Source organism: Periophthalmus magnuspinnatus, chromosome 3, assembly GCF_009829125.3.
Source record: "Periophthalmus magnuspinnatus isolate fPerMag1 chromosome 3, fPerMag1.2.pri, whole genome shotgun sequence".
In the NCBI taxonomy this organism is placed as follows: Eukaryota; Metazoa; Chordata; class Actinopteri; order Gobiiformes; family Gobiidae; genus Periophthalmus; species Periophthalmus magnuspinnatus.
Genome location: NC_047128.1, coordinates 31,307,932 through 31,426,852, shown reverse-complemented (window position 1 = coordinate 31,426,852; position 118,921 = coordinate 31,307,932). Strand labels below are relative to the sequence as shown.

Genomic DNA, 118,921 nt, shown 5'->3' with positions numbered 1-118,921 from the left:
TTTGCCTTTAGATATTCACTCTGATGCTTCTTTAACAGTAAAGATGCCAACTTGACAACTGATGAGTGTAAGATGGACCGACATATGTTCATATCTTGTCTGCCTGTAGGACTACACACTGTCCTGTTATTATGATTATAATGACACTCTTAAACCCTCACTGTGAGCTGTAGGCTGTTCTGTGGGGTGTACTCAGAGAAACACACGACTATACATCCACAAGAGACAAGGGGGACGACAGAACATCCACAAGAGGAGCCACGTCAGGCCTGATGTAAACAGCAGTCTTTACAGAGAGGCTCAAAACTGAACTGGACCAACAGCTTTCTTCTGTAATCTGACATAAAGAATCAGAATCAGAATCAGAAGACTTTTATTGCCATAGTCTGTGAACACAGTTCACAAACTAGGAACTTGCTTCGGTGAAAAAGTGAAACATAAACACACTGAATAAATACAAATACAAATAAGGACATGCACAAGTTAAAAAGATATGCAATGATAAAGCAATGAAGAAAAAAAAAAGAAAAAAACAAAACACTACAGCTTGACTCCTCTGTCTCGAGTCCATTGAAGATGACTTGTGTGGATAAATCGTGAACTGGGTATAACAGCTTTGGTTTTGTTTTTATTATTTTATTTTATTTTTTGCCTCATATGTACACAAATGTAAGTGTGCATTGTTTTGATTATCAATGTTTATCTTGACAAGGTTTCCATTATAAAAAAAAATCATCTCAAGCATCTTCCTGGTAAAACAAAAGTTAGATTCTTAGATGCAAAACTGTTGCAGGGGGAATTTCAATTATCTTAATACAGACTTGGCAGTACTCATCTTTACAAAATGATTATACGTAAAATAATGATGATGTAATATCTGAACTATCTTATGTGCCATTACATCACTAAGAATAAACTCCAGCAGAGGTCACTGTTGCCTGTGCATTCCCTGTTTCCTTTCTTACTGAAACAGAGTATTGCCTTTAATAAGTAAAATAATCTGTATCTTCCAACTCCAGGTCTAAAAATTGCATTGGAGAAACAACAAAAACATGCATAGAAACATAAGTTAATAACCGTACAGACAAAAGCACATAATGGGCAGTGTACATACTAAAATAAAACTACTACTGGCATTATTAAAGAATGTAAATGCGTGTTGTTTAGCTCTCTGCTGCATGTCTGTCCATCTGATTGCATGCATTAAGAAAGCCTGGCCATTGTTTATAATCTCTGCTAATTCCAGTAATGTGCTCCGGCCTGCGCGCGCTGACACTTTAACAGCTATTATTTGTGTCAGGCTCTCTGCTAATGTTTTATCCCTAAATCACTTAGTTGCACAGTGACTGACGGGCCTCCTCACAATATGATATCTGCTGATTTAATTAAGAGAAAGCTAGTCTGACATTTATGAGTTTCCAGGTTAGTCACTAATGACGCCTGATGAAAAAAGTGAAAGTAAATGATGGTGCCTGGCAATACATAAATAATTTGCGGGCCCTTTACTCATGATTACACATCACTCTCCCGGTGTGATTGTCAGGATATTTCAATAAATCAGAAAATAAAATCTGATGCAACCCCCTCTCTCACCCATTCATTTCTATAGTTTATTCCATTATGGTGTTTTGTTTGAATGGAGCAGTGTCTGTGTGATCTATGGACTCACTCCGACGTCTTTAGTGAAGTCTAATTGTGTTTTTATATGATGTCACTGGTTGTTCTTGTCATTAACTTGGCGTCAAGACATATTCCGTATTAGAGTACTTCATGTGCTGCATACTAGTACAGTGTATCAGATGTGGGAGCACCGGTTGGCCCTGACAGGTATGTGACTGTACTGATGTCTTTTTGGCTCAGAGGAGGAGAAGGAGGAGCAGGAGGAGGAGGAGGGGGCTGGTGAGGAGGGGACCCCGACGTGCTGCTGTCAGAGGAGCTGCTCCTTCTGCTCTATAAAAAACTCAGATGAGCCTGGACAGTCAGACAGAGCTGCACTGCACCAGACAAAAACAAATCAAATCTATCTAAATCCATTTGGGGTGTGGTGGCCTCAGCTACTAAACACACATCATCTGGGCTTTGATGAAAGATATACAACTAACTACTAACATATTGGATCCAAGCTATTTAATATTGGGCTGGAAAAGAGATAGTAGCAGTAGTAGTAGTAGCAGTAGTAGTAGTAGCAGTAGTAGTAGTAGTAGCAGTAGTAGTAACCGTAGCATGGTGGGACTAGATTGAACTGAAATCAGCTCTTTCATATTAACTGGGCTCTTAATCGCCAACACATCAGCATCAATTTAAGCTTTTGATCAGCAGAAAAAAGGATGAATTTCATAAAAACGTGATTGCAATTGTTCTACATTTTTTTGCACCACCGTAGCGCAATCGAGACACTTGATTTAAGCGGCGATGATCTACGATTGCAACTGAAGCAACTTTAAGCCAGACTTAAAATGCTTGCTTAGAAGTCTGTTTTAAATCCATTGCTTTGTCTGAAAAAGGGAAAAATCAGATGAAATACTGCGACCATTTTATAGAAACGCTTATTAGGGCTTATCATAAATTACCATAAAACATAAAGGTCATCATCGACGGTGCTTTACGCAGAGACCACCGAATGTCACATATAAAAACGAAAAAACAACCAGCGCTATTGTCTCACTTCTCAAACTGTTTCAAACAAGCGATAACAGAGGTGTGTTATAGATGCTGAAGGTAAAGTCTGAACAATTTGTCCGACAGCTGAAAATATGACAAAAGTGCTGAAGCCCAAAGAGGCGGTTGTCACGGCGATGGCAGCAGTTTGTGTGGCTCTAGGAGACATCAGCTGTGATCCAGACTGACACAGCTCACCAGAGGCCTTCACGTCCAATGAGAACACCTGTCTCACTCTGGGGACTAGCGTGGAGCTGGGGACGCAACAAATAAACCAACACAATACAGCACAAGAGTCAGAGGGGAGGGTCAGGGAAGGGTTTTGGTCAGATGAAATAAAAAAGCTGTTTTTCCCCCATGTATTTGAGTGAAATGTGACTCGCCTCAGTACAAATATACTGTATAATCAAAATATGTCCACTGTATGTTGTCCGCGTCTGATTATAAAGCCGTTTTGTTGTCCTATAATCAGGAGGTGCACTCTAGCATGTTAGCGATTGTATTTACTGTCATGGCCAAACTCTGTGCTGGTCTTAAAAGTTGTGAAAAGCAATTATAAAATCATCAAGGTGAATATTTAGGATGCTCTGACTGCATAAGATAAGTGAGGAATAACTTTGGACTGTGTAAACTGTTTAAAATCAACTAGTTTCACACTTTTAAACATCATGTATTATCTTAGAATGTATTTTACAAATGTATTACACAATATTCAACACTATTCTGAAATATAATATGTAATCACAGTACTGTACAACAACATCAACATGTTAAAAACAAAATGGACTCTTACCTGTTTACAAACTCCAAAAACAAGCAAAGACAAAGATCTCATACGCACAGCTAATTTGAGGAATATTGTAATAAAATATGCAAAGAAAGAAACACTGACAACCACCCTTGATAAAATTAGAGACAAAAAATGGTCTCTGATGATTTAGCACTTAATTACCGCTTGATTAGCATAATTATGCATGTTAATAGTATCTCAAATGAATTGCAGTTGTCAGGAGGGAGGAAGCATCTGTAGTTGTGGCAGCTTGATCCATATTTCCTCCTATCCAACCGCGATGTCTGACTCTTCCCCTTAAGTGTTTACCATTAATCACAACACACTCCCTTTCCTTTGGAGTGAATTTTTGGCATTTTGGGATAATTGGGCTATTATAGCACACTTGTCACATCTGTAATAGCAGGCTAACGAACCCCCTTGTGTGCCTGCACTCACAGATGATGCAGAGCTCAGGGAATGAGTGAAACACAGTCACATAAAACTCACACTTTTACATTTTACTTCCAAACGGAAACTTTTTCATCATCAAATTTAGCAATAAAAAGAAATGATGCACAGTAACTAAGTGTTATCATGCAGTAGCCTATAGCAGCTTTATTGTTCTTCTGCTTTGAGTGTTTGAAAATCTGTTCTCAACAACTCAATTTTACAGTAGCGCACAATACCTTCACCAAAACAATATACACAAATATTTTTTGATTCAAACATACATTTCTGAGTTCACTAGTTCAGCTGTATCCAAACCAATTAGTAAAGGAAACAGCCTGACTCTGACAACACTATACCCAGATATGAGTGACAGTTAAAATAATAAGTCAAATCATCGAGTCACATTATGATTTCAACATAAGATGAATTCTTCCAAATGGACATAGTATGTTAAAGAGAAATGTAGCCAAAATGTGATGGTGCGGTCAGGAAGTGTCTGGACAGAGAATTCTGTACTGGACTTTACCAAAGACACACTCTAAAATCCCCAATGAACCATTTGCATTATTGATAAGGCCTCCCTGTGTCACCTCAACCATAGACTATTTAAAGGAAATAATTTAATGCAAACTGCATATTGACGCTCTAATGATCAATCGGCCCTTGTTTTGTGTGGTAATCATATGCTGCTGCAGTGTGATGAGACTGAGCCATTTACTCAGAGGAACCAGTGAACGATGCCACTGTTACTAGTGAGTAATAAAAACACTGTTCTGAAATCAGAATAAGGAGCATGTGTTTAAGTGTTTATGCTCAGTTGTTCATACTTATGGTGTGTTTGCTGTACAGCACAGGCCACAGTATCTCTGATAAGGCCTTTCTTTGGTACAGTTAGTTTGAGCTCATTTTTGCAAACATGTTTACTCAACATTTTTCCTGCATTTTTCAGCAGTCAATACAAAGCGACAGCTCATTCTGTAAACTCATTTATCACTTAAAGGAAATGTGAGATATCTTCAGGATGGTCTTTGAACATACATTTAAGGAGCTTATTGTCAAACTGCCTCAACTGTTCTCAAGGGACATCTCTTTTCTCAAAAAAACTATAATCAATGTTGCGATCAATTACATTTGTTGTTCTCACTGTGATGCAAATGGGGTCCTGCCAGGCTTGTTATTGTGGCCCTGACAAATTGGGGACATTGTTTGCAGTTGGGAGAATGCCTGTCTCTCAGTGAATAGCAGACACATGTAGATGCTAAAGATTTGTCTGTCTGATTGATTAGTGTCATGCTTAAATGCTCATCAATCCTCCAATCATTACAGGGCATTCCAAAAAAGTCTGGTCCCCGTCATAGCTCAGGTACGGCAGACAGTGAACTTAAGAACCGCTTAAGCGACTACTTCTTTTCAGTGAAACTGTTGTCAGAAAGATCGATTATTATTCCCCATACAGACTGTGCAGAGACGCTGGGGACATGCCTATCGTTGTACCATCATTTATATCTATGACCTACAAGCTATAAGGATGTCACCACTTCCCATCCAATCACAGAGAAATGACCAATATAAATCATCAGTGTCTGAATGCACCGAGCTAAAGCTATGCAATGCATTATTCCCATTTATTCACACATGTTCAATACATCCTCCACAGCTTTTCTACACATTCACACAGCTTTGTAAGGACAGAGGTTCAACAGAGTTTTCAACATATTTAGTGTACGGCCTAAAACTGACCAGGTTTCTCCTAGTTCAGCGGTACATTCTCACATAGGATTTTACTAATATGTTTTCTTTTTTTTATGAGGCCAACTAGTAGCAGTCGCCATGTTTTTTTTTTTTTTTTTTACAGATTCACCAAACACAATGACCTGTTAAATCTGTTAATGATAAAATAACTGTAGTTGTTGTAAAAAGTGTGTGTGGTTAAAAGTGGACTTCACTTACTGTAGCCTCCTCATGTGGCTGGCCCTAGACGCCCCTTTGCCCATCACCAGGGAAGCTATCTATGGCTGTAGCTGCCTCTCTAAATTAAGAAGCCCATAAAACAGCTCAGCTTTCCAGATCTCAATCATTGGGTGAGGACCCATCACCACCCTTGGGCGCTCTGTAGCCTAACCCAGCCCCCATTAAAATGAATTAGCACCTCTCTCACTACTGACCACAGATCCAAGTCAGATTGATCATCTAGATAAAATGTCCCTCTTCACTTTTGGCCTTTGTACATATATCTGGCTGAAAACGTGCCATTTATCACACCTAACCCTCACATAAGATTAAGTGTGCTGAATGCTCCTCAGCAGCACATGTAATCATGTAAATGACACTCGAGCGTTTGTAGAGTTAAGACAAAATGGTGTAATGTGAAGTTGAGCACCAATATTATATTATTCAAGTCTTTTTAATGAATACACCCTCATCTTTTCTAATGAGAGTAAAATATGTATAATCCAAACTCTAACAACTTCATTGTGCTTGTATATACTCTGAAATATATGAAAAATAAAGTGGACTTTGAAGGCTGGGTCAGACTGAAAGCTGCAGTGAAAATAGCGTCAAAGGTTCTGACTGGAATGTTTGAAATGACTCAAGTGTCAGCCAGACAGTCACAGACACCTCTCTTGTGTCTATGTGATCCTCAGAGAGACTTTCCCTGTGGAGCACCTGCTGTTATACAAATACTAAAAGCTTATATAAAAAATTATTATATTATTATTGCTATGTGCTTTTGGAATGACTATTTATTTTAATTCTTTATATATTTGTTTATACTTTAGAGGTAGAGATCTAATTAAACATGAACTTTCCCACTATAATATTTTATTTTATTTAATATTTTCATATTTACTTCGTATTTATTCCATATATCTAAGCTTTTTCACCTGTAGTGTCTCCTGAAAATGAAGCTTGTACTTCCCATGCTGCATTGAGACAGACACTCTATAGTCTTTTATTCTGCATTTTCTCTGGACAAAGGGTGAAAAGGTTCTCCATATAAATGAGAAATTAGCGAAGTGTGTCGTCAGAAGTAATTAACTGCCTCAGAGGCCAGTGTCCATTAGGCCTGACAGGATGACACAGGGGAGGCAAAAGCACATCCATGTCAACGGTGGAGGCTGTCCGCCCTGATCAGATAAACATTTTCTGCTTTTGTTTTGACTCCTGATTGCAAAATGATTAGCCAGCTCGCCTGTCTGTCCCTTTAACTGATCTTAGAGTGGCAGATAAGGTGATAGACTGGGCTGTGGCTTTGTGCTGTTTTACACATACACACGCTCCAGATATTTAAACAAATAAAGCAGAATTATTCAATTTAAAATAAGAATTTAAAATTGTAATGTTATCATGTTTACAGCCAAAACAGCCATGCAAAATAGTTTGAGGTTGATCATTTACACTGATCTTAAGTCTAACACCCCTTTATGCACCAGCTGATAAGCTTCAGATAACTCCAGGAACAGTACAAAGATCTATAAAACAGTATCACAATGAGCACTGATGGGTGTAGCCAATATGTTTACTGGATTAAAATGAACGGTGTTTGCCCTTTGTCTCCTAATTACACTACACATGAATCTAAATACATGATGTATTATGGCAAATGTACAATTAATAGACTTTACATTTGGGCATTTTACAGTCGTATAAGGACTTTCTCACACGAGCCAGTGGATGCTCTAAATGCAGCCTTGAGCTGGATATATGTAGAAAAATGACATTTTGGACACATCATAGTCTCTGGTCACAGTGTATATTTTGTGCAGGTGGGATACAGTAGAAGGTGGAATTGCTCATCATTAATATTTATTCCAATAATAATTAGAATGTCAATATAATAAAGGTGTGATTACTTGTTTATGGACAGAGCCGGATGCCCTTGTGTATGTTACAGTAGCACAGTGATGTCCTCCCTCATCACCTATATGGCTGTAGGGGCTCATATTGTGATAAGGGTGTGATAAGCTCATGATAAGGACACTATCTCAGATGTGTAGTGGTAAGTGACAGCATGTGCACAAACGGCACGCCTTAGTCCCTATCCAAACAGTTTACAGTGTACTCCATTACCACTGTTGGGGAAACATGCACAATATTTTTAATATAGAAAATTAAATGTATATGCATGCATGTTGTATCTGTGCTGGAGGAATACACCTTATGTTCAGAAACACTAAGACCAAGTTTATGTATTTGATCCCAATCACTTTTACAGTTTATTTTACAGTGTGGCTTTTATCGCAAAGCTGATAAGTCCCATTAATATAAAACAAATCTGGCTGTTAAATGATAAAACAGGGGTACTGTGGCCTGTTACTGCAGAACTATAAAATCTATCTTCATTTCCTCCTAATTAAAGCCATAAAGAGAAGAGGGATTTAACTTTGGACCTTAACTGTATACTGACTGAGTGTGACATTACTCACAGGACGAGGCTGAGGCGCCTTAACAATCACACTGCTAAAGAAACCTCCACACTCTCAAACCAAATAAGAAATATTACTTACTAGATTGTTGTTACGATAAAAAAGAAAAATGTATTGGAGTTAAGGGATAATGTTAATTGACTTACCTAAATCCCCTCTGTGTACACAATTTGTCTGACGTTTCTCTATAAAGGTAATTAAATTATAATGTGCAATAAAGATTGTGCAATTCTACAGATGTGTTTAGGCTTTATGGGAAAACATACAGTGCTGTCATGTGCTGCGACACATGCTGCAGGACCTTGACCTTTGACTATGGGTGGTCCACATGCACTTAAAGCTTTAGCCAAAGTCATACACACAAACTTAAGCGTAACTCAACTGAACACAACAATAATAACAGCACTAACTGAAGAGGTTACACATTTTACAAATGTTTGCCATTTTCTAAAGGATGTATGGAAGTGCCAATACTTGTGTTGAAGCGTGATGAAGTCATAGCTCAGTTCAGGACCTTCCATTATGCTCTAACAACAGAGGCAGGATGCTGACCTGATTATAAATCACCTTGGAAACGTGCAGTGATGCAAAATCCATAAAGTGAACATCATGCTTAGAACCATTTTTAAGCATTCAGGAGGACCGCTACAATCGCCTGTTAGCATGCGCTTTGCATTTATTTACCAATTAAAAATGCATTTGGTATGGATTTGAAAGTTCTATGCAAAGCTGCGCTGCTCCTGTAAACAGATTATGGTCCTGGGGGACAGGCTGCTATTGAATGACTAAATAGGCCTTCTATGATTTATGATAATGCATAAGAGAAACAGGGGTCCTACCCTTAGTACCTTAACACCAACAGGGAGTTGAAATATTAGCATTCTACAGACATTGTGTTATTTTTCCATGGTTTAATACCACATTTTGTTTAATTTGTGGATGAAATTACTTAAATGATTATGCATTTTCCTTTTCAAGGAGGTTCACAGCAGCCATTGTACACATGATTAATGCAAGCAGAGTCCAGAGCTTTACTCTGGCTTTTGCACACAAAGGCACACATACACAAATTAACCAAAAGAGTGCAAATTCTCTTCTTTTAAGTAATATGAAAGTCTCTGTGGACTCTGATCCTCCAGCTTTAGTGTTGATGCCATGGGCAGGGGCTCTGGTCCATGTTAAACAGTGGCTCTGTGAATTAAGAGCAGTGTTGGTTAAAGCCTCTTTCATTCACTTTGACGGCTTGAACACTCCTCGGAGCAGGGGGAGATTTGGGGCATCATGATATGTGACAGTTGAGATTACACAGTTAATCCAGTCTGCTCACCAGAGATTCATCTAGTCTTCTTCCTCTGAACTGCTCTGCACTCACAGTTAGAGCAATTAAACTCTTATTTTACATTTGATTCAGCCTGTGTCTTCAGCAAAGCAATCAGACTAAATATCTTTTATTCCAAGGCTCAGCTATGTTTTATTTTAAGACCTAGCCATTATCCTTTTAGCTGTGGCTTTTTGTGAGTACTAGAACTACTCCTGTAGTTTTGCATTACAACTAGAACTACACCTCATTACAAGGATTCCTGGCTGTGCGGAAGTTTTATCAGACTTTAGACTGAATATCAAAGAACCGGTTCTATTTATTTCTACTTTTCAATTTTACACATACAAATAAATATTTTTTTAATAATTTCTGACAATTTATGAAAAAGAAATTGAGAAATGACAATAACATAAAGGCCCAGATATTTTAAACGAGGCCCACCCAGAGCACTAGTGTCCAAATGATCCAAAGACATGTTTTTCATTGGGTCATGGAGGATATGGTGGAATAGTGTCCTCGTCCTGGCCTGTCTTGCACTGGATGTCTCCTCCTTCAGAACCTTTGAAATGTAATGAGAGGTTATCTATCATGTGAGAGAGCTATTGTTTAGTGATAAGGAAAGCATTGGGCTGGTGACTGCATGACTCATGTTTTCAGTACAAACTGTGGATGAATCTTGGCAGTGTGAATTATTGCTTTTGTCATGTGTGCCTTGTAAATTAAAACATTGTCATTTCAAGAGTCAAACTACAGCCTTAGGTTTTTTCACATAATGCTCCACATCAGGACGTTCTATCACAAATGGAGAAAAAAGGTTCTCACTTTTACAAAATATGAGGCTTTTAGGCTTTTACAGTTTACATTAGAGTCACCTCTAGAGTCAGAAATGCCCCATGTGCCTCACACTCAGGAGTGAGGCTGGAGGTTAAACATTTCAGTTCAGATTTGCACATAACATTTCACCAACACATATTTCATTTCAACCTTGTTTATTGTTCACCAAAATGTGGAACTCTTAGTATTTTCAATTCAAATGTAGGTCTGTATGTGCCGATGCCATTCACACACAGTCAAATGGGGCCAGAGCCTCCATTAAGAGTGTGAGATGGGATTAGACCTGGACTGTTGGGCCAGGCCTGACCTCTCACCTTGGCTCTGGCTCCCACACTTTACTTTGTTTTAGTCTTGCCCCTGGACACATTCACAGGTTGACAAAATGTTCTACCATAAGTATTTTGCTGCTTCTAGATCAATGTCAAGAGAGAAGATGAAAAGATGAAAGCTAATCAGAGCATTTCATGGTACAGGGAAGAAGACACTTTATATTTGTGTGTTTGTGTCTGACAATAAATGAAATCATTTACATCAGCACAATTTAGATTGCAGTTAAATTGTTTTACACTTGTCCCTAGATTCTACATTGTAAGCTTCCAGTTCATCAGCATTATTGGCCCTCTGTTAGATCTTAATTAAAGCAGCACCCCAGCCCTCTTTTCATAGAAGTGGAGGAACCCCTGTGCAGTGGGATTATAGGATTACACCAGCGGCTCTGTGCCTTTAAAGGCTGTGCTAACCACAGTGCACATCCAGTAGTGCCATGGCATTAGACTGGAGGAATTCTGAGGACCAGTGGAGCCAAGGCCTTTGTGTGGGACTCAGCGGGCGCAACCTGCACCATGAGCTTAAAACATATTCATCAGTGTTTTCAATGAACAGGGATTCTGTTTAGATGGAATGTCGGAAATGCCCCCACAGACGTGTGCTATATGGGAGTGCTTCACTGTGACAGAATTAATAAGACTATTACCTCAACAATTACCGGTCTGTACAGCACTAAAGATTCATTTCTGTGGAAATCCAATGGCACTAATTAAAAGTGCTGCCATCGCTCCAGCCTGAGACTGATGCTCTCAGAAGATACATTCCCTGCAGGATTACAAAGGCAATTTTATGGCTTGGAAAACTAAGAGCAATTATTTTAACAAGCATAAAGCATTTTCTATTGAGTAGCATTCCCGGCTGAGCCTATATTAGCGCGTGCAGTCAGAACAGAGAAATAGAAAGGGCTGAATCCTGTTGGAGCTGTAAACAGGAGGTGTGGATCTCCTGCTGTGGCTCTCTGTGTGGTCACAGACTGTCTGGCCATGGCCTATGGAGCAGCCACTTTATGGGACGCACAAGCAAACACACGTGTACACTATTTATCATGCACACTCCAATAGAGCTGTGTGCCAATAGAAGTAGAGTGTTATTTACATCCATGCCTTCTCTCATTTCCCTAGTAGAATATGAAGTATAAGTAAAAAGTAGAGCCTGTTTTAAAGGTTGGGCACATTCTGAGCAGAACGGGAAGAGTAACACAGCGTCCCTTTTACAGAGGACAAAAAGGAAAGAAAAATGTAACAAGTTGTTATCCAACTCTGTCGTTAGTCCTCTGCCTTCTGGCTCGTGCATTTGAATGGTAGAAAACCAGTAGAATTTATAGTGATCTTGTCAGGTTTTAGCGCTGGGCACAGAGCCCAGTGCTTCTGCCTCGCACCGCTCTGGAGCCATGATACACATGGGGGCCATTATTTGTAAAGTAGCTGCGGTGGCAGCAGCAGAACATTTCACCACTGGTGTGTGTGTCACATGTAACTGAGTGTGTTTAGTTCTATCCTCTATACACACAGGAAGTGAAGGACAGGAAGCCATGAAGTACTGAGTGAAATATATGCACTTAGTGGAAGATTGCTTTTATAAATCACTGCTGAAGCATTTATGATATTAAAGTTTTGAACAATAGGAAAAAAACACTGAAAACCTGAAAATGAAAAAGAGTAAAAAGGGGGAATAACATCTCTAGGATAGGCCCACACTAAAGCCTGGTTGGATGTAGCTCAGGGCCAGAGACGGACCGTCTCCTCACTGGGAGAGCAGAATTAGCCTGTGGTTCTCTGCAGACCTCAGCCAGTCTCCACTGTGTGACTTACAGCTATTCACTGAAGATTTGGACAGTGCATAGCTGTGGACCAAAGACTTGAACAATAGAACCAAAACACAAAAACGTTTTAACTTCTGAACCACCACATAACATTAGAACAACAAATGTGTATTTACCACACAAATATCTGTGTTCCTCTGATGATCTTCACTTTGCCATGCTCACTGATATACTCGGGTGACGGTTGAAATGACTTTCCTCTAGTTGATCAGCTAAGTCTCAATCCATAACATCAACCAGGGGTGCCCTCCAAAGCAGACATATTTGCTAGCTCTGTGCCAACATGCTGTCATTTTCTTTCTTAATGTATAATTTGTGCTTTATTACAGCAAGCCCTAGCACACAGTGGCACACGGGACAGGCACTACTGGACCCAACTCTCTGTTTGGAGTTTAATGGGTCTTTACCATCGAAGCAGAACGAGCACCAGCAAGGCTCAATGTACCAACCTCGACCCAGCTGACCTGAGGAAAGCACATCACAAAAGTAACATAAAAGCATCACAAAAGAGACAAGAGAAACGAGTTTGTGTTTAAGAGCGCATGCTGTGGAGACTGTTCAGCTAAAGTGGAGTCTTTACTTCTGTTTTTATTTCATATGGACAACATCATTAAAAAATCATTGTATAAAAAAGCCTGTTTGTATTTCTGCAGAGACAACAAAAATACTTTTAGATCTTTGAATAGTGTTAAGGCCATTCATATCACGTCAGTTAAGTGGGTCTGCATGGACACTTTGAGGCGACTAGGTAGTATAAAGTAATGTTACAACTTATTTAGGCGTATACAACTTTTCTTTCATCTCAACAGCAAGTTGTGAGTTAATTTGTCATAAAAATCCTGCTTATTACACTTAAAGCACACATGACATCTAGATAAATGAACCGTATACAACATATATATAACAACAGCACAGCCCATCTACTTAAGCTTCAAGTGTGTATACTGCTATCTGTGCAAGAAGGCATAACATAAGGAAGCTAATTAATGTCAAATTTACATAGACCATACATCCTTGTTTGCACCTCTGCCAGGGCTGAATCAGCACCCCCAGGTTAACCCGTAATACCCGGCACAGGTGCGGGGCCACACACTTCAGGATCGCTGCTTGTGTCCATTCATATACTGCCATTTATTCATCACTGTGCGCTTCTCTCCTGGTGAGGCTACACTATTTGATGAGGTTTTTTAACAGCTCTGGTGATGCTCGTGGGTGGGCTTGGGTAAGAGGACTCATTTAAATGATACAGGGTCATTCATTTTAAACAAAGTAGCGTTTGATTTTATATACATAGATGATATTTAACTGGAGATATTGAAAAAAAGTAAAGTGAAGCTGCAGTGTTGCTGTGTGTGTTGCTGTGTGTGTTGCTGTGTAGATGCTTTAACATATGGATGGCTCCTATATGGTCTTGATTATAGATAGTAAGTCAAAGGGTGACTTCCACACAAAGTCCTCTGAAGTAACAGATTTGCTTTTAATCCCATGTCAAACAGTCTATACGTTGAACCAATGCCCTAATCTCGATGAATTCAACGATTTACATTTACATTGAAAGTACAGAGAATCCAGAGGGGGGTCCTGGCCTACCACTGCTGTCACCTTGAACACAAATCTACTTCCTCCGTAATATTCTTTTATAAAAATCCACACTTGTTTTACCCCCAGCAGAGCATGTGGATGTTCTCTTGTAAGAGCTAAAAGAGTTAAAGGTGCATTATGCAACTTTGTGAAGGGGAAGACAAGCAGGTGAAAAGTTAATACCGTAAAAAACAACTAGAGTGTCAAAGATAATGTTCTTTTTACAGTAATAGGCAGTGAAATGCAAAGTACTGAAATCTAAATTGTCCTAGGTCTGGAGAATGCACTGTCTCTGTTGATAAACTGTAAAATTCAGTGATAAAGATTTTCTATGGGGACGATAAACTTGGTTAACTTACAAGTATAATTTTGCTTAACTGTATTTTGAACATACACATGTATATTCTAAATTCCGGCACAGACCCAAAATGAAAAATCGATCCATGACCTTGATAGTGGGCGCATTAGTGGGGGCGCATTGGTTAAACGTGAAATTATATGCGACTAGAAAGGCCGGGCTACATCACCAGAGTCACCCCAGAGTAAACAAACGGGTTCAGCAAGCAGAGGAGGGATTACCATATCTCCACTTAACTTATTTTATCCTGTGAGAATCATCAATATTAAAGGCTGAGGAGAGGGGGAAAGTGCTGAGGTGGGCTTTTAGCAGCAGGGTGAACCACTGTGTTTAACCACAGAGATAAATGAGAGATCTGCCTAGAATCTACAAAGAGTAAATATAATCTTTTTATCTTTTCCTTTTACTATGCATGACCATTACCCCTGAACCCGAAAACATTAGCCATTCACTTTGCTCTTTAACTTTTTATGATTCTGTGTGGACGTTGGCTTACTGTGAGCTGTTGTGGTCGAAGAGACGAGTAAATATTGACCATAGCATTATTATTTTCATATTTACAACACTGTTAATCTTTATTAATTTAATCCTCTTTTTGCCAAACAGTGCAGTTTTAAGATCACTGTGGTGTCACCTGTACTTTTCAGAGAGCTCGCCTGTACAACGCTCTAAATCCTTCACACTGTAACATAAGTCCACTCTCCACATACACACCTGTACACACATCTGTACTGTTCTGGACTCACGCCAGTTTAGGCAGAATTTTGGTGGACTCAGCCCACAGGGGGCCAGCACCACCTGCCCAGCCTCCAGCTGATAATAGTTATCAATAATTTACTGAGTGCCATTAAAGTTTGAAAGGCTGTTATTAGACACAAACAAAGAGGGGCGTTCATGATGGGAGGTCAGAGCGGCTTGTAAAAGAGGAATTTAAAGTCTTTATTCAGTGATATAAACATCACCCTGGTGAAGGTGTGGGGTGGGACTGTGAGGAGCTTCTGTTCTGTGGTCCTGTGCCAGATATAGTCTATTTAAAAGCACTAAACCACAGGAGTTAACATTAAACATACGACAGAAAGTTTAAAAAATTCTCAACAGTCCAACAGCATCAAAGTAACTGATCATTTTACATCCTTATTTAATGGATTTATATCTTTACTTAACATAAATATATAATAATTTTCTCAATCAGGAGTGGGTGCTGTGGTTGTAATCTCATGTTACACCATTACTATGTATCTACAAATGACTCGCTAACTCTGGTGGAAGTCTCTTTTCTCTCCATCCCTGATCACTCACACCATTGAGATTCACTGGTAGGCTTGTTTATGCTCTTTGATGAACGACCGGCTTTGCACTAAACAAAATGCTGATCTTAACATAACCAGTTAGCATAAAATAGTCAAATGAAACTGTATTAGGCTGGATCTCTGTATGATTGTGTGATATGATGTAAATGTGCCACCTCCAAATGCACAAACACATAAACAAACAGCCATGTATCTACACCAACAATGACCCTGATGATTTTAAATATTCATTGGCTCCAGCTTCTGACTATAGGCAACATTTTGAGGACTTTTTACCACTCAAAAGATATCATATTTTGACTCTATTTTAGGAGAGAAGTTGATAATATGTATACAAAATGTTGATTATACACGTTTGCCTAAGGTCCACATCGTTTGCTGTTCTTTTTATCTTTCTTTATCGTTTTTACTGTCTCATCAGTCCGTCTTTAACAGCATCACTCACAGTTTAGTGCTTCTGGTCCAGAGAGAGCTTGAACCATGAATATAGCTTTGAGGCTGACTCCTTGGCCCAACACCATGTCCCATTTGGGCCAACTAGTGTGGAAAAGCCGAGCGGTGACCACATAATGACCACTGTCTGAGAACCTGGCTAATTCTTCATGTTCAAACCAGCGCTTGACTGCCAGCCCCAGACCAGTACTAATGTAAGCTTGGTCAGTGCTCTCCAGGGTTTGTATAACATGGCAAGAAGACAGCTCCCCAATATTATTTAAAAAGACTGGATTGACGTTGTGATGTGTCGCTCTACTTTCATTAACAAATCTCATGAGTGCGTTCTTGAGAAGGAGTAAACAGTCCTCATTAAAATCCCCCAAAAATGTTTCTTTGAATTTCTCTCTGAAAGTAGCAGGTCAAGAGGTTACTTAACACTAATCTTCTGAGGTCCATCTCAAATGCCCAGGACCTGTCAGCACTTCCCATGATACTCTATGGTGACAGTGGAGCCCCCAAAGATAGATGGCTGTAAAAGGCTATGCTATAAACCGCTGCACCAACCATATACTCAAAGAGGCTTTAATGTAACGTGACCACTTTAAAAGCTCTTCCAATGGATCAGGCAATGGATCAGGTACCGTTCACAACACATTGATTTATTGGAACTAATCTGTTTACTACTTTACTCATGTGCTCTTGATCAACATCATACTTTCCAGCTACGTGACTTAGAAAAATGCATTTATTGTGAAAGTTTATTCTTCTAAATCTTCTAGTTCCTCTAAGTCTTGCTGTTAGTGCATCTGTGCTGGTGTCTACTCCCTTTCATCCCATGCATGTACACACATTGTGAACATGAAACATGCAACATTAATCAAAGATGAAACATTATCACAGTCAAACAAAGTTCCACGTGTCTCCAGTGCTCATTAGTTACTCTGTTTATGTATTAACGTACCACAGCTAGCTACTCATACAAGAAGATCCATAAATTACATTTCCTAATTATATTATATCTAATATTATATCTAATATTCCTAATTATATTATATCTACAAGATAATATATTATTTATGTATGTATGTATGTATGTATGTATGTATGTATGTATGTATGTATGTATGTATGTATGTATGTATGTATGTATGTATGTATGTATGTATGTATGTATATATATATATATATATATATATATATATATATATATATATATATATATATATGGCTAAGTTATTTAGAGAGAGGAACTTGAGAAAGTGAAATGCAGTGTTGACTATAGGATGCGGATTATTTAAATAGGTTAGAAGAAAGAAACGGACTAACACAAATGTGTTGTGCTGTCTCGATACACTAATTATTTGTGTGTATAAAAAGAATAAGGTACACAGATGAACGAGTGTAAGAAAAATAGACCACCTCCATGGTGACCCACATAATCCATTATGGAGATGAAGGCAAGATTCATTGCATCTGTTGTGTGGGTACTTGGGAAGTTTGTAACAGAACTGTCTTTTCTCCTTTGCTGTTAGTGCATGTGTGCTGGTGTCTACTCCCTTTCATCTCATGCATGTCTGCACATTGTGAACATGAACCATGCAACATTAATCAAAGCTGAAACATTACCACAGTCAAACCAAATTCCAAGTGTGTCCATTGCTCATTAGTTACTCTTTTTATTTATTGTGTCTCTACTGCACAAACCACAACCAGCCATCCATCCATGAGTCTGTTAAAGAAGATCCAAACATTCAAGTAAATGGAGTATATGTACAGTTGGACATGTGTATGTACAGTTGGACATGTGTATGTACGGTTGGACATGTGTATGTACAGTTGGACATGTGTATGTACGGTTGGACATGTGTATGTACGGTTGGACATGTGTATGTACGGTTGGACATGTGTATGTGCGGTTGGACATATGTATGTGCGGTTGGACATTTGTATGCACAGTTGGACATTTGTATGCACAGTTGGACATTTGTATGTACAGTTGGACATGTGTATGTACAGTTGGACATGTGTATGTACAGTTGGACATGTGTATGTACAGTTGGACATGTGTATGCACAGTTGGACATTTGTATGCACGGTTGGACATGTGTATGCGCGGTTGGACATGTGTATGTACAGTTGGACGTGTATGTACAGTTGGACATATGTATGTGCGGTTGGACATGTGTATGTGTGGTTGGAAATATGTATGTACAATTGGACATGTGTATGTACAGTTGGACATATGTATGTACGGTTGGACATGTGTATGTGTGGTTGGAAATATGTATGTACAACTGGACATGTGTATGTATGGTTGGACATTTGTATTCACAGTTGGACATTTGTATGTACAGTTGGACATATGTATGTGCGGTAGGACATGTGTATGTACAGTTGGACATTTGTATGTACAGTTGGACATGTGTATGTACAGTTGGACATTTGTATGTACAGTTGGACATGTGTATGTACAGTTGGACATGTGTATGTACAGTTGGACATGTGTATGTACAGTTGGACATATGTATATGCGGTTGGACATGTGTATGTACAGTTGGACATGTCTATGCACTATGAGTCACGTTAAACCTCTGCTGTTCTTTAGTGATCAGAGTTAACTTCGAGGGTGTATTTACCAGTGAACAGCTGACATCAGCTGACACTCATGTACTTAAACAAGAAATCTAAAATGGGGCAAGTCACATATACAGACAGGCTCTGGCCTTTTCTATGTCCTCTTGCTGCCAAAAAGCCAAAGATAGGGTCCTGTTTATGCAAGTGAAAGAAATCTAATGCAAATGTGACGCAAAAGAAGAGTATGTAAAGAGGTGGTTGGAAAAAGAGAGGACTGACAAACCAGTTGGTGGTTTGTGGTCAGACAGGAGCTGCCAATTCTGAGACAGGCCCAGTAATTCATCCAAACTTGACTCTTGTTAATATATAGACTTAAAAATGGTAACAACACACACACACACACACACACACACACATGAGGAGGTTAACGTTAACTTGTGTCTACATATGTCTACACATAAACCTACACAGATTTTTGTATGTTGAAACACTGGGCTGCCATGTTGGCCTGTCTGATTTGTAGACATGGCTGCCATCCGTCAGGACTTAAGCACTTTTTCAGCACTACATTGACCTTGAGTGCCTTTTATTGATTACTTTGTGGTGTTGCACTGAGCGGGTCTTTACCACATGGCCCCTGTTGTGTGGTGTGATCAGGAACAGATTCCTGAAATCCCAATACAATAGTGATGGATCACCTGCCTCTATAGACCATCTATTCTCCTCTATAGTAACCAAGGTGACAGTTACACTGAATTTATCCTCATATAAGCAGCAGGTATCGCTGGACTGGAAGACTCTGCCATAAAGGAGTTTATCATAAATACATCTGTGTATGTAGAGCTGCAGGTCACTCTCTCACTGCCCTTAGTTTTGGACTGTATATCTGTACATCACCTTTTCTCCTTGACAGTGCCATAGCTATCTACAGGCTCCATGATTAGGGCAGATAAAAGTTAGATTGCAGATGTGACAAGATGATGTATGACCAGATAAAGGGATGTTCAGATGCGGTTGTCCAATAACATATAAAAGGCATCCTGTCACAGACCTGCCCTCTCTCTCACAAAAAGAAACAAGATACAAGATTGTGACAAGACACAAGATATTTAGATCACCATGTTATCTTTTATAGTTTTGAAAATGCTATATTCAATAAAATGAATGCTAAATTTGTTTCAGTTTCACTTTTGAGACTCTAAGCAAAACGGCTGTTGCGTAGGATTGTGGGCTGAGCATTGCACCAGCTCGTACTGCTAACCAAGAGGAGAGTTTGGATAAAACCTGGGAGAGATCGCAAGATTACGCAAACAGGCACGGATGGCATATAACACTTTAGGCAGGTGATGAGGGGACAACATTGTACCAGAGTATAAAGCTCCAAAACGTTGCATACCCCCTCTTTAATATTGTTCATTCAAATCTGCACCTACAAATAATTCTAATCCTCTCAGTCAAAACATGTGTGTTACTACATGGGAACACACAGCGCTGCATCTGGATCAAAGCTTTCATTTCCATTCTGAGAAAAGATGATTCCAAGTATTGCGTATCAAAGAATTCTGTATCAAACATTGACGTCATACAGGGCAGGTTCAGAGTGCAATGTAGAATAATATAACTGTAGACCTTTGCTCTTGCCATGCTCTATGATAGATCTAATATTATAATGAAGAGGTTCTTACCATTTAATCGACATAATCCCCTAACCTATAAATCTAAAAAAAACAAAAAAAAACCATTTACAATACATGTGATAAATGTAACACTTTGAAAAAGACAGACACTGGTATTGGTTTACATAGTTTCCCTCATATTTGTGGCTTGTCTTTGGCATAACAAGTCTATAAGTGAAAGGCCCAAGACTGGATGGGTTACAGCGCTGCTTCCTGTTTCCACTTGTGGTCAGCATGTCCAGGACGGGCCTCTGGCTGCACTGCTTGACAACACTTCTTCACTCATCGCACCACACATAAACCTGGGAGCTACACGTGCCGCCATAACCATGACAACACGTGGCTGATCGAACCCAAATGGCCACTTTATGTTTTCGTCTTCTTTACGACAGACGACGCCAAACCGTTTTTCAACAAGTAAAATAGCCCGGGAAGCATGATCAAAAGTGCCTGTCCCTTTGTATGTGTGTGCCCTTGCCACTCTGCTTTCTTTCTCCATTTAACTCTCTTCGACATTGACAACAGTGTAATCTGAACTGCTATCCCAGGGGCCTAATCGTTTACTTCCTGCTCCTGCAATACGCTGCTATCGATTACTTATCAGGCTCTAATTGGGGTACAATTTCTCTTCCCCTTCTGATGGTCAAATCTATGATGGAAATGTAAATACAATGATGATACTTGTAAATATTTTTTACATAAACTCAGCTGGTCCAGAAAGAACAGTGCGCTGACATCTCTGTATGATAAAAAACCGACGTCACAGGAAATGACTTGTGTGTTGCCCATGTCATAAAGACAATTCATGCTCAATACACCCAATATTACAGGAATTCACCCACTTGTGTAGTCACACTCTGGCAGAGGAGGGTCTCAAAATATACACTTATTCAACCATTCATTACTTTAACTTACGAACTATCTCAGCATAAAAAATGAAGAGAAGATGAATGCTTTCAGATCCCAATTTGTTGAAGGGGAAAATTATCCACGGTGCACCATCTGTTTATGAGATCTTGTGGATCTCCCAGTTTCTCCCTGTGTATATAAAGACTGACCTAAATGCCTTAGGCTTGGTGAAAACCTGCACACTTCCCTGTCTTCTTTCCTCCGCTCCAATCTTTGGGTCTGGTCTCCCTGGAAAACTGTGGGCGGCATCTTGGAGTGTGGCTGGAATGGGAATAGACAGTTAATGGGCACTTAGAGTATGGTGAAGACTTCCCTCTAGAGACTCAGCGTTTTGGTAGATCTCTATGGGACCATGCTCTTCTGCTCTATTTTTTTTTTTACCTCTCCACACGTCTGAGAGTTGGATTTGCTTTCTGCCTGTTCTGAAGCAAAGCTGGGGCTACCAAAATCCACTTGCATTCTGTCGATATCGCCTTATATTTACTCAACAACATAAGCTACAATATAAACACCTGCTTATTATTGTTCAAGGATCATGATCATTCAACAGCATTAAATATGTAATGAGATGTATGGTGAAATAAGTCAATAACATCTCAAATAACATCACAAAACAAAATCTATGAACAGTTTAAGCAACGGAAATGTCCATGTTTCAATTTAGAGTGATAATGTAACATAATGTATCACAGCATGTGTCTCAAATAACACTTTGATGATCACACTGACATAGCATTGTTCCTTCCATAAAGCAGATATCCATCCATCCATCCATCCATCCATTTACCATCATTTACCCTCTCAAGGAGTATTTAGAGTGATTCATGCATGTTTGAGTAATGGTTATTCTCCTTTATTCAAGACATCATTGCTCTGATCAACACCTGTTGCCATCGCCACCTTTACACACCCACTGCTCTGCACTTACTTCATTCTCCAATTATAATAATGTTTTTTTTTAAATCTGTGATATGCGTATGATTCGGCAAAAAAAGTGCAGCTATCCATCAGAGGTGCAGACAACTGCACGGCTCTTTGTTGTGATGATGTTTACATCAATGTCAGCTCCCACTGGGCATCACAGTTTTCTAAAGCAGAAGTCAGTGGACTTGTTTCTTTTATTAAGTAATTTTAGCTCAATATTGTGATCATAAGGTGTCTGGTTGTGGTCAAAGATGTCTGTGCAGCTTGCACCAGTGCAGTAGGATGTGAGGCCTTTAGACCAGAGTCTGAAGTACAGTGTGGTGATGGGCACTGGCCTGGCCCCAAGCCTCCGTCCAGTCCACAGCAGACATCGGAGGAAGTGGTTGGTCTGGTCACTCCAGGATACAGTGGAATTAGCTGCACATGTTGGAAACCATTTATGGTGTGTTTGACTTTGCCGCGACGTTCCTTCATCCTTTTCAGGCAGCACCTCATATAAGTATAAATGCTTACTGTAGCCTTTTATGATGTTTGTATAATATTTACTTTGGCTTTGAAGGTAGAATAAGGAATTGCTGTCTACACAAAAAGTCAGTGTAAATTTTTATATTCTGAAAACGATTATTTTTAGGAACTGTATAAACTCTGTGTATTGATTTGCCTGGTGCCATATTGAAGATGGTACAAAATGTTCTCATGTCTATTTAAATGGCACAAATGAGTGAAGGATGCACAGGTCAGTGGGAGGGGAAGAATCTGCACTTGGAGGCAGAAGTGTCCAAATGTACACCCTCAGCAGAAGCATCCCACTCTAAAGAGTCTAATTGACTGTCTGGTACACTCCTGTCCACTCCTATCCACCCCCAGTCCCAGCAGAGGAGGAATAGATTGTACTAATTCAAACTCATTCTATACATATGAAAATAAACAAAATGTGTCAAAAGTATTTCATGAAAATGGACGTCAGTATCTACAACCAGACACCCACTTTTCTTGGGAATCAATAGTTTGTGGCTTATAACAAAGTAATGATGGAATGAAAGCTCATCATTGTCTCACAAAGGTAAAGACTGAAAGCCAACCTGGGTTGTTTCCCAGTTCACTTTGAGAGGTGCTCTAATAAAATTGGGCAAAATGATATGCTTCTTATTTGCCAATAATTTTAGTTGCATGCATGCTGTGTATCTAGATAGTAATCCATCCCCCGCTCCCCTCCCCTCACTGCTCCTCAACCAGGATCATCTTTCAGTTTTGCCATGTTTGAAGTTGAAGTGTTTCTTATTACTCTAAAGACATAGCATCTGTTAATACTGTCAAAATGTGTTTGTTGGCCAGAGAGTCCTTTGGGGTCTAGCCTCACTAATATTGATATTTATAGTCATAATGGATTGTACAAATGTAACCTAAAAATACATTTGTTCGTTGGATATCTTGGTTGTACAGGTTCTGTTATCCCAGTCTGTACTTGCACTCTTGTACTTATTGCATTTACAACTGGAAACATGGAAGTCATGCTTTGACCAGAACCTAAATAGGCCCTGGAGAATGTCTTTCTTCTTCACTTTAGTGTGCACGGTGTCCCTTTGAGAGCACATATCTAGACACTCATTAAAACGGCCCGGGATGACCATTCACCAGTGTGTGATACCACTTTTGGATGGGGGGTATGTGGTTTAAATGGGCTCTTTGCCGGCTGATTGTGTGTCATGTGTGGAGCAGATTAGACAGCAGCAGGTAGTGGGGTCTTCAGTGGAGCTCCTCTGCCACAGGAGAGAGCACTAAGAGGAGTCATCCATCACCTTCTGTGAAGTTCTCCTGCGCAAAGGATGAGTGTCTAATGACTGCTCTGCGGGAGCCTACACAGCCTCAGGGGTAAACCTGCATGGGCCCTCCCTGGGTATGCACTAAGATTTGGGTTTCAATGTGTTTTATAAATGCCGGGCATCTGTATTCAAACTAAGGGCAATAAGCTCTGTATTATCAAAAACAGTGTTATACCTGAACTTTGTCACAAAATATATCTGGTAGTGATGAGAAGACGATACAACATGTTGTTTAGTGCAAATATTCAATCCAAAACTGCCTGCAACTTATGAACTACGAACTATATTTTCTTTGTTTATATGATCTAATAACAATACATTTTGGGCTTCTAGCTGTTGCTTTTCCGAGGGTGCACTGAAGGGTTAACCAAACGCTGACTGTGTTGCATTGACTCCCTACACACACAGTGATGCCAGAAGGGGGAGGGACGCAGGAAATTTATGTCCCTTCATGACACATGCTGCTCGAGGTCTCATGTTAATGGAAAATGAGATGTTTAAAAGTCTGCCAAAGAAATACAGCTCTCTTTAAATCCTCTGCTTGTCAACCAGTGCAACGGCATTAGGAGTGTGGTCCAGCTGCATAATGCACATAATGACAGGGATATGTCACTTTTCCAGCTTATTTTTCCCTTTGCCCGAGTCTTCAGCTGTCTCCAACACAGCTTAGTTGACACTGCAAATATAACTATGTCAGAGTGCATTACCATCACTTCATACAATGCCACAGCAAAACTATGGTGAGTGCAAACTCACTACAACTCAGAAAGTCATGTTCATTTTGATCCATGCACAATGTTCATAAAATGTATTATATCATATTTAAATGTTAGTACATTATTAAAGGTCCAGTGTGTGACTTTTCTGGTGGGGGAAAGGTCACCTGCTTGTCTTAATTTTCCAAATTATGGCATTAAACCTTTATTCAATTATAGGCGGAAAAAAACATCTTGAAAAATGTTTCCACAGATCTGATCTGAAACTTGATTGATGAGATTAATGAAATACTGAGGAACATTCCAGGCCGAGCCAAGCAGCTGGTAGACTGTCCATGAGAAAAGTTCTGCGGTGTACCTTTAAAGGTTCTGTACCACATTTTGTCCTGCCCCATTGCAAATATATATTTTATATTTTATATGCAACTGTCCACTACGTTCTGTCTGCATTTACTGTCGCAGCAAATCCTCGCACTGGTCTCAGAGTCTAAAATGAACTTATTCTGCTTGTCAAGACAGTAAAAATCAAGTACAGAACCTTTAAGTAATTTTTTTTATAATTCTTTCTGCATAAAAAAGCTTTTGTAAAAAAATAAAAAATGAGTTTTTACAACCTTACCGATGATCAGTAGCTTCAAAGTACATGGGTTTTTACGTTTAGTGATATAAACTACTGCCAACCATGTAACAGTACTCGTACATGAGTAAAAATGTTACTCTTGTTTCTTTGTGTAGTGAAAAATCAACATGGGTCACAGTATCCAAAAGTAGTTACAATCCTGTTCTTTGCATCTGTAACAGTCGCCTATTGTCTGCAAATTCTGACATTCTCAGCCCACAAGTTTGAGATGCCTCCGTCTTCCTTGTTGCTTCAATTATTTGTCTGTTTACTTTCTAAAGGGCTTTTTCTGCCCTCTAATCCTGGCCCCACTGCCCACTGCACGAGGAATGGGGTAACTGGTGAACCTCGGCCACAGCACCACAAGCAGGCACAAGAGCTCAAATGAACTAGACATTTACCGCTGAACCGTGAAAGATGTGTTATTTCATCATTTGGCCTTGTACATCCTGGTCCAATGCTTTGACCCCGGGGTGCCCTCAAAAACCAACCAATAGTAAAACAACAATGGTGGTGGAAACAGTGCTGTCTAATCCAGAGCTTCTCCTCTTCCTCTGGAGCACAAAACCAGACTCACTACTTCCTGAGATTATGACAGGAACTCACCCAGGAACAGATAAGAATCTACCAAGAACTCCTAACCTATAACCTCTCAATTACATAGTTACTAAGCTTGAATTGTTCTTAATAAACTATTTCTTCACTATGAATTAAGTCTTTGTTCATGCTTTATCTGGCTAATTAAGGTGTAAGTAAGGTAATGGAATGTATTTAAAAGGGTAAAGTCTACAATGTGGTTTGCAGTTGAATGATGTGCTTCAGCTGGCACTTACTAAGAGCTTTGTAATATTAGAGGCTACAGATTATGCTGTTTGCACACACACAGGGCCATCCTATTAAATCTCATTGAACAGAACAGCCCATATCATGTCTTGTATTAGCTCTGGAGATACAGCGGACCTCGTCTATCTGGTCTGGATCGCCTCCAAACTCCTCTGGCAAACCCAAATTTGTGTAACAGGATCTGGACCCTGAGACGCGCGCCTGCCACAACAAATTGGCCTCATGTCGAGAGAGGGGGGAGGCAGCGGGGAGGAGGGGGGCTCACAGCTATACAAGATGGAAGCTAGCACTGGGAGGTAATCCTAGAGCTTCCATGGCCTGGAGGAGCCCTGCCCCCTGATGCTGCAGAGCACTTGGCTCTGGCCCAAATACTGAAGACAAACATCATGTCTTCCACAATTAGACACACTTGTGCTCAGGCAGAAGAGCAGGCAGCACATGGAGCAGCGGGAGCAGCCTTTTCTGGGACCAAACTACTTTAACTGGGCTTTGATTATGATTTATTTCTTACATAACTTAACCATCTGCTAGATTTGTGTCAAGTGTAAAAGTTTTGTTATAAGTAGTGCTGCAACTTCCTGGCGATAACATGCTGTATGAGTAAAAGATATTCAAAACATTCAAAAAAACAATTAAAGGAACATTTTGTACCTCCACACATTGTTATTTTTAGCAAACCTTCATATTAATTGTTTAAAAAGTACACATGGGCAACTGGTGCAAGCAGTCTCATGTCCCATAGTTCAGATGGGTGTGAAAGACAGCGGGACTAGGCCAATAAAACAAACATATGGTCTGTCTGTGTCAAAACAAAGATTGAGTCAAAAATAGAGTCTGAGTTTGTCCAGAGACACAGGAAAGGGAATAGTGTGACCTAAGCAACTAGATTTTTCTACAAAATCAACTTGTTTAGCCTCATCATCCTCATCAAAAACATACTGGTGTGTGTGGTTACATTTACACTTTATATTTCAGCTCATCACCCTCAACACTGTCACGCCTTGTGCCACTTCATGTGCACACACGTTCACAAGTCTCCTTCTCAAAATGTTTAGCCTAGTTTAAACTGCTTCACTCCCTGATGCACCAGCTCATGTGTCCGCTGCAGATGTCAGAGTTGAATTACATGTTTTATATAAATCACATAAAGCTTCTGATGACATGCCAATGTTGAGGTGTCCAAATAGCAAAATGCCTGACTAATGAGTCATTGGAAATAGTTAAAGCAAATCCATTTATGCCTTTTATGAAATCCTATATGCCTGTATCATGTTACTTTATACAGAAAATACAGTAGACGGTGTTAATGCAATTTCACATATGAATTGGACAGATAAAAACACACAGCAGATGGTGTCAATAAGTGAAGTTTGTAACTGCGATTATGACAGGTATAAAAGCTTCTTAACCACCACATCAACATCTGTTGATCTACTGTAGAACTTTTCCCAAGTGAGACCATTGTATAAGCCACTGTTTAATGCCAGGATTCTCGTAACTCACAATCTGTTGTTTTGGTTTGTCATTGGTAAGTCTTATAAATGTGGTTCATGTCCTGAGGGGTGCAGGTGGAGCACTTTTATTGTGGCTCTCTGATCTTCCAGGGCTGGTTACAGGTGTTGCTCTGCTCCTGTTCACCCCCATCATTTGGTTATTCTTCCAGGAAGGTTGGCCTTGTCTTACCAGTAAAGCTTCATTTTGATCACACCCCTTTTTGTAGAAGGGTCATTCCCTCAAACATAAATGAGTTTAAAGATCAGTCTTAAAAAGCCAAGAATTATTTTTTAAAATTAAATAATTCATGTTCAGGCAAACTGCAAAAGCACAAAAGCTAGAGCTTTTTAACTAAAGCAACGCTGAGACTAACAGCATGGCGAAGAGGAGTTTGGTTTTGCACTGTCTGTGTCTGACTCAGTGCCCAGTGTGCAATAATGACAGGAATAAAGCACACACAGAGATGCAGTGATCAGTGGATAAGCTCTAAGAGCCCCTACACCGCCTCTTCACTCTAATTGACGAGTGTAATTTGATGGCACTCGTAACAGAGTTAGAAAGCAATTAGCGTCATGGCCCATCGGCACGGGCTGCGCAAAGAGCCCACCTGTGGGTCACTTTTTAATTTGGTGAAGTGCTTAGTGCTTAGCACAGGCCCCTGTCTTTATATACTCAGTGGATGGTAAATCCTGTTAGCGCTAACTCCACAAACTACTGTATTGACCAATCTCAATCTAATCCAGTGGTTAGGAGCTCACCAGGACACAACAGATTATTAAGGTGGCATGTGCTCTTGAAATGAAATCTAGACTTCTTCATATAAAAGATGAAAATGGAGGGAAACTGGGGAGAAGAGTGATCTGGCCATGATGAGGGGTTAATTAAAGCGACTGATGCGTGCTGTTTGGTAAAGGACTAATTGCCTTTAGCCCTGAGAAACCTGCTCCTCCAGGAGCCCTCCAAATGACACTCCAGATGTTGGAGCTTGTTGGTGGTGCAGTTCAGTGTCTGAGACAGTGTGAGTATTTATACAGTATTATTGCAGTCTTTTAAACAATAACCACATGTGATGGGGTCTCTTTGTTCTGTGGCTGTATGTGGACACCAGTCTCTAGTGAATATGTTTGTTCTAATTAGGTCAGTGTTGTTGATGTTGTCAGACACTGTGCTGTCCCTTTTCCCCAGGGGAGGCTCTTTAACATGCAGTTCTGTGGCAGGGTACTTGACCCAGAATGACATTTGACTTCCCGTTAAACTGGCTTGGATTTCCTTACAGAGACCTGCCCTGGAGTCCACACATTACATACACTATTACCTTCCCCTTGAGCAAAATGCCACATTCTTTTGAGGCCATGATAAAGAAAAACAAACAGCTACTACCAAATCTGTCCTGGTCGGTCTATTAAAGAACAAGATACAAGAGAGCAAGAATTTAGGTACAGTTACAAGAAAATATAAACTTGTCCCATTCATAATTAAATAATAATTAACACAGAACATGTTATTGGTTTAGTGTCAAACAGAGAATTCAGTGTCAAATGTCGGTACAGTACAGAGAACTTTGATTACTTGCTTTATTTTAATTTGCTATTGGCCAGTTACAGGTAATATTTTTTACACTTGTGTGACCAAATTCATTTTCACACAACTTTAGGACTATTAATCAAAACAGACTGACTTATTGGACTTCACATTGTGTCTGGATGTGCTGCCACCACCTGATCTTTTGTGTGTCCAATATCAACTTTCAAAAAGCAGCTTCAGGCAAACTTGGTTGTAGAATCACAAAACAAGCATGACATCCTCATACATCAGCTAAAGTTTCACTGACAAATGAAAGAAAAATAAATCAAACAGCTTATTTGCCATACTTTATTTGAACTGAAGTTATTGTTCAAAAATCTTGCATAAGAAAAGGGAAAAGTATCCCTGGACTCTCCCATGGAGTGGGAGCTGCAGTCACAGATGGTGAACAAATGTTCTTTTGAGGGAGTGTTGCACAAGACTTGGTTCTTGCACAGCACAGCAGTGAGCTAGCTCCAATACAGATGGTTGAAGAAGCAGCCACCAACAAACACAACTTCTTTATCCATTTGTGATGCAACCAAACTGGAAAAGTGTGATTTGTCTGTTGCATGTTTTACTTTGTGTCTTATCTGATTTATGGAGTTCTATTGACTCATGTGGAAGGCAACAGATACATGCACTTAAACTTCAGCCAGACGTGCACTCGTTTATTAAGATGCTGCATTTTTACCATAGACTTCAATAACCTCCCTCTACAACTCACTCTGCAGCATATAAAAATAACCAAGAGATGGTGACAATATGTTTCTTATTTTCAGTTTTCATTCACAAATTGTCCTTTGTATTTGATTAAAATTTGATTAAAATGTCTTAAAAGCTGTAACAATTTAAAACTTCTTAAATTATTTTAAACTTTGGCTATAATTCATTTCTTTTAATACATTTAACTAGAAGTTTTCACAACAACATAATCAGCAACACAACACACAGTCTTACATCAGTACAGTGTGTGAGCAGTGGGCTGGTGTAGGGGCTAAACCTCATGCCCCAGAATCAGGGGGTCAGTGGTTTAAGACACCTGGCACTTTGCGTGCAGTGACTGCACATGTGTCACTATGTCATTAAACTGTATCTAGATTATTTATGTTTAGTTTGGGTCTTTATAAAATGGCTGACTGAAACAAAAAAGCATTCAATAAAACTGATTTTATGACTTATGCACATTAAGAAATGTTTACAGTGAGTATATAGGTATGTCATTTAATTATTTTTGTTTATTTTTCTCAACATAAGATATTCATCCTGTGAAACAGTGAAATTTGTAAATGACATGATGCAAAAATGAAGTTTTGAATCACAAGTAGTGATTTAGAGCGTAATTACACACATTCTGTCAGAAATGCCTTGTCAAGTTGTCTCTGTGCGATGGGCCCATCACTGATGTGAATGTGTGAGAACATGCAGTGAATGACGATTGTCTTAATGAGTGAGTTAAGAATAATAACAAGATTGGAGCCGGGGCACAGGGGAGGGGGCAGGGGCATGACGAGGGTCCACAGAAGCTGTTCCTTGTATGTGTACACTGATGGCCATTGTGTGGTGAGGAGGTGTTTTGGTCGGGACCGGTGGACCCAGTATTGTAATTGCAGAGTGGAATGTCTCTCTGGTTATACCATTTGCTCTGATACTGGGAGTCATTGTCTACAGAGCTCAATAATGCCACAATTAGAGTCACGAACCACAATTTAGATTAGCTTTTATTAAATAATTTCGCTTCTCTATATCTCTATGGGAAGAACATCCAGCACAAAGACTGATGTCTACCCCTTTACATAAGTAAATATGTTATTTGGAATAAATGCAAATATGTATCAGACATGTCACTGAGGTGTAACATCAGCTTTACATTTTGTCACCAACACAATCTGTCGCTAGATGTTATTTCCGTCTAAAGTAAAGTCATAATGCATCATAAGGACAGACATGGTTTTGTTTTTTGGTCGGTGGTTTTCTCTCTCAGCATGTAAACTTTGTCCAATCTGCTCCTAAAGAGTATTATTTCATTATTTCATTTGATCAAATTGCATCCATAATGTATGGAACATGGTCATTTCAAAGCTGTGTTCTCAAAATGCATCTTTTTTCTCTGATAGACATAAAGATCACCCTGTATAAAGGGGATATTACACTTCTGTGGGATATTAGTTGCTAATCTGTCTCCATGTTTCCTTCTATCATTTTGAAAAGTACTATATTCACCAAAAACATGTATCAAAATGTTTAACCCGTTTCCGTTTTTGATGCTTTGAGCTCCTGCTGCTGCACATCACATTATGTTTGTGAAGTTGTAGTGTGTTGTTTTGTAAAATGCTTTTGTATATTTATGGAAAATTGGCATGTGGGAGTTTGGGTGATGTAGGTTTGGGCTGAGTCTTTGACAGGTTCATGTTGCTCACTGTAGAGAGGCTTTGAATAGGGCCTGGGAGAGAGCGCTACTTTATAATTAAAAAAATGCTGTAGATATTACAGTAACTTATTGCAGTATAGAGATAATATACCACTCTATACTGTAAGTAATTACAGTAACTTACAGTAAGTTACTGTAATTATTAAAGTAGTGATACTGTAATATTGACATGGTTTTTTTTGGTTTTTTTTCTATTAACTCTTTTACCGTGGGGCCAAACATTACTAATCAACCATTACATTACAAATAAAACAAGATTACAGTTTTCTCAGCGGAGATGGTTTCACTGGTATATTATCAGTGTATTGGCTCCAAGAGAAAGTGACCCCATGAGGAGCACATATAGATACTTAGAAAATGTAAATCTAATATTACTGAAAACACTTATATACAAAAAAACATTCACTATTTTTATACTAGACCAGAGTATATCATTGAACAAACAGTATTTCAGCGCACATTTTCAATATGAAACACATCAGTGAAGGAGATTACTTTCCTAATTTGTCGTGCGGTCCACAGTTTGTTCTGGACAGTTTTCTGGACCTCAGGTTTAGGCAGATTGAGAAATGGCACATTGATCCCTCTGGAATTGTGCTGACAACAGAAAGTGTAATTAAATCATTTCAAATTTCTCAGGTAAAGCAGCAGTCAGAATTACACAAAGAGTGTACAGTTTATTCACCAATCTGCTAAGAACCAGTTCAAAGGAGTCACACAGACCGAGCCTCACTCCCACAGCAGAACTAAGACTAAATATAAATGAATATCATTTACAAAGTACAAACACTGACACATGTCCTTATGTATGAGAATAAATCAACTGCATTTCTCATTTACAGTTAGTGATAGTTGAGCCTCTCCCAACTGTACGAGCTCCTCCTGTAACTCACTGTACGGCTGTTTCACTGACGACTAGTTTGAAAATGAATGATAATGTAACAGTTTTACATTTGATTTGCTTTATTTGTCAATGAATCATGACTGATTCTCTTCTAATAACAGAAACTGTTAGAATTCAGTCTAAATCCAGATGTTTGAAGGTGCATTTGTACAGTGAGGTCTAGACATTTAGGTCAAGTGAGCATTTTGACAGAGCTGAACCGTACTTTTCACTATGTAACTCTGCTGAGCAAAAAACTGTTCTGTTTCACGTAATATGTTGTAAATAGAAATAAAAATGTAATTTTACCTACTCATTCTCTTCTATGAAGAGTAACAGTGTCTCTCCTTCTCTCTTCCATCACTTTTTTAAGCTCTGCTGTGATTGGTCAAGTTTTTTTGCCCAACCCACGGCTGTAATATTTACAGGATCCTACTGTTCATCTCCTGTGATTCAGTTTTTTTTTTTTGCCATGTCAGTTTTACAGTTGTGTACTATCTTACTCTAATATTTACAGTGACATTACTGTAATATTTACAGTAACCTTATTGCAATTTTTAGTTACCTCACTGTATTTTTTCAGTAGTGTACTATCTTACTGTAATATTTATAGTAGCATTACTGTAAATTTTACAGTACTGTTACTATTTACAATAGCCTTACTGTAATGTTTACAGTACCATGTATCTTACTATAATATTACAGTAGTTTACTGTATCAACTAATTATTTCCCAGAATCCTTTGCCAATCACAGTGCAACTTGTAACTGACAGCGTGATACTGCAGTGACAGTAATCCTTTACAGAGTAGATTACTCAAACATGGACGACATATAAAATCACTTCATGTATGTTTTTCATGAGGGAACAACTCAATAACAGTAGAAAGTGCCAAAAAGTCGCCATCATGACCTGATGAAACATTTACATTTATGTAAGTACAGAATACATTTCAGACTAAAACTTTGCACCTGCAGTGTCTCATGATAAACACTGAGTCAGATCTGCATGAGCTCTACACCTTAAAACATCTACACCTTAAAGCATCTACACCTTAAAGCATCTACACCTTAAAGCATCTACACCTTAAAACATCTACACCTTAAAACATCTACACCTTAAAGCATCTACACCTTAAAACATCTACACCTTAAAGCATCTACACCTTAAAGCATCTACACCTTAAAACATCTACACCTTAAAACATCTACACCTTAAAACATCTACACCTTAAAGCATCTACACCTTAAAGCATCTACACCTTAAAGCATCTACACCTTAAAACATCTACACCTTAAAGCATCTACACCTTAAAGCATCTACACCTTAAAACATCTACACCTTAAAACATCTACACCTTAAAGCATCTACACCTTAAAGCATCTACACCTTAAAACATCTACACCTTAAAACATCTACACCTTAAAACATCTACACCTTAAAGCATCTACACCTTAAAGCATCTACACCTTAAAGCATCTACACCTTAAAGCATCTACACCTTAAAGCATCTACACCTTAAAACATCTACACCTTAAAACATCTACACCTTAAAGCATCTACACCTTAAAGCATCTACACCTTAAAACATCTACACCTTAAAACATCTACACCTTAAAGCATCTACACCTTAAAGCATCTACACCTTAAAGCATCTACACCTTAAAACATCTACACCTTAAAACATCTACACCTTAAAGCATCTACACCTTAAAACATCTACACCTTAAAACATCTACACCTTAAAGCATCTACACCTTAAAGCATCTACACCTTAAAGCATCTACACCTTAAAACATCTACACCTTAAAGCATCTACACCTTAAAACATCTACACCTTAAAACATCTACACCTTAAAACATCTACACCTTAAAACATCTACACCGTAAAACATCTACACAAAAAACATCAAAACACCCATATTGTTTTGTTGTTTTCAGTTTATAAAAGACTCTGCAGCCGCACATTCTCTTACTGAATGTGATTTGTCTAATTGTGATTTGCCCACTAAAATGATCAAACGTGACACTAATATTATCTAATCTTTGCCACATCCGTCTCAAGTGTAACTGATCCATAATGTGACTGTGATGGATGCTCAGGCCCAGACCTGATCAGAGCCAGAGCCTCAGACTGTGAGCCATCAGGGCTTTCTCATCCCTCTCATTTCATTAGGAATCACTCAGCACTTTAGAGCAACATTCAATTACGCTCCTGTGGTAATTAAATGTTCCTCAAATGAGTTCAGTTAAATCATCTCGTTTTGGCTTCACTCGGCTTTTTACTGTCGAGAGCTCAAATGAACATTAAGTGCTCCATCCACTGGGAAAGCCGACACGCCGTCACACTGGAATGACATTTAGCCAACGAAAGAGGAATATTATCACGATAAAGATTTATGTGCACAAAGGAACTGCAGCACAAGTTAATGTAAACCAGTCTTTATACAGAGAAACAGGACAAAAGTTAGTTTTAATGGTGTATCATTTAACTTTTCTGGTAGCGTACGCCACCTGCTTGTTTCCATGGAGTTCATATTGCTTTGCCTGAAAGGTTCCACCATACTGCATTAAACTTTAAACTTATCTTTATATATAGACACCATTAGGACATTACAGGCCAGATATGTGGAGAGGCAAGTCACCTCCTGGTAAGAAAGCTAGTTTCATAAAACATTTTAGCTCTAACGACACTGTTTAGTTTAATGCAGTACTGTGGAACATTGGAGATGAAGTGATAACATCTCAGATAAGCAGATGACAGTCGTCAACACTCGTCTTTAACTCCTTCCTAATATCAGTCGAGTGATTCTTTGTGCTTCAGATTTGCGTGTGCGAGTACTTTAAAGTTCCTGTGTGTTGTGTGTTAAAAGGTCCACCTCCGAACTACAACGCACAAACATAATATATGTAATAATTATGTGTTGGTGAAATAACTGTAAATCACTTAATGACCCTACAAGGCAAGAGTTATTTTTAAAAGGGGATTCATCAATATTCTCCAGGGGTATATGAAGAAAGGTCAGAAAATCTCTCATTAGGCTTGGAGCATGCGCGTCCCGTGCACATGTACAGTAGAGTTTGAACGTGCAGAAATGGCCTTATTGTTTGTGGGGGGCACTACATTGACTGACTGAACTTCAGTGACTCATTGTGTGTAAGACTTGACACATAAATATTCAGTGCTAAGACATAAATAACTTTATTTTTTATGTTTTGTGTTTTGTCTTATGTAATATTGAAAAGCACAAACCTCAAGTTGAATCAAGATTTCATATTAACAGAGTTCATATTAGGAGTTTCTGCAAAACATAAAAAATACAATCACTCTTCAAACATTTACTGAATAACTTTATAAAGTGACATGGAAGTGGAAAAAAACTGTACCGCGGGTATTTGTACTTTTATTCTAATGAATGCAGTCACGCTGCGAGGAATAAACAGCATTGTGTAGGTTCATTGAGGATGTCCTCATAATATATCTAAACTGTGGCTCCACACTCCATATTAACCTTACAAGTGACAGTAAACCAATACATTATGCTCATGTGAATGTAATTATGGCTAATATGCAAGCCATCCTGCCAACACTTATAGCAATATTGACCAGTCCTCCTCAATTCATTTACAAATTAGAGGCCGTAGGATTAATTAGTGTCATTATTAAAAGTCAAATGAGAGCGACTAATACACCAGTGAGCCAACGTGTGTGGCCTCGCTCTGTCCTATTCTCTATTAATACAGATGATCCTGCTGCCAAGCCACAGAATGACCCTAACATAGACGCTCACAATTGATTACCAAATATTTCTCTGTGTCAAAGAGGACATCCCAAACCAAGGTTTGCTCTCCGTGTGACCCTGTTTCATCTCCTGTGCCCTCGGCCCCATCCCCAGGAGCCTCTCCCTCCTTCAGGATTAAACTAATGACAAGGCTGGGCCACATTCTGTTCCAAGGGTGACAATTGCTATGACACATTTGTTCAAGACGTTTGTTCTCCAGTACAGTAGATGTTTTGTCACTATTTTGTTGCATATTTTCTGTAAAACATTACTGTGACATATACTGAGACATAGAGGTAGAATACAGCCCTGTAATAGAAGTAGTGTGATTACATAGTGTTATCACACACTATAGTCTTATCACACACTGTCTGGTCACAAGTGACCCTTACGCACCCTCCCACCATTGTGCACTCATAATCTAACAGATGCAACACAAACAACTGTGTGACCTTTGACCTTTGCCCTCACGACTTCGCTTGACTTCTTGGACCCAAACCAGTTTGTGAAAATGTGCATGTTTAGGGTGATACCTCCAGTGTGTGTGCGTCATCTACTGACAGTGTTCTGAAATCCATATGTGACATAAAGCCATTGTTCTGTGCTGCTCATATTTGTCAGTGCAGACCACCTCACAGCCCCAGCATCATGTGGTGTGATAACTTGTCTTCTGTGCACACTGTCCTCTCCACATGCGCATCTCTCAGCTCTGCTCACCATCAATAACTTCAGAGGCACAAAAGCAGCTAAATTAGGTCCACACATGACTAATGAGCTCTGGCATTGTTTGTGTATTAGTCTCTCTCTGCTGTAGCTGGACCCCAGGGAACGGCACACACTGTGCTTTGCTCATGGACAGGTAAGCCCAAACACAGGACTGAAATACTTAAATACTGAAGCAGGTTGAATCTTGACTGAAGAATCTGGAACTAGAAAGTTTGGGCATGACAGATATCTGGCCAGACGTGGATTTAGTAGTTGGCTGGAAAAAAGACATTTCAAGACACATTTACTTACTCTTTCATTTATGCACCATCTTTATGATAAACAATAGAAACAAGACCTGATCATCTTTCACATCTTCAAAACAACACGCACGATGTTATCAATATTTCACAAAACCTCCAGCAGCTCTGTGCACTAGATCATCAGCAGACTCAGACATACATAAATGCCTCTTTACATCTGGATACGACATTTTTGAATTGATATTCTTCCAGTGCGTCTAAGAGACAGACACAGCCGCACTGACCTATCATTAAATGTCCTAAAAATACACCACTGCAAAGATGAGATCATCCCAACAGCAGACATATGATTATAGGATCTTGTCACTGGAAAGTAACAGTTATTTGTCAGCACCATGTCAACAAGAAGCCCTCTGGACAGTGGTCTGATGTTACTGGTCCTTAACTAAATCTAGACCAGTAATATCACTTTTATTCAAGTAAACATAAGTAAACAAATACATTCAATTGAAAGTGCACTTGTGACTTTAGTAATAGCAGGAACAGTAATAGTAAAAGTCACAATAACATTATAGTGAGGGAAAGAATAGTACTTCATAGTGCAGTAGGGGTAGAGTACTGAGTTGTGTACTCCTGACCAGGACTTTAAGAATACAGTGTTCTTTTTATGAAGTATTATTGTATTACAAATGTTCCCCTTAGTCTCAAATGTTGTAAAATGATGTTGTGTTTAAGTTCATCACATTTCATCTAAGCTTTAAGACATGTTCTTACGTGTGTCAAATAGTTTTATTTTAGGTGTATTTTCTGCACAAAAACAACAACATATTTACCTTTAAAAACAAGCATTTCTGCAGAAATGACTGTTGCCCTGAGTCAATGAAAGTACAGACCTCTGAACTGGGTTAAAGTGCAATGTACTGCAATGGTTTATATGGCCCTGCTCAGATAATAAGACTTTATGGCACTTTGACATCATATCGTTTTGGATGGAACACTGGGTTCACTTGACCTTAGTGTGGGATATTTTCTACACTGAATGATACCTCATTAACTTAAACACTGCTGCAGACTTTTTAAGGATAGTTGTAAAAACGAAGCTCGAGTCTTTGTTTAAATACAGACTAAACACTGAACAGTAGGTTGGAGCAGGGGCTGCTTTTCAGTCTTTGTCCAAAAGGTGTCACTATTGAGTTTCACTGTGCTGCGCGTATTTGACACGACGCTGCTGCACAAGAGGCTGCACATCATGTGTTGATTATGTGTTTAATATTGAATCCATTTGAATTAATATCAATCAAAGAGCAATAATCAAAAGCAGCAGAAGGAGATGAAATATTTGTATTTTATAGGCATTTATATAAGCATGTGTTTGGAGTAAAAGTTGTAGATTACGTGTTTGCATTTGTCTGAATAATAAATAATAAATAAAATTTTTGTAAAAAAAAAAAAAAAAATTAAAAATTAAAAAAGGAAAAAAAAGACGACTGACTTTGAAAAAAAGTGACTGAATATCCTACAATGAAAAAGTTCTCTACTCCCTGATCCTAAATTTCCATTTTTATATTAATTAAGACGTGACTGTATCTGTAAAAATCCAGGTTACTAAAGAAATAGATGAGAAAACCTCTTTTCTGCAGATGATTAGTTTCTGTTTCTTCACGTGCAGAAAGGCACCAGCTCTGAGTCCCACATGCACAAAGTGCAGACATGCTTGTAGAAATGAACATGGAGAATGAAGGAAAGCGCAGTGAAAAGTGTAGCGTGTCTCAGCTGACAGTCAGCTGACAGCCTCTGAGAGTTGAGAAAAGTTTGCCTTCTCTACACTATAATATGGTAATTAGCTCACAGCCTGCGACCCTATTGGCTCTTCGTCCGAGTCAATTTCCCACTTCCATCCTGACGTCAGGGCAGCTACAATGCTCTTAAACTCATCTGCTGTGTGATCCCTCGAAAAAATCGCCCCAGTACAGAGCAGCTCATAGTACGGCTCTCACTGCCTTTACTTTCGGCTTGTTTCGCCCCATCTCCGCGCGCGCCACGCACCCATGAAGAGACGTCAAGTGTTACATGTTTGAAATCCAAAACCTCCGACTTTCACATGCTGAAAAAGGACTCCGCTGCTCGCGCGCGCGGCACCGCTGTGTCTGTGCACTAGACTGCAAAGACAAACTCTTGGTGGTTGCGCAGGGGAACGCAGAACAGCTCGCTTTTCTTTTTAAAAAGATATAAGACTTAAAAAGCCAAACTGGCTCACGTCGTTCCCAACCAGACCAGTTTGACAGCTGCTCTTCAGCCCGCTTGGAGGACTGTCAGCAGCAAGAGGATGGCATCAGAACTGGCAATGAGCAACTCCGACCTGCCCACCAGTCCCTTGGCCATGGAATATGTTAATGACTTCGATCTGATGAAGTTTGAAGTGAAAAAGGAGCCGGTGGAGCCCGATCGCAACATCAGCCAGTGCAGTCGCCTTATCGCCGGGGGATCATTGTCTTCCACCCCGATGAGCACGCCTTGCAGTTCGGTGCCCCCCTCTCCAAGCTTCTCTGCGCCCAGTCCGGGCTCAGGGAGCGAGCAGAAGACGCACATAGAGGACTTCTACTGGATGTCCGGTTATCAACAGCAGCTAAACCCAGAGGCACTGGGCTTCAGCCCCGAGGACGCAGTTGAGGCTCTCATCAACAGCAGTCACCAACTCCAGTCTTTCGATGGCTATGCCAGGGGCCAGCAGTTCCCCGGAGCGGCCGGTGCAGGGGGCGCCATGGCCGGTGAGGAGATGGGCTCTGCCGCGGCCGTGGTCTCTGCAGTGATCGCCGCGGCGGCTGCACAAAACGGTGCACAACATCACCATCATCATCACCACCACCACGCCGGTGCGCACCACCAGCAGCCCGGCGTACAGTCCAGCAGCGCCTCGGCTCCGGGGCACACGCACATGCGCATCGATGAGCGCTTCTCCGATGAGCAGCTTGTCACCATGTCCGTGCGCGAGCTCAACCGGCAACTACGAGGGGTCGCCAAAGAAGAAGTGATTAGACTGAAACAGAAGAGAAGAACCCTCAAAAATAGAGGCTACGCGCAGTCCTGCCGCTTCAAGCGCGTGCAGCAGCGGCACGTCCTGGAGGGAGAGAAGACCCAGCTCCTGCAGCAAGTGGAGCACCTCAAACAAGAGATCTCCAGGCTGGTCCGGGAGAGGGACGCGTATAAGGAGAAGTACGAAAAGCTCATCAGCACCGGCTTCCGAGAAAACGGCTCGAGCAGTGACAACAATCCCTCGTCCCCGGAGTTTTTCATGTGAGTCCCCCTCTCCGCAAAGAATAAGTTAGAGAGGCCGCTAAAAGTTTTCTTAAGACTTATTTTTGATTTGGCTCATATGCCCACTAGACCAAGAACTTATTCGACAACTTTCTGACTTTTGTTTTATACACACGCGGCTGATTTAGGCACATCTTTTTATTTGTGACTTATTTGACACTTTCGTCCTTTATCACATTTTAAGTGAACTGTCCAGACGCGTGGCAGTTCATGCACTTACAATATTTTACTCAACTGTATTTTTGAAAGTTGATCCAACTTTGTCGCGCAGTGTGCCAGTGTGCACAGTACACAGGACACTCTGTCAAGTTCATCAACTCTCATCATTTCCCTTTGAGTTCAGTCTGTGCAGCAGCATCCATCAAGATAAGTTTTAAAATAAACCTTTTCTTTCCTTTTTGTCTGACAATCTGTGGAGGACCTGCCGTCACCCCATCTCATATGTTTGCTTGTTTTTTTGTGTTGCGCCGCAAAAGACTGAAGTGACTGTGACAGTGCGGACTGTGCCATGCATGCTGGACATGTATGGTTCTTTTGTGCTTGAAGATGTCCTTTTGTCGGATGACTCCAGCATGATATTCATTCTTCATTTATGGCGCTTCACTTTTTTGGGGCATTGTCAAAAAAGTGACAGGACTTCCCTCACCCATGCAGTGAACTCGGGGCATTTCTGCTGTGTTGAAGTGCGAGCCTCGGCTCCCGGGGTGCAAAGGGCGCCCTGTGCGCGCCCCGTGCGTGTGTAAAAGACTGCACCGAAAGACACACAAACCCCTGACAGCCTTTGTCATTCATACACATCCGTGTTCATTGGACTTCTGAATATTTTGAATTATAATTTAAGTTATAAACCTGTAAACAGATTGAAGCCTGCGCTCAAATGATCAGAAAAACAGAAAATGTATTTTTATATTAGTTTAGAAGAAAATTGGCGAGGTTCCAGTGAATCCAAAGAGTGTAGTGTTAGTGCAAACACAGCGCTTTGCTGCATGAGCTGCAGAGACACACGTGTGAGCGCGTCTCATCTTGTATCGAAAACAAAATAGTTTTAAGAAAAACTAAATTTCGTATATGCGGCCTGGGTAAAATGCCATGCTTTTGGACATGTGTATTCTGATTCAAATGAGCTGAAATGCACTAAAGGCGCCTGGAATCCCGAGGAAACACTTTAGATGATGTTTGCCATTGTGTTGCGCATGACGCGTGACACTTTCATACTTTTATGTTATTGAATTTAAAGAAAAGCTGTCCTGAGCAAAGTTGATATTTGCAAAGCAATAATTATCTATTTAAATAATGTCTGGACATTGTTTGGCTCTTCGGGGATTGAAACCCTGCATGTACAAAATGAGGAACTACTATCCTCCTTAAAATATTGAAAATATGATAATGAATCGTCATCTTATATAATATATATTCTATATTTTGCTGTGCAAAATGATTTCATTCACTAACCATATGTGATGTTTATATGTGCTCGTTTTTCATTTCATACAATTAAATGATATGCAATAAATGTATGTAATGTCTTCAATAAGTTTCCACCTTTTTTTTTGACGTATTGATCATTGACGTCAAAAAGACACAAAACGACACAAAAAGACACAAAACGACACAAAACGACACTTGCAGGGGCACTCGGACATGTCTGCTCATAAACATTTTTAGTTTTTTCATTTATACTACCTCAAATTTCATCTTTACAAAATAAAATCCCCAGAGAGACGTCCCTAAATTTTAATGTGAAAATGTGAGTTACATCATGTGCAGTGAGGAGCAGGACTCTGCAGGAGACAGAGGTTTGAGCTCAGAGGTTTGATGGATCAAATCACAATGATCACAGATAATGATTCACCACGTTTGAGTTTTATTCTTACAATCCCAATGATTGGACTCATCTCATACTCTGTGTGTGCATATTTCAAATGTTTGAATACATTTGGAGTCCTGGAGTCTTCACACACTCACGTGCACATGAGGACAAGCTCACGTTTTACATCATTTGAAATATTACACTATGGAAAATTTTTATTATTATTTTCAGAAAAGGTGAAGTCCTTTTGCAATTTACACATTAGATATGTGTTTGATATTTAGACTTTTAGCTGCTCTCTCGTGTGTTTATGTCATACTTTTTATCATCTTTATGTCACCAGTGTTTATAATCCTGTGCATAAATGTTTCACATTCTGGTCAGCAGTGAAACAAACACTGCTCAAAAAAAAACTGTTTGGCTGTTGGAAACTTAACAGAACTTCACTCTAAGCTGTACATTTTGGGTCAAGAAATGCATTTGTGGCTTTCTTAATGAAACAGGAAGAAAAGAAGAATTACAAGAGCTTTAGAGGACACTTACAAGTTAGATTTTCCAGTGTGAGGGTTGAGGCTGCTCGTGTAGTGTGTGTGAGCGGAGGACACACAGGATGGCGACAATCTGATAAGAAAAAAGTGAGACATTCGGGCTAACGGTTATATGTTTTAAAGCTATACAACATTGACAGTACAGATGCAGGAGTAGTCTAGCCTTCTTATCTGGGATGCCTGGAGGTGTGTGATCTTGCAGAGTGAGCGCTGATGTGAGCGGCTCAGACAATGGTGGGGCTCTAGCTGAATTAAATGATTTTGTAGATGATTAATAGTGGTGTGGCCCGGTGCTCCTGCGATGTAGAGATGATAAATCGTGAGTGCAGTCCCATGCAGCTGTGCCAGAGCCGGGTCTAAGCATGCACCGTCCAGGCAATTTACAGCCAAGACGCTCCCCTTCTGCCTCAATTTATTTAATTACATCTATTTGAGCCCACCATTAGCACCGCTGTGTTTTTGGCTTTAACGGAATCCATTTTGTCCTGGGGAGAATTCAAAGGTTTCTGTATGAGACGTGTGTTTTTATTACATCTTTAAACTTCTCTGTAGCCTGATTTAGGTAAACAAGTCAAGAGAAATAAAGAAATGCACAATCGATGACAGGAAAAAAAAGCAGTTTGGATTTTTATGAGGTCATGAGTTATTCTTTAGTCCCATTCACGAGGACAGTTATAGCTTTTGTTTGCACACGTGTACACTTCCAAAAGCTGCACACTGTCAAAAACATTAGACGAAGTGTGTACGTGTGTGTCTTAAACTCTCAGGATTTGCCAGTTGTTTTAGACGAGCACAAGTTTAGACACTTTTTTTTTACTTGTGTGTGTGTAAAGATGATGTTTCCTTTTTGGTTTTGCCGTAACTTTACACAACATTGTTTAACATTCAGTTTAGTTTTGACCAGTTTAACCATCTCTGCTGATTACTTTTGTGTTGCAGTGTTAAAGAAAAGACAAAAATCACCCAAAAAGCTGCTCATTTTGGCTCTCACACTCACTCTCCCGATGGATTTTCGACGTCTATCTTCTCCCATGATCCCAACTTTAAATTGTAATGACATTTTTGCATGAAGCTGTATTTGATTTGCCAAGACGCCTTCCCTTTATTTGTGTGGGATCAGCACAGAGCATACATTATATAAGTGATAAAGCTATTGATCGTGTGATGATGAATCGGGATGGAATGCTGACACTGGGCACTTGACAGCAACAAATGCAGCTCGGTGTTCACTCAAGCGTTATACTTAAGAGATCAGGGGAAGGAATAGTTAGTTAGAGAGTGCATCACAGCCTCTTAAATTAAAAGCCCGCATATGTGATGTTAATGTGATTGGCTCGTGAGATAAATTTATGATAGTGCTTTAAGTCTGGGTTGAGCTAACCACATTTTGAACTTTGAACTCGTGTTTTTGTTCATTTCGGTTTAAAAAATAAAGTTAAAACTAAGTGTAAAGTTAAACTGGTAGCTGCACATCTGCTCTGAAACTCACAATTTATCAGGTAAGAAAGGAACGTTTTCCTGTAGACAGCCTACGCATAACTTGCACAACATTTGAAATTTTCACCTGCACGCATAAATATAAATATTGCGAGATCTTGTTCTTCTTTTGTGTGCAAATATTGCCGCTTGTGAAATTCATTCTGCACATTTATGACATTTTCAGCCGCATACAGTAATTACCAGTAAGTGTATCGGGTCAACAGAGGAAAAATGTTCTGAGAGTGTTGGCGTCATGGCACTTCTGGCTGCTATTCTCACACCCACTGCACTCAGAAGTAGATCAGGGGGATATATGCTCACAAAACATAACTATATTTAAATACAAAACAGTGAAATGTTTCAGTTTTGAGTCTTGATGTTAAAATTGGCACCATAATGTGAAAGATTAACCAGAACAGGAAAATCAATTCAACCGCGCGGTGGTGAGGTGGTTTTGTGATAGTTCTACTCCTGAAAAGACAGAAAATATAAATGCAATAAAAGAATGTGAGGATTTTCAAGAATTTCACACGTTTTCTGAATGTTATGAATGGAGTTTTATGAGATTTAAACCGACACAGTCTTTCTTCTTTCCTCTTTTATTTTAGTTACACATAAATAAACCCCTTTTTCTTTATTTTTTAATAATTCAAAAGTAAATTTCAGTTGTTTTTTGGTGTTGCACGTATGAAGTGCACGAGTGAACGCAGTAGCTGATAAGAGAATTGTCCTTGAAAGGCGGCTGCAGGTGTTGTTGATAATGAGCTGGTATGGGCCTGCAGAGGTAATTTTATAGCTCTGTAAATAGAACCAAACCATGAGACTGTGACTTACTAATTCAGACGCATCTCTCACACCCGCCACTGCATTAAAACGCAAACTGCAGGAAAAGACACAGACAAAACTATAGCGCTTCACAAAACTCTCATTTATAACTTAATTTACTTTTTAACTTGGTATTTTTAGGTTTCACGTATGATTTAGTGACATCTAGTGGGGAATCACCAGGTCATAATAAGTGCATGTGTTCTTTGTTGAATCAGGTGGGTCAGTTTGTAGTGAAAACCAGTCTGAGTGTTGTTATTATTAGTGTTTTATGTCTCATCTGCTCCTGCTTCTTTAGGTCATCAAGAAAATTCCTGCACCTGTGATCCGAGTCACCTCGTCTGCACACTGGATTCTGAGGTAAACACCACGTTTTGTTATCGTCATAGTACAGAACGTACGTGTGCGTGTCACATCTGTTCACGCACACTTTGAAATGCTTTGTCATCAGTTTGTTTCGAGTTGTGTATTGGAGAAGATTGGAGGTAAGGTGAAGTAGACCATAACACATTTGAACACATTTAACTTATATCAGATCTAATTGTCCATCAGATCTAAAGTCTTTACAATAAAATGAGTAAAATTTATAGTGTTAAAAATTCAGTTTGTTTGCTTTTTTTTTCTTAATTAAAAAATAAATAAATAAATAAATAAATAAACACTTTTTACTAGCCTCATAAAAAGTATATTTTTTTCTGTAGATAAACTGAAAAAAAATAAAAATAAAAATAGTACAGTAAAACCTAAAATCAAGATCAGCCTTTTCATATTTTCTCCAGTAAAACACATTATGTCCCACTTCACTTTTTCCTCCAGTTGCCTCCAATGTCTTTGTCCACAAACATTTAAAGGCTCTATTAAAGGTCCAAGAAAAGGCAGAAGTCACCTGGCACCACAGCGAATGTCGCTTAAGTGTCCATAATGAAGTCATAAAGTGTGACACAGCTTGTGGGTTTATGTGCTATTTTCTCTTATTTCTTTTCCGCTCAGTGTTTCCAGCTTATTTACAGAAAATCTATATTTGTTTATCTAGGATTTGTCCATGAAATGACACCGAAATGTTACATATTTTACACGACATACGCGTTTTTTCTGAGTTTAGTCCAGTGCATTTTCCTTTAACAGTGTATTAAAAAGCCAGACTGAAGCAAAACAGTGTGTGTGATGCACGTAATAGATTCGTTTCTTACATTTCTTTGGTGTTCCTGTGGATGTAGCGCGGTCACGTGTTGTTTAGCTTGTTAAGATAACGTTGCTTCTCAGGTGTAATTCAATGGACCACCAGAACGAAGTGAATAAACCCCAGAAGCTCCGTTGCTTTAATCACAGTTGTAATGCTATAACGTTGCTAGTTTCCCACATCTGTCAGGCGGTGCTTCTTGTCTGCATGGGCGCGTTTGTATCCAGTGTTATTTACCTGATTGTGTCTAAGTGGCGCATATAGGATCAGTATCTGGCTGTGCTCCAGGTACACTTAACTTGAGGAGGGGCGCAGGACAAGAGGCCTCAGGGATGACAAGGACAAATCTTCTTTAGATGAAGTGTTTTAAGTGCTTTGATTCCCCTCTCGTGTCGTCACCGTGAATTAGATGCCCTCTCCTCACTGCTCAGGGCTCTGGAATATAAACAACCACCAAGAACACACCAACCAAAGTGGAAAACCATGAGGGGGGTCTGTCTCGGTGTCGTAAATTTCCTTTCGCTCTACGGCTGCGTTGATGTTGCGCACTGACAAGCTGGCGTGAGTGGTACCATAGAACCGCGGGTTATATGGCGTCAGTTTTTTTTTTTTTTTTTTTGCAACAGCGAGAGTGCCGTCTTTGTTTTATGCAAATCCATGAATATGAAGGGAGGGGGGGAGGGGCAGGTGAGGCCAATGAGCAGTCTGGCCACGTAGCTCCAGGAAGACAGGCTGAGTGATGGAGAACGAGAGCCAGGTCCCAGCGTCCTTGCCTGGGGAAAGAGTGTCCGGACTAGGCCTGGGCTGTCTCCACACCTCCATGGCTCTGGCTCTGTGACCTAAACTTAATCAAATTGTGTATAAAACATATTCTGGATGAGGATTTAAGAGCTGTAATAGTTATTTGGAATTTTTATATTAACACAAGAATACAAATTGTCCCAAGCAAACTCTTAAAGAAGATATAATGTCCTTTTTTCTGCTATATTTATTACACTTATATTTTGTGCAGTTTAAATTGAAATATTGACCCGATTTGACTTCGTAGTGTGTGTGTGTTTGTGTATGTGTGTGCGTTTACGAGTGTTAATAGAGTGTATTTACACATTTACATCTTTATCGATATCGTTTTGGTCGTAACAGCTGGATAAAAATGGTTTTGATGCAGCATTAATCTGTGCGGTTTAAGCTCTAGTTTAAGTGTGAGTTCGGTGAGTAGTGGGTGTTAAGATGTCAGGTGCACCTCAGGGTCTGTCCCACAACAACGGTGCAGTTCAGAGCTCAGCAGGGAGTTGAAGGACTCCAAATGTGCTGACAAAGATGAAGTGCCAGGTGTGGGAATAAGGCCCTGAGAAATCGAGAGTAAATATAGAGCCAGGAGGATGTTTATAAATGTGTATGATGCACAGTGCAGTGTTTTATTTTTGCTCAGAGGGATGAACAGATGTCAAGAGTCAATTTTGGACTTGTGAAGAGAAAGTGCAAATGTAATTCAAACCGTATATAATTCTGGAAAAACAAATGTGTGAATTTCAACTACAGCGTGACACTTTTATCTGGCGTGTGGTGAAGTCACTTAGGAATTACAGGTTACCATTTTTTTAAGCACTTTGTTTGAAAATGTGAAAGTGTAACTATTAGTAAAAAGGAAAAAAAAAGAAAGAAAACTGTTCCTCCAGGTCTTGACTGACTGCAGATCACTCATTGAGAGGCAGGAAGGGCAGCGGGGGCGAAAAGCATAGGTTCAGTAAATATATGCTGAAGCAGCGTCACTTATGTTATCTCATCACAGCTGTAAGTGCTGTTGTTTAGAGAGTCTTTGGCTTTATTTGATTCCATTTTGACAGACTCGGATGCTCTCTGCCCACTGCGTTCTATTTTTGCGGTGCCATGATGTTGGTGGCAGTCTAAGGGGGCAGATGGAACGGATCCACTGACCTGTCGTGTGGAGGGGAAATGGATGGGACAAGGGAGAGGTGAAGAGGCCACTGAGAAGCAGAGCATGGGTATAAAAACAACCCCACACTCCATATAGGTCAAAAGTCAAAGGATGATTTATTCAGAGGTGCGTGTTAGGCCCCTCCCTCTCACCCTGCTCCGGGCTCCGTGTGTGCTCCATCTGCCTCTCAGAAAGGACTAAGAAACTAGAGACTGCTCTGAGGAGAACACTATATTTAGCCCAGGGGACCGAAGACACCATGGGCTAACTTTAAAGTTAAAAATATATATAGGCATGTATGTACAGCGAACGAGACGGCTCTCGTAACCATCAGCCTCATACCTAAATGAATAAAGCATGCTTACTCTGCCCACTAACTATTCTGTAAGAAAATAACTCACCTCCTAACTTATTTTAATTAACGGGGCATCAGACATGAAAAAAATGCAGTAGTACAGATAATACTGAGAGGTGCGATTGTGAAAACCCAGTGGATTCACTGCTCACACACGACCGCAGACAGTAGAGATGAAAACAGACAAGGTTATAGATAAATATTAAATACTTCCATATTTTTCAAATGCCAAACAGAATTTCATGACTTTTACGGCATTATTATGTGTATATTTTATGGAAAACATCATAACTTTAAAACAAAGTTTTGTATAAAAAAGAGAATGAATTGTTTCATCACAATTCATGTAAAGTACATAGTGAAGCCATTCACAAGACAGTGAAATATTTGATCACATGCCAAGGCCCAGTAAACAGAAACGGATGAGTCAGAAGAATATTCTGCAGAAAATAATATAACAGGGAAATAATGTCAATATTCCAAAGAACAAAACTTTAAAGTGGCTGAATTAGGGGGAAAATAATGTGAGATTCCAGGGTGAATTTGTGAAGTAATATCACGTTTAGTCTTTGGGCAGAGCTCCACTTTGCTAATTATTTTCCTATGGCAGGACTCTCAGCATGGTGCCCTCTTTCGCTAAGAGCAGAGGCTCAGCGGTAAGTGCTTAGTCAGCCGCGCTCTGGTGAGATACTGTTGTCCAATCTCCAGTCAAGTGTCACGAGGCAAGTCTGATGAAGACATGGTCAGGGCCAGGAGGCAGGGGACAGGACCTATAAAAATATACATAATATAAAGGCATAGCACGCAGTGGATGTAAACAGGGATCAATGTAAATGCAGTTCTTTGTTTTAGATGACCATTTCAAACAGCATGTACTTCCTCCAGGTTCGTGCAAAGTGGACAGATTCATTGATGTTAAGTTAGTGGAATGGCCATTATCATCCAGCCAGTCTGCAAAAGTACTACAAATACTATGCAAAAGCACATTTGTATAGTGATCATTACTAAAAACGTCCTTATTAAGGCAGGAATGCAAACCACTCCTATAGACTCCTTAATGTGGTTTTATTCCAACAATTTCACAGCGTAACCGTCCCGTACACACAAAGATAAACACTAATTAGCTGCATTTTAGACAATGTCACCAAACGTCACTATTGACATTCCCCCACACACACGCACAGCACACACCCCTACACAACCTCCGCTCCCTATAGCCCGTATACACTGCACCTGCTCCCTCTGCTCCTTCTCTGGACGTCCCATCTTCTCCTTCCCCCTGTACACTCCTTCTCTGCCTCTGCTCGCCTATTCTCCCCCTCGTTAGCTTGATGAATGGCTTCACTGCAGGGAAAGTGCTGATTTTCATGCCTCTGTCTGATTTCTGCTGGCTGTTATTAATTTCAAACACTCAGAGAAAAGCAAGTGAGTCAATAAATAAGGAAATGAACACACTTCATCCTGCCACACAGCGCCTCTCACTGCGTTTAGTCAGAAACCGTTTAGTTTCGGTGTTAAAACCCAGAAAATAAAAGCAAGATTTAGCCACATGTGTTGAGTTGAAACCACTGGTGCCCTTTTCTTTCATTTGCCTTTCCTTCTGAACATCATATGAAGAGCAGTAGATTACATGTTGTAGAAATCAAACAGAAAAAGCTGCAGTTTAACAGTCTAAAGTGCAGATTACTTCATACTTCATTCTATAATAACAGAAACAGGAAATAGACACATTTACACAGTATATTCTATGACACCCACCTGCACGGAGGTAAGGGGAATATTTAAATTTGATCAAAGAGCGCTTAAAACTTGCATACTACTGCTTATGCCGAGTGTCATGTTGTATATTACTCAATACATAATAACCATACACACATTTAAAACATAGTCGTGTATGTAATGATCAAAGAGAGAAGGTAAAGCAGTGAAGCTCCATCGGCAAAGGCCTGAACAAAGTGTTTCATCTCAGGGAAAAGAAAGTTCAATGTTCTTTTTGTGTTACGCTTTTGACAAATCAGTTTTCCATGTCAGTCGGGACTCGGACAGGAGCCCAAGTCTGCACCAAACACTGCTCAATTGTTTCTGTACTAGTGCTGTCATGATACTAAAAGTTTAAATATGATTTTGATGCTTTGCAAAAGGCTTGGTACATTTGATCATATAGTGATAATCTGATATATCTAACCACCTTTACAGGAAAGGTTACATTTTGCCCGGTGTATGTGTTTTTTCCTGTATCAATACTTGTTCGAATGAATATCTAGTTTCAATTCCTGTTTATACTATCAGACAAAGTACTATAACATAAACACCTTAAGAAGTATGTGCCAACATGAAGCTTTGACGTCATCCTTGTCACTAAATACATTCACATATGGTCCAGAGCAGCATTTCATACATATTCATAGCAAATGAAAAAAAAGATATTTTTCCAAAGTCATTCATTTTCTTTTCTGGAAACTTCTCTGAACTTACTTAAATCTGACCAGCTTGCTAATAATAATATTATGTCAGAGTTGGGAAAATCCGATGAGAAGCAGTGTATTGGTGTGACGCACAACATAAGTAGTACACATAAGTAGTACACATATTAGTAGTAGCTGCAGAGTTAGTGGAGCCTGCCTGTCTGCTCCATGCTCCTCTGAGCGCAGACATAACTATTGTGTTTACAAGGCTGGTCTGCTCTTACTGTTCAATTATTCCATTGTAGGGTTTGCTCTGTGAGGAAGAAGGCAGAGGGGGTGGAAATGGAGCTGTGGGGGTGAATAATTGTCCTTCTCATAGCTTTGGTTAACCAGTTAGAAGAATGCTCTTTGTATTTTGTAATTACAGGGTTACACTAGTGTCACCATAGAAGAGAGCATGTCTCTAACACCAGAGAGTTGGGGACATGTGGTTTAGGGCGATGGTAAACTCATGGTATGGTGAATTATAAGATGTTTTAGTAAGAAAGTAAACAAAAAACAGACAAAATTGTCAATTCCATTTGACAAAGGCATTTAGTGAAGCTCGCCTTATGGTCATTGACAAACTAAAGTCAAACTGACGTCACTTATATAAGAAATGCTCTAATAATTCCTATTTGCAATATTTTTGTTTCACTGAACAATGACTTGAGAACATTACACTTGTGTATATCCCTGATATTACAGTCATTGCCTCTGATGAGGTTTATTCCTCCAGTAAAATGTATTGAGCGACAGCTAGAAATCTGACAGATTAACTTGTGTTTGATAAGGCCACAGCTTGGTCAAAACATCTACAAGTATCATCAGTCTACAGTGGCATTCAAGTATTTCAAAGAAAGAAAAGTGGTAAACCAGGACAGACATGGGGGTAAAAAAAACAAAAAAACAGAGTGCACTCAGATGCCTGAATTTTTATTATTATTATTATCATTATTATTATTATGAAATTATGTTTCACGAAAAAGCCTTCTTCAGGTTTTTTTTGTTCTTTCTTTGGACCACAGTGTGTGGGATAAACATGGCCTGTGGTGTAGCAGAAAAGATACACAAAATACTCTTTATAATGACTAGATCTTAGTTCGCCTTAAAGGTGTACTATGTGACATTTCTGGTGGAGGGTCAGCAGCCCATGTGTGTCCACGGAGACGCTGTAGTTTTCCCAAAAGTTAAGATGATCATTTCATTCCCTAACTCCTAACCCTAAGTCTTTAAGTATTTACTATTATTCTTTATACACTGTTTGTTCACTATGAATGAAGTGTTGCTTTAAACTTTATTAAAGCTCATAAATAGCAGAGTTAATGTACAGTGTTATAAGTATTTTTAAGTTACTGTTTGTTTTGAAATCGTGTATAAATGGGTGTACAAAGGCTATGCCTTGTATAACCATCTATTGCTCTGACATAGTTCCCTGGCCATTAAAGGCAAGTGTTATGGCCACAGTGGATTCTCTGGTTGCGAAGAGTGAAGAGGAGTGTAGGGTGACATTATCGGAAGCGGATGCATATAGAAACTTAAAAAAGACACGTACAGAAAGAAAATACTACAACACACTTTGCTCTGTGTATCCCTGCTTAGGTTTCTCTAATGACCGCTGACAAACTATAAGAAGACATCCTATAGATTAGCACTGTTAAATTGATTCAATTGTGCATCAAGACTTAGCCCAAACAATTCCTGGAGTGTCCTTAAAACATCGGGTCACGTAATAAAACAGACATATGGATCTGAGTAAATGCGTTCCTGGTAGCCCACATTAGTACACGTGATGGAGAGTTTTTCCTTCCTTCTCGGTGAGGAAGAATAGTTGTGGTGATGCTCATGACAGCTGAGGAAGACGAGTAACAAGGACCCTGTCAAAACAGTCAACGGGGAGAAAAAGATGGAGGCTAACTGGCTATTTTGTGGTCATGTCCTACTTGTTTGTTCATGTTAACAAACCCAGCTAATGTATTTACTTTATGTAGAATCACTATAATGACACGTGAAAATGTCTTATTTTTTGCTTCGTACCAAAAAGGGCCTCTCTTGAAATCACCGAATAGAGTCATTTAAACAGATTCATAAAAATATAGACACACTGTATTCAGATTCAGCCAATAATTGAATTACACACCGACTTGGCCTGTAATAACTCTGAACCTTGCGGCGCTCTCCCTCGAGTTCAAAGTAGACATAACGCCAAACACAAGTACACAGCACAGCAGACCGGCACACTTCTTCTCATTTCCTTTACTGTCTCTTGATAGTATCCCTAATAGACCTCTCTCCCAGTGGCACGCTGCTGTTGCAACATTCACCTACTATTACATTTAATGAGATGTCTGCCGCGTGTGTGGGGGCTGCTGCTAAGAAAGATGTTAGCAATCCTCGTGGCCCTGTTTATCTCCACCCGTGTGTCGAAGTAGAGGGAGGTCGGAGCGGTGTAACCATCGCCATTCCCACGGCTACTATCTCACAAGCGAACTGGTCACGGGAGGATGAAAGAATTATAGATTTTTTTTTCATTCCCCTCTCCTCCTCCGGTCGTCCACTCGCGAGGGCACAAAGATTAGACAGAAGAAGAGCGCAGCCTGGCCCTTTCAAAGCCGTACATGTCTGATCCCAGCGCTGTGGTTCAGGGAGCACAAGAGACGTACACACATGCACACACATATACACACACACTCGCACTGGAGCCTTAGACAAGTGTTCTGCTAGTGGAGGTTTTCTGGTTCAATGCCTGGTCATATAGAGCTTGGTGTTAAACAGTGGTAGTACGACCTCTGTATGTCAACATGCTCAGTACTTACACACAGCAAACAGGCAGCAGGCTAGCAAACACACACGCACACACACACGCACACACACATGCACACAGAAGCACGTTAGGTTTTCAAATGATCGTTATACTGTATATATATCTGTTAATATTTTGGATTTTTTGCAGACAAGTGATATATATTTGGCCCTCAGTTGCAAAACAAAACCATGCATTCTTGTCTTTTTGTGCACAATCAAATAGTAAAGCTAAACGTGCTAAACATTTACAATAATTACACCAGGCAAACGATGGGAACTTCGCATTACTTTGCACGTTTTGGATACGTTTTCTACCAGATTCGCAAGGGCCGTTTAACGATCCATTTGCTCGGTACAACCAGCGCTAAAGTGGTGTCAATACTACTCCTCAAAGTGGCAAGTGACAAGTACTAAGTTCACATGTGCGGCAGGAAATGGTGAGTGTCAGTTATGGATAAGACAGTGTTTTCGCTGGTGAGCAGTCGGCCAGTGTTTTTACCAAGTGTGAACTGGAGGCTGCTTTTGTGCTTCACACTTGAGCTTCAAAGTGTCATTGTCAGCAGTGGAAGTGTCTAAACATAAAAAGGTAATGAGACATATCGCGCAAAATATGGATAAACTTTAGTTGTTCGAATAGGGTGTCCGTAGTTTATCTGATATTGAGTTGTATGTAGTATAGATAATGTTTAGAGTTGCATTCCATAAAAAAAAGAGTATGGAGTAAATGTACAGAGCAGGCTGGTCAGAGGAGCAGAGGATACCGGTGTCATTGAGGGTTTGTTGTTGTTGGGACACACAGAGGGCAGCGTTCCAGTGAACAGGAGGTGCGTGAAGTGACATAAGCAGGTCGCGCTGACTTACTCACGCAACACTTACATATGGACGGGTCAAGAGCACACGCAAAGTTACGCTAATCTCCTTGCGTTTTATCTCTGTATTTCTATTTAAAATCCGTTTCGTATTTTCCAGCGATTGCGTACAGAGAATGCATTGTTTTAGCAGTCTGAGAGTACACGGCGTACAAGAGGCAGTCTCGCTCCATCCTCTTGGCAGCGTCCCGCTCACACACTGGGTGAGAGCTGTAAATAGCCCGAGTGTGTTGTGCATCTCTGCTGTGTTTGGACCTATTTTAGAGCTGACACAGGAAATAGGGCCATTCTGACAGCCACCCCGCCAGCCGGTACTGCAACAGCGGCGCACGTGGACCAGTCAGGGACATATAGATGAGCTTATAGTCGGGAATGATATAGACCAGAATCACTAAATGTCCAGTGAAATGAGACAAAGTGCAGAGCAGAGTCAGGGCAGGGCCAGACCAGTCACATCTGGGCTTCATTAGAAAAGAGAAGTTTTCCATCAAATAAAAATATTGTTGCTAAAAGAAATTGGTTGTGGTAGCAAGTCCTCGGGTCACCTTTATTTTCTTTCACTTGATGCCTGGACTGCTCTGAAGAGTGGAACATTCCTGTTTTATATGCATATTTAAAAAAGTCTCTGTTCTCAAAGCATTAGGAGTCCATGGCTGTTGTGCGTTTGTGTGTGTGTGCGTGCGCGTTTGTGATTGGGTCCACCCCTGTTATAGACCCATATGCTCCAATCAGTACTAATAAGAAACAAGACAAGGATTTACTTATCACTTTTTTGCTTAATTTATAGCACTCTCTTGCGTTATTATTCACTAAATGTCATGATGTCAGTTTCCCTGTCCTCCCGTGCTCTCTCCCCCTCCCCTACCTGTGTGTCTGGAGCTGGGTGGAGTGCCTGACTCCTCCCGTGCACACCTGGGGTGCATCAGCCTAATCACCACCACCTGCTGCTGAGTACAAGAAGGCTTGGCAGTCTACACTCGGTGCCAGACCGTCCGCGTGTAAAACGTGAATGTTTCTTGCTAAGCTTTGTTATATGGTACCTTCCTGCAAATGCTCATTTGGATTTATGCACCCTCCAGATTCCTGCCTCTACTCGCCCAGCTCCTGCCGCCACGTTCCAGTCCCGGTATCGCTTCCAGCTCGTCTTGTCTCCTGCTCGTCTCGTCTCCTGCTCGTCTCGTCTCCTGCTCGTCTCGTCTCCTGCTCGTCTCGTCTCCTGTCCGGTCCTGGTCTCTGGTTTGTCACCCGCTCCCCGCTCTGGTCTTCGTCTGATCCGCCTGCCCTGGTACCGCACCTGCTTCTATCCCCGTCCTGGTCCTGTCCTGCCCGCCTCTACCTGCACCGCACCCGCCTGACCCGTCTCCCGCTCCCCGGTTCCTGTACCTGCTCTTGTGACCTGTTTAAAGACTGCATTTTCACCGCTGTAAATAAACACTGTTAAAACTGCTCTGGTCTGCATCCTTTGGTCCTATCCGCACCGTTACGACAGAACGGTCTGGCCACTATGGACCAAGCAGGCTCAGATCCGGACCAGATGCGCCGCCTCACGCACTCTCACCCCGAGGCGGTGCTGGGTCAGCACGAACAATCCATTCGAACTCTATTGGAGCTAAATCAGACATTGTCCCAGCAGGTGGCACAGCTTAACCACCAGGTGGCCGCGCTCCTCGTCACCCCGCCTGCTGCAGCTGGAGCGCCACCATGCCTCCCGGAGCCGAGAGGCACGGATCCGGAGCCGTATGCTGGACAACCTCACCTCTGTCGCGGATTCCTGTTCCAGTGCGAGTTCATGTTCCAGCAATGCCCTTCTCGTTTCAGCTCGGGGGCCACCAAGATCCGATATATATGTGGATTACTCCGGGGCAGAGCTCTCCAGTGGGCAGAGGCGCGCCTAATGAAGACGTCTGTGGATAGCCTGGATTTTAATGAATTTGTGTCCACGTTTAAGCTGGTGTTTGACCACCCGCACTACCAGGACAATGCTGCCTCCCGGTTATTGACTCTCAGCCAGGGCTCCAGGACGGTAGCGGATTATTCCATTGAATTCTGGACACATGCGGCGGAGCTGGACTGGACGGACAGCGCGCTGCGGGCTGTGTTTGTGCGGGGCCTGAACGAGACTTTGAAAGATGAATTGGTTTCCCGGGACGAACCCCCCGACCTGCGGACCCTCATCTCCCTCACTCACCGTATAGACAACCGCCTACGGGCTCGTCGCCGAGAGAGACGCCGGTCACCGGTCCCGCCGGAGCCACGCGCTGCCCCGCCCCCGCCGGATGAGCCCATGCAACTCGACAGGACCCTTGTGTCGACCGAGGAGCGTCAACGGAGGCGTCGTCTGGCCGGGGCTTGCCTCTACTGCGGTGAGCGCGGACATTATGTGGTCACTTGCCCAGTTCGGCCAAAAGGGGGGGCCCACCAGTAGCACTGGGAGTACTGGTGGGCGAGCAACACATCCTGGACTCTTCTAATAGACTGCGGCTCAGCGCCACCCTGTGCGTTCGCACAGAGACCTTATGCGTTTCCGCCCTTATCGACTCCGGGGCTGAGAGGGACTTTATTGATGCCCAAGTCGCGGAGCAGCTCGGGGTCTACCTGGAGCCCCTCGAACGCCCCTTAAATGCCCAGGGGCTCAATGGACGTTTTCTGGGGCACATCACTCACATCACAGAACCTGTCACCGTGATTCTGTCCGGCAACCACCAAGAGAACCGTCAGTTTCATGTCCTGTCCTCCTCCGCTTCTCCTCTGGTCCTTGGTTACCCCTGGCTACGCGCCCACAACCCTGTTTTCGATTGGGCCAGGGGCGGAGTTTCGGGCTGGAGTCCCGATTGCCACGCCAAGTGCCTTCGGTCCGCCCTCCCTCCGGCCGGGAGGTCTGTTCCTGTCGCTGATCCGTCCCCAGACACCCCCAATCTGTCCTCGGTGCCTGCTGAATATCACGACCTGGGGGAGGTTTTTAGCAAGAGCAAGGCCCTCTCTTTACCGCCCCACCGTCCATATGACTGCGCCATTGACCTCCTGCCGGGTGCCCCACTACCATCTAGCAGGCTATATAACCTGTCTAAACCTGAACGCGAGTCAATGGAGGACTATATCCGTGGGTCCCTGGCTGCCGGAATCATCCGCCCGTCCACTTCACCCGTGGGAGCGGGGTTCTTCTTTGTGGCTAAGAAGGACAAATCCCTGCGGCCTTGCATTGATTACCGGGGTCTGAACAATATAACCGTAAAGAATAAATACCCGCTTCCCTTACTGGACTCGGCATTTACGCCCCTCCACGGTGCGACCATCTTCTCAAAGTTGGATTTGCGGAATGCGTACCACCTGGTGCGCATCAGGGAGGGAGACGAATGGAAGACGGCCTTCAAGACACCCCTGGGACATTTCGAATACTTGGTTATGCCCTTCGGTCTCACCAACGCCCCTGCCGTATTCCAAGCCCTCATCAACGATGTGCTCCGTGATTTCCTTAACCGATTCGTCTTTGTTTACTTGGATGACATCTTGATTTTCTCGCGGTCCCCCCAGGAGCATCATCAGCACGTTCGCCAGGTTCTCCAGCGCCTCCTCGAGAATAAACTGTTCGTGAAAGCTGAGAAATGCGAGTTTCACGCAGAGGAGGTCAGCTTTTTGGGCTTCATTGTGGGGCGGGGCCAAGTAAGAGCTGACCCTGAAAAGATCCAGGCTGTCACTGAGTGGCCCGTTCCTACCAGCCGGAGACAGCTCCAGAGATTTATCGGCTTTGCCAATTTTTATAGACGTTTCATCCGGGATTTTAGTAGGGTTATCTCGCCCTTAACTAAACTCACCTCTCCTGCTTTGCCGTTTGCCTGGTCTCCTGAGGCGCAGACAGCCTTCGAGAAGCTTAAGAGACTATTTACCTCCGCTCCCATCCTGCACCAGCCCGACCCTTCACGGCAATTCATCGTGGAGGTCGACGCCTCCGACTCGGGAGTGGGGGCCGTGCTTTCGCAGAGGTTCGACCCCCACAACCGCCTCTGTCCCTGCGCCTTCTTTTCCCGGCGATTGTCCTCGGCCGAGGTCAATTATGATGTGGGGGATCGGGAGCTCCTTGCCGTAAAGCTGGCCTTGGAGGAGTGGCGCCACTGGCTCGAAGGGGCGGAGCAACCATTCATCGTCTGGACCGACCATAAAAACTTGGAGTACATCCAGTCCGCCAGGCGCCTCAATCCCCGTCAAGCTCGTTGGTCCCTCTTCTTCAGCCGCTTCAACTTTCTCCTCACCTACCGCCCCGGATCTCGGAACGTCAAACCAGATGCCCTCTCCCGCCAGTTCGCCCTGGAGGATAGCCCGGTCACCGCAGAAACAATTATCCCCTCCTCGTGTGTGGTGGCCGCGGTCCATTGGGATATCGAGGACACCGTCCGAGAGGCCCAGACCAACGACCCCGACCCAGGTAACGGCCCTCCAGATAAACTGTTTGTTCCCGATTCTGTCCGGTCTCAGGTGCTCCAGTGGGTCCATGCCTCCCGTTTCGCCTGCCATCCTGGTGCCGGTCGCTCTCTCTCCCTCCTCAGGAGACGCTTCTGGTGGCCCACGATGGACACAGACACCCGGGCTTATGTCGCCGCCTGCCAGGTATGTGCTCGGGCCAAGGCCTCCCACTCACCCCCTTCTGGTCTCTTGCATCCTCTCCCAGTTCCTCGTCGCCCTTGGTCCCACATCGCCTTGGACTTCGTGACGGGCCTTCCCCCTTCCCAGGGGAACACGGTGGTTCTCACCATTGTGGACCGCTTCTCCAAGGCCGCCCATTTCGTTGCCCTGCCTAAGCTCCCCACAGCCAAAGAAACTGCCGACCAGCTGACCAGTCATGTCTTCCGACTCCACGGCATCCCGGTGGACATCGTGTCCGACAGAGGGACCCAATTCACCTCTCAGGTATGGCGGTCTTTCTGCGACAGTTTGGGGGCCACGGTTAGCCTCACGTCCGGGTTCCATCCACAATCTAATGGGCAGACGGAGCGGGCCAACCAAGACCTGGAGTCGGCCCTACGGTGCACAGCCTCCGCCAACCCCGCGACCTGGAGTACTCACCTACCCTGGATAGAGTACGCTCACAACTCCCTCGTGAGTTCCGCCACTGGTATGTCCCCCTTCGAGGCATCGCTGGGATATCAACCCCCTCTCTTTCCCACGGAGGAGAGGGACCTCGCCGTCCCGTCTGTTCAGCGCCATCTCCAGCGCTGTCGCCGGATCTGGAAGAAGGCCAGGGCGGCCCTTCTTCGGGCTGGAGCGCGCACTAAGGCGACGGCCGATCGCCACCGTGTCCCGGCGCCCGTATACCAACCTGGCCAGATGGTTTGGCTCTCCGCCAAGACGGTCCCGCTGAAGACGGACTCCCGTAAGCTGTCCCCCCGATTCCTGGGACCGTTTAAGATCATGAGGATCATAAATCCATCGGCGGTGCGCCTCCAGTTACCCCCGTCTCTCCGGATTCATCCGACCTTTCACGTCTCCCAGGTTAAACCAGTCCGGACCAGCGACCTGTGCCCTCCGGCCGATCCCCCACCGCCCGCCCGAGTCATTGACGGCCACCCGGCGTTCACCGTCCGCCGCCTGATTGACGTTCGTCGCCGTGGTAGGGGCCTCCAGTACCTCGTCGATTGGGAGGGTTACGGTCCGGAGGAGCGATCCTGGGTGCCCAGGGCACGCATTCTGGACCCCGACATGGTGAGAGACTTCCACCGCGCTCATCCTGACAAGCCTGGGGGTCCACCAGGAGGTGGACCTTAGGGGGGGGGTACTGTCATGATGTCAGTTTCCCTGTCCTCCCGTGCTCTCTCCCCCTCCCCTACCTGTGTGTCTGGAGCTGGGTGGAGTGCCTGACTCCTCCCGTGCACACCTGGGGTGCATCAGCCTAATCACCACCACCTGCTGCTGAGTACAAGAAGGCTTGGCAGTCTACACTCGGTGCCAGACCGTCCGCGTGTAAAACGTGAATGTTTCTTGCTAAGCTTTGTTATATGGTACCTTCCTGCAAATGCTCATTTGGATTTATGCACCCTCCAGATTCCTGCCTCTACTCGCCCAGCTCCTGCCGCCACGTTCCAGTCCCGGTATCGCTTCCAGCTCGTCTTGTCTCCTGCTCGTCTCGTCTCCTGCTCGTCTCGTCTCCTGCTCGTCTCGTCTCCTGCTCGTCTCGTCTCCTGTCCGGTCCTGGTCTCTGGTTTGTCACCCGCTCCCCGCTCTGGTCTTCGTCTGATCCGCCTGCCCTGGTACCGCACCTGCTTCTATCCCCGTCCTGGTCCTGTCCTGCCCGCCTCTACCTGCACCGCACCCGCCTGACCCGTCTCCCGCTCCCCGGTTCCTGTACCTGCTCTTGTGACCTGTTTAAAGACTGCATTTTCACCGCTGTAAATAAACACTGTTAAAACTGCTCTGGTCTGCATCCTTTGGTCCTATCCGCACCGTTACGACACTAAAACAGAAGAAAAAGGTCTTTTATAAACAGTATAATAGCCCGACTTTATAACACATCCATCATTAAGTATTCGGATCCATCAGAAGGCCACGACTGAGCATGTCTGAGCTCAAATGAAGCAGCCTCTCACTGCTAACTCATTTGGAGAGTGTTAGCATACCAACGTGAGCGCCTCTTCAAAGACTCCGCCGCACTTCCCACTTAGACTCTCATATTTGGGCTGCTAGATAAATTCTGCTGCCTGCCTCTGCCATCCTATGTAATTATGTGCATGGTGATGTGCTTTTACAGCTTGCCTAACAGTTGGAAATTATCTCCCGGAAATGAAGTCCAATTAATTGTGGCACTTTGTAGGCAAATGTGTGTGCGCAAAACCACTGTAATGACACTTGACAGGAAATTGGCTCCCGCTGAAAATGTTTAATAAATACACTGCCGCTACATTCACAATTAGCTCGTTCTTTCATGTTTTACAGATTAGTACTTTACACCTGACTGTGTATTTTAAGGTCAACGTCTGGTCAGTGGATTGAGAACGAGAGATGAGCTTTATGATATAACAGGAAGCTGGTTTTTACAGTGCATACGGGCCCTAAATATATATATATAAGGAGCAATAGGGGAGTCTATAAAAAGGAAACAGCGGTCCTTTAGGGTCAGTGACATCGAGTGTAACACCACAGTGGCTGGCTATTGTCGGACACATTCTCCTGACGCAGCACTTTCACAGAATAGCACCTTTTGTTTTTGGTTCCTGGAAATCTGGTGGCTCTATCACAACGATCACATGCGCAAAACGTCACGGGGAAAGCCATTTATCAGTCGAAATAGTAACATTCGTTTCCACGTTCAAAACAAAAGCGTGTTCTTCCTGGGTCTGTGAGGGTCAAATGAGGAACGCAATGTTGTTACGCAATAAAGGTCAAAGTGTTTATAGTTGATTTGTTGTTTTTTAGGTTGATTTGTGTGTGCGTGCATCATGTTTTATGTCCTCCGTGTGCTATTCTCTCGTTATAAAAAATAAATAAATAAATAATAAGTGACATACTAAGACACCCACGCACACACAGATATATATGTAAAGATATGGGACCTGTGTGTTTTGGTAAAGTTCACTTTTGTCCAGTTGTCACTTACCGTTTCTTTATTTATTTTAGTTTTTCATTTAAGTGCTGAGGCAGAGATAGGTGCCATCTTCATAACACACCAATACAAAATAAAATACTCATCACCATAAACTGAAGAAGCGTTTCAAATGTGTGTCAATGCTTTTTATGTTTCCTCCTCTCACATTTGAACACTACGAGGTCATTTTGATTCGCTGATATGATGGCTCTCTAGTTGTTGTGATGGGGTTTTCCGTAGTGGCACTGGGTTAGGGTCATTTTTGGAGTGTAAATGATTCGCTTTGGGTCAGAACATGGACAGTAGCATCTGCGCCGCTTCAGTTCAGCAACAGTTGTTCAAATATAATGCAAAACCTCTAGTGTTACTCTCACCTGACCATGTGAGTGTGTGTGTGCGTTCTGCAGCAGCGTGTACACTGCAGACGGCCGTATCTCATCTGTCTCTAAACACGATTTATCTTTTAGAATGTTTTCTTGTTGGACTCAAACTGGAGAACTACTTCTTTTCAGCAGCCGCTCTTGTTATTTTTCACAAACAAATATTTCTTTTGATGGCATTTACATTGCGATCTTTAACACACATCATTCAGAGGGTGTTATTTAAACAGATAATTTGTTACCAGAGCCCTAAAGCAGCCCCCCCGTCCAAATAATGCCAGCTTACACATCACCCCGAGCTCCGCATCAAACCAAGCAGCAGGAAATGCCTTTGGCGCAGACTCTACTTACAACTGAACTCGTTTTCAATATATTCTTTTGGAGCACTTGTGTAACGGGGCGTCTGGTAATAGCATTTTCCTCGGTAATTGCATGCATCCTCACCCTTTTTACTTTAAGAACATCAAGCGCTTCAAGAAACCTATTTTACACAGATGTCCAACACAACCACAGAGTACAATATTATACAAGGTTAGTTATGTAAGCTACCTGACCAACAAGAAGTTAAAGCAGCACCATGACAACCCCGTGACACGCAGCGTTTCCCTATAATATATAAAACCTAATGGAACAAAACAAACCTATCACAAGTTTTCACACTTTCCTTGTATGCCCCAAATCCACAACAAACATTTGGTTGTGCAGCACCGAGCTCCACGTGTATTGCAGTAGACGTAGTTTGAAGTTTGCAAAGGGACCGTTTGGTTTTGACGTGTGTCTGTTATGAGCTAAGTGTTTATGTGGAAAAACAAACAGGGTGGTTAATGCACTGGACTGGAGTCTGACCACAAATCAGAGTGACGGATTGTGAGTACCACGTAAGATACAGGGAGAATGAGACAAAAATGAGACCAAAAAGAGGAGCCTCCCGTGGTTCCTGTATCCACATGCTCAGGATATTCTTAGGCCATCAGAAAGGTCATATTAGAAAGTAATTATGTAAGTCATGTACGTCACGTGATGGTTGTAGCGACTCTAAAGGGAAAACACAAATCAATTATTGGTACAGCTTTATATTCCAATGATCTGATAAATAATGCTTCAAAGTTTGTAAATGACAGAGCCACTAGAGGCGAGGTGTGCTGAGAAAAATGTTATTACATAGATGGACCGAACAAGACAAAGACTTTGATATTATCATAATTAAAAGTGAGAAGCACCATATGGCAGGGGAGAGGAGGCGTACAATAACAATCACACTGAAAGCCTCGGAATGACACAAATACACAAAACGCTCATTTTTCAGCTATAAGAAGTGTCCAAGTTCTGCTCTACTGCTCCTAACCTTGTGTGCTTCTCTGAGTGTGAGTGTGACTACTTGGTTGGGCTCCTCCAGGTGTGTGTAAGTGCTTGAGTGTGAGTGCTTATTTGGCCTCTTCTGAGTGTGAGTGTTTGCTTGTGCTCTTCTGTAAAGGTGAGTGTGAGTGCTTATTTGGGCTCCTCTGAGTGTGAGTGCTTGGTTGGGTTCTTCTGAGCGTGTGTAAGTGCTTGGTTGGGCTCTTCTGTAAAGGTGAGTGTGAGTGCTTCTTTGGGCTCCTCTGAGTGTGAGTGCTTGGCTGGGCACCTCTGTAACGGTGAGGGTCAGTGCTTGGCTGGGCACCTCTGTAACGGTGAGGGTCAGTGCTTGGTTGGGTTTCTCTGAGTGAGTGTTAGTGCTTGGCTGGGCACCTCTGTAATGGTGAGGATCAGTGCTTGGCTGGGCACCTCTGTAACGGTGAGTGTGAGTGCTTGGTTGGACACCTCTGAGTGTGAGTGCTTGGTTGGGCTCCTCTGTAACGGTGAGTGTGAGTGTTTGGCCGGGCTCCTCTGTAACGGTGAGTGTGAGTGCTTGGTTGGGCTCCTCTGTAACGGTGAGTGTGAGTGCTTGGTCAGTGACTGAAGCCAGCCGGGTCTGTGCTCCAGGAATAGTCGTGTCACGTGGGCGCGCTGTGGGATCGGTTCCCCTGGCAGGAAGCTGTTATATGGTTACAGTTATTTCTGTTGTCTGTCTGGGGATAGTTTTTACTGTGCTCCAGAGGATCAATAATTGTCATAAAAAGACTGCGTCACCCGGTGCCCTCTCGGGGCAGGACAGTGAGGTGGAGTGTGTAGGTCACTACATGGTCTGTCTCTTATGCAAACAGCCCTGTGCTTTTCATTATTTATGAACATGGCAGTGCAGAGAAAACCTGCTCATAATCTCAGCAGTTCGAGTTATGGCAGGATTGGTTTAGTTTAACTGATTTAACGTATAAATCATAACAGTCCTCGAAGTTCTAATGAGAAGTTTCCTGCATCTTTCTGTCTTGTTATTCGATACAAAACGATCACCTCTGTTTCTCCAGTAGTTCACATTGACCTATGCGTCCTCTGCCACATCACTCCATCCTTTCTAACTCGATGTCTATCAGTCTTGTCTGTTCAGTCTCGGCTCAGTCCAGGCCACTTCCTGGTGTCTGGCGTGTCTGCCCACTATCTGTGTCTTTCTTACCTATAGAGTGTCTACAGTGTACAGTATATGTGGCACAGCGGCCCGCAGCAGCAGCAGCCCAGGGGACCCTCAGAGTACGTCCTGGAAGAGGCAGCAGCGGAAGCCGGCTCCTAGCTAATTGGTTCCTGTGTTAGCGGCACAGAGAGAGAGAAAACGAGAGAGAGTCGGTGTCCCAGTCAGCACTTTCTCTCTTTCTTTCTCCTTCTTTTCTCCTCCTCCATGCTTTGCCTACCTAAGTCACTGCCTGCCAGCCACAGATGCTGCAGGTCTGACAAACCTTCAGGACATGCGGCTGTGAAAATATGTGCATTACTGGAAGACAAAGAAAGTGAATGGGCTGTTTCGTTCTTCCACTGAATTCATTCTAAAGGATACTGTGAATTGCGCACATCTTTGGAATCTTTTCTTTTTTTTTTTTTATCTGAGCACAAGTAGTTCACCTCCAGTAAGTGCAGAACAGATGAAGGTCAGTGCAGCCGTGTTTACAGAGCCCCTCCCCCAAAAACACACTCCTGTACCGGGCCCAATGACAGGGAGGGACTGCAGCGGGTAATCACAGCCTGTACCTGTCTGTGTACTACACTAAAGACGTGTGTTTGTGTGCTGGTAGTTGTGTCTTCTCAGTGTGGAGTTTTCTGTGAATTTGTGCAGGTGAACTCACTCCGATCTGTGCGTGGAACCAGAGTCAGGACGGCTTTTAATTATGGCAAATCTTTCTTTTAAGTTACACGATTGGTTACACATTTCACGTTGCATAAAGTATTTATTTATACAATGGCAGTAACTCACAAGGAAGAATAACTAATTGATTTGGCTAATTAGAAAATGATGGGTAAATGTTGTTTTTAAAATCGACTTTGTGTTATAACAGTGTTCCCTCATCATTAGCTTTAAATTAGAGTTGTATTTCGATTTATTCATATTTGAGTCATCCTGCAGTGTCCGTCTGAGGCTTGATTCCTTACAAAATTTCAGTTTTCACTTACCCCCCATCTCTGTCTAGTGTAGGGTTCATACATGTCCCATTTTTTAATAACGTAATAATGGTTGGATTTATATAGCGCCGTTCAAGACACTAAAAGCTTTACAGTGTCTTTTTCATTTCCTCCAGACTCATGTTAAGTTACTATTGTAGCCACATCACCAACCACTCTGACCACCACCAACCCCCACACACACATACACACACACACACACACACACTAGATTCATAATGTGGTGAAGTGTCTTGCCTTAGGACACTACAGCAGTTTTTGTCACTGGCGTCCCACTGAGGCACCTGGTATTCACAATGATCCACCGTACGATTACTGGCCCTACTTAACTTCTGAGATCTGATGAGATTCAGAGTGTGACTAACAATAAAAAACAAAACTAAAGCTAAATCTGTTGCTTGCTCTCAGGTCTGCACTTTTGAACAGAAAGTGGATCACACATTTATTTTTATCTTATGAATAACAAGGTTACAAGGTTACAAAGCACTTAGTCTAAACTTTTGAGAAAAGTCTGCGCTCTGAGATGCTGGATGTCCCACACGGGTCCTTATGTGACAGACACTTGTCTCCTGTCACTCTGCTCTTAACTGTCCTGCTCACTGCTGACCGGGGCTGGTCTGCTGGTGGCAGCCAGAGCCCGGCCCTGCTCAGGACCAGTACATGAATCATTGATGTTCCTGCGAGGGCCGACTGGAGCCTGTCTCTCACTGGGGTCTGGCCTTAGCCTATAGCGCGTCTCTGCCCTGGCTACAACCTGTCTTCTCTCAATCTCTCCCCCCTCCGTGCGCTCTCCATCTGTGGAACTGCCGCTGTGGTGATTTGAGTGTGGTCCAATGAAGTGGTGTGTAACGACTGGCGCTCTTCACGAGGAGCTCCATCAAATCTGTACAAATGAGAGTGATAAGTGTGTGGCCTGCGACCACTAGCGTTGCTGCACAAATACGTGACTTCCTGGAAATGACTGTGTGCATCTGATTCCACAATTTGCATCACCGTCTGTTTGCGGTGCATTGATGTTATGCATTATGACTTGCCACATAGAACAGCTATATAAAAGGAAGTGGTAGGAGAGAGCAGGCAGCACAAGATTTTTTTCATTTTTTATCAGTAGTTGAGTGCATATCATAACTGGGTTTATTACAGGTAAACTTTCATTTTGGTTTCACTTTTAATCTTGTTTTGGTTGTCTAATGGCACTACAATAAAAGGCCTATGAATTTATGAAATGCTCTATTAATGTGGCTCCTCCTTGTGTCTTCATGCTGGACTGTAATAAAAGTATCTAGGACGTGAGGCTGGGAATCTGCCCCACAACCAACTGCTTCAAGTTGTGCTTCATGCCAGAAGTGATACTGAGTCCTTTTAAGACTGTACATGTATTTATAGAGTGCAATTTGAGCTTCATACGGCGTAAGCCTGCAGGCAAATAAATGTTGTAATGTAGCATGTGTGAGAAGTGATGCCTGGTTTGTGGATGTGCAGAGGGTCTTTAGAAAACGCACCTGATGTGAGTGTGGCTGTGTGAACACTGCAGAGCTAGTCCAGACTCACCCTAGAGCAAACTATCTTAGGGACAGCCACCTTCATTTGGGGACAACTTTTATGTGTAAACACTATTTAGTTGGCTTTACATGAATTATATTTACTTTTGTACAATTACACAGGATTGAAAAACTAACTGAAATGAATTGATTTGAGCAGCTTTGATGGGTTCCATTACTTCAAGGAATGGGAACCTCTAGAGAATAATACTGTACTAAGTGAAATTATCACTGCTATAAGCTACAGCAGACAAGAAAGAATAAATAAGACTGACTAAATAAATGATCAGTGATTGTTTGGCTCTAAGTGCTTCTGCTGTAGCTCAGGATCCTGATTTAGCCGAAGCCTTCAGCAATCCCTCAGCGCCGCTCTGGTCTTAGCGGAAGAGAAACGGCTAAAAAGCCCCATTCTTCTTCATACCTTCAATATTCAATGAGAACGCTAATTGCAGTGTGCTGAAAGAAAGAAAAAGGGTGGGAGGGATTCACTGGCTAATGGTCTGTAGGGGAAAAATAAAGGATCGGGAAAAGGGGGGATTTTAAAAGATAGACATATCCTCAGGAGGTTCCTTCCTTCTGTTTTTTACCTGTTAGACTCTTAGAGCTAATGCTAATGCTCATTAGTTAGTCTGTGTGATATCTACCGTTAGCGACTGTCACCGCGAGCGCTGCAGAGAGCATCTACTGGTTACACACACACTGCAGTCCAACGGCAGCTCTTTTTTTTCTTTATCTCAAAAGTTAGTTGGGAAAATATAGCGGGAAATATTCGCTCAAGGTGCACCCTTTTGTTAAGAGGAATAGGAGAAGATGCATATGCAAGACTTTGTGGTTAAAATGCTAGCACAGCACTTTACCTTCCTTGTATTGCTTCCAACTTCTGTTTCTCTTTTTTAAGCTTTGCCAGTTAAAATACAATGTGGCTCTTATAATCACAGAATCGCTCCACAATTAAGCTTATACATGCATTACTTTACATTTGGTCTTATTTTTAAACATAGGTTAAAACAAAATATTTACAAACAGGTTAAACACATCACACCTATAGTTTATGCTCACAGTCACCACTAGGGGCAGCATGCCAAAGATGTGTTTCAGGTAGCGGCTCCAATGTCTCCCTTCTCTCTCCCACAGTCAGCCCTTTCTCTGTCCCCTGGTATACAGCTATAGAAATACTGCTGATTGGAACTTTTTCTCATAAATCATGCCATCCACCAAATAAAGCAATAAAGATGTTTGTTTGCATTATTGAAGCAAAAGCATTGCCTTAGGTCAGCTTTAAGCAGCAGTGTGTGGGAGCGTGCATGTGCACCACTTAAATGCATGTTGAATGGGGTATGCGCCTGCCAAATATTTAATTTTTTTTTTTAAGGAAAAAGTAATTTGCTTAAGAAAAGCACATTTTATTAAGTTCACTTTCTGCCCCTTTTCAAGCTGATGTCAGTAATAATATTTGTGATTGCTCAGCCAATCAGAAATTAGCTGTGTGAATGTAGAGAGGACAGCAGGGGCTGTAAAAGTGTGTGTGTGTGTGTGTGTGTGTGTGTGTATGTGTGTGTACATATGTGTGTGCGTTTGTTTTCCTGTTAGGAGCAGATTTTTTTGTCTTTAGGGATCATTTGCAACTTCTGACAATTTTATAATAGGCCATTTGGTGAGATTTGTATTGATCATATAAACTACCACGCACAGGCTCAAAGTGCTTTTTACTGATTTCCTCTAACAGGTTCTCTATAATATGTAGGTTTTTTGATTGTTGTTGTTTGTATCTTCAAAATAGAATTAATGGCGTCGCTAAATAGAATCTACTTAGAGCATTGTTTTCCCTAAATATGAAATTTAATATATGGTGAAAATGACTATGAAATGATCCTGTTTATTTTTGTAACTGGAGGTTGTTAGAAAAGATATGTAGCCAAACAGAGTTTAACAATAAAGACACATTTACCGGACATAGGTGCAGTACATTTGCTGGTAAGAAGCATGAACAGTCACAGTAACACACAGACGAGGTCAAAACGTCCCTGCGTCAAAGAGGGAGCGCTAACCACTCTGCCACGGACACTTTTATTAATCAAGTAATGTGTTTAAAATCTGCGGGGCTTCTAAATTGTTATACCAGTTTTGCTTTGATAATTTGGCATGAGTGTGTATACAAACAGGACTTCTGACTCATCATCTGAGCACCTTGCTAATTAGAGAGTAATTCAAACCAGGACTCTATCAATAGAGCCCTCCACTCTCCTGGTCAGTCAACAGCATTCCAGCTAAACCCCAACCTGGTACACTCATTAAAAGCAAAGCCCAGAATGTATGCTGCGGTCCTCCTGGAGGCTCGTGTGATTCCTCTCTGCATGAGTGCAGCCCAACCCTGAGCAGAGTGGTAACTTTAGCCTGATCCACAGGCTGTTCTGGGCTCTTGGCTCTGCTCTTGTGGCCTTCAAGAATTCAACACTTCATTTAAGGAGGAGTTGGTGGAGGCTTTGCGTGGCCAGGGTACTCTTGTTTTGTGCACCGATGCTTCCAGGAGAGGATCAGTGTTTCCCCTGTGTCCAAAATAATCAGGCGATAAGCCAAAGGAAAAGGCATCCTGGGCCAGAGATATCATACATGTAAAAGAAGCTTTAAACCATATATAAAGCATTTATATATTTATATCATTTAAATCAACCAGTTCAAACCTAACCATGAGCACTAGGTCAAGGCCAGTTTCTAAGGCTGATGACATAATCCACTGAGTCTCTGGAGGCTTGACTCTTTGAGGTTAGAAAAGCAGGACCAGTCAGGATGTCTGTGCATGGGGTCACCAGTCGGTCTTATCAGTGCAGAGTTTTACTGTTCACATGTGGATGATCACAACACAAAGAAGATCAAATCAGGCTTTAATGAAACCAACTGTACAGAGAAAAGAGACGGGAGGAAACGTGGATGCAACTGTGAATGAATGAATATGAAATGTGCCCACATTAGTGATGAAATATTGCTGACAGATGGTTTATTGTTTGTTTTAGAATCTAGGAAGCTCTGGATGAGCTGTATCAGTGTTTAGACAGATATGTGTTTGCTGAAATGGCTATGCTCAGCTCCTCAGGGAACAAAGCAAAGAATGAAGGAAGAACCAGGGTACATGACTGCAAAATGAGTGTTTTTTCTAGGAATTTAGCTAAATGTTTGTCATTTTGGTAAATGTAGGGTCTACCTGCAGATAAACTGCACAGACCAATGAGAAGTGGATGATTAAATGAGCTGTCCATACTGGGGACGTGAGTCCACTTGAGGGACAGTGGCGTGTTTTCAGTGTTGTCCCTGTGCTTTGAGTGAGTGTTGTCTTCACAGCCTCTGACAGTAAAGTGTGATTCATGTGGTATCATCATCTTCACACTGACCGCCCTAGTTTTCTAGTAAAGGGTTTGCTCTTAGTACTTTGTTCTGTCACTTAACACACACAGTGAAAACAATAACTCAAAAATGGAGATGTTGAGTTACACTTTCAGATACAAATACAGTAAAGCTGCGACTGACACGTATGTTTTTCTGAAAGACAGTCCAGGCCTCTCAGTTTAGTCTTATGAGTGGACCCAGGGACTATAGAGAGTAAATGTGTGCTATACAAATATAACGATTGGTTTCATCAAATGTCAAACTTAAAGCTATTTTTATATAACCACATATGTACTGCTTTTATAAAAAATGACTTACCATGATTAGATATCTTTAGATTTTTCACAGTACACTACATAATGAACTGTGGTGATGTACTCATTTTACAGTTGTACTTTTTGTAATATAAATGTCTAATTTTGGGAACTATAAAATGACTGCATAAAATATTAGTGTATAGTCTTTTTTTTTTTTTTTTTTTTTTTACAGTGCATTGTAAATAAGTCCTCTTCTTTCTAACATGGTTATCTGTAAATCAGACTCTCTCCAGGGGCACGGGGGGTCCCACTCAGAGCTTGTGGTAACAGTGGTGGAGCTGAGGTTCCCACACTCTCGTCTCTGCTATATCTGACTGACTTGTGGATTATTACCATGCTTCTACATATAGGCCTGTGCGTGCACCTGCTCGTACCGGCTCACTTCCTCTGCGGGGTTGAGAAACACAGAGGAAAAGGTGTCTGTCAGAGGAGGTCTGTTGCAAATACAGTAGCTCTTCTCACCACCTCAAAAGTCACCAGAACGCTGCGCCACACCTCCACCGCGCCGCTTTCTACAAAAACACTCACACGAGATTTGAAGCGCCGATAACAACATGCTCTGCGAGATCTTACATAATGAATCTTTTCAGCAAACTGTCCAGAGAATGAATTAAGAGGATTTATAGTGATGCGACGCAGTGACGAGGCGCAGTGTTGTCTCAAGCTAAACTCTAACGTGTAATGTGTCTGTGCAGATGTGTGTGGAGCGGAGCACGGTGGTGTAATATTTATAGTTATTCTGTTTGACAATGCTAAAAATGTATTAGCTCAAGAGGAGGTGTATTGAATTGCACCAGAGGAAGTGTTTGCAGGGCCATAAACAAATCCTACATTTACAAAACAAGATAATAGCATCAACACATACAACAAAACAAAACGCACGACCATTAAAAAGCAAGGAAAGTGTTTTTGCGACTGAGAACTGATTTAAAAACTAAACTAACAATTCAGTGATACTATTTTTTACATTTTTTTCTACTTCGTGGAGTGTTGGTTGTGTAGTTTGTCATCATGTACGCCCTGCTCTCTTTCCTTTGTGAATAATCAGCCATAAATACGAATAAGAATACGCTGTTTATTTTCCTTATTACTTAACGTCTTGGTTGTACCGCCGTGTAATTCCTGGTCTACAGTTGTGTGTTAGATTTCCTCTGTAACATCACAGAGAGGCACCTTCCCAGCAGCGCAGCGAGAAGCATATCTATTTCTGCTGCTTCCTGCCCTGGTTGAAAGCAGGCATCCATATCTGTGTATAAGCTCATCTTCACAGTTCACTCCAAAGCCGTATCTCTGTCAGAGTCCTTCCTGTTTGGTTTGTCTGACCTGTGCCACCACTGTCCTCTTTACTGGAGAAAGTTGCTCTCAACTCTGACCCTTATTGACTGAAACCGCCGCTGTCAGTCACAGGAAGTCACAGCTTTACACACCGAAGCAGATCAGAGCAACTACAGAATACTTCGAGATGACAGACCGAAATTGTGTGTGTAAATGAAAATAAAAATCTGTGCAGTGACATGCAGGTTGAACGAGTGCAATCTCAAAAAGTGATGGACGCTGGTCACTCAGAGAGGCTGCCGTAACTGCCCCGGGACAACAACAGTATGTGCAGTGAATGAATAATGAAGTAAAAAGTACATAGACCAATATATAAGACGTACTGTACTTGATATAACACCGTCACAGGATATTTTACAAGCTTGTTTGTTTACCTTGGTCATCATGTCATATGTGCGTGTTATTTGCATTGGAAAAAAAACAAAAAAAAAAACACTTTAAACATGTACAGTATTTAGTAACAATGCAGTACCTGTATTAACGATGTAATTTACTATATGTTGTACTGTATTACATGGTAAAATCAAACAAACTGTCTTCTGAAAACTAAAAATACTTTTACACTGAGGTATGTTCTATTATAAAACTACCAAAACAAAACAAAAATATACTCTGAATACATATTTTTGGTACAAATACTTTTATACTTCACAACACTGTTTTTTGTTTTGTTTTTTAATCGTAGACAAAGTAGAACAGAACAGTAAATGACAGCACAAGAGGGAAGAGAGACGAGAAGGAAGTTAAACAGATAAAAACAGATCCAGGAAGTTAGTAAAGGCTCATAAGGAGACATGATATTAAAGGATGAAGTGGTTTCTCCAGGCTATATATAATTGATGTTCCAGTATGGATTTGCATTGTAATGTATTGTGGTTATATTCGCATTAAGAAAAAGCTACTTAAGGTTTTGATGGCTGCTGGAGTCTATCTGTGGTACACTCATCATCTTTCATTCATTTGCTCAGAGCTGTTTTCTATTTGAATGTCTCCTTTCATCCCTAACCACCGTACACGCCCACAAACAGGCTGCAGCATCTAAAACGACAGGGCCTGCTTTGGTTCATGTCTTAATATAGCAACAATGGTAACGGCACTTACTTTTCAGATGGTATTTCTTGTGCGAGACAGTGAAGAGCCAGGTGTTTTGAAATGAATCTAGGCTTGATATGGGTAAGAACTTCGATTGATTTGGTCCAGGATACATGTCCAAATACAAGGATATTCCTACAAACGGGTGATGGTTGGTTGATTTTTTTTCATGCTGAATAACAAAATGTAGTTATGTCAGTCTGTAGTTATTGTATACACTGTACACGTATCACAATGAGCTTTCTGCATTGATATGTACGTGTATCGTCCGTTACAACATATAAATACTGGACTCTCACAAACGGATGACAATGCAGCCCTGATTTGTACATTTCTTGGTCGTCAGTGAAAATACAACGCTTACATTTGTATTTAGTCAAGGTACAATATGTATAATTACTTATTTTGCTTAAGAAATGCACCAGAAAATAACAAGATCTCAGAGTGGTAAACAGGAAGTAAGATTTCCTCTGTGGTATAGCGCAGTGCATCTGTAGGGAGCACGGCGCCTTTTACGGGACATTTGTATGTACTGCAGCTCTTCACATCTAAAACGAGAGAGTCACTTCACACCTCATCATTTACATCTATAAACAGACCAAATTCAGGGTGGAAGCGACTGTTTCCTGACCAGTGCTTAGTGTACTCAGCTTAAGTTAGTGAAGTTTAATCTTTATTTGAAGGGACAATGCACAGACATTAAGCTCATAAAAAACATGTTCCGCACCAGATTATAGCTAAATTGCTCATCTCCATCTGAAAGTAACAACTCACACAGTGTTGATGAAGGAACTGGAATTCAACAATAACAGCAAAAAAAAAAAAAAAAGTCTGAGTGATTCCAAACAGCCCCCACTGTGAAACATGGTCAAATACTAAGATGTACTAAGATGAACGGGCTTGTTTGAGTGGTGCATAACAAACATTAAGATCTGTCTCAGGAATAGTAAGAGCGAAATAAAATATGTGGGTAGGAAGAAAGGTTGAGTAGAAGGTGAACCTGTGTGTCAGTCACTGTGGGATGCAGTGAGGTAAAAAAGAGAGAACGAGGGATAAGAGACAGACAACGTTGCCACAGAATAAATAATCAAACAAGGCGATACTAAATTCGTCAGACGGACTCTAACAAACCTTTGTCTCCTCCCCCTCCTGTAGTGAGCAAAGCCATCCAGCGCCTCAGGCAAGGGCTGGGAACACAGGGCCAAAGTCACATAGCCCCGCACACTGTCTGCTCTCTGCACACCAGTATTATACACCGAGCTACTGTAGACTTTCAATGTGTTAGAGCTTCCATCAGAACTACACAACCAGTTTGTCTCGTGAACCTATGTGTTTGCCGTGGGTGTTAAGAAAAGCAAATAAAGGGTTACTGAAAGAAAACAGAAACAAGTGAATGTCTTTTGATGTGACCGATGAACATCTAACATGTCTGAGAACTGCCTTCCACATGTCTCCACTGTGTCTCTCAAACACTGTGCGGTCTTTACCACAACACAAATGGCCTGTTCTTCTGGGAACCATAAAGCCAAGTCAGAAGAATAGAAGGAAACAAAAACGCATATAGCATATCCAGAGAGAGTCATTTGCTTGGTTCCTCAACTTTTATCAAAATTGCAATAAATATTCCAGTTACTTGATGTAAATTTGTGTGGGGTAATTATCGGGCAAAGTTGATGATACATGAAACCCAGTTGGTGCAGGTCTGCACTTCCGTTCTCACTTAAAGACAAGCCCCATTGATCGGGTGGATATGGGGCAATAAGTGTGTGTTTAGTTCAGAGGGAGCAGAGGAGTGGAGCCCCAGGCCGCTGTAGGATGTGTGAGCGGGCAGCTGTGCTGACTGACAGCTCTGGATAAGGGATAGAGTGTCTGCCCTCAGTGCCAGCGCAGCTAGAAGTGATAAACAGCAGTAACCTGATCCAGAGACAAGAGACGCCTCTGCCTCTGACAGGGTTCAAACTTAATGCACTTCGCTTCTTCCGAGCCAAGTCCAAATTTGCCTGGTCCGATCTGGGCTGGCCTGAAATGGCCCAGCCAGGTGGAGGTCAGTGATAGCTTCACCAGCCCTGCCTCCTGGTCCAATTTATCTTTTCCCTGTTCAAATAAAAATACCAGGATTTAAATCGGTCTGCTGCCAGTCTCCATTATTCCATCAGCTCCCTCTATTCATTCTCCCTGCAGCAGCAGGACCTGAGCATTCTCTCTACTCTGGAATATTTATGGAAAGTTTATTTTATCTGTTTTTATTGCCACTCTTGTGCAAATAGGTTCCCATAGAGTCCCTGGTTCTGCCCATGCAGTAATAGCGATGTAAACATGGAAAGTAATTTGAATTATGTGGAGATTAGCTGGTGACAGTTTGTGGTATGGGCGATTATTTCTAAAATAATCCTGTTTTGATATGCATCTCCGTCCTGGCAGGAATTTTCAATTTGTTTTCCTATTGCTGCATGTAAACAAGCTCTTGTGTCTCCTTATCATGGCGTGGCATGGACAAGGAGAGTGTGTCTGCCTCCTCCTCTCTCCATCTCACACTAACCTGTCCCCACAGCCGGCAGCTGCTGTAGCCGCGCTTGTCTGAGTTTCAACAAGTCTCTTTATCGAGAGCAGGTGGAGGGGCTGTGTGTGTACGAGCAAGTCATTTGCAAACATGAAGTCTTTAAGATGAGCCATCTGAATGTGTTCTGCTTGAGGGGTTCTGCCCATTCCCAGTGTGAATGGGCCAATCTACAGCCTGGCAAATACCCTCCAGTCTGCCAAAGGAGCCAAAGTGCACCACAGGCCTGAGGGCTGCGATAAATGTTTATACTCATGATTGTCAACTTCAACTTAGAAGAAGAATGTACAGGTTTTTGGATTCATTAAAAAGTGGCATCATCAAAGAGAACTGTTGGGCCTAAATGTGACATTTGTGACATTTTTGAGCCGGCGACACTATTGTGTCTGTTCACTGTATTTGAAAGTGCTATTAGATGTCACAGCAAGTCAATGACAGCAACATTAGTTGTGCCCCTCCCATCAGCGGGACCGAGCCAGGTCCCATTTATCTCTCTGTGATTGATTGCTCCTGCCTGAGAGCTAATCAGCATGTCGCTGGTTGCTTCTTAATGTTTATGGGGATTATGAGAGGATAAACATGGTAATCCCCGATGTTGTGCAGGACTTCCAATTATCACACAGCACCACCAAAAATAGGGTCACTATAGATTTAACCTATTAATGCAATATAAGCCAGCCCATAGCCTGCTGCTGTTCATTTTGTGAAAGTTAAAGTCAACTCCAGAGGAGAGAGGTGAGCTGATCTGGGTTAGGTCACTGGTCGTGCAGGACAGTAAATAACTGATGCCCTTTTCTGTCAGTAAAGGTCCATGGTTTTTAGGGTTAATACATTATATTTTACATTACATATTATCTAAGAAGATTTGACAACTCAGTCAAATGATTTGCATTTTCATTTGGCACTCATGAGCTTTTCATCACATCACTTTATTCATCCACACCGGGAGCTGTAAGAACACGCTGGGTGTGATTAGTATCACAGAAAATCAACAACAAAGGTACCAAACCTCATAAAATAAGCAATCAAATGAACTGGAATAAAATACTGCCAATATTGAATTAAAAGTGAGCTTTCGGCCTGTGAGATGATGCGAGGTGACTCATGAGTTGTGACTGGCCTGAGCAGCTGGGGTAGGCTGTGGTCAGTGGCGCGAGTGTGGCAGGCTTCTTTACAGATAAAGATAAGAGGCAGAGGTGAGTGTCTAGTCCATGCTGACAGTGGAATCGATTAGGGATGGATCACTTACATGCAGCGATCGTTACAGCCCCACCCCAGTGCTCAGGTGGAGCCATGGAGGAACTCGGAGGTGATGCTCCTGCTGCGTCCTTGCCAGATGCCCACTTAAGCCTGGAAGTTCTCACCAGGATGCATTTCCACACCTTTATCTCACAACGCACAAAACTGGGGGAAATTTAAAGGACACAAAACAGTTTAACTGACACATAATATATGTGTTGTTATGGTGGTCTAATTTGTTCCAGAAAGAAGTGAGATTGGTCTTAGTGTCCAGTTATAGAAGTATGAGTGTGGCTCAGATTGTCCTCCTAAATTGTGATTGTTGTTTTTGTCTTTAGTCAGATATTATATGGTCGCTCTTTCACAATGCCATGAAGCCAAAGTCCCTTGATGTTACAGAAATGATTGATAAAGCTGTGCTCACAGTATTAGGAGTGTATGAGGCCAGTACAGTCGGGCCCGGCTCTCAGCGCTGTAACCATCTCCATATCCTCCCTCATTAATCTGCTCTCAAACATCCACCACAAAGACAGGCACGCAGCCCTTAAATTATAATGCAGAGCAATGCTATCATTACTACCTTTAATGTTCCCAATCTAATTGAGGCATTAATTTAACTAGACTACAGAGGGCATTATTCACAAGTGCTTTTTAATTTACCAGGGTGATCAGCGGAAACACTGGTCACATTACTGTTCAGATGCTGAATTTTACAGAGATTATGATGTTTTCAAGATCTGAAATTTTAATGAACAATGAGAGACAAGGACATTCTGCAGCGGAGATGGGGATGTGTGTGTGTGTGTGTGTGTGACAGTGTGTGTGTGTGTGACAGTGTGTGCATGTGTGTGTGTGTGTGTGACAGTGTGTACGTGTGTGTGAGACAGTGTGTGTGTGTGGGGGTGTACGTGTGTGTGTGACAGTGTGTAGAGGTGTGTGTGTGTGTGTGTTGTGTGTGTGCTGTGCGTGTGCTGTGCGTGTGTTGTGCGTGTGCTGTGCGTGTGCTGTGCGTGTTCATGTGCATGTGTGTGAAGAAATCATTGAGAAAAACAACTGAATAAGACAATATATACTCTATCTACAAAAAGCGTTAAATCAACATGTGAGTTGTTGAAAGATGAAGGGACTTATGCATTAGTCATGCAATTAGCAATTTAAAAGTAAAAAAATCAAATGAGAAATACAGTATATGTGACTCTTTACAGACTGGGACTTTCTCTTCTTGAAAATACTCGTGTGGCACAGAGGGACGACATGTTACTGAAGCAGCTCCTACTGAGCCCATGGAGACTGACATGTCCAAAGGACACAGTTCTGGTGGAGGCAACTATAGGCAAACAGGGCAAAAAGGACAAGTGCACGTCCGGTATTTTTACCCAAACACATGTGCAGGCTGATGGTCGCCCCGGGGAGTTGAGTCACATCGATATGGTGGCAGTCCCCCTGTGGCACCAGAACCAGGCAAGGCGTGCCATCTGGAGCAGAGAGGAGGGTTTGTTAGAGGAGTGTTGAAACCAAGTGCTACATGCTTTGACCGTGCGGCTGACCATCTGGCTTGGCAAACTGTGTATCAGTAACTTTGAGCTATCCAGGAGAGGAGGGAGGAGAGGAGGAGAGGAGGAGAGATGGAGGAGAGGAGGGAGGAGATAGATGGATGGAGACAGAGGGGTACATAGCTGTAGGGTTAAAAGCAGGCAGAGCTCAGAGCCACTCGTCTGATGGATGTGTTGTGCATGTGTGCTCTGTCTCTCCATTTGGGTGTGTGTTCCGACTGGTAAACCTGAAAATGATTCAGTATCTCTCACTTCTTATCCTCACAGACAGGATTTAGTTTCTCAAACTATGCCAGTTGTGGGCAGTGACATTTCCCACCAATACACAGTGTATTTCTTTAAAGAATGTTTTGTTTGTATTTTACTCTCAGGAATTATGTAAATACAGTGCAATATTAAATATGTCTAATACGTTAAAGTATAAAACAAGTAAAAAGATTTCAGAGTCAACTCTTCATAAGTGTCAGCTCTTACATAGTCTAAAGGTTTGAAATGTTCAACTTATATACTTTTGTAAAAAGTGAGGAAATATAAATTATATCCACATCAGGCCTACCACTCTTTCCTACCTCTTGTACTCAACACGATGGAGCACCAGGGAGTCCATGTTTTCTTAGAAGTTAGAGCCACTATTTTTAAGTGCTCCTATACTGATTTGAGTCTTTTGGAGAAAAGGATAAAATCTGCATAGCTTTCACTTCAAAGCTGAGGTGGGGTATAGGGTTTCTAAACACATCATGAATTTTACAGGAATGTAAAGTCACTCTTTCTGAACTGAAGAAGAAACTTTTGAAGACCTCCACTCGCCTTGGTCCGGCCCCTGGACTTGCAGTGCGAGCTGCCCATTAACTATTTACATGCACACAGAGATGTAAGAGGCAGTGGCCAGCATTTTAATGAAACACTGGCTGTAGACAGCCTCCTGGTGGGACAGCTCTGCTTCTTATTACCATTACTACATTTATGTCTGGATGTGATTTAAGTTACAAATATAGATTCTTTCTTTCCTTTTAAAGTTCATATGATTTTCTGCTTTAGCATCTTGTGTCTAGAGCTTCTCTTCCAGACAGGCACATACCCATAAGTCTGATCCGAAGTGTCATGTATCAATCCTATTTAGTCCTAAGGACGTTCCTAAGTCTCCGAGGCCTATATCGGGCAGTGTGTGAATCAGGGGCCCCTAATATTAAAGCCAAGTGAGACTCTGTCAAGGATTCTAGTTCAAGGCTCTGAACACTTATTCATGGACACTACATCAGCTTTATCTCTGCACTTTTGCAGCTTTAAGTCGGCTTTAAATGGTATAACTACAACAGTTAAAATCATGTACTTTTTTTTTTTTTATGATACCAGATTTTATTTTGTAAATTTGCTTGTAGTTCCATGGCATACACAACAATAATGTAAAAATAAATAAATCACAAACTCAGAAGAAAGAGCCTTATGCATCACGAGGCCTCACTGAGCGCTGACGGTCCACTCATAGTCCTGTCCTGTTCAGCCGTGTGTCCATGTGAATATCAGCAATGTGCCAGAGGTTTGAGAGTCACAGGTATTGCAGCTTTAACTAAAAGGACAAAACCAACCAGACCATGAATCATACTAAAGATTTATTAAAAGAATCATTCCATTCTCCTTTTAACAGGTGTGTGTTTAGTTTCAGTGATAAACACACATGGTCCCTGTGTTTACACCTTCTTTTTCTTTTTTTTTTCTTTGTTTACTACTATCTACATTTTAAATACATACAGAAGACAACAAATGTAAGATGCATGGAATTATGTAGCAGAGAAAAAAGCAAAAACTAAATGTCTGAATATTTTATGTTCAAGTCCTCAAAGTCGCCGCTCTTTTTTTCCACAGCAAACCCTTGTCAAAAGACTGAAGAAATACAAATGTGCAAACCAGGGTTCAAAGGGTAGCTATTTTTTATTTATTTTTTATTGTTTGTTACATTCTGTATGTGTCCATTCATAGTTTTGATGCCTTCAGTGAGAATCTATAATCTATAATCATGGAAATAAAGAAGAATAATAAATGTGAAGTGTGTCCAAACTTTAGACTGGCTGTGTACACATGATAAATACTCTATACTAGTCGCTTCAGAATGATGAGAACCAAAGCTGCGTTTAGTATTTGGAGAATGCTTGGCTCTGAAGTATTTTTACCCTTGAGACATTCTACAACAGCCACTTGAGTTGCTTGGGGTCGAGTGCTAAATGGCAGGGAGAGCTGGGACTGGCCTGTGTAAAAGACTAAAGACATGCCTCTGTTTAGAACACATCTCTCACACACAAGCTCTCCAAGTCAATGCTGTTTTAAGTGTCCTTTTGTGATGCTTTGTGCCGTCTTATGAGACTCTCTGCTTCTGTGATGGTAAAGTACTATGATGCTACAGCACAACAGGAAGCCGTTTATAGTAGCATCGGCGTGCCATTGTTTCTCTAAAAAAAGATTTTATCACTTGTACTAAGCACTGTTCCAAGGGAGAGGCAAACATTTGTTGATTGTTCGCAGAAGCTGAAATTGCATCCTGGAGGTTGTCATATTTTGCATGTGGAGCTTGTCATAAATTAGCAAAACAAGAGGCAAACAAGGAGATGATGGAGGAGCGCGCTGTGAGGGAGAACAGCACAGGCAGCTACAGCACAGACAGGGATTTTGTGACTAAAGTACTTTGTGTATTTGAATATATTTCTTTTGTATAGATCAATAGTGGTGTTAGTCCACTCTAGATTATAGAAATGTGTCACTTGTTGTTATCTTTTGTTATAATGCAATATAATGTAAAATAATATATGTAAATAATTTAATTAAAAGAACAATTTTGTGCTGTTTTGCTGTGCTGTTTATAATGGAAACTGCGTATAGTTGAAAAACACAGGCACTGGGTCTATATCAAATCAAAATAATCCAAATCTAAATTAAGATTACTAATCAGACATTCATGTTACAGTCTGAGTATTTTTAGCCCTGAGTTTGTTCCAATAAGACTCAGTGGGTCATCTTAAATTATCCCAAAAAAACATCTCCAAAAAGGTGATTCGGTTCTAACAATGCACTCTAGACACATTGCCCGAAGCTATGGGTAGAAATAAACGCGAAATACTCTACAGTTTCTAAATAATGCTTTGCTTTTGCAGTTCCCCATTCCAAGACAGTTAGACGTTACATGACTATATCCGATGATGAGTGACCTGTTTTGTCCCATCCTTAAAGTCTGGGCCATCCTTTGACCCTTGCTGGGCTAAGCTGCTTTGGTATAATCAGTGCACATAAGTTAAAGTTAATTGCCAAGTCACAATGTCACAGACACCACAGAGTATAAGGAGCCAGAGCGGGGCCCACACGGAGTCCCCCCTGCTCCTGCGTGTAAGCCGATTACATGGGCCAGTCTGTGAGGTTAGTTTTACCTTTAAACCAGACAAAGATGGGGTCACTGTACCTGCCAAAGCTGAAAAGTATCTATAATGCTACAATAATGAAAGCCCTTGTGGAGAAATACAGGGTGTATTTCACTGCGTTATCAAAGAGGGTTGAAAAATTCACCCTATAACTCGAAGACAGGAAAGCTCATTTTTGCATAGCATTAAACTATAACCTTTTGGTAAATTATTAAAAGCAGCAATTGAATTATTCATCAAAAGCAACGCTAAAGCCAAAGGAGAACTTCATATGAGTATGTTCCATTTGTTAATGCCCCTCACTGTAAAGATATTTATTGTAAAACGTAATATGGAAATGAACTGAGAGTGTCAAATTATTATCCTGTCAAATTTAAGTTTGTAGTGTGTGCGTACGTTACAAGCAAGAGGACACTATTATTGGGATTAACCACTACAAGTGCAGAGGTATTTTTGTGTCAAAGATAGTTTTTTTGACAGCAGCAGTGCATTATGAAACAGACAGGGCATGGCATGTAGTGACCTGACCCCTCTGGGACACGGTATGCACGCTCTGAGGAGAGCTGCTGCAGCGACACACTAAATGTCAATCAGCTTTGTGTCCTCAACGTTAACCCGAGAAGAAATAGCTTTACTACTTCTCTGTATGGAGGATTGATTGTCGTACCTGGTCACATAACTTAGACAATATGAAGTTAAAGAGTTGACAGTGGTGTCCTGTGATCTATTGAAGCTAAAGACACGACAGTAGACAATAAGACATAACAAGAGACAATAATCATGGTATATTTTGTATAATTGCAGGAATTGTCGTTGGAGAACCAGAATGAACTATACAATTCTATAACAGTTTTTTTTTAAATTATTATTATTTATTTATTTATTCAGATATTTAGATTACAATTACTAATATCCATATTTTTGTAGTTGTCCAAAATGTTAATAATCTTTGTAATATTATCGCTAATCTCAGTTACTTTGGCCATGATAATTGTGACGCTACATTTGATTTTTTTCCTTATACCTGATTGAAGCACTAATGATTTAAATTGATACTGTTTTAAATGTCTAAAGTAGTGCGTGGAGGTGTGAGCAGAGTTTGGTAATCCCGGTCGTGCCTGTATTTATGTGTTTGGTGTTACCATCAGAGCAGACAGCTTCTTAGCGCAGACAAGGCTTTGAACCAAGAAGAGGCTCCTAATCGGCACTTGAGAACAGGGACTTCCCCTGCACAAACAGTCAGCGCACTAAAGACAGCCTTGTCCTTCATCATGTAGGTTAGAAGGACTTTTTTACAACCAGGCAGTTATGGAGACGGATGCCAGAGATGGACAAATGGCAGGACATTAGCTGTAAGGGGCACAGCAGCAGCTACATTTGGACACACTTTAATGGTGGAAAGGAAAACGCTCATAAAGTGACTCTTATCTCCTGCAGCCCTTCTGTATTTGTGTGCCATTATCAAACAGAACTGGAATCCCCCGCACTCATCAGATAATGCCGGTGCATCCTTATATCTGCACTGACCACGAGGCCCAATCACGACGCGGCATTACCAGGGCCATCTGAAGCGCTTTACGGCACTTGCTATCATACGAGATTTGTCAACACAGTAAATATGTCTTCCGCTGAGAGCATAATATAATGTTATGATATCCCTGACAGCGTAATCAGTCGGTCCAACAAGGCATTATACGCTGACAGCTCGGAGGGTCCTTCTCTGCCTGAGGAGCTCTGTCTTGGCACAGCGCGCGCTCACACCTTTAATGACTTCCTAAATGTCACAGAATGTCAGGTGCAGGTGTAAAAGCAGGGGACCTCCTCCATGCAGCGCGCACAGGATCCTCGGTAGTTTTTACAGAGTTGCAGCCCGCCCGGCCGGACAGGACAGGAGCGCTCAGGTGTGGCCCACATTTCTCCACACCAAACGCTGACATGATTTAATGCTTCTGAGCCGAGCCAGAGGAGTCCTTTGTCAAAGCAGAACAGAGTCTGAGCGCAGCATGACTTTACAAATCTGCTCTTACTGTAGCTGACTTCATATTACAGGCTGGTTTAACCCCCTGAAGAAACACAACAGGGCCACACTCTAGACATGGTGCTAGCTCCAAACATGGGGAAATGGAGATGGTTGTATTAAGACTGTCAGAAACGCTACATGATTCAACTATTGTGACCCAGATCATAAAAGTAATTCAACATTTTAACAGCTAAGATACTCTAAAGTGATTAAACGCCAGCTACAAATGTACTTAAATATGAAGAAATACTCTGATAGTGTTACAAATGTCGTCTGGATCTTTGTTCCAGCTCTGTGATCTTACCAGCAGCGCTCAGCTGTGCCCCGTGTGTGTGTGTGTGTGAAGCAGTTACACGCACTCTGGTCTTGGAGCCCTACAGCTTTGAGAGATCTGAGTGGAGAGCCATGATGGGCCTGGTTAAGCTCAACAGCATGAGCCTGTATCAATTACGCTACAGCGCGATATGGACACAGCGTGTGGTCCTAAAAGACAAGGACTTACTACTGCCCAGCGCTTCCTGTGATAATCTGGCCACAGTCAGCTGGATCACCTCAGAACAACACTGACAACATGTGTTCCCTTCTACTCATTCTCTAATAATTACGTTAATAGAGAAAAAAAAAAAAAAAAAAAAAAATCAGAATATATATCAAGCAAAAATAAATAAATACAACTTAAATAGCCAGGTTAATTTTCATAATATTCAGATTCAGATTAGAGGATTATTATTGTTGAAATATATTTAGGTAATAACACATTATAAAGTGCATTTATTCAAGTAATTTAATGAGCAAACATGATGTGTGTACAAAAAGGTAGAGGTAGAGGTAGGGGCTGGGATTAGGATTCCTTTTGTACTCCAGTTGAATCTGACTTCATGCAGGGTTATTTTTTTTGTCTGATTGTGTGAAATCGGCCTTTTTAATTATACAGAGAAAAGAGAGAAGACGAGAGATTAAAGTTGTGGCTAGTGATGAGGAGTCTGTGTGTGGACCCTCGTCACAGCAGACAGACTCCTCAGGTTCTTTTTCATAGACCAGTGTGTTACTTACACATCCTTTGACATGTTCAGACGGCATCTTCAGAGGGTCACGTGATGTTACGGTGACGTGTTTTGCTGATTTACACAGATTTTGGCTCCATTCTCCCACCTGTATTGATAGAGGAATAGCGCATCTGCAGTCCGACTTCTCCAGGACAGCATCCCAGGTCCTTGAAAGTTTCGATAGTAACCCCCTCAGTGTCTCTTTTGAACTTCATATGGATCCTGCCTCTGGCCCGGGACCACCAGACCAATAGACTTATAGATGAGCTATAATCCATGTAGGCCCACTACTCACAGCCTCTCCTCCACCACCTTTGTCTCCACTTTCAATAGCACTCCAAAGGCAAAGCAATCTGTTTGAAGAATTAACCTTTTTCTACAAGTGCCTGGACAAGAGCGCATGCATAATGTGTGTGGTGTTTTCCGTCTGGTTATGGAAAACGGGTGCCATATCTGCCAGTCAGCTGAGCCTTGTAGTTGTGTGAATGCGTGTGTACGGACTGGTAATGAATGAAGGTAAATGGCAAGGTATGAAGCACTTCCTATCGTAATTTCACACTTGTCAGCTTTTCTGAGCAAAACTCACCTTTTCACAGGGATAGCACAGAAAGAAAGAGCTTTACGGAGAACACAGGGAGTCTCCAGGAAACAGGAAAATTCACCATGTAAAAATACAAACATTGGCAATGCCACTTTTAATTAGTAAAGGGTAAAGAGGACATTTCAATTATATCCCATTTAAATTTAAAGTAATTCTACAATAGTCATTTTCTGTATTACACACTTTATGGAAACACCTTTATCATATCTAATGTTAGAGAATGTGTGTTTTTCACACAGTATGAATGAGTAGCCCACATAGTATATGATTTGCTCTAACCTGAAATGAACTGCTGATATTAATAGTGGCTGTGAATAAGTCCTCACCGGGAGAATGTCGGGATGAAAGGCTCGTACTACCTCCAGCTGCCCAAGGGCATCTGAGATGTTCTTCAAGTGTTTCTCTGCAAAAGTAATGAGGCTCTGCAGAGACGGCTGTTCACCTGTTTCACCAAACTTTTATACTCACATTTAATGTTATGTTGTTTCCTACCACAGTGTTCAGTGACTTAAACTTGGTCAGTGATTTATTGTTTTGATCCTGCCATTTACACATGTTGTATTAAGAAATAAATAAGTAAGCTTTTTTACAATTACATTTTTTAATTCAATAATGTGTGTGCGTGTATATGTGTGTGTGTGTTTTGGCTTTATGCTTCTAAAAAGTGAAGTCATCCAATCAGCTGAAGAGAAACACTGTGTGTGTGTGTGTGTGTATAAGACTATGTGAGTGTGTGCAAGTGTGTGAGTGACTGTGTGAGTGTGTGTGTGAAACTATGTGAGTGTGTGTGACGATGTGTATGAGTGTGTGACTGTGTGTGAGTGTGTGTGTGCTGGAGGGGCAGTGCGGGCAGAGGGAGGATATGAGAGCCTTCTCCTGGGACCTTAAACAAACTGACTAAAGTGCTCCTGTTTTCTGATCAGGCACCAGGAGGAGAACACTTAGCACTGCTGGAGACTCTCTCTAAACAGCCACTGAGGAATTAGCCTGTTACAGTGAAACTTCACAGCTTCCCCGCTCCAGTCGCACAGAAAATAGAGCAGGCAATAAACAGCAACAAACAAGGCAAATATGCACACGCATGCACTTGTCTGGCCCCGTGCACTCACAGGTGTGTGTGCCAATAATATGCGCAGAGCTCATGATGGCTGTCTGCAGATAAACGCGTAAACACAAGTCGCCATATGCGCCGCTCTCTGCGGAGGAGCAGTGCATAATGAATGGGCCCTCGCACACTCCTGCAAAGTGTCGCCCGTGACTGCAGACAAGGAAAAATATGTTCTCACTGAGGAAAAGCAATGACCTTATTCCTTCTACTCGCGTGCCACACTGTATCCTTTTGTTTGCAGGTTCGAACTGAGTTGAGCTGAGATTTAGGCCCCATGATGTCAACACAAACACAGGATAGAAAGTTCATGTTTAATTAGGTGTCCCCCCTTCTCTAAAGTTCATTTCAATTAGTCCCACCTCGGCCCCACTTCCAGGTCTCAGTGATTTGTCAATGCCTCAACTTTGTATGTAGCACAGTGTGGTCACAATGCGCCGTGTGCATGTGTGTGTGTTAGACTTTTGTTTGCATGAGCGTTCATGTTGTGTGTGTTTTTGTTGTGTGCGTGTGTGTGTGACCCCAACAAAGAGGGACTCCTGTGCCCTTGACATTTCTTTCTTGCTCTTATGATGAATTGCACGCCTTATTTATGGGTTCTTAAGAGAGATTCACATTTTCTATCTTTTTTTTCCCAAACACTATCAAAGAGTTTCATAAATAACTATGTCAGAACTTTTTGAATCAGGCACATTCGGAATAAAAAGTTAAATTTGGTCTTGAGTTTTATGGACTTTGACCTAATATTCTTTATGCATCTACAGTGCACTATAGACTGTGCTCTCCCAAAGGTGTACAGTGTCTGCTGTGGCCATTTTGTGACACCCTCACATGGACCGATCAATCAACTGTAATGAAAACCATCAGGTCACCTTTGAAATTTATCATTTTTTGTCTGCGTAAAATGAAACGGCTGTGATGGTATAGATGGCTAAATTTAGATTACCTATATGCAACATATATCCACTCCTCCCACCAGCGTAATGTACACAAAGGATTCATGATTTATGTTGAGATGCAAACTACATGGAAGACAGTATGAAGATGAGCCACGTTTAAGACTTTTAATGTTCAATGACGTGTTGGCAAAAGTGTGGCAAAGATTTAGAATAGTGGCAATCACCTAACATAGTCCCTTCGGTGTTCATGTGTCAGATTTGAAGTACTTAGCATCTCTTGTTTGCACACAATCTGTCTGTGATTATTGCCCGCTTCAAGCATCCCATCTCTCCACGCGGCTCTCCACAAAGCTGGCCCATTAGCATAGATTTAGCCAACAACCTCTGCTTTACAAAAATCCATCTGAAGAAGCGTGCCTCTGGTTATGTTACAGACGAGTGTTGGTAATGACAGATTGCCTTGTTTGTGTTTAAGGAACGTGAAGTCAGAATCAGCCCGAGTCGTACTTAGTAAATTGGCTCTTCAAATCAAGAGTAAGAGGAGGCGTACAAAAGCTTTTATCAATTTGTTTTCGCACCAATAGTACCACTTCCTACATTTAACAGGTTTTTTCAGTAGTCAGGCCAAACCGGTGTAAGTGCAATCAGGGTTCGACTGAGCGCTTCATTTTCTGCAGATGGCACACAAAAACTCCTTATTCAAGCATTTGCAAAGAAATGGCCTTTTCTTATGTGTTTGTTGATTTGTTTATTTATTTATTTTGTCGTCATTTTTTTTCTGCTGATCACAGCTGCGTGGGCTGGCCATGCAGAAAGCCTCAGTATGGCTGTATCTGTAAATCGGAGTCCGGGGGCCACAGACACATAACGAGGGAGAACCACCCGGTGGAATTTAGCACATGATGGCTCCCAGTGGGTGCCATTTGGGGACCAAAGAGATTTTTCTTGCTGGATTTTCCTGCATGGTGAGCAGGTTAGAAAGCTCAGCCTTAACACTGGTGCTGACACAACCACTCAGGGGCGGCTGGAACAGCTCTCTTAGCATGGCACCTGTTATTGAGCCGTCAGAGAGAGGGAGCCAGTGGAGAGAATGAGAGAACAAGAAAAAGGGGAAGAAGGAGCTAGGGGTGGAAACAGGAAAGAGTGAAACTCAATTGTAATTTCAGGCCTGTCACAGTTGTGAGAGCCCGTAATTCTGCTGCGTATCGGTGAGCGTACATGCTAGACTGCCTCTGCTGCCAGGCTGGGGCTGAGGGCCTGATCGCCTGAAAAACAGCACATTTACATTCCACAAAAAAACATTTAAGCCACCTTAAATTCCCCGCAAATAAACAGTGTGGGTGAGATGTGTGTGGAACTGGTTTAATAATTATGGACATCAGTGTCAACACAATTCTATTTATTTATGTTCATATAATTCTTATTCAGTCTGAAGGCCTCAGAGTCATTGTTATCATTGATGATCATCATATTCTGATGATGACAAACAGCTGAGTGTTACTCACACAAATGAAGTGGTAGAGGATTTTAAGTGTTTATATGATGTTTGTTGTCAGTGTGTGGTGGAAACAAAGCACAAAGGGGAAGAAAACAATCTTTTATTTGCAAAGCCAATCACAGGAGCAGCAGCGAGGAGCTGTCCATTCAAGCAGAGCCGCAGCGCTCCTCCGCAGAGCAATCAAAATGGATTAAAGCAATCGCTCTCCAGCTGCCTGCACGCAAATCAGATATGCCTGTGATGATGATAATCAATCTATAATAAAATAACACAACATAAATCTGATAGTGTTGTTCCAACAGTTTTAATAACATAGATTTAAATATTGCCATGTGCACTAGAGTGATTTATTGATGAAAAAGTGCTATCAAGCTTATATACACTCGCTCCTGGTGCCTGGCCAATAATACCATTAACTGCATTGTTCAAACTCATTATGTGATGAGAAACACAATAATAATTGCAGGGCTACAAACACACAGTTTCTCTCATTGAGCTAATCACTTTGGCCAGCATTATTATTCCTTCTTCCTGTGCCTGTGCTGGCCCTGTCCGCACGCTGTCATAAATTGTCCCCGGCTGGTGAATAAATCCCCCGTGCTGAATTAGTATTGTAATTTCTAGTATCGCAGTGGGCTTTGCCAGCTCACTCTCTGGAGTTATTCATCCAGGCACAGGTGCCATAGAAACAATATGCTAAGCGGCTGGCTCGCACGACCCCTTCCTCAAAGTCATTCTTATTATTATTATTTTTAAATAGCAAGTTTGTCTAGGGTCAGATCAATATGGGTGGACTTGTTGGCAAAAGAAAATTTCTTTGGGAAATGTAAATCAGATAAAAAATAAAAATAAATAAGAAAAATAACACTGCCTACAAAAACACCAAGTTGGAGAAAAATACTATTCTGTCTTTTTTCTCATGTGGCATTATGTGGAATTCCCCCTCTGATGGAAAAGTAGTTAAGCGGCACATATGGCCTACTGACAAACATGACAGATGAAACTCTTTTGTTTAAGAGTGGGCTCCGCTCCTAACACAAGCCTTTTAAGTGATCAAAAAGGCTTGGCCATATTTGATGTGAGGAAGAAGAAGAAGGAGGGGGAAGTGAAGTGTCATCTACTGATGTACAGCTCCAGTCCCTCTGTCACACAGCGCACTGTCTGCTGGGAAATAATCTGACATCTTGTGCTCGACACATCCATGCTACAAGGAGAGAAGGAGGGAGGAAAGGAACTACAGCAAGGAGAGAAGGAAAGAAGACAAAGAGGAGGCTGGACGAGGATGCCCATCCACATCATGTCATCACCTGCCAGTGTAGATTTAAGCAGCGGCCATCCCCAGGTCTGATCCACTCTACAAACATGACACCTGAGTTTATCACAACACAGGCCCAGGACAGAGCACATGTAAGGCCCTTTCAAGAAACCCAGCCCCTGTCATGATTAATGTGGTAAGAGCGAGTGGAACTTACTGGGATGGGCAGGTGCATATGAGCGTATTAGACACAGACTTTGGACATGTTTCCTATATGAAAAGAAGGATTTACAGGCTTCTGTTAGTGTCCCAGCAAACAGACAAACACTGACTTCTGTGTCCTCCGGGCCGCTTTGGGCTGCTTGTTTCCAGGGAACACTCCATGAGATCTGTGCAGATCCAACTGTTCCTTATGGTGCACTCTTTTAATTAGTCTATACTGCTCACATGTAAAATATGGTCAAATATCTTGAAAAGACCATATGGCAATAAATGTGTTTAGGACAACTCATTTAGTAATATGTTTTCTTACAGTTAACATATGCAAATTGTATTTAATATGAAGTGAAAAAATGTGTATATCTCACAAGGGGAACTGTGTCTAAAGTTTGAGAAAGGCATCATAGAAAATTGAAATAAAATATACATAAAATAAGCCTAAACTTAAAAAATCTCCTAAAATAACACTGAATTGCATTACAAATTTACTTGGAGAACATCAGTCATAAACATTTTTCACTTTTTTTTTTGTTAAACAGTATATTCAAAACAATAAAACATGTAAAATTATAAAAGCAGAACGTCGTTGAGTCAATTCAAGTGGGTGGAAAAGACAAACCACAGACTGTAGCGCAGAGAGGAAAATCTGTCAACATGTAAAGCTTATGAAAATGTTGAAATAGCGACACGCGTTTGCTGTACAGATATGAGCAAAGTGCCATCTCCTCCTCTGTTCTGTCTGCTCCACACAGCCATTAGTCACCTGCTCCGCTCACATCCAATCCTCCAGCCCGCTCACTTGCTCTTGTCTTTAGATTTGAGCGAGAGGGCCAATCGTTATGTGAATGATGGCACCCATCAGTGTAGTGCGCGTGTTGTAAAAGTGTCAGCCGCTGACAGATTGACAGACACAGTCGGGCCTTCGATCAACGCTGCACGCACACACACACACGCAAAAACACACGCACACACACGCAAACACGCACACACAAACGAGCTTATAGGAGCAAAATGGAGGAGGAAGGAGAAAGGTGAATGAAAAGGAATAACTGAATTTTGCCTTTTTAAGAGGAGTCAATAGTTATTACTCTTGATTTACTTTGATTTGTACTTTTTACTATTCCGTTTATTTTAATGCAGTGGAATTAATAGAAATTCACTTTAATCTTTCTTTTGAAATTCAACATGTTATATACCACCACAACTCAGCACCCTAGTGTGTAAGGGTTGTATTGGCACGGATTTTTCACAGCGTGTTTCATGGAAAGCCACTTTATCCAGGCCGTGTACTGATATAAAACACATAGGCCCATAGACACTGTTTGTGGCTTTGTGTTTATTTTATATTTCTCCACAAACAAGTAACAATAGTTCTACATGCAACAAAGGCTTTCATTTGAGTACACATTTTAAAACCACACAATAACATTACAAGACAAGCAGATTCAGATTTAAAACAATAAGCTAACATTTATACAGAGGGAAATCATATTGCGGTGTAATTTCAGCAGCTGTTGATTCAAAGGGGAAAACTCGATTAGGTCCAGATGGTCTCAGTTAGAGGCAGAGCTGACTTCATTGGCTTCAGACATGTGTTTTTCCTCTTGATACAAAATATAAAGCATGTTCGTTTGTCACTGCTCACTAAACATCTTTAAATACAATGAAAACTGTTCTTGGCAATAATGTCCCGTAATAAGTCAAAACGCCTGTTCCTCATCCTCGCCATGGGAACAGACTGAACAGAGAATACAGCTGAAAAATGTGCTGAGAAAAAAAATATATATATATCTGTAATTTATTCATTTTATTTATTTATTTATTTTATCTATTTATTTATTTATCTAGTTATCTAGTTATTTATTTTATCTATTTATTTATCTATTTATCTATTTATTTATTTATTTATTTATTGCTTATGTATTTATTTCTTTTTTTATTTATTTTTCTCTTTTTTTCTTTTTTTTTTACAATTATTGCAAATGTTATTTTTTTCAATACTATTCCAGCTAGGGCTGCAAAATTAATCACAACGGAATAATCATTATTAATATAACAAATTGTCAGCTTAAAATATGCAAATTCCTCATTTTAATTGAACTGGAAAATGGTCGGAAAAATACATTTTCCAAAGTCATTCATTACTATCTCAGCCACATGAATATATGTTGAAATGATACATCAATGATTTTATAGAGAAGTTGATCTTTTAGGCACAGATAAAGTTGTGGATACATATAGTTGAAAGTATCAGGTTGTAGTATTGTGTAGTATCATAAGTTGTGGATACATGTAGTTGAAAGTATCAGGTTGTAGTATTGTGTAGTATCATAAGTTGTGGATACATATAGTTGAAAGTATCAGGTTGTAGTATTGTGTAGTATCATAAGTTGTGGATACATGTAGTTGAATGTTTCACGCTGTAGTATTGTGTAGTATCATAAGTTGTGGATACATGTAGTTGAAAGTATCAGGTTGTAGTATTGTGTAGTATCATAAGTTGTGGATACATGTAGTTGAATGTTTCAGGTTGTAGTACTGTGTAGTATCATAAGTTGTGGATACATGTAGCTGAATGTTTCAGGTTGTAGTATTGTGTAGTATCATAGTGTGATAAATGTATTTATCCTCGTGCTCTGATAGTTATTGATCCTCCCACTACAGCTGAACATAATGGGGCTTGGGGAAAGTGAAGCGAAGGCTGCCCCCGTTACAGAAAACAGTTCACACCTCCCAAATGGGCCGCACACACTTAGGTGAGGCGCAGAGGTTCACGATGGACTCCCACGGCTGATTGACGTAAAGCATGTCATTTATTGGAAATATAACTTACAAAAAAAAGGATCACAGTTGCCGTAAGAGTGACGGAGTTTTGAGTCATGGAGGTCTGAAACTGAAACAGACTAAATAGTAAAATCTGCATGTGCTGAAAACAATGCGGTATGGGTATGTAGTACAATGTGTAGTAGGAATAATTTAAGAAGCCCAAGTGTTGTACAAAGAGTCAGGGAAGTCTGGATGAGAAGTTTATTTACTGTCACTACGGGAAACGGAGACGCTCAAGATATTATGTCAGTACTGTTCATTCAAGTCCGGCCGTGCTTCCACTGTGCGAGTCATGTCACCTCTGATGAGGAAGGTCAGATTCAGCTATCGGCGAGCAAATGTCAACAAGGACGGAGCTGGAGGTGTCCTTTGTACAGTAGTGCGAGTCCCCCATCACAAACTTAACCTTTATGTTTGTATAATCATGGCTCTAAAGCTTTTGTCTGCCATGTGTTATGTCAAATTTCTTTTCTGAGGGAAGGTTATTCAAATTGATATTTTGCTTATTCATAGCTTAAAGATAATAACATTTCTCAAATATACTGTAAATTGGTTTAGCTGTGGCTTCTTTCAATCATATACTATATAAAGCTGTTCTGCATGTGCTTTTTATTATATCCTTTTGCACTATTGCAGGTAAGGATCAAATTTCATCACATAAGTGACCCTTGGTGCAATACATTTATAAAGTATGCAGTGAGTTATTTAATATTTACTATTTATGAGAATACATTATGTTACTCAATATGTTATCTGTTTCCTCTCTTCCAGTAATACTGCATTATGTTTCCAATATTTCACTGTGTGTTTCCATCGTTCACCGACCAGGGCGTCATAGGGCTTTAGATGAAAATGTATCAATACAAGATGACGCATCAGGAAAAAAATATGAATATATAAGTAAGTGTGACACATTGCCAACCATGCTCTTGCTCCATGGTGCCAACATCAATAATTCTCCCTCCAGCTCATAACTTTATTTTCAATGCATAATTGAGGCCAACCAATGTTTTCCTGGGCCATTTATATGTCAAGTAATTTTAAACAATGAACCCAGCAGTCCATCAAGCCTTTTCATTTCAAAGGATGGACAAGAGAGAGGTTTATACTGTGCGATGTATTTCTTCACAGCCTATTGAACGCATAAGCTTGAATCTACTATAGCTACATTAGTATGCATGTCCTTGGGCAGTAAAGTCTCGTTTCCACTGGCTTGCTTTGGAGCAAACCGGTACGGGCCGCACGCGTCTCCACTGTGAACTGTCCCGCCCCATTTGAAGGGCCGAAACAGACCCTGGACGGTACTAGCTCCCAGCGAGGTCTGGGGTCAGTATGGGATGACTCTGGGAATGGTTAATGACAAAACATGATGACTAGATAAGAGAGAATGTAGAGTCAGGTGAAAACAAGATGGCAAAAGGCAGATATACATTTAAAATAGCAATTTCTCACCAAACACTGACTTGATCTTGTGATAAATTGCTGTATATCCAGTGATGGCAACTTATATGTTAATATGTTGGTAGAGTCTTTGTCTGAAGGTTGGCAGTTTGAATCCCGCTCTCGACATAAACATCACTGGTGCATGAGTGTGTGTGTGAATGTGTGAGTGTTTCCTTGATGTAAAGTGTCTTGAAGGTGGGAAAGTGCTATATAAAAATGTGACCATGACCATCTTCCACAAAACAAAGCTAGCACAAATGCAACAGCTGTTTCCTGTTTATCAATGCACTACAGTCACGTATAAAGTTCAAACATATTATATTTCCAGAGCATAACGTGTTCAACATGAGCCAAACCCAATGCAACGCATAAAGAGGCACTAAAACATGACACAGAGGAGCAGAGAAATAAATGCAGAAAAAGCTGACGATAAACCAGAAGAAGTTTGTGTTTAGCTTTAGCCTCATCTCACAGCGCCACAAACTTGAAATTACTTACTACGTCTTTTGTGAATCGCTGAGATTGGCCAGACAGTTACAAGTACAATTCAGATACTATTTAGATTTGATTTAAGTTGAGTTATGCTTGGGTGACGTCAGTGTCACACGTAGCAGAGCTCTGCCCCTGGACCCAGAGCCGAGCTGGAAAAGCAAGTGAGCTGAAGGGAGTCACACCAAACGACCCGCTCTAAGGCAGCCCCAAGCAAACCATGCAAAAGGAAAAGAGGCTTAAGGTGCAGCCATTTAAAAGAGTGGCTTCTAAAAGCAGTGGGACTCTGAGGTCAGTTCTAAAGGCATCTCAGGGCCCGCACTTTTGAATTTGAGGAATAGCTTAATAAATATTGATTTATTATTTTAATTACATGTTAATCTCAGAGCACATAAGGCTCAGTGGTAATGACTCTCTCAAGATGTCCAGCAAATTTCCTGTTTGCAAATATTTATTGAAGGTGGCCTCCCAGGAGAGCTATAAGAATGAATAAGAATCATTAAAACAGCCTCATATCTGCTCCTTTTAAAGTGTCAGTTTAAACATACACAACTTAACCCATGTAAAATAACGAATCAATGACTTTTACATTTCGTATTACGACACTAATATGTGATCCGAGTCAATAGAGCAGGTTATCATCAGCCTCACGGGGGTATTTCCGAATATCTCACAGATGCAGAATCGAGATATGCCCTTTCCATTGTCCTTAATGGCATTAGCAGAGGTTCAATTGACTCTAAAAAGAAATAGAAGGAATAGTAATAATGAGTATCCCCAACCTTATAATTAGAAAGAAAAGAAAATACAAAAGTGCATCATTTGAACAATATTTGTGCACACAGAAGTATCTAAAAATGTGCATATTAATATAAAGCCAAGCATTGATTCTTTCAGCATACACTGAAATATTTCAGCTATTTATTTAGACTAATTCTGTTGGTGGTAATGGGATAAACTTTATTTCACATTCTGATTGAGATTGAGTTTATATTTTATTGAGTTAACTTTACTAGAGGTAAGTGTTAGAATCAAAAGTCTGTCTGAACTACTGACACTGTGTTACATGCACCTCTCTTAGCACCTGCTATGCTGCTGGATAAAGGTTGCTGGTTTAATTGAGCACATGTGCTGGGCTCAGGGTGAAAGCTGGTAGAGACACATCGATAAACTATGAAATGGTTCCAATATGGCGGATCGATGGGGCTTTGTGAGCAGCTCCCCTGGGGCTTTGATTTTCCTTTCATACAACAATCCAGGATCTGCACTCTTCAAAGGCAAAGCCTATATCTGCTGTTATTGTTGTTGCTGCTTCACCCATGTTTGAGTGATGCCACTGAAGTCGATTTTATTTCTGTCCAGAAAGGCTCTCCCACACTTGGATGTTCGGGGAAGAGTGGGAGCATGAGGTGGGCTCTGCGATGGTAACAACCAATAAAAGCCAGTTTCCTAGTCAGCTGGGTTGTCCACTGCGGTCAAAAGAAGAGGAGCTCACACCAACCAACTGACTCCAGCTCTAACAAAGTTAATTCCTCTGTCCTGTGTTATTTAAGCCCTCAGAAGGTGTCTACTTGATAGGGTCTTAGGGCTCTATCAGTCCATCATTTGCAGATGTGGGATCAGGACACCGCTGGAGGAACGTCACAGGAGCACTGCCTAACCGTCTAACCATTTCAGCTAATTGCCTCATTAATGATTCACTGGTGTTAGGCTGCTCTAGCACTTCGCTGTGGTGAGCAAATTGTTCTGATTGGTTTGCCTCTGTCAATTATTGATGAGGCAGCGAACTGAAGCGCTAACACCTGGCTTTGGAGGTCCAAATGGCCCCCGCATTCCCATCACAGACCTTATCACAGGGACTTCAGTCAGTCAGGAGGGCTAGTGCGGAGCGCAGGGAGAGCGCCTCAGGGCAGTGTGTGTGATCTCGGTCGTATAGCTTGTAGGACATGGGTCGCTACTGATGAAAGCTGGACAATACATGGTGGAGCTTGTAACCAATCTCTGTTGTCACTGCTGAATTTGTAATCTACTACTTTTACTTCTACCTATATATATATATATATATATATATATATACACACATACACTATTATTACCACTATTACTATATATATGTTGATACACACAAAGTGATCACCTGCTCAGTGTTTTTCAGGACCATCAGTGAATGAACGTGGTTACATGCAAAGCCACAGTCGGTTTAAATGCACTTCTCTCCTTGGCCCTAATAGAAGTTGATTAAGGAGTCACCACACACTGCTCACAGTGTCACTGTGGATTTGAGCCAGAGGAATGCCATGTACACTCACAGGGTGCTCACGTCACCTCAGTTTTCATACAGGCTGTAGAGACGGCGCAGGGCCTGCACATCCAAATACTGACACCATGAGTCACTTTGCCATCACCCTCTAATAAGGCTGAGGTTGTTATGCCTGTGGTTGCTGCACTCTTGTAACAATAAAGGTGTGACTCATGCTCAACTTTTCTCTCTTTTCTCTTCCCAAACCCCTCTTTGTTCACAGATGGCAGAGCACTGAAGCAGTGATGACATCACAGCGGCTGACCAATCGCTCCAACCCACCTACAAAGCACAACATTCAACTCTGATGCTCAGAAATCCTTCGACTCTACAGAGAAACTCTGTAGGACTCCGTCACCCTTCCTGGCCGTTGGCTCCAGATTTTTTGTAGAAAATACAGAGAACCAATGTTGGAATGACTACTGTCTACTCAAGGGGAGACCATGATGCATGCTTCTGTAAATACATCTTCTCCTGATACAGAAACATTTATCCTAATGAAAAACTCAAACTTTGGATGGTGTGAGAAAGTTTTAGCCAAAGGCTGGCTAGTAATCATGTCTTCTGAAGATATTTGGACAAGGACATTGTACAACCCGTTGTATCTTCAGTTGTCTTCCACCCCAGTAGACCCTCTGCTTCATGTAAATAGGAACAAGTAAATAAAGCAGCATGGACAGTAGCCCAATACTCACCTAAAACCTTTTAGCATACATTTAAATACTTTTAGAAATACTTGTTTTCTTAGAACGACAGAAATACCAATATGTATACTCATTTTATTTAAATCAAAGTAAAGTCATTAATTTCAGATAGTGCTGAAGACCTCATCCCATCAGAGCAAAGCCACACACTGACCCATGGACGTGTTTATATTTCAATTCTTTTGAAACTGGTTCATGTTTTTTTACACTTTGCAATACTGTGAGGGTGACAACACAAGATTCAAGTTAACCCTTGCATGGTTTAAATATCACTTGGATCTGGAGCGACCTTGTAGGGCATTCTTCTATGAACTATGAAGACTACGAAATGGAGTCAGTGGTAACAATGTGCGCCAAGGAACGGACAGATGACACTGGCCAGGACTAGAAAGCTTGTGATGGAAAAGGCGGGCGGCTCACCTTCAGCAGTGCATCCTCTACCTCTCAGTATGTGCTGGGCATCAGGGCTCCATGACACTGTCCCTCAGCCCGCTGCAGACCCCAGTGGACCTGATGGACACACACAACAACAGGGAACACAATCTCACACAGCGTATTACACCCTTTTACTAAAATACTTCCACTGCTGTATATATGTACACTATGTAAAGTTCAAGATGCTGTACTTTGCATGTTGATTTCCAGAGGGATCAAGCCCACAGGCAACTCACATCATCTGTTTAAAAAAAACAAAACAGATGATAATCCAAACTTTGCTTAAACAATAATCCAATTAGGTTCATAAGGTACATACATAAACTAATTCTCCTTCTTTTGTCCTTTTACTTTAATGAGTAGATTGTCCATTGAATACTGAAAAGCATGTGAACATGGATGCTAATGTCAAACTGAAGACCGATGTTTGGAACATAACGTGATGTGGTCATGTAAGGGCAATTCAGTTAAGAGAAATAAGTGTCCCGCGGATTGCTGTCAACCCCCGTCCTTTCATCCCCTGTCAAAAACACAGATATGCAGTGAGTCTGCCAGGAAAGTCCTGGATCAGAGCAGGTCAGAGGGATCCTGCAGAGGTCTTTGGAGAAAGGAAAGACAAGAAACTTGGATCCTGCCCAAAGTTGAAAAGTCACAGGAGTGTGCCTGTCTGATCTCTGTCTCTCACAAAGGCACTTCCTCTGAGAGGGTGGGTGACCTTTGACCTCAGACATGTGGAGGCTCTGTGGGCCGGGTGAGCTGATGTCCTGCTGGGGTTAACTTTGTGTTAATGAGCAGACCACAGCTCAGACCACAGCTCAGCAGATGTGCAGTCTGTGCTTTAGGACCTGCTGCCCTTGTGTCCTGTTCACTCTTTAACATCCATCTACTCCAGATATGTAGCACTGTAGCAAACAATAAGGTCTGTACAAATCTCTGCCCCTGTTGTGAGAAAAAAATATAATAAACCATAATAATCATAATAATAATAAAAAAAAAAACGAATACCAATTGATGTTTAATATTTTTGTAATACTGTACACCACTAAACTATTACTCAAATGGAACAAATAAAGCCAAACCAAAAAACAAAGCTACAAGATAAATGTGTCGATGCCACTGCAGTTTTCTGATCCTCGCCTATTTTCAACATAGTGTAAATCTGTAGGCGGCATCATCTGAACTGTTCTTGCCCTTTCACCCAAGCCTCATGTAGGCTTCTCCCTGTCCTGACCCGAAACAGATTTAGCAACTGCCTCGATGTGAACACACTGCTCAAACACAGCAAAGGCAACAGCAGCTCCCTCGGCCCGCTCACCTACACACACTGTGCTAATCTAAACGGCATGGCTGTATGTAAACAGATCCCCGACATAATGGGATTGTTCAGTGTGCAAACAATAAGCTGTTAGAGTAATCACAGGTCAAAGATATATTACCCAGAGGGCCACGCTGTAGGTATATTAACATGATGGATATGGGCACAGGCGGAGGGGGTAGGGATGGAGAGGATATAGTGCACTACTAATTCAGATTTACCCTATAGGGCCCCAGCCAGATTTTTTTTTTGTCTGAACAACCTTTACTGGGGCCCCACGTAATCTCTCTTCCTCCGCCTCTTTCTCTCATCTCCTCACCTCTCAGATCTCATCTTTATACAGTGTTTTGCCACAAGCAGCTCTCTCTCAAATTCCCCTCTGTTCTTTGGAGTAATAATTTCCTTTAACAAATGATCTCTGCTTCTCTGTGGCAGGCTAAGAATAGGATAAGTACAATCTTGTTTTTGGATTAAACAAAGAAGGATGTAAGATGGGAACAGCGAGGAACTTTTGTCTGATTTAAACGGTTACGGTTCGAGTGATGAAGAAACAATTTGTCAAGTCAGGGTCAGGCTGGTGAGTGGGTCAAAGGATTACAATAAGGCATCCCTAAGTCAACTGTTCTGACCCTGGCTTACCCGCACTGTCTGGAAACATGGCTCTGATTCTTACATTTACAAAACATCTACATTTTGCCATTAAAAAAAAACCCATACTATATACAATTTATCATTTGAAGAAGAAAAAGTAAATCAAACAAAAGAAATGCACATAGATTAGTTGTTCCATGTCTGAAATAAACACCTCCTTATGTCGCAAAGCTAGTGAGGGATGCATTACCTTACTCTTTCCCTCATTGGTCATCACATAAGCCTCTGAGTGAACAGTTAACCATCAAGCCCCCTTTGTGAAATGAGATGGGCTCCGAGAAGATTTGGTGGTGGACCAAATGAATAGGATTAACCAAAATGCCTCAATTGGAATAAATGCACCACGCTGACCACTGTGTAATACCTCTGACAACTGCTGTAAACCAAATCTTTTGCATCCGATGAGCTAATGGATCATTTAGGTCTGATTATCTGGGGAGAAAACTACTCAAATGGCTGTGCAAGATTAAAAGAGGCACTGCATGGAAGCTGATGCATTTCCACCATATAGCTGGTTCTCCATATAAAAATAAATAAATGTGGAATAATATATCGCCACAAGCCATGGACAGGTGGCATTTCAGGCTGCACCATTTAGCTGTGCAGTCTGGTTTGTGACAGCTTGATTTAGTCTGCAGTGCCAGAGCCAGAAGAAAGAAAAACTCTCTGATTGGTTTGAAACAACTGATAAGGAATAACATCAACAAGACTGAAAACAATGTACACAAAATCATGGTCAGACGGCCAAGGCAGTTTGGGAGGTATGGCAGTTGATTTATGTTGATAGTGCCTTCCAAGTGTGTGTGAGTGTGCGTGTGTGTGCTTTGCATGTGTGTGTGTGTATGTGTAGGATAGCAGTTTGTCTTTAGGGTGTAAAATGGAGATTAGAGGAGCTCAAGGGGAGACGCCTGGAGGCCTGCTGTTCCACCTGCTGTGATTGGCGTGTAATCTCTCAGTTTCAGAGAAGTGAAAAGTTTGTGCAGTCCACAAAGTTGTGCATGCATCCCTCTGGCCCCCTACAGAGCAGAGAGTGTGAGGCAGCAGGGTATAACCATATGCTATCAAAGTCTTCTTCAAAGGCCCAATCTTTAGTCCACCAAATTATACGGTATGATCACATGTACCAGACAACAACAGGAGGCAGAGTCCTGTTCTCTAAAAAAAAATCCTGTTGTAGTTTAAACAATATCACATTTATATATTAATTAATTCAAAAGGTCCACTCTTAGCCCGGCTGTTGGACAGTAAAAATGTTATTTCTTTGTAAATGAGGCCCTTTTATGTAACCACAGGTTAAGTTGGCCTGCTGGATCCAGTAAACCTCCTACATCATTATGTATAGGCAGGGTCTTTGATTATTCAACCGTAGGCCCACGGTTGGCCCTGATTGTCTAAGGGGCTATAAGAGGGTATACGAGGGGTAACTGCTTCTTGGGTCATATTGCTATGGTGATCAGCCCCTTGCCACTTGACCCTGGTGACCTCAGTTGCAGATAAGCTTCATGGAGAAGCGTATTAACATGCTCTTGGGCTGGTGCACTGCTTTATCAAAGGCACTTCTGAAATCAAGTGTTTATGGATCCCCAGTGATATTAGCAGTGCAGTGTAAATGAGATGGAGGTGGACAGAACAGCAGTACTACAGGGACACTGTGTGAAATGTTATTCTCACTGACTGTAATTGAGCAATATCTTTAATGTGTGCAGTATCCTATGCGCCGCTATCACCTGAGACTCCAAACTCCACTCACAGTATATTCAATATGTCTTCCAGGAACACTTCCATGATGTAAGCTTTCAAGACGTGCATATGCATATGATGTAATGTAGTACTTTGCAATAAGGTTACCTGTAGACTTTTTCTCAGATGTGTTTCCTTTGTGTTGGACATTCGTGCATATGTTTTGTAACTGTAAAAGGCCATTCTCTGCAGTCCTCAACCAGACAAGGCAAAAGGGAGAAGGTGTCAGTGTTGTGCGTCTGCTTAGAGTCTGATCACTGCTGAAAGATGCTTTCAGTGTCTCCATGATGGATGATGATAGCCCTGTGTCTCTGTACACATCAGGGAGCCCACTGTTGTCACTGGACTGAGCGAGGGAGAGGAGAGAGAGAGAGAGAGAGATGTGACTGCAGCTTAATGTCCTCCTGGTGCTGTGCATGCTCTTTCCTATTTGCTTTTCCCTTCACGGCACGGTTAACATTGTAAATTAACCTTTTTGAGCCCCACGCTCAGACAGTGAAAAACACATTGTGTTATGCAATTTGGTAGCAATAGTTTGGGATATACTAATTGAGCTGTTTCTATGTAAACGGTAGGGTTTTAAACAACAGACTACTCTATGTGCATGTCAGGATTACTCATCGTGTCACTATAAGGCTGCTTTCTGGTCTCCATTTTAGATGTAAATGAAACATTAAACACACTTGTTATTCTTAGTTTGACTCTGTAAATACATGTAAATACTAAACAGCTATGCATGCTACTATACTGGCAATTTGTTCAGGTACTTTTGTAATCCAGGCTTCAGTTATGGCATGTACGTTACACAATGAAACATCATTTGAAATTTGTGATCTCTGCTATGGGTCGTAAACTAATTGAGAATGGGTCTGGCTGCAGCCGATAGGGAGAGTGAAGCTCCACTACCTCCTCTGCTGATGGGGTCTAAGACTTGATTTTCAAAACCTAAACCAAACCCAAACACATTAACCAACACTTTGTAGCTACTGGAAATGAGTAAGTTACTTCCTTTGTTTCAAAAATGATTTTGTATTTGGCACACTGCATTGACGCAGTTTGGAGAGTAGAGCTTTATTCCATGTAGCGGCTGCAGTCAGACTCAAACTGTTTGAGAGCAGACATGTGTCTTTCCTGTTAATGTTTTCTGACAGATGTAATGCATTGGCCTTGCTCATGTTTTTGTTTGTCATTTCATTATTAAGGTTTGAGGCGAGGTCTGTTTTTTGATAGGTTTGAAAGAAATGACATTTTATGAAGTTTCCTTTGCCGCTGCATGCACACATGCATAATCTAGATAAATACTTGCATAACTTGTGTCTAACACAGCCCAGAAAACAATATGATACAAAGCTAATCAATAGGTACTCCAAGTTGTCTCGCCTGAGTAAAAACTAATGTCATTAGAGTAAGAAAACAATGAGACTGCTCTAACATGAAATGTGATTCATTCCAAATGAACCAAATCCGGCTCAATATTTGTAATTATAATAAATATTTTCATCAATTTCATCAAGAATAATGCCAAAATTGCCTCTTCCTTATCAACTCTAAGCTGACAAAAGAGATCTCTTGAAACAAATTGAAGACAAAGTCTCTTTAATTTTTAAGAGTGTTTATTTTCATTCATGTTCAGTCCCAAGTGTCTAATTTTTAACCTGTGCTAAAGATATTTTAAATTTAATAAAATAATTATTGTACCAAGAAAACGTCTTCTACAGTTTTGTTTTTTGTTTGTTTTTTCACTTCTAAAGAATGAATGTTAAGCTTGTGATAACCAGGTTCACATGTGTTTATGGCAATTATGATCAAGGTTCATTACCCAATAATAATAAAAGACCAATTTATACATGATTTTTCATTTCATTCATTTCATTTGATTATACAGGATGGTATAAGCTCCACAAAGCTTCTTTACATATGGGCTTTGGTAATAGAGTCCTCCCAGGCATGCTGAAAGTTCAAAAGGATTCTAGGAGAGCTCACTATTTTAATTATTGGTCACTTGAGGGGCACACGTGTGCGAGTGGCAGCATTAGGACAGGACACATGTTTCAAAGGAGTCTCAGAACAGATGACCTTTGACCCAGGGCTCAGGGGTGTTATGTGAGATTCAGTTTCACTTTACCTTAGCCATAGCCGACAGAATCCATTATAATGGTCACCCCATTTTTCCTGGCAAGTTAAAAACTTGAAATGATCATGATAAAACCTCACTTTGAAACGTGAGCATTTATCAGCAGCGTGGAGTTCATAAGCACAGGGCCATATCATGCATTTTAGACTTTGTGGCCGATCTCCAGCTTCAGGAGTTTCTTTGGCATCTTGACAGTCCCCTCTTTCCCCTTGAGCTCTACACCTCAAACAAAGAAAGGAGCAGCGCTGTCCCTCTGTCATTTCCCCTTCCCTGTCCTGTATCGGAGATAAACAATGCAAGTGACAGTCTCTCATCACTCAAGAGGCTGAATCGCGGGCCCTGACCCGATAACATCAAGTGTGTGTGTGTCACCTGTCAAGTGGCTTCTGTCACACTTCAGTGGCAGCTCACAACAACACAGAGGCTGTGCGTGTGTGGAGGGCATGTGCGCGGTGTGCTGTGCGCGGTGCACAGGGAGGAGCTGCGGCTTTGGCATGCAGAGGGGCCAGCATAGGGGAGGGGCCTCTGAAGGTATGCCAGGAAATAGAGAAAGAGGGAGGAGAGGGCTGGTTGTGGGGGAGGGGCTGTGTAACGACCCAAATGAGAAGGACTTGTGCAGGCACTGTGAAACTATCTCATTTCGTAGGCTTCGGTAGGCTCATTCTCACGTTCAAGAAGGAACCAACTGGGGGAGGGCTGATCTGGGAGCACAATTATTTTCACCTATAAAAGGAAACATATGCCAAGATCATAAAAGTTCTTATTGGACAGTAATTTATTAAAGCAAGTCATAGGAGTGGGGAGATGTAGGGCGCACGTTTCTGAACCTGTTCATTTCATTTGAGAATTTTTGGACATCTGTGTAATCTCTCAATCTCATTTAAATATATAAATATACTTCTACAATGCTGTGAGATACATATACATATTATACATATGTAACATGTCTATGTCATAATTTGTATTCATTTTAGCTACAAAATGGACAAGATTATTTCATTCTGAGAAACAGCAATGATACTCTCATTTATAGATTCTGATCATCTAAATGAGTGTTTGCAGTCTTTGCAAATGTGCAAAATAAGTGATAACAACCCACAGCAACGGTCCCCATACAGAGCGATGTGAAAGAGCCATTGAGAAACCATGAACTTATCAGCATCTTTTGATTATCTATAGTAGGGACGTGAATCCAGACACAATTATGTCAGAGGCACATTTTCATAAGAATAATACGCACGCATTTGTGTTCATTTGTTGCAATGGAAAAAGAGAAATATACATGCTATTGTGTTGGTTTATTGTGATGCTAAAATACACATTTAGTTTAAGTAAGGATTGTAAATGATTCTGCTTTCAAACAAGAGCCAGGGTTTTGTATATGTTACAGAGATAAATCCCATCACAAATGAGACCGAACGAAACAAAGGCTGAGCCGATACAACAGGCACTTTTCAGAGAGGCGGTTTTGTATTTACCTATTGTGCAATATCTGGCAACCAACACGCACGTTTGTTTGTCGTCTTCCACACTGACTGCCATATACTAACACACTGAAGAACATACTGTTGAGCAGATAAGTAGTGATTTACTACTGAATGCAGATAGAGCCAAATAACCTAACTATTTTAACAATGACAGATCTAAAATATTATGTCTTTGAGGTAATGGTGTTACCTCATCGTTAACGTGCTCAGGGTTGTTTGATTGATTCATTCGTGCTTAAGCAATCCTGTATTGTCCTGATGTTTGAGTGCTCTGAAAAATGCAGTTTTCCCCTCGCTCCTTCCCCAGTCCATTACTCTGTACTTACTTATTATTCCAAAAAAACTTCTGACTCTCGGTGTGTCAAGTAGCCATGTTTCAACAATAAAAACAAGTAAATGAAAATCTGCTGCTTGCTATGATAAAATGCCACTATGAGGGGGTGGGGCTTCTCCATTCTGCAGTTTTGGCAGTTACTCAATACACTTAGATCAGTATTGCAGTTTACAATGAACAAAATATAAAACTAAAAATTTGATTTGTTTACTAAAACTCCATATTTTCCCACAACCTTTGTTCTGCTCGATGATATATTGATGTAATCTTGGTCAAGGTTGCAAAGGCCATCTGGTCACTTGTCTGACCATGCACACTCTAATCCCCTTGTTTGTACTGAAATCAGCTCCATATTGATCACAGACTAATAATATAATCATACTTGAATTAATAACAGATTCCATTGATTTAGTGAGATACTCATTTGTTATAATGGCAGTCTTGTTTGCATGGTGAGGTAAACACACGCTAAGTCTCGTGTCATTGATTCAGTGTTCTGCTGCATAGAGAATGTATGCAAATTTGGACCAAATGAAGGAGGTGATTTGAAGTCCGCCGATGAGCCTCATTAGTCACGGCCATGTACACTTGGACATATTGATGCACGCCCATGTACATGTCATATAGGGCCCATAATGCTAACCTTATTATGTGCAGTTAATCTTATTAATTAAAATGATATTTAAATCCCTTTGGTTACTGACCTGTACCAATGACATGTAAGTGGTTATGTCAGGGCTCTGGACTGTCATAGGACGTCTGTGGCGGACTCTTGCACTAGTGAAATCTTTATTTTAGCCGACCTTGTGTGTCCCCTATCTGCCAAGCCTGCTCATCCACAGCATTGACCTTAACTCTGGCAGTAATTGTAAGACTATAGAGGTATGCTTTGTTAGCCTTGTGTAAAATTCTGTAAAGTAACTTCACAGATTGTTCGGTACGAGTGTCTGAATGGCTCTGGAAGGGTACCATAAAGAGTCCATGTGTGGTGAATGTCTGCACAGACAATAAGCTTTAGTGTAAAATAACTAATGTACTTTATCAAGTATCAATGAATCAGTGTGTATGTACCAAGTGACCATGAGATAATGCACTGACCATAGGGAATAGTTTAATCAGTTTAAAGAGTCTATTCAGATAGACCACACAGATTATCATGAAACACTTGGTGATTTATTTACAGTATAGTATATTAGTATATAGTTTAGATTTACTAGTCATATACACATATATTTAGCGCTGACAGAGTGGTTAGCATTTCTACACATTATCTTAGGTTGAAGCTGGTCAAGCTTAATGCATTATTGCACTGTAGGGACCTTTTGCCTTTCCTGTAACTTTTGCACATGAGGAACACAGGACTGGGGTCATACTTCTGGGGGCTTTTTTTTAGCTCCTCCAAATTTTAGAGGCAATATGTTTTTGTGAGGCCAGGCACTTTTCAGTGAAACGCAAGTCAAATATATGTAAAGCAAGCATGCTCATCACAGCTATCATAGGAGGAGCTGATGTGAAGGCCACCATTTAATGTGTGATATAAAATATTATTCAGTAAAGATTAGTTCAAATTGTTTTGGGGATCAGATAAACACTTGTTTTTATTGTGTTTTTTTAGACATAATCAGTCTTCATGTCCTCCACCACTACTAGCCTCTATTCCAGCTCACCTGTGCATTACACCTTTTGCTGTGCCCCAGAGGAAACGCTGTGTTTTGGTAAAAATCGGGGCAGGAGACCCACCGAGGGAGTGGTGGCTTATCCCCATACCGCTTATACGAATCTTATCCAGGAATCAGCTGGTGCAGTCTCCGCCTGTGGAGCACTGATCCTGTTCCCAGAGACGCTGCCAAGCCAGCTACCACGGCGCTAACCAGGAAGATCTTTGCATGCTAGCTCGCGCCTGCACTCCAAACAACGAGGATATACGTCGTATGGCCCTGATGAATGTACAATCATTGGCTAACAAGACCTTCAGACTCAATGACTTCTTTGTGTCGTGGCATCTTGAATGTTTGTTTTTAACAGAGCCCTGGCTTTGTTAATTTTTCAGTTCTCCTTGTACCTCTGGCAAGAGTGGAGGGCTTGCCTCTGTGTTTAAGTCCAGTTTTAAATGCTGTCAGTGTCTATCAAACACTTTCTCCAGTTTTGAACTACAATTGTTTCAGTCGGAAATGGTTCTTAACTGTAATCATTTCTTATTTTTTAGTGATTTTAACACATTTGAGGTGACGCAAAACCTTTAGCAGAAGACTTTTTGACAGTTGTGGATTCCTTTAACCTTCGTTTACCCAATGGGTGCATGACCCAACACACAAAAAGGGCACACACTCGTTCATAGAGCTGCCAGCGGCGAACTCTTTTCGTGCGGACCATCGTTTCTTTCTGCCTTGTTTCATCGTGCCTCAAAATGCAGTCAAGTCATGTGTTAATTCCCATCTAGCCCAAAATCTCAGAAAAAGTTCCAGCAGTACATACTGATATTTCAATGCACTGCTAGCATCAACTAAACACTTCCCTTGGCCCTTTCGTGAAAACACCAGCATGGATTAATGAGCCTTACTGTGAAAAGGTTTTAAAATGACAATTAAATGAATGAAATGAGGAGAGCAGTTTAGGCTTATTGTTTGATGCATACTTTTACGTACAGATGGCAAAAATTGATAACTAAAATGCAGCAGAATACAGGAATTGACTAAGAGAAATGCTCCAACCCCCTGCACATTGGGTGATTTGTGTAGGCCATTTTATCTTCTTAAAAAAAAACAAAAAACAATCATTCTAAAGAGAGGGCTGGTGATGGGCCGCTGCATTGCAAACGGTTTCAGAGCCCCACTCGGCCCCTGCGTGGAGCCCAAAGACTGTATCAGCCAGGGTTAAATGTACACACACGTGAGATCGCAGACGTGCTGAGAGGAGATGGAAAAAGAGCTGTATGTTTCTTTGAGTATTTTTAATAGACTGAGTAATTATCAGATAGTTGTGCCAAAGCTGAGTACATGTCAACCCTGAGCTCTAAAAACATAATAACCCAAGTACTCTTCCCTAAATCACTGGTGAATTCTGTTGAGTTTACATGTACTCTGAGTCTCTGTGTGAACAATTTCTCAATTTCTTCTATTATGGACCCAGACTCGTCCTGTAGAGCTGCTGACCCTCTGTAAACCCTGATTGTTCTGTGATTTTTGAGCACTTTGATCATTTGAATTTCTTTCCATTGTTTTGCAGATGACGTGCATGTTTACTTGCCCTTAAAACCCAGCACAGATAGCATCCAAACCCTGTTAAGAGCCATCCAGGCAACCCAACTTTTTAAAAGCTAAATTAATCAAAAACAGAAACTGGTATTTGGGGATTTATCTGATGTCAAAATGTCTCTGGAGGTGCTACTGCCATGAATCTGTCAGAAATCTTGATGTTGTTTTAGATGGTTCTTTCAGATTTGACCAGCTCAGATCAGTCAGATAATCAGATCAGGCTTTTACCAACTGCGTTTACTTAGTAAGGTGAAGCCATACCTGTCCTGCACTGACCTGGAGCGTGTCCTACATGCCTTCATCACCTGCCCATTATACTACTGTAACTCCCTGTACTGTGAGTTGGATCAGAGTTCCATCCACTGCTTACATTTACTCCAAAATGCTGTGGCACTACTGCTCCGGGGCACCAGGAAATATAAATACATTTCTCCTGTGTTGACCCTCTGCACTGGCTCCCCGTCAGCTTCAGGGTTAATTTTAAGATTCTGTTGATGGTTTTTAAATGTCTTCATGAGTTGTCCCACCCTGTCTCTCTGAGCTTCTGTCTGTCCATGTTCCCAGTAAAACATTGAGATCAACAGACCAGATGATTTTGGATGTTCCAAGGTCCCGGATAAAAAACTAGAAGGGACCAGGGACTTTCTGCTGTAGCTGGTCCCAGACTCTGGAACATTCTACCTCTGGGAACAGGCCAATCTTTAAACATTTTTAAATATTAGTTGAAAACTCATTTGTATGCACTGGCTTTTAAGACAAGCTGAGCAGGACATATGTATTGTACTGTTTTTATTGTGTTTTTGCATGTTTTGTTTTATTTGTTGTATGTATGTGTTAATTTATGAATAAATTTGAGTTGAATTGAAACATTAACCCCCACAATCATTGAACACATGCTCAGACACACACTCACACACTCACACACACCGCCCACTCAGCCACCCAAACACGTGGGAGTGGGAGTTTGGTTATATCAAAACCTGCCTGTTTTCCTGCCAATTAATCAAGATAAGAGCTAAATGAAAGAACTTGTTAGGCTTTTATCGACAAGGAAATGACACCAAATGAATTCTGTGGGGTTTTACTTGAGTGAGCGACTTACTGAGATAATCAAATTTAACTATGTTAATAGTGTTTCTCTATTTGGCCTTTAAAAGGATTAACATTGAACATTCTGGGGTTCTGAATGATCCACTGGCTAAAATGAACATTTCAGGTTACACAAAAACGGCACACGGCCCAGGTCAACAGACGAGACAGAAGTACTTTGTTGCTCCAGTATGAAGTCCGATTTAATGAGTGAAAACAACAATTCATGAGAGTTGTTAATGAAGTAGGAAATGGATAAAAAAAAGACTCACTACACTGAAACTGGAAATGGCCAATATTACTGTTGTTGTTAATATTACTATTGTTGTCCTGATATGCAAAATTAAAATATATAGATATAGAGTCTATAAATGAAGTCATTAAAATGACAGTAAAATGAACACATTAAAACTAAATTGAGCAAATCTCCCAAATAAGGGGATAAACTGGTAATTCTGCACTTATATGGTTCATTTCATGTGACACTTGATCCTCCACCAAGACATTTACAGACAGATTTGAGCACAACCTGATGTATTGTTAAAGTGAATATTGTGATTGAGATAATGCAAAAAATATCCTGATATTCATTGTTGTCAATATGGCCCACCCCTCGATGACGGCTCAGAGGAAGATTCCCAGTGAAAAATGCTGAGTCTCTGGTGACCTTCACCTGCTGCAGGAGCAAATTGCATTACAGAATGACATGCCATTCATCTGTAGCTGTACGAGGGGGATCATTTAGCTAATTTAATGATTAATACGTTTAACACCTCTTAATAATTTCATTTGGGCCAGTGATTGAAATGGTGGTGAGGCGGGCAGAGCGCAGTGGGAGGTAGATGAGGATGTTTGAGACGTACATGTCTGTCTGGGAGCGGGCAAACGAGCAAGTTACAAAGGGGGGGGCATAGAGAGAGAGACAGAGAGAGAGAGAGAGAGAGCGGCATTAGAAAGAGAATCTCCCCGAGGACTACAGATCAGTCTATTACCACCATGACCTTTTTCCTTCACTGGATATGCCATTAGAGGGAAATCTGAAAGTAAAGCCTTGATTAACACAGTTATCCAATGTGTTGAAAGAAAAATGGAAGAGGAAAAATATGTTCCTTCATTAGGAAAATGTTGTGCATTATTAATGTCAGAGAAGCCGGGCTAAGTGGACCTCAGAGCATTACTGATTCTTGGTTTAACCAGAGTCCATCATGTAGAAACTATCAAAGTCTTAGGAGTCAAAGGCTGTAAGATTCCAGTACAGGGACAAGAGCAAGAGATGTATCACTGAAATGTGGAGTAATAGTTTCTCTCTCCTACATTTCATCTGTAAATGTTCGGTACAGTACATGAGAGTTGATGATGGGCCATAGTTTGATCAGAAAGATGTGGACAATTTCTGTGGCCTGGTGATTTTTGTGATTTTGGAAAACATTACGTTTTATGATAGGTATCCAATTTTGAACAGTTTTTTCCTGTCTTTTTGATTTTTTAGTTCGTAATACTTGGAAACTAGCATTGTCATTTTCCAAATTGTTAACACACAAGCGCAGAATTTAAAAAACGTTTTGCCACTGGAACACGTGACTCTTGTATGTTGTGGTGCACCAGCCTCATTCTTGTGCCAGTTTGATAAGTCTTATGAGGCCGTGGGAGGCGGCGAGTGCTCCGGTAGCAGTTTCACATCTTAGTATTTTCTGTTCTCACACAATGAGCAATAAGCATCAACAAAATACAAACTAAACCACAGGATCCTGGCAAAGAGGCTGTTAAAGGCACCTTGCTCACTCATTTTTCAGCTCAAAGAAAAAAAATAGAAAAAACAGACAGAAAAAAAAATATTCTATGTACAACACAGGACAAAATTATGTTCACCCTGACATTACATTTGGATTTGATTTAAATTGCACTTTGCCCCTTTTCACCTTGGTGTCTTGATAAGCTCATTCAGTGAGGTTCATGTCAAAGAACAAACAGCCTCCAGCCTGTCTAATGACACTCTAACCTTGTCGACATCATCAACATGGTCTAGACCACCCAAGGTCACCAAAGAATGTCCAACTCTTCCCACTACCTCCTGGAGAAAGGTTTGAGAGCTGCTCTGAACGCCCAGAGACCTCCAGACAACCTTGAAGGCACTGGTTCAATCTATAGAGCATACAGGTGATGCTTATCACGAGTAGGAGCAGAGAGGAGCCAGCCTAATTGTCTCAAGCCACATATTGTCACAATGGACAATGAGTGTCTATTAGTTCAATGATATGTTCTCCACCAAAAGCAAAGGAGACAGTCCAGTGTGTTCAAAGTGCGGTGGACTGGCCAGTGGGTTTGTGCAGATGGTTTTGTGTGTGTGTGTATGTGTATATAAATACTACCCAAATTCCTGGCTTGGATTTCTTAAAAACAATTGTGTTTGTAACATGTGGGACACACCAAGAGGAAATGGCTGAGTCTGTGTGATCGTTTTGCTTGGATGTCAGCAAAGCACTGATGAAACCCAAACCTGTTTAAAACCTACTTAGGAAAATAAATGCAGCCCCCAGTCCAAATAAATGTCTGTTGGAAATGAAATGTCAGGCCAGGCGTTTGGCTGGGCTATTACCTAAAGGAAGAATGGAATACATTTGGTAAAGAGAGGGGGGCTGCGAGGAGCTTTGCTTTGAGGGTGGTGCAGATCAAAAGGTGGAGCGCTGGCTGTTTGTTAGGGCGCACTACCAACAGCCACATATCAGTGGCAGCAGAGCTCTCACAACACACTGCACCTGGAGAACACTGAGCCAGTGTTTGGGCTGGCCCAGGCTGCAGCTGGGCTTTCAACACCTCCGCCTGCCTCTCTCCAAACCAGCAGCCACAAGGCCCAATAACAAGAGCTCAGACGCACGCGCTGGATACAGGGGCAGATTTCACTGATTTGTGGTAATTGCTGTTTAGTGGGTAATTATTGCCTCTTTTCAACTGAGTCCCTTTCCAAGAAGAGGAGTGTTAATAAGCATTTCATTTCATTATGCAATTATTATCCTATCAGCAGCTTTTCCTCTCCTGGTTATTGGCAATACACTCCAAATGGTATGGCTGCCCTGGGTGTTTTCTCTTGTGCTCTTATTTCAGCTTTAATTGCCTGCTTCCACCTGTAGAAAGGGGAGTGGAGAGGTTTTCCCCTCTCACTGACGAACACACTCGGCTTTGAGATGTCAGCCGCTCTCTTTAACGGGCCACTGACAGGTTCTTCCCGTCACAACTCTGACTTCCTGTACAAACATAACCTCATTAAAAGTGCCAGCCCGCTCTATGGGCGGGCCTCCTGCTCCTCCCCTCCAATTAAGAGCAGTAAGGGCTGTCGCACTGACAACTCCCACTTTGAGTTAAAGAATTGGAGTACTCCAGGGGCTAACGCCATGTGTCAAAACATAATTATGATCTCAGCCATACCTGTGTCCAGGAGAAGCTAGGGAGAGGGGGGAGAGTGAGGGTCACTGTATGTGGAGGCAGTGTGAGAATAATGAACTCAAATAATGAGGGTTATTTGACCACAGTGTAACAACCCTCCCCCCTCACACTCTATACAATAAAGTCATCCACTGTGTACATGAAAAATGCACTTACGTCAGTACACACTATGAGAGGGGTCTTGCTAAAGGTGAAAGGTCAGTGTAGATATGAGCGGAGTGATGCTTCTACATTTGATCGCATTTTACAGGCAGAGGCCTGGGCTTGTACAGATCAATCCAGTCATTTTTCAGCCCCCAGCTGACAGGAGTTAACCCTGTTTCCGTTTAGAGGGCAGAGATGAAGAGGCTACACAGCCGACAGGTGGATCTGACATGAAACCTGCAGCACAGTGCCCCAGCATGCCCCTGTGACCCCAGAGCTGGACCTGCGTGGATCAACACATGGCCCGCTGCATTCCCTGTCACAGCTGCCACTCAGGCTGATCAGATCACTGACTAATTGCTAGAGAAGGCTAATTATACTTTACATGTGTTACATGAGTGTTTTTATTTATTCACATTTAGAAGAGAATATATTTAGCTGTCAACACACAAAAGGGGAAGTGAATCTGGGTTTGCCCTTGCCCTGTGTGGTGTCATGTGATGAGGCGGGCTGCGGCTGGAGACAGGAGCAGACAGGAGCAGACAGGTGCTCACATGTGAGATGTCTGACACACTCTCGCTCACAGCAGGCCGTCAGAGGGAGGAGTTTGACAGCAGCGAGTCCCTGACCATGATTACATTATCTGTGGAGCTGCTGAAGGTCAAAGAGGAATCCTGGGCTCAAACACATGCACTGCCTTCAACTAAACTGCTTTAACACATGGGCCACAGCCACAGACAGTTGTGCTACAAAGGGCAGGTTTAACATACTTCTCTAGAAGACTGATCATACGAGCACATGATGGAACAGTTGTGGTTGATCATACATTTAAAGACACAAGTAAACCTTTTTGTGGTGCTATGAGACATGAAGTAGCATTGGGTTAATGCACATGGATAGATTTCTGCAACAAAATATTGAATATAGTGTTTTTTAAAACAAAAAGTATGAGGGCACACTTTTTGTTGATAAGAATGCAGAAATGTGACATGAAGCTTAGAGTACACATAAGAAAATTAAACATGGTCATTTCAACTTATGTAGTAATGTCTGTTTGAAATCGACAGCACAATGGAGCTGCTCTTCTCTCTTCAGGCTCTTTACAGAGCTCATGTCCTGGAAGCAGCAGACATATTTGATTAAAAATGAACTATTTCTTTCTGTGACATATAAATTATACAAAGCTTGGCATGGTGTCGCAATTATTTACCCATTTTGATTTCTTCTTCGCAGCTCTTTTATCTGGAATATCAACAAACCAAGCAGAGCTGAACAATAAACATTAGCTGAATAGAGATGTCAGTTCAAGCAGCTACACAACTATTATGTGGTGCTCCCCCAGGGCAGTGTGACTGGAGAGGGGCAGCACTGGAATAAATGGGCCCAGTGTTGGTAATGGAGAGAGGCATGGCTGCGGGCCAGGGGTTTGAGTTAGCAGGCCTTGTCCTGGACAGGAGCACTTCAGATCCTGCCAAGTGGGGCTGCCCGGGCAGGGGCTGGCATCAGGACACCGTCCTCTCTCCCATCTCCTTATCCTGTGTGCTGCATGTTCATAGTGCAGTGATTAAGGAGAGTCCTCTGGAGCATACTACCCAGTCCTCCTCTCTTATGTTGGCCAACAATGGAAGCAGCACTCTGGCCCTGGTCACTGCATTTTCAGCTTGAGCCCTAAAGTAGTCATGGTAAGTGCTGTTCAAATGCCAAAATAGCAGCCACTATTACCCTGGCTGAGCGTACACTTTGTTGGTGTTAAACTTAATGATTTTAACCATTCATCGTCCAAAAGCCTTTGGCAGACAAATACATTAACATAGGTGCATGCACAAACACACTCTAATTGCTGTAAGCGAGTGAGTGGTTGGTGCGGGTGGACAGGTCCGGCTGACTGGACGCTTTCACGCGTTCATGCACTGCTGCTCCAGCGGTATAATGAGGTGTGACGCATCAGGCTAAGTGGCTAATGGGGTGTGAAGTCATTAGAACACTGCCTGTATCCCTGTAGCCCTCACTGTCTCTAACTCAAACCACTATACATTTCATACACTTTCAACAATACTGCCATTCAACTGTCTGTTTACCAGTGTTTCATGGTCTGCCACTTCTGGAAAAAGTAAAAGGGAAACAATAAACCTTGTCAATACATCATCACTAATATATCTGGACATTTATTTATGTTTTTTTCTTTTTTTCTTTTGTTTGGCTGCTCCCTTTTTCACCTGGGCCTAGCATACTGCTGTGAAAGGACTGAGGAGAAGACTTTAGGTGTGTCACACCCACTGACACAGTATAAGAATGTTAATAGAGCCTCTTCTGATACTTACCAACTGCACCGCTGTGGTCCTTTTAGATGTGTGTATGGTAATGTGTGTGTTAAAAACAATCACATGAGAAAACCATCTGGTTTCTTGGTTCAGACTTGGCAATAAACAGCTCCAAGAATAGCCAGCCTTATAATGTGAAACTTAATATCTTTGTCTTGATGTTATTTTTACATGTTTGTACTATTACATATTATAAAGCTACAGGCACACGTTCAACCTCTGAACTTACACCTGGTCTGAGCAAAAAGACAGAAAATTAAAGTTCAAATTTAAAGTCATTCATGAATCAGTAACCGAATCGATGATAAAATCTGAAGTCAGCTTTCAATAGAAAGTCCAAGTTTGCGAAAACACACACCTAGTAAAACGAGCAGATGGTCCTAGCACATACTGTAGTCCTCTCACATGCAGTCACACAGACACACTCTTTACCCTTAAAATCATGATAAGCAAGAGGAGCTGGTTTAGTGTAGTTGATTTTTGTAATAAACAACTGAATTTAACTGAATAACCTCATGGAAGCCGTTTGTAACCCCTAGTTCCTCTCAGTCTTTTCTCTGGCCTCCTGTGCAGAACAAATACACTTGTTTAAAAAGGTTTTGGAGCTTGGCCTCTGCACATTACCCTTGCTCAGCAATTATATCAGGCACCTATTTTTCACCACCACAGCTGTGAAATTCCTATGAGCCAAAGAAGATGGAGTACATATTTGTCTAAAATGATTCACTTATATAAGCAGAAAACTGCATTTTACAACAAAATAAACAAAAGCGATTGCATTCCAGTCCAGTGCACCATCTACAACCGGGGGCTCAAAGTCTGTGTCCTTTAGCCACGCATGAGATGTTCAACAGGACAAACACTTGTGATTTACATGCGAATGCTTTTGTAAGGTGCGATTTGTAAACAGAAAATTAGTCGTCTTTTTATCATACTGTTTACGAAGAAAAACATCAAAGACGAGACAATCGCACTCAAATCAAATGTCAGCACTCAGAGTTTGGTGTAATGAGATCCATGCTCACATTTGACTATTAGGCTTTAATATGAAAAGATTAGTGCTGCCCCGAAAGGATTAAATGTTCATTTGTGGACCAGTGATGTGTGGCCATTACTCTTGACAGGATTAAGTAAACTCATTAGGCAGAATTTGCATCTGGAGTTAATTAGGTGTATACATTTGGAGGATTGAAAGCATCCAGAAGGTCA

At 41.5% G+C, this 118,921-nt stretch overlaps 1 protein-coding gene across 2 annotated transcripts; it reads left to right on the top strand.

The window, feature by feature from the left end:
- The first annotated feature begins 39,405 nt into the window (after positions 1-39,405).
- Positions 39,406-104,540, top strand: mafa (MAF bZIP transcription factor a). 2 transcript variants are annotated; one of them, XR_008649251.1, is made up of 4 exons: positions 39,406-40,794; positions 45,776-45,837; positions 98,887-102,585; positions 102,619-104,540. XR_008649251.1 is itself a non-coding variant. In XM_033990055.2 (3 exons), exons 1-2 carry the CDS (start codon positions 39,827-39,829, stop codon positions 45,801-45,803), a joined length of 996 nt encoding a protein of 331 aa, XP_033845946.1. In that variant the 5' UTR covers positions 39,406-39,826; the 3' UTR covers positions 45,804-45,837; positions 98,887-104,540. The 2 variants fall into 2 exon arrangements, 1 of the variants encoding a protein (XP_033845946.1); XM_033990055.2 differs by having other exon boundaries at positions 98,887-104,540.
- Positions 104,541-118,921: the final 14,381 nt, after the last annotated feature.

Bases quoted from the DNA above. Each gene is read 5' to 3' on its own strand.
- mafa (XM_033990055.2), top strand. From the start codon at position 39,827: ATGGCATCAGAACTGGCAATGAGCAACTCCGACCTGCCCACCAGTCCC. The intron at 40,795-45,775 runs GTGAGTCCCCCT...CTGCTTCTTTAG, and splicing joins TCGTCCCCGGAGTTTTTCAT to GTCATCAAGAAAATTCCTGC.